Genomic DNA, 144,179 nt, shown 5'->3' on the forward strand with positions numbered 1-144,179 from the left:
CCACCGCCCTGTGACCGACCACTTCAACTTTCCCCCTCCCTCCCCCTCCCCCTCCACTAATGACATGCAAAGTCCAAATCCAAGTCACCTGACGACTGGGGGAAGTATACCTCACCTTCTGCCTTGGGACCCTCCAACCATATGGCATCAAATTCCACTTCATCAGTTTCCTTATCTCCTCTCTGCCCCCCCCACCTCATCCCAGACCCAACCGTCTGATTGGGCTTCATCCTCTTCCAGTCCATTTTCCTCCCCATCTATTGGTTACACCCTCTCCTCCAACCTCTCACTGTCACCTTTCACCTGCATTGACTTATTGCCTTCCCAGCTACCCCCACCCCATATTGATCTCAGCTCTCCCATGCCTGAAAGGCTTATGCCCGAATCGGCGACTGTCGTGCTCCTCGGAAGCTGCCTGATCTGCTGTATTTTTCCATCACCACACTTTTTGGCCCATATTTTCACAGCTGTCAAGAAACATCCCATAGACTAACCGATTGTTTTTTTTAAATCGAAAAATTATTTGACATTTTCTCATCTATGTGTGGAAGGAGATGTAATGTAAACTGATGAGGGGATAAGTCGTTTCGTGAAAGAACATGCGATATGCTGTATAACGAATTTTGTTTTTCAAATGTATCAATCATACGAATGCTTCGCACGCCCAGTACGAGCTCCACTCTGGAGGTACGCCAGTATTGAACCTGCGGCGGAGGCGGCTGCTGCTGTTTTGGGGGGTGGAGGGGGGGAACAATGAGGGGAGCATTGGTTGACTGGCGGGCAAGCGGCGCTGTTATTGGCTGCTGTGTGACCCCGCCCCCTGGCCCCGTCAGTGCAGTCACGCGCTTTCCAGGAACCCGTCAGAAAGATATCAACAAAACAAACGCGCGTCTCGCTTTGCCGTCCCATCACAACCTCCGAAGCTGATCAACCTGACAACACGCCTTTCTAGAGGTAGGTGCGGTGAAACTTTTATCGAAGGTGTTTCTTTGTTGTTGAAGTAAGTACTTGTTCTACCTTCATGGCGATCGGATTGAGAAGTCAACCGAGGGAGAGGGAGAGAGAGTAAACGAGAGAGTGATGGAGGATGAAGACGGAGGAAGCTGTTGTCTCCGTTTTGTCATCTGATTGATGTGCCGAGAGCCAATGAGACATAGCCATCGGGACGGGTGCCCCGTTAACAGATGGGGCTAAACCAATGGAAGCAGTCGGTAGGCGGAGCGGCGTCGGCTGTCAGGTTGCTGGGACCCCGCCCACGGCGGGTTTGTTTGTGTTGGTCGCCATGTTAGAAACAGGGCTCGAAAACAAAATGATGTGAAGGAGAATAGGGTTGTCACTGGAGAGCTAGAGCACCAGCCTCATTGACAACGACCCTGAGCAGAGCGTGGAGTTAGAGGCAAGGAACACTATCTTGTGGTAGTTTTCGAGGCGTCGGATGTATCAGCGAACCCGCCCACCAACCTTTTATGTAAACACATGGCAGAATTTTGTTTGTCTGCAATATGTTGTGTAAAAGGGTTAACAGTGATGAAAACCCTCAACTTCTGTAGTTTAAAAGTGTGGCTAAATAATACGGAGCCTTTACCGTGTTCGTTGTTTTGTATCATGGATAAATTTCGAATTTATATTAACACGTGGTGTATGTTTACAAGTCGATAAGGCATAAAGTGAAGGTTGCCTGGTGATTGTATGTAGTGGTGCATTTAGCAGTGACATCTGATGTTATCATTCTGTTCACCGTATTTAATATATGTGAATTGACTCTGAATGCTGCGATTAGTCTTAGTTTTTTTAAAAAAACAAAACGTTTTTCAAGGACTGCTGTATGACTAACTTGGGACCACGCCCCTTTCTCCTGATAAATACCGCGTGTTATTTACTGTCTTCTGTATTCTATAGGAATGTTGAAGGCATATTGTGTGTTGAACATTTGTTCATTTTGAACAAAATACTTAGCAGCACAAATAAAATGTTTTGAAATTAAACTGTAAAAGTGTTGTTTAAAATATTTTACTATAAGCAATAATTTGAAGAATAATTTGATCAATCTTGCTTGGAAATATTGAATTGGTAAAATCATATGTTTCATCATGCCAGATTGATGTGATAATTAGATTAGATTAGATTACTTAGTGTAGAAACAGGCCCTTCGGCCCAGCAACATGACATATACATATTTCATTGACAATACTGCTTTTCATACTTTCTGTGGACATTCTTGATACATTTCACTGTTTTATGTAGGTAACATCAGAACTTAGCCAGTACCATTTTTCACCAATATGTCAGAATATCTTTTTTTTGCAGAAAGGTTTGAAGAGTAGATCTCTGTTCACCAATGCTCCCTGGGACCTTACCATTAAGTGTATACGTCCTGCTAAGGTTTGCTTTCCCAACATGCAGCACCTCATATTTATCTAAATTAAACTCCATCTGCCACTTTTCAGCCCATTGGCCCATCCGATCAAGATCCCGTTGTAATCTGAGGTAACCTTCTTCGCTGTCCACTACACCTCCAATTTTGGTGTCATCTGCAAACTTACTAACTTATACCTCTTATGCTTGCATCCAAATCATTTATATAAATGATGAAAAATAGTGGACCGAACACCAATCCTTGTGGCACCCCACTTGTCACAGGCCTCCAATCTGAAAAACAACCCTCCACCACCATCCTCTGTCTTCTACCTTTCAGACAGTTCTGTATCCAAATGGCGAGTTCTCCCTATATTCCATGAGTTCTAATTTTGCTCACCAGTATCCTATGGGGAACCTTGTCGAATGTCTTACTGAAATCCGTGTTGATCACATCTACTGCTCTGCCCTCATTAATCAGTTTGTGAGGCATGATTTCCCACGCATAAAGCCATGTTGATTATCCCTAATCAGTCTTTGCCTTTCCAAATACATGTACATCCTGTCCTTCAGGATTCCCTTCAACAACTTGCCCACTACCAACGTCAGGTTCACTGGTCTATAGTTCCCTGACTTGTCCTTACCACCTTTCTTAAACAGTGGTACCACGTTAGCCAACCTCCAGTCTTCAGGCACCTCACCTGTGACTATCGATGATACAAATATCTCAGTAAGAGGCCCAGCAATCACTTCCCTGGCTTCCCACAGAGTTCTAGGGAACACCTGATCAGGTCCTGGGGATTTATCCACTTTTATGCGTTTCAAGACATCCAGCACTTCCTCCTCTGTAATATGGACATTTTTCAAGATGTCACCACCTATTTCCCTACATTGTATATCTTCCATGTCCTTTTCCACAGTAAATACTGAGGCAAAATACTCATTTAGTATCTGCCCCATCTCGTATGGCTCCACACGAAGGTTACCTTGTTGATCTTTGAGAGGCCCAATTCTGTACCTAGTTACCCGTTTGTCCTTCATGTATTTGTAAAAACCCTTTGGATTCTCCTTAATTCTATTTGCCAAAGCTATCTCATGTCCCCTTTTTGCCGTCCTCGCCCTCCTCATTTCCTTCTTAAGTATATTTCTAATGCCTTTAAACTCTTCTAAGGATTCATTCGATCTATCCTTGACATATGCTTCCTTTTTCTTAACCAAACCTTCAATTTCTTTAGTCATCCAGCTTTCCCTATACCTACCAGCCTTTCCTTTCACCCTGACAGGAATATACTTGCTCTGGACTCTCGTTATCTCATTTCTGAAGGCTTTCAATTTTCCAGCCATCCCTTTACCTGCGAACATCTACCCCCATTCAGCTTTTGAAAGTTCTTGCCTAATATTGTCAAAATTGGCCTTCCTCCAATTTAGATCTTGTCTATCCTTTTCCATCATTGTTTTAAAATTAATGGAATTATGGCCACTGGCCCCAAAGTGCTCTACCACTGACACCTCAATCACCCGCCCTGCCTTATTTCTCAAGAGTAGGTCAAATTTTGCTCCTCTTGTAGGTACATTGACATATTGAATCAGAAAGTTTTCTTGTGCATACTTAACAAATTCCTCTCCATCTAAACCCTTAACACTATGGCAGTCCCAATCTATGTTTTGGAAAGTTAAAATTCCCTACCGTATTATTTTTACAGGTAACTGAGATCTCCTTACAAATTTGTTTCTCAAGTTTCCTCTGACTATTAGGGGATCGATGCTACAATCCCAATAAGGTGATCATCCCTCTCTTACTTCTCAGTTCCATCCAAATAACTTCCCTGGATGTATTCCCGGGAATATCCTCCCTCAGTACAGCTTGTAATGCTATCTCTTATCAAAAATACCACTCCCCCTCCTCTCTTGCCTCCTTCTATCCTTCCTGTAGCATTTGTATCCTGAAACATTAAGCTGTCAGTCCTGTTCATTCCTGAGCCATGTTTCTGTAATTGCTATAAGATCCCAGTCCCATGTTCCTAACCATGCCCTGAATTCATCTGCCTTCCCTGTTAGGCAATATTATACTTCAATGCAGCAAGACCTCAATGTGACAAGTTTCGTTCAAGTTAATGCTTATTCTTGACAGTTTCTGTACCAAAGTATTGATAACGTATTTGTTAGAGCCAGAGAATTGAATTTGTGTGTCAAAACATTATCATTTATCAGATTGTAGCATGTTCAAAATACGTTTTCCTGACTTGTGAATGTAGAACGTAATCAACAGCATTGTTTATTTTGAAATTTTGAATTTTGCCTGATTAAATCTGTAGATCATACTTGCAAGTATGAATCTCAGTAATCTTTAGCATTCACAAAGTTCATATAGTTCCAGAAGTAATCACAATACTGCTGAAAATCCTAACTTTTCTTAACTTTCTCTTTCAAGAGCACCAATAGATAAGATTTTCTCTGCTTTAGCACATACTGGATTTTTAGCTTTTTTTAAGTCAGTGAATTTACAACATATGATAAGACATGAAGCTTTTGGAGAGTATAAAGTAATATCAAAGGTTCACGTTGATCGGTCATGGTTGTGTAACAGCGCCTATTGAACCTTTTTAAGTAGATAGGGAAGAAAATGTCATTTAATGCTTATGACTTCTAAAACGTGATGTTACCAACTGGGAGTTAAATGAAAAAAGGTGCAAGCTCATGTTTGATATTGCTGGTGCCAGTCGATGTGATGGGTTTTATTGACACTCGAGTCCAGATTTCATTCTCCCCTCCTTCCAGGATATGGGCTCATTATGGAAATAAAAGACAAAGAACTGTGGAGGCTGGAGATCTGAAACAAAAACAAAGTGCGACAGAAAGTCAGCAGATCTCGCAGCATCTGTGGAGAGACAAACAGTTCACAGTTTGCGTCCAGTAACCTTTCATCAGAACCCTCCATTTCTCCAGCAATTTGTTTAGCTTGTTACGTCTTTTAGTTCATTTACAGTAAACACATTTTAACAGAATGTGTTCTTTTAGTCCAAAGACGTGGGTAAAGATTTAAAGTGAGCATTAGATCAAGTCTGTTTGGGAGAAAAAAAAGAGGCTTACTATGTCGCACCTGCCTCTATAATGTTCATTAACAGTGTTTCTGCCATTGTCTCAGAGATTACCACTATCCCTTCATTGCATTATTTCCTGTACAATATTTTCCCCTTTACATTTTTTGTGGTAGAATAGGGATGTAGGGAAACTGCAGCTGATTGTCAGAAAAGTCCAGTTGGTTAAATTATGTCCTTCAAGGAAGGAAGTCTGCTATCCTTACCATGTAAGGCCTCCATGCATAGCAATGTGGTTGTCTCTCAACTGCCTTCTAGACATTTAGGGCAATAAGTGCTGACCAGGCCAGTGATGTCCACATTCCATGAATGAATTTTTTAAAAGTGCACTGATTGGCCTCCCTTTGCTTTCCCCCCCCCCTTATCTGTGCTATAATGTATAGTATCATAATAGTATAGTGGACAGAAAAATCTATCTTTACATTTGTGTTTGAATTTAATTTTTTTTAAATTCCTTTTTATTGTGTTGGGAAGACAAATCATTGTTTTCAGTTCCTATTCCAAATTTTGTTCCTGAGCTGCTAACTCCATAAGCCCTTCAGGAATGTGGGGAGGAGGGGAGCTGAGAGATAAATAAGAGAGGGGGGGGGGTAAAATGAATCTGGGGGCCGTGATGGTGATAGGTCAGAGCAGACAGTGGAGCAGATACGTGGGAAGGAAATTGGGTAGGTTCAAGAGGGTGATGTCAAGTTGGAGGGTTAGAGCCTGGATAAGATTGGGGGAGGGGAAATGAGGAAACTGGTGAAATCAAAATTGATGTGGTTGGATGGTCCCACAGAAGAAGGTGAGGTGTTCTTCCTCTAGGTGTTGGTAGCTTGGCTTTGGCGGTGGAGGAGGCCTTAGAGACCATTCTCTCCGTGACTCCCTCATTGGGTTCACGCCCCCCCACTACCCCACCCTCCACTACCAGCACCTTTCCTTGCCAGCAGAAGAGGTGTAAAACTTGCACCCACACCTCCCTCCCTCACCTCCACCCAAGGCCCCAAAGGATCCTTCCACGTTGGGCAGAGATTTTTCTGTATGTCCAAACACCTCATCTGCTGTGTCCATTGCTCTTGATGTGGTCTTCTCTACATTGGGGAGACAGGGCGTCAAATTTTGGAACAGTTGAGAGAACATCTCTGGGACACACGCACCCAACAACCCCACCAACCTGTGGCCGACCACTTCAACTCCCCCTCCCACTCCGCTACGGACATGCAATTCCTGGGCCGCCTCCACCACCAAATCCAAGCTACCTGATGCCTGGGGGATGAACGCCTCATCTTCCGCCTTGGGATCCTCCAGCCACACAGCATCAACATCGACTTCACCAGTTTCCTTATCTCTTCCCTCCCCACCTTATCCCAGATCCAACCCTCCAACTGGGCAGCGCCCTCTTGAACTATCCTACTGGTCTATCTTCCTTTTCTGCTCCATCCTCTGCTCTGACCTATCACCTTCCAAGCTACCTTCCCTCTTCAGCTCCACCTCCTTGCCCTCTCCCCTCCCCTCACCTTCCCAAACAGTCATGATGAAGGGCTTATGCCTAAAACATGGACTCTCCTGTTTCTCAGCTGCTGCCTGACCTGCTGTGCTTTTCCAGCACCACACTTATTGACTCTGATCTCCAGCATCTGCAGTCCTCACACTCTCCGATTCTAACACACAGCTGGCTGTCCATCCACATTTTACCTCTAGGGTTGGGCTTATTCAGAATTCCTGTGTATATATCTCAATGTATAGCAAGCACTGTTACCCCTCACCTTTGTACTCACTGACCTACATTGGCTCCTTGTCAAACAGTGCTTCAGCTTCAATATTCTCAGACTGTTTTTCAAATTGGCCTTGCCATTCCCTGTCTCTGCAAGTTCTTCCAGCACATAACCCTCCAAGACATTTTTGCTCTATTTCTGGCTTATTGTGCATTCTATAATTAGTGGAAATGTCTTCAGTTGTATGGGGGCCTCATGCTCTGGAACTCCTTGCTTACACATCTCTATCTCTTCACCTTGCCTCCTTCCTTTTAAGGTGCTTATTAAAGCCTACCTCTTTGACCAAGTTACTTTTCAACTGACCCAGTGTTTCCTTATGTGGCTTTATGTCATGCTGTGTTGTGTAAGGCTCCAGTAAAGTGCCTTTGGATATTTCATTACATTAAAAGTGCGTGATAAATATATTATTACATGCTATTGCGTTATGTACAATTTAATCGTAATGAGTCAAAATACAAAAGGAAAGTAAATGAGAGCGCAGAACTATGAAAAATGCCAAACTAAGCAACAGAATATCAAGTCAGTAGGGATCGTATATTTGTGACTACCGTGTATCTGTCGTGTTGAGGAAAAGTAATTCTGCTTTGAATTGCAACAATAGATTTTGTACAAAACAATATATAATATGTGAAGTGCTGTGTACAGTTCTGGTCACCCTAGTTAAGGAGGGGTATAAATTTCTAGGAGCAAATTCAAGGAAGGTTTCATTTTTTGATATCTTAAATAAGTGGCTTGACTTATGCAGAATGATTGGTCAGGCTAGGCTTGTATTTACTGGAGTTTAGAAGAGAAAGAGGTGATTTGTTTGAAGCATAAGAACCTGAGGGGCTTTTGTTAACAGGATTAATGTGAAAATGATGTTTCTTTTTATGAACATATCTAGAAATGGGTAGCAGTTTAAATGCAGGTGGTCGGATCTTTAAATCAGAGATAAGGCGATTTTGTTTTTTCTCTCTGAGGGCTGTGAATCTTTGGAACTCTTTCTGGAAAGAAAGAAACGTGGATAATCTTTGGTAAGCAAGGGAGTGAAAGATTATCAGGGTTCAGTGAGTGTGTGGATTTGAAGTTGCAACCACTATTATATAGTGGGGGAGGCTTGCAGGGCAAAAATTGATTTTTGTTTGTTTCTCTTCATTTGTATGTAGCTGGTTAGGATTAACATTAACATGAAGATTAGCTATAGGTTGGTAACTTGTGCTTTAAACAGTCAAATACAAAACTTTAAAATATATAATTCTTGTAACAAGCTTTGATTCAAGATTTCAATGTTTTAAGCACGCAGCACAAACTATTCTCAAATAAACTGCACCAAGAGCATGGTGGTATCAGTCAGGAATCCAGAAAATTTCACTATTTAAATGATAAGCTAATTTTAATACTGCTTCCTGAGGTTTAAGTTTTCAAACATATTTATATATACATATATCTGCTAATGACATGTTGTCTTGTCAGAAACTCAATAAAATGTTGCTGCTGCAAACTATACATTATTTGCTCAATCTATTATTAAAAATCTGTCCTTTTTCAATGTTGGAAATTCCATAGGCTTGCATTCTGAAGAACAATGGCTCAGGTTCTAAGGATCGTTTGCAGAAGAGGAGATTTGAGCATAAACATAAAAATAAAAGAAAGAATTGACATTTGCTATTCAAGATGGTTTATGCTCTACCATACCTAAATTTCTGATGTGGCATCCCATGTACTTTTTAAAAAGCCTTCAGCTTTTCTCCCTCCATAATTCAACTAATGCACTGTATTGTAAATCTAAACAGTTCTTTTTAGAGAGAGAGAATTGTACAGCACAGAAACAGGCCATTTTGACCCACTGTGTCTCGTCTGACCAACAAGCACCAAACTATACTAAGCCCATTTAAAATCTGCATTTGGTTCATTGCCTACTATGCTTTGACATTCTAAGTACTCATCCTGATGTTGCATAAATGTTGTGAGAGTACTTGCTTCCACCACGCTCTCAGGCAGCACGTTCATCAAAGAACCAGATTCTGGGTGGAAAAAGAAATCCTCAGATCTGCTCCAAACCGCTTACCTCAAATTTAGGCCTTCGACCTTAGGTTTTTTAAACTACACTGGATGCTAGAACAGAAAATTATTCTTTTGACTTTCATGTTGCTGCTCGAATCTTTTCTTATGCAAACTATCCTTGGAACCTGAACTGCTGTTCTCTACAATTGTTCAAATATTTCCCATTAATGGAGTTGTTTTTGCTCAAAGTTTAACTCACTTTCCTGCAGCATTTTAAATATGTGTTTCAATAGATTGATTTTAGATATTAAAGACAAGGGATATGGGGAAGAGTGTGAGAAAATAGTGTTGAGTAAGAGCTCATAGCAGGCAAGAAATGCTATCTCTGAAAATTAAATTAGACTTGAGAGTGCATCTACTCTAATATTACTAATTAAGAGAGCTTTTAGTTTCAGAGCACAGAGACAAGAGAAAGTTGAATAATGTGCTCCCAAAAAGAGAGTAATGAAATTCAATAGTTCTTTGGTAAAAGACTGACAAAGTGATAGAAATTAGAATTCCCAAATTATTTCAAACTGGGGGGAAAAAAATAAGTCAAATATTGCAGCACAAAAACTGAAAGTACTTAGCAGTGCAGACCACGTTGCAGAGGGAAAGCCTTAAGACATAGGAGTGGAAGTAAGGCCATTCGGCCCATCGAGTCCACTCCGCCATTCAATCATGGCTGATGCGCATTTCAGCTCCACTTACCAGCATTCTCCCTGTAGCCCTTAATTCCTCTAGACAACAAGAACCTATCAATCTCGGCCTTGAAGACATTTAGCGTCCCGGCTTCCACTGCACTCCGTGGCAATGAATTCCACAGGCCCACCACTCTCTGGCTGAAGAAATGTCTCCGCATTTCTGTTCTGAAATGACCCCCTCGAATTCTAAGGCTGTGTCCACGGGTCCTAGTCTCCTCGCCTAACAGAAACAATTTCCTAGCATCCACCTTTTCCAAGCCATGTATTATTTTGTACGTCTCTATTAGATCTCCCCTTAATCTTCTAAACTCCAACGAATACAATCCCAGTATCCTCAGCCGTTCCTCATATGCTAGACCTATCATTCCAGGGATCATCCGTGTGAATCTCCGCTGGACACGTTCCAGTGCCAGTATGTCCTTCCTGAGGTGTGGGGACCAAAACTGGACACAGTACTCCAAATGGGGCCTAACCAGAGCTTTATAAAGTCTTAGTAGTACATCTCTGCTTTTATATTCCAACCCTCTTGAGATAAGAGACAACATTGCATTCGCTTTCTTAATCACAGACTCAACCTGCATGTTTACCTTTAGAGAATCCTCGACTAGCACTCCCAGATCCCTTTGTGCTTTGGCTTTATTAATTTTCTCACCATTTAGAAAGTAGTCCATGCTTTTATTCTTTTTGCCAAAGTGCAAGACCTCGCACTTGCTCACGTTAAATTCCATCAGCCATTTCCTGGACCACTCTCCCAACCTGTCGAGATCCTTCTGTAGCCTCCCCACTTCCTCAGTACTACCTGCCTGTCCACCTAACTTCGTATCATCGGCAAACTTCGCTAGAATGCCCCTGGTTCCCTCATCCAAATCATTAATATATAATGCGAACAGCTGTGGCCCCAGCACCGAACCCTGCGGAACACCGCTCGTCACCGGCTGCCATTCTGAAAAAGAACCTTTTATCCCAACTCTCTGCCTTCTGTTAGACAGCCAATCCTCAATCCATCCCAGCAGCTCACCTCGAACACCATGGGCCCTCACCTTGCTCAGCAGCCTCCCATGTGGCACCTTATCAAAGGCCTTTTGAAAGTCTAGATAGACCACATCCACTGGGTTTCCCTGGTCTAACCTACTTGTTACCTCTTCAAAAAATTCCAACAGGTTTGTCAGGCATGACCTCCCTTTACTAAATCCATGTTGACTTGTTCTTATCAGACTCTGCTCTTCTAAGAATTTAGAAACCTCATCCTTAATGATGGATTCTAGAATTTTACCAACAACCGAGGTTAAGCTGATTGGCCTATAATTTTCCATCTTTTGCCTTGATCCTTTCTTGAACAAGGGGGTTACTACAGCCATCTTCCAATCATCCGGGACCTTTCCTGACTCCAGTGACTCTTGAAAGATCTCAACCAATGCCTCTGCTATTTCCTCAGCAACCTCTCTCAGAACTCTAGGGTGTATCCCATCGGGGCCAGGAGATTTATCAATTTTAAGACTTTTTAACTTTTCTAGCACTATCTCTTTCGTAATGGCAACCATACTCAACTCAGCCCCGTGACACCCTTTAATTTTTGGGATATTACTCATGTCTTCCACTGTGAAAACTGACGCAAAGTACTTGTTAAGTTCTCCTGCTATTTCCTTATCTCCCATCACTAGGCTCCCTGCATCAGTTTGAAGTGGCCCAGTGTCTACTTTTGCCTGTCGTTTGTTTCTTATGTACTGAAAGAAACTTTTACTATTATTTCTAATATTACTGGCTAGCCTACCTTCATATTTGATCCTCTCATTTCTTATTACACTCTTTGTTATCCTCTGTTTGCTTTTGTATCCTTCCCAATCTTCTGATTTCCCACTGTTCTTAGCCACTTTATAGGATCTCTCTTTTTCTTTAATACATTTCCTGACTTCCTTTGTCAGCTAAGGTTGTCTAATCCCACCCCGGTTAATCTTTCTTTTCTTGGGAATGAACCTCTGTACAGTGTCCTCAATTATACCTACAAACTCCTGCCATTTTTGCTCTACTGTCTTCCCGGTTAGCCTCTGCTTCCAGTCTATTTTAGTCAGTTCCTCTCTCATGCCTTCATAATTACCTTTATTCAACTGTAACACCATTACATCAGATTTTGCCTTCTCCCTTTCAAACTCCAGACTGAACTCTACCATATTATGGTCGCTACTTCCTAAGGGTTCCCTTACTTTAAGATCTTTTATAGAGTCTGGTTCATTGCAAAGCACTAGGTCCAGAATAGCCTGCTCTCTTGTGGGCTCCATGACAAGCTGTTCCAAAAAGCCATCCTGTAAGCATTCCATGAATTCCCTTTCTTTAAATCCACTAGCAACATTATTTACCCCGTCCACCTGCATATTGAAGTCTCCCATGATCAATGTAACCTTGCCTTTCTGACATGCCTTCTCTATTTCCCGGTACATGTTGCGTCCCTGGTCCTGACTACTGTTAGGAGGTCTGTACACAACTCCAATTATGTTTTTTTTGCCTTTGTGGTTCCTCAATTCCACCCACACAGACTCCACATCATCCGACGCTATGTCATTCAATACCATAAATTTAATTTTGTTCTTAACTAACAAGGCAACCCCACCCCCTCTGCCCACCTCTCTGTCTTTTCGATAAGTTGAAAAACCATGGAGGTTTAACTGCCAGTCCTGACCCCCCTGTAACCAAGTCTCTGTGATGCCTACTACATCATAATCATTCACTATTATCTGTGCCATTAGTTCATCGGCTTTGTTATGAATGCTACGAGCATTCAGGTAAAGTGCCTTAATGCTAACTTCCTTATCATTAGAGATGTTGGAAGTCATATGTCCTAAGTTATCCTTGCTTTTTTCTGCATTCTCAGTCTGCCTCAATTTTAAATCCGCCTGGAAACATGCTATCCTGCTGCTTATCTTTCCATTTACCTCCATACTCCCTGTCGCTTTCACTTTACCTTCCCCCCAACTCAGAAGTTTAAAGTCCTACTGACCACCCTATTTATCCTCTTCGCTAGAACATTGGTACCTGATCGGTTCAGGTGGAGACCGTCCCAACGGTACAGATCCCCCCTGTTCCAAAACTGATGCCAATGCCCCATGAAGTGGAATCCCTCTTTCCCACACCAATCCCTTAGCCACGTGTTTACTTGCCTAATTTTCTTGTCCCTATGCCAATTGGCACATGGCTCGGGCAGTAATCCGGAGATTATGACCCTTGAGGACCTGTGCTTCAATTTCCTGCCTAGTGCTTCGTAATGCCCAAACAGGTCCTCCACCCTAGTCTTGCCTATGTTGTTGGTACCAACGTGGACCACAACAACTGGATTCTCCCCCTCCCGCTCCAATATCCTTTCAAGCCGGTCAGAGATGTCTCGCACCCTGGCACCGGGCAGGCAACACACCATGCGAGACTCCCGATCCGGCTTGCAAAGGATACTATCTGTCCCCCTAATTATAGAATCGCCTATAACCACTACTTGTCTGTTAGCTCTCCCCTCTTGAATGGCCTTCTGCACCATGGTGCCTTGGTCAGTTGGCTCATCCTGTTCAGAGCCCTTTTCCTCATCCGAACAGGGAGCAAGAATCTCGTACCTGTTGGACAAGGTTAAGGGCTGAGGCTCCTCCACTCCTGAACTCTGGTTCCCCCTACCTGCCTCACTTACAGTCACACTCTTTTGTGCCTGATCACTAGCTGAGTGTGAATTCATTAATCTCCCAGGTGTGACTGCCTCCTGAAACAAAGCATCCAGGTACTCTCCCCCTCCCGGATATGCCGCAGTGTTTGAAGCTCAGATTCCAGATCATCAACTCTGATCCGGAGTTCTTCCAGCAACCAACACTTGCTGCAGATGTGGTCACTGCCACACTTAAGAATTGAACCAGACTTGCTCTACAACATTTCTCTCCACAGCTGCCTATATTTCCACTACATTTTGTCTTTTTCTCATATTTCCATCAACTGCAGTACTTTGATTTAAAATAATGTAGATGCTTGAAGTCTGAAATCATAACAGAAAATCAGGATACTGCCTTTTGTTATACCCCTTGTCATACAGAATCATACAAAATGTTTGACAAATAAAATGCAGTATCCATGACCTCCAGAAGAACCAATGTTTCAACAAGTAGAGTGCTTTTGGAAGCCTTCACTTTAAGCCCTTCAAGCTCACGTGTAATAGAATATATTAATGCAGAATATACTAATGGAAACCAGCTGTACTAATGAAATCAGTTAGGAAAATTAGTATTTGAAGCATTGCTAGCAATGACTAATTTTATTCCTTTTAGGCGATGTTAGGTTGGAAATTCAAGTATGTATTTTGGTTTGATTCTGCTGTTTTATGTGCCTTTAAAATATTCTTTGTTTTCAGTATGGCAATTAATTCTGGTGTATTTAAACTAGTATCTGGTCGGCTCCGAGTTCCAACCAGTTCCACTGATCAATCAATCTTTGCTTTACTCTGTCTGTTCTTTAGATGTTAGATATTTCTGTGGCAGTCTAGAATGGGAGTAACTCCCCCTCAATAGGATTGTTGATTTAAAGTTATTCCAGACTTATTTTGCTTGATACATTTAAAAGTCCCATAAGCCTGATTCTCAAGTTAAAAATCTACTTTTCTATTTATAACACTTCTCAAATTCCACATTACAACCCCATAAACAAGTCTTTATTATTATAATTTCAGCTAATGGTAATACTAGCCAAGTCAGATCCCAGAATGAAACCTGACTGGATGGATAAGTCTTATTATATTCAATTTTTTAGTCAGTCACTGAACATACTGAACATGAGGTGGACAATGTACTTTTAGCAGAGGAACATACGCTGATTACTAAAAATGAAATAGAACAATATAAATAAGACAATTTGCAAGATTCTAACTGCCAAAAGAAAATATTAACCCTTTTGCCATCAATATCACAATCAACTCAACGAAGTATCACTCCTTTTAATTCTTTAATTTATGACTCAACTAATGGCCAGCATTTCACATTTTTCTGCATATTCACCATTATAAACTTGGTTTACTAACTCCCTGAGATGCACCGATACCAGCAAATCAGTGACATTTTTCCTACTCAACTTTAAGAAAAGGTCTGCCTACTTGAACTGTTCGGTCAGAAATCTCTTTCCATCTCTAATATTAGGCCAGAGACTCGTCAAAAACTGAACTGCCGTTCTGCTGGTGTGACTCTCCTCAACTGAAATTTGATTGTGGTTCTAGCTTTCATCTCCTGTAACAGCCAGATCTGCTGAAGCTGTTTTTGTCTTCTGCTTGTCTTTAAATTTTCCAGAATATAGCCATATACACCGTAGTACAATCTAGCAATTCTATTGATACAGCAACCCGAAATTGAATTTTGGCAATCTTTTAAACAAGTCCATGATATCAATGTTCTGAAGAAGGGTCACTGGACCTGAAAGGTTAACTTTATTTTCTCATCACAGAGTTTTTCCAGCAATGTCTGTTTTTGTGTCTGAAAGTCCATGATATATTAACTTTGCCAGTGAGCTTCCATCCACCTTGCCCTCCATCATTTGCTAATCCATTTGGCTCTATCAGTGAGTCAACTCTTGTCTTTTGCTGATTGTGTGGATCTCGAGGATGATTATTCACTTATTAACATTCCCCTTGCCATTTATAAACTTAATATAGGTGAAATCATAGATAATTATGACTTTCAAAGCAACTGGGTTGAGGGGTGACAAGAACTTTTCCCTTGATGAACCTCCTGGCTGTCTACTACTACAACCCATCTGTTAAGAATGTCATGGTGTAAGTGTAGCATTTATCACATGATCACACTTTGGTCTGACTCGTTACTCACTTGTAATTTTGTCCTTCTTTCAGCATCTTGTCTTGTTCCATGCCTGTTGCCTGTTTTAAATTTGTTATTCTGCACTACCTTCCCAGATACAGTTTTTTAAAAAAATTATCACTGGGTATCTTTCTTGTAGAGGCTAACTGAGGAAAGCATTGAAGAACTTATCATGCTCTGTGATTTCTACCTCCATCTCCACTAATCTGTTAAAGCTGCAAACTATTGTGGAAGCATCCTGAAATGCAAAAAAAAAATTCTTGGGTGTTATGGTGGCTCAGTGGTTAGCACGCTTCACAATGCCAGGGACCCATTTCGATTCCAGCATTGGGTGACTGTGGAGTTTGCATGTTCTCTCTGTTTCTTTGGGGGTTTCTGCTCTGGTTTCATTCCACATTCTCAAGATATGCAGGTTAGGTTGATTGGCTATGCTAAATTGCCCCATAGTGTCCAAGGATATGTAGGCTAGATAGATTAGCTATAGTAAATGCAGGGTTATGGGGATAGGGTGGGAAGCTGAGTCTGGGTGGGAACTCATCGGAGGATCAGTGCAGACTTGAATGGCTGAATGGCCTCTTTCTGCCCCTAAGTGATTGTATGATAGTCTCAATTTCTTTCCTCTACTGTAAACTACTAGCTTAAATCTCTGCTCCTGTTTAATAAATATGAGGAGCTGAAGTTTTTGCAGCCTTTTTTTCTGTTGCTGTTATATTCTCTCTTTCTTTGTCTTCCTTTGCTGATTTCTAAAATCCTCCCAATACTCAGGTTCATTACCTTTTCTAGCATTTTTTATTAGCTCTTTATGTTTGATCTAATCTAATCCCTAATATCTTCTGTTAGCTATTGTTTAACTTTTTTTGTATGTATGGGTGGGTGTTTGTTGCTATAAACTATGTAGTAATTCTTAAAAGACTATCCATTGACAATGCACAGTCATATCCTTTTAATATATTGTCCCAATCCAACTCAACAAAATTGCCCCAATACCTTTGTAGATTTTGTTCAAATTTAACACCCTGGTTTCACATTGAACTAGCTTACTTTCATACAAAGTGTAGAGTTTATTAAATTGTGGTCACTCATCTCTAAATGTTCTCTTACAACAAGATGTTAGTCACTTGCTTGTTGCATAATACTAGATCTAAAATGGCCTGTTTAATCCTCAGTGTTTTGCTCCAAAAAATAATGCTGAACATCTTTCAGAAACATCCTCCATAGCTTTTGTGCTCATTAGATTTATCCAGTCGATATGCAGATTGATGTCACCCATAGTTACTTTATTAGGCGAAAGTGAGGATCGCAGATGCTGGAAGTTAAGAGTCGAGAGTATGGTGCTGGAAAAGCACAACAGGTCAGGCAGCATCAGAGGAGCAGGAAAATCGACATTTCAGGCAAAAGCCCTTCATCAGGAATCTGAAAAAGGGCTTTTGCCCAAAACATCGATTTTCCTGCTCCTCTGATGCTGCCTGACCTGTCGTGCTTTTCCAGCACCACACTCTCGACTCTAATCTCCAGCATCTGTGGTCCTCATTTTCACCTAGCTGATTTTAACCACACTGCGAATCCTCTTCCAAGGATGCCTACCTTGAAGCAGTTCTCCTCCTCTCTCTACAAAGATCTCAAGTGAGTCTCTCTTTTACTGCAATGCCTAGGTCATCTCTGCCCTGCAGCTCTTCAGCCATGTCCTGAAACAGACTAGCTACCATAGCCACATCTGCTTCCTCAGTGCCTGCCTACAGAGGCAACTGATCGCACATGGATTCCAGACTACATTCAGAACAACACAATTTGGATCTGAACAGGACAACCCAGTACAGACTACAAATTCAAAACCTCGAGAAATGGTTCTCCCTCCTGATCCTCCGCTCCACACTTGCAGCCATGTGCCACCATCTAATCTCTCTACAGTCAGCCCTGCCTCAGCTCAGTCGATTTCCCTGCTCCTCAGATGCTGTCTGACCTGCTGTGCTTTTCCAGCACCACTCTAATCTTGACTCTTATCTCCAGCATCTGCAGTACCCACTTCTGCCTATAAATCACTAATATTAATGTTTACTTGCCCTTGCTATTTCTTAGATTCTCCCAAACAGATTCCACACTTTATTCTGATTGGAGATTTCCCTTGTTAATGTATTGGTCTGATCCCGTATCGTTGGTGCAATGCCACCTCCTTTTCGTCTGTGTTGCTTCTTCCTAAATGCTGAATATTCCTTTTCTAGACTTAACCTCTAATTGTTCCTTTAAATAGTCTACCATTTGCGAATGCTGTATACATTCAGGTAGAGAGTGCCCTAAACTTTGTCTTTTTCACATTGCTCCACATTGAGTTGAGTTAATGCTCACCTTTGTTTTACCTGTTTTCTCATTTTGCTTGCTATTTGTCTGGTTCTGCTGCCATCTTTACTTCATTCAATTTGAGCTACCTCTAAGCTTCCATTCTCCTGGCAAGCAGGTTGTGAAACTCTGTTCAACAGCATGGACAAGACATCTCATGAGGATCTCAGTCCCAGTGCTGTTAATAGGTTCCACCTGCTTCAGAACAGGTCCCAGTGCCTCAGAAATCTAATCAGATCATAAGGAACAGAAGTAGATCATAAGGAACAGAAGTAGACCATTCGGCTTCTTCGGTAGGATTATGGCTGATCCAGTGTTCCTCACATCCACATTTCTGCCCTTTCCTTGTAACTCTTGATTCCCTGACTTATCAAGGATCTAACTTGGCCTTCACTGGGACTCTTTCCCTACAGCTCTCTGTGCAAGGACTTCCATAGACTGTAAATCCTCTGAGAGAAGAAATTCCTCCTCATCTCAATCTTAAATTGACATCCCCTTATTTTGAGATTATGCCTTCTGGTCCTAAGCTCTACCATAAGAGCAAATATCCTCTCAGCGTTTACCTTGTCAAGCCCCTTAAAGCCTATGTGTTTCTCTGAACTGCCTCCAATGAAGTAATATTGTCCCTTGAAGGGACAAAAGCTGCTCATAGTACTCCAGATTTTGTCTCACCAGCACCTTGTACTGCTGCAGTAAGACTTATACTCTACCCCTCTTGAAATAAGGGTGAGCATTCCTGATTAATCTTCCTGATTACCTATGTGCTAGCTTCATATGTTCTATGCGCAAATAATCTCAAGTCCCTTTGTGTTGCAGCTTTCTGCTGTTTTCCTCCATTTAAATAATTATTTTGCTCCCTTTTTGTCCACTTACTTCGCCTATCAATATCTCTTTGTAATCTGTTTGTCTCCCTCTCTCAATTTGCCTTTTCACTTATTATTGTCTGCAAATTTGGCTGAAGTACATTTGCTTCTGCCCTTCAAGTTATTCATATATATTATAAACCATTGAGGTCCCAGCACAACAGTATACTGCCTCCAACACCACGGGCTCTTTTATAGTCTTGCTCCTACACCATTTCTTGAGCAACATGGTTCAATTGATCAAACCAGCTATTCCAATGCTCACTAGCACACTTTCCAGTTGTAATTGCTTCAGCATTGGTTAGCATGTCTTCACTGCCTATGTCCCAAATCTAATTTCATGTATATATCACTCCACCTTTCCATTTCATTACCTCCTTTCAAACAGCTCTTCAAACCTTTATTCAATTAAGCTTTTCGCCTTCTTACCTAATATCTCCTTGTGTGGCTCAGTGTGATAGTTTTTTAAGTCATGTTGCGAGGAAATAGTGAGACATTTTGTTACTTCAAAGGCAATTTTATATATTTCTTACTTTCTAAAGTCGGCCAAGACTTGTGGGTATTTAGCAGATCACATTTTCTTATAAATTTCACCCCAATACTCCAGTATCCTCCTGACTTGCATTGGAGGCAGAGGTGGTTTGCGATGATAGGGCAGGGGTTGGTAGTGAATGCTGGCTTAGCCAGTGAAAATCATGTTTCATGAAACAATATACAACACTAAATTGGCCCCTGGGATGAAAGGGTTTGGCTTGTATTCTTCAGAGTTCCAAAAAATGAGAGTTGATCTCATCCAAACATACAAGGTCACCTGACGAAGGAGCATCGCTCCGAAAGCTAGTGTGCTTCCAATTAAACCTGTTGGACTATAACCTGGTGTTGTGTGATTTTTAATTTTGTACACCCCAGTCCAACACTGGCATCTCCAATACAAGATTGTATTGGAATGTTTCTTCTAGTCAGGGAATGTAAACCATGAGAGACTGTCACAATAAGGGGCTGATACTTTAGGATTGAGATGAAAAGTTAATTCACAGAAAGCATTGTAAGTCTTAGGGATTCTCTACGTCTACTGGTTATTGATGGTCTATTGTTAAATATATTTAAGGCTGGAACAGACAGATCAAAATCTTGGAATCGAGGGATAAGGGCAGCTGGTGGGAAAGTGAAATTGAAACCCATCAAATGGCAAATAAGGCTTATTAAGCCATATGGTCAATTACTCTTTCTAATTCTTGTGTTCAACTCTCAAAATACTTATATTCGGAAGTGACACTGCAAAGGCCATGCCTTATTTTTGCTTTGATCATGATATAACCCATGTCCACACATCTGTATCAGTTTTTAACTGCTCAAGTCGTTCAGAATCAAACATTATAGGGTGTTCATAACCCTGACAATTTACAGTTGTGTTATACATTTTTGTTACTAAGAATATTACTTTCTCTGGAAATGTTTTTCTTAGTTTCCAACCTTGACCTTTTGGTAGCTGTTGTCATCTGCTATGTTCTTCTATTTAGACATCTTCATATATAAGATTTTTGTACTAGTTCATGGAATATGGGTGGTGCTGCTGAGCCAACTTTTATTGCCCTAGTTGCCAAGAGGAGAGTGGTTAAAAGTGAGCTACATTGTGTGGGTCCAGAATCAGATCCTGGGCCGCCTCCACCACCAAATTCTAGCCTCCCGACGCCTGGAGGAAGAACACGTCATCTTCTACCTTGGGACCTTCCAACTACACGGGTTCAATGTCGATTTCACCAGTTTCCAGATCTCTCCTCCCCCCACCTTAACCCAGATCCAACCCTCCGACATGGCACCACCTATGTGAACTGTCCTCCCTGTCCTGTCCATCTTCCCACCTATCTGTTCCACTCTCCACTCCAACCTATCACCATCACCCCCCACCTCCATCTATCTATTGCAATCCCAGCTACCTTCGCCCTCCCATTTATCTCTCAACCCCCTTGCCCCCCCATTCCATCTATATTCTTGATGAGGAGCTTATGCTTAAAATGTTGACTCTCCTGCTTCTCAGATGCTGCCTGATCAGCTGTGTTTTTCCAGCATCACACTTTTTGACCATATGGGTAAGGATGTCAGATCATGGATGGCACAGTGGCACAGCAGTTAGCACTGCTGCCTTGCAGCGCCAGAGACCTGGGTTCATTTCCTGCCTCAGGCGACTGACTGTGTGGAGCTTGCACATGGGCGGCACGGTGGTACAGTGGTTAGCACTGCTGCCTCACAGAGCCAGAGACCCGGGTTCAATTCCCACCTCAGGCAACTGACTGTGTGGAGTTTGCACATTCTCCCCGTGTCTGTGTGGGTTTCCTCCGGGTGCTCCGGTTTCCTCCCACAGTCCAAAGATGTGCAGGTCAGGTGAATTGGCCATGCTATTGCCTGTAGTGTTAGGTAAGGGGTAAATGTAGGGGTATGGGAGGGTTGCGCTTCGGCAAGTCGGTGTGGACTTGTTGTTGTGGTTCTGTTCGCCGAGCTGGGAATTTGTCTTGCAAATGTTTCGTCCCCTGTCTAGGTGACATCCTCAGTGCTTGGGAGCCTCCTGTGAAGCGCTTCTGTGCTGTTTCCTCCGGCATTTATAGTGGCCTGTCTCTGCCGCTTCCGGTTGTCAGTTCGAGCTGTCCACTATAGTGGCCGGTATATTGGGTCCAGGTCAATGTGTTTGTTGATAGAGTCTGTGGATGAGTGCCATGCCTCTAGGACTTGTTGGGCTGAAGGGCCTGTTTCCACACTGTAAGTAATCTAATCTAATTCTCCCTGTGTCTGAATGGGTTTCCTCTGGGTGCTCCGGTTTCCTCCCACAGTCCAAAAATGCGCAGGTTAGATGAACTGACCATGATAAATTGCCTGTAGTGTGAGTTGAAGGGGTAAATGTAGGGGAATGGGTCTGGGTGAGTTGCGCTTCGGCGGGTCGGTGTGGACTTATTGGGCCGAAGGGCTGTTTCCACACTGTAAGTAATCTAACCTAAAGTAATCCTTTCCCTAAACATCATAACTGAATCATTTATTTTGTTTACAACAGTCAGTGGTTGTGTGCTGAATTCAAATCTAGAATACAAAATGACCCAAATGGTGTGCTCACCATTTGGGTCGTTTTGTATTCTAGATTTGAATTCACATTTCACTATCTGTCACGCATATTCTTAATACAAATATTCTTGTCCACCTTTGTGCTTCTAAGCAGTGCAGCCAGAATGGAACACCCCACAGATGAATGAATGCTGCTTATGAAAAGAAGGCTGGTTAGAGACCCCCAATGGGGCACAAGAGGCTGAATTGTGATGACAACACATCATATTGCTGTATACCAGCACGAGCTTAAGTTGTTTTGCTAACAGGCAGCTGTAATGGCAGTGGTGAAGTGGAGGGGAAGGAGCAGGAATTCAGCCACCTACAAAGAGACCAGTTGTTTCCTGATCCATTATATCCATGCTCCTACTGTGGGGGTGGGTCTGTTTAACCAGCTTAGTAATCTGGATACAGACGTGCTAGTCTCTTTCAACAAGGACACTTGAGCCAGTAATGGCAGATGATTGAGGTTGCACTGCAATTCATTGATCTGTGGAGAACGTAGCACTTGTAAATTGCAACAGCTGCAGTGGGTGCTGAGTCCTCTGTTATCAGATACTGCAAGATGTTGAATCACCTAGACTGTCAGCTGGAATTGTCCAAACTTTTAAATAGATGGGATGATTTCCGGACTGTAAATAAAGCAATGGACCAAAATACAGGTGGTCTCATGATCTTGCAAGCCACAATCTTAAGTTTTCAGGCAGGTTTTTTTATTGCATCAGGTATTTGGGTATTTAGAGCAATTGGCCACTTTCTGAAGCTTGGCCTTACGAGGCTGTCCTCCGGCATATCTACGGCAGAATAAATAATGGACTCCCCATTTCCCAGAGAAGGTGGCACTGTTATATTCCATCCATTGTGGCTGCTGCCCACAAATAATAGTACATCTCCCTGTGAGTATCCTCCTCAATTATCTATCTTACCTTATCTACTTTAAGACGCCTGTTCTTTTTCTTCCTTCTCCTCTTCCACCAAGTCTTGTAGTGCCATATGTGAGAAACTGCATTCTCTTTCCCTTAGTCCTTGAGCTACCATTGAAATTTATGTTCTGTGTTAGTCAGAAAGCATACTTAACAACTTAAATGGAAATGAGTCCATATATCATAGCAAGAAAATGCTTCTAATGCTAATAATGCTTCTAATTGATTCTTGTTCAATCTACCGTTGATTGTATTCATAGTATTGGACATATTTAAATCATTGTAATGATTGATTACCTCCAAAATTGCAAACTAAAGCACACATGCGTTATTTGCACAGGATAGTAGTACCTTTCCACAGCTCTCAAATGTTGTGATGTGCTTGGAATATCTTTTCAAAATGTGCTTCCTGTTGCATTGGCAAAATAAGAGATCTTAATGGGGGTTCTTTCTTGTCACAAGCCTTTGCTTCCTGCTATGCATAATGGAAACTGCATATAAGCACTTTGTAGAATTGTTGCACAATGTTTCCTATGAAAGTGTAGTTGTAGGCTTTACTGGTAGATGGCAGTGTGATGCTTTTTGTTAGGCAAAAGTGAAGATGCTGGAAACCAGAGCTTAGATCAGAGTGGTGCTAGAAAAGCACAGCAGGTCAGGCAGCATCGGAGGAGCAGGAAAATCGTCGTTTCGGGCAAAAGCCTATCCTGATGAAGGGATTTTGCCTGAAATGTCGATTTTCCCACTGATGCTTTTTGTTCCCATTACTGAGCATACATTAATCTCAAAATATATAAATTCTGTGGTAACTTGCAATTTGCCTGTGAGTTTTGAAACTTTATTCAAAAATAGTTTGAATATTTGTGTGCGTGGTATTTCTCCTTAGTATGTGGACTACAATAAGTATTAAAATTGTAATCATTATGCTTCATCACATTGCTCTCTGATTTGAACTTCAAATTAAAGATTTGTCCTGAATCTGTTTTTGATTTTCTCGGCTATTTATGCCTCAAATCATCCGAAACCACATTTTTCCCCATATTGCTTTTTCTTATTTTGCCTCTAGCAAAGAGGCACATGGTGGCCTTTAAATGTTACATTAACTACAATTTTCCCTTAGACCTTTCAAAAGATTCCTTCATGTACTTGGCTCAGCCATATATCTGTCTGAATACAAACATCAAAATAGGGATGAACTAAATGTTGAAGTTGCCAGTGATACCCATGCCCCATAAATAAATATTTTTAAAGAAAATCTAATCATGTCTCCCAGGATGTCCCAGATCATTTCACATTCAATTAATTAGTTTTTACTTGAAGTGCAGTGGACTTAGCTATCTGTATTTAAGAGCAGAGATATAATTTAATAGATTGCCATACTTTTTCTTTGGTAGGGTTGTTAAAGGAAGAATTTTGGTTCTGCATCCTTTGAAGAGTGCTGTATCTTTCCATCCACCAGATCCGATGGGATATCTAAGTAGTTAAAAATCCTACCTGAAAGTCTGTACCATCAACAACAGTGCATTTGATCATAACATACTGAAGTGTCTGTCTAGATTGTATTTTCAAAATATAATATGAGACTTGAACCCACAGACCTCCGACTTGGAGACACAAATATCATCAACTGAATCAATGGCAGGATTATTGTCTCTTAGTAAATGTCTGTCATTTTAGAATCAAACAATTTCATTTATTGACATTTGAGATATTTTTTAGTTTTCGGTTCAAGATAGTGCATCATATACTTTGAGGCAATCAAGCAGGCATTGTTCTTGTCCAGGATGTATGGTTAAAACCGCTTCAGAATTTGCTGTATTAGAAACTACAGTTTTTAACTTTTTCTAGCATGTATGATTCAGAGGATTGCAAGTTTTATTTGTATATTTTTTAGGTTTTTTTTCAAAAATGAATGCGAGGATGGGTTGATATGCCAGATAATTATTTTTGCACTAAATGTTTCTTTCCATGGTGCTACATTCATGGGGTGGGAACGAGTTCCTGTTGAAATGGTTGGTCGTGGCTACTACACCTTGTAGATAGGTTGTTCTACATTCACTGAGTAGTTTGATTCCTGTTCCTCAAAAAAAAAGAAACAAACTGTCTCTTTTAATAGCCAACAGAAAACCAGTTGTTCTGTGTTCAGGTACATATGATGTCTAAATCTTCACTAAATGTTACTGTTAAATATTGTTAACAGTTGGCATTCCCTTGTTCCATCATTCCTGAAAGTTTCTTTGATCCCATCTTTTCTTGAAAGTTGATCATAAGATCTGCATTAGAATTGCCCATCTATTTCTTGTACTATGATATTCTAATGTAAATAATTGTGAGAGTGTGTTTTGGAAAAGCAATTAATGTCAGGAACTGTGCCTCAAGTGATAAACTTCAAGAGGCAAGCAAATTGATGTAAATAAATGTAAGAAACTGCAGAATTAAATATTATGATTTTAAGTAATACTTAAGTATGCTGGAGTTTGTTGTAATTATGTAAATGATTTTATTTTCTGTTAGGTTTGCAAATTAGAAGGAACATCTGACCAGAGGAAAACTTCAGTGAAGTGATAGTTGAACCTCTAGTTAACATTTTTTAAATCACTTCAACCATTTAGTAAAACTGGAAACAGCTCGACCAAGACTGCAGAAAAGAAATTGCTTGAACAAGCCAGATGTGGGCTTGGCAATGCCGCAGGTAGATGTGTAAACTTTTTCCATTAAATTCCTGACTTTACAGTAATAACAGGAACACTTCAGTTTGCTTACATTCAGAATGAATTAATATTTGAGTCAAGCTATGCAATATGTTTTTAAAATTACGTTGCTCAATGTTTCCAAGAGCTAAAGTTTTAACCACTCTGATGTAGTATGAAAAGTAATGACTTTGCCCCCGCTTTAGCAAGAACACATCTATACTATTGATGTAAAGACATAATTATTCTTGGTACATTAACTGCACAGTATAAGTAAAATATATTAATTTGCAAAATAGCTTGTAATCTGCAGGATAGAACTAAAAAATAATACCATTCATAATTAATATTGCTTGCTTTATAATTGGAAATATGTCTTCATTCTTAAGGCTGTGATATGATTTTATTTGGCAAATTTTATTTTGAAATCCTATGTGTGATAGTTTTGATTGGCATTTACAGCACAGGAACATGCCATTCAGCTCAACTGATCCATGCCATTGTTTATACAACACCTGAACCACCTTCCACTCTTCTAACCTATTAAAGTATTATTCTATTCCTTTCTGTGTCAAATATTGTATGACTTTCCCTTGTTTGTGTCTGTGTTAATCAGCCCAGTTACACCTTACCGTGGTGTGTCCCACATTTATGCAGGCGTAGTAAGGAAATTTCTTCTCAATTCTTCATTTGGCTGCTTTAGTGTTTACATTTATATCTATGGCCTCTATTCTGTTCTCTTCACAAAAACAAGCTGAAATATGTTTTATATGTCCTTGTTAAACCCTTTCTTGTTGTGGCGGGTCTCATGAGATTTTATTTCTGGATTAAAAAAAAGCATGAATCTTATCAATTCATAATGAGAGCGACATTATCTTGAAAGACTCAATAAGATGTTCGACAAGTTTCCGCATGGTAGACTGGTTAATGAGGTTAGATAATTTGGAATACAGAAAGAAATAGCCATTTAGGTACAAATTGGCTTGAAGGTAGGTTACAGAGGGTGGTGGGGGAGGGTTGCTTTTCAGACTAGAGGCCTGTGACCAGCTGTAGGCTGCAAGAATCGATGATAGGTACACTGCGTTTTGTTATTTATATAAATGATTTGACTATCGAAGAAGGTTATGTCAGAGGACAATGGGACCTTGATAAGGTGGGGTAAGGAGTGGCAGATGGAGTTTAATCTAGGTAAATGTGAGGTGCTGCATTTTGGTAGGGCAAGTCAGAGCAGGAATTGTACACTTAATGGTAAGGCCCTGGGGACTGTTGCAGAGCAACGAGACCCTGGAATGCAGGTTCATAATTCCTTGAAGTTGGAGTCACAGGTAGACAGGGTAATTGTTGTGGCTCTATAAGACATTGGTTTACTGTGATCAGTTCTGGTTCCCCTCCTATAGGAAAGATGTTGTGAAATGTGAAAGGGTTCAGAAAAGATTTACAAGGATATGGCTAGGGTTGGAGGGTTTGAGCTATTGGAAAAGGCTGAACATACTGGGGCTACTTTCCCTTGTGTGTCGGAGGCTGAGGGGTAAGCTTTTATAGAAGTTTAAAAAAAATCATGAGTGGCATGGATAAGATGAATAATCAAGGTCTTTTCCTTTGGTGGGGTATCCAAAATTAGAGGGCATATGTTTAAAGCAAGATGGGAAAGATTTGAAAGTGGCCTGAGAAGCAACTTCATGAAAAAGGGTGGTGCGTGTACGGAATGAACTGCGAGAGGTGGAGGCTAGTATAATTACAACATTTAAAAGGTGACTGAGTGGATATATGAATCAAAAGGGAAAAAGGGCCAAATGATGGCAAATGGGACTAGATTAATTTAGAGTATCTGGTCAATATGGACGTGTTGGACCGAAGGATCTGTTTTCATGCTGGACATTTCTGTGACTCTAACTGACAGTCCTATTATCATTTAAGTAAATTTTGCAGCTACATCAATACTTCTGTGTCCATTTTATAACTTAGAGACAAGTATGCTCCTGTTCATGTGATCAATTCCTCTTTATCTTGTATTTTAATCCATGTGAATTTTATTCCTAATCTTCTATTAATTAAATTCCTTTTTTTCCTGTTGCCATTGTTATTTTTAATTAGTGCAGCTCCTACCTTATCTTTCTTCCCTGTTCTTTCTGATTATGTTATAACTTGATTGGCAGCCCTATTCTTTAGACATGTTCCTGTTATTTCTACAATATCTGGTCCCCCTTTGGAATATTTCTTTAAGTTCTCCATTTTATTATGAATAAACGTATTGCTGTACAAACAGCTGAATTTGAGTATGAATAGTTCCTTCTTCTTTATTTTTAACAGTCCTATTATGTTATTTTTATAAACTCTCTTCCCTGGCCATTCATCTTGCTGTCTTCTTTACCTTAGTCTGCCCTGTTATCTTATCTCCTATTTCTTTTACTTTTTAATCTTTTATCTTTTTCCTCATACCAGATTCCCGTATGGATTCTGTGGATTGACAAATATACTCATCCCAATGTACTTGATTTTCACCTGAAAAGCTTTCACTCTTGCTTAACGAAAATTGTTAAGTATTCATGGGTAAATTGAATTCTGGCAACTTCAGGGTTTGATGCACAATGTATTTTAATTTTGTTATAATTTTGTAATCTATGAAATTTAATAATTACGATTAAGATTAGAATGATACAAAATGATACTTTTAGCACGGGAGGTTATTTCAAATATAGATTGTTCTGCTATAATGCGCGTTTCGTTAATGCAAATTCGCAATAACACAATTGATGAATTGGGGACACTGTTTGTAAAGGACAAACTTTTAAAGTGTGTATTGGTTATAACATGATTTCTGCTCCATTAGTTTAAATGGTGCTGCTGGTACGCAATTTTCTTAGAACACGGGATTGCATGAGAACTTAATTACCACGTTAGAGCAGAACTGTTTCTATCAGAGTTGTCGGGGAACACGGATAAAGGATAACGCCCTGTCATAACTCAGTAAACAGTTTTATAACAATTGCAGTATAACTTCTCCAGATATTTCTCATTTGCTTACAGGAACTTTTTTTTTGATGAGTGCTCTCCTAATAACTTGTATATCCTTTTTATTTTATAGCCCAGTGTTAGCGGAATGGATCCTCCATTTGGGGATGCCTTTTGCAACCGTCCATTTCCAGACCAGGTCTTAACTAGTACCGATTTGTTGGGGAATAATTCAGACCCTGATTTCATGTATGAACTGGTAAGATTTATAGTACACAAGTAAATCAACAACTTGTTTACTCTGGATATTTCACTTACTACCGTTTTTTCTTTTTGTGGTTACTTATATCTTTATGTCCATTGTCTCCTCTTCTGTCTTAAAGAAGCTTTTTTGGGGGTTTGTTCCATATTAATTAGTTAAGTCACTTAAATCTATTTCACAGTTAACAGTTAGTCATCGAGATATACAGCTCGGAAACAGACCCTTCAGTCCAACTCATCCATGCCAACCAGCTATCCCAACCTAATCTCGTGCCACTTGCCAGCACCTGGTGCATATCCCTCCAAACCCTTCCTATTCATATACCCATTCAAATGCCTAGTAAATGTTGCAATTGTACCAGCCTCCTCCACTTCCCCTGGCAGCTCATTCCATACATGCACCACTGCATGAAAAAGTTGCCCTTTAGATCTCTTTTATATCTTCCCTTAGCTCTGGACTCGCCAATCCCAAGGAAAAGACTTTGTCTATTTATTCTACCCATGCCCTTCATGATTTTATAAATTTCTATAAGGTCATCTCTCAGCCTCCCACGCTCCAGGGGAAACAGCCCCAGCCTATTCAACCTCTCCCAATAGTTCAAATCCTCCAACCGTAGCAACATCCTTGTAAATCTTTTCTGAACTCTTTCAAGTTTCACAATATCCTTGCAGCAGGAAGGAAACCACAATTTCACGCAATACTCCCAATAGTGGCCTAACCAATGGCAATATGACCTCCCAACTCCTATGCTCATTACATTGACCAATAAAGGAAAGCATGCCAAACGCCTTCTTCACTATCCTATCTACCTGCGACTCATCTTTCAAGGAGCTATGAACCTGCACTCCAAGGTCTCTTTGTTCAGCAACACTCCCTAGGACCTTACCATTAAGTGCATAAGTCCTGCTAAGATTTGCTTTCCCAAAATGCAGCACCTTGCATTTATCTGAATTAAACTCCATCTGTCACTTCTCAGCCCATTGGCCCATCTGATCAAGATCCCATTGTAATCTGAGGTAGCCTCCTTCGCTGTCCATTACACCTCCAATTTTGGTGTCATCTGCAAACTTACTAACTGTACCTCTTATGCTCGCATCCAAATCATTTATGTAAATGACAAAAAGTAGAGGACCCAACACCGATCCTTGTGGTACTCCACTGGTCACAGGCCTCCAATCTGAAAAACAACCCTCCATCACCACCTTCTGTCTTCTACCTTTGAGCCAGTTCTGTATCCAGCTAGTTCTCCCTGTATTCCATGAGATCTAACCTTGCTAACCAATCTCCCATGGGAAACCTTGTCACACGCCTTGAAGTCCATATAGATCACATCCACTGCTCTGCCCTCATCAATCCTCTTTGTTACTTCTTCAAAGAACTCAATCAAGTTTGTGAGACATGATTTCCCACACATGGTAAGATTTATAGTACACAAGTAAATCAACGACTTGTTTACTCTGGATATCTGTAGACTATCCGTAATCAGTCCTTACCTTTCCAATTACATGTAAATCCTGTCCTTCAGTATTCCCTTCCAACAACATGTCAGACTCACCGGTTTATAATTCCCTGACTTGTCCTTACCACATTTCTTAAATTGTGGTACCACATTTGCCAACCTTCCAGCACCTCAGCTGTGACTATCGATGATACAAATATTTCAGCAATGGGCTCAGCAATCACTTCCCTATCTTCCCACAATGTTCTAGGTTACACCTGATCAGGTCCCAAAGCTATCTCATGTCCCCTTTTTGCCCTCCTGATTTACCTCTTAAGTATCCTTGAATTGCCTTTATACTCTTCTAAGGGTTCACTCGATCTATCCTGTCTATACCTGACATATGATACCTGACAGGAATATGCTTTCTTTGGACTCTCGTTACCTCAGTTCTGAAGGCTTCCCATTTTCCAGCCGTCCCTTTTACCTATGAACATCTGCCCTCAATCAGCCTTTGAAAGTTCTTGCCTAATACCATCAAAATTGGCCTTCCTCCAGTTTAGAGCTTTAAGTTTTAGATCTGGTCTATCCTTTTCCAATCACTATTTTAAAACTAATGGAATTATGGTCACTGGGAAATCTGGCCCCAAAGTGTTCCCCCACTGACACCTCAGTCACCTGCCCTGCCTTATTTCTCAAGAGTAGGTCGAGTTTTGCACCTTCTCTAGTAAATAAATCCATGTACTGAATCAGAAAATTTTCTTGTACACAGTTAACAAATTCCTCTCCATCTAAACCCTTAAGACTATGGCAGTCCCAGTCTATGCTTGGAAAGTTAAAATTCCCTACCATAACCACCTTATTATTTTTACAGGTAACTGAGATCACCTGACAAATTTGTTTCTCAATTTCCCACTGACTATTAAGGGGTATAATACAAACCCAATAAGATGATCATGCCTTTCTTATTTCACCCAAATAACTTCCATGGATGTATTTCCGGAAATATCCTCCTCCAGTATGGCTGTAATGCTTTCTCTTATCAAAACTGCCACTCCCCTCTCCTCTCTTGCCTCCCTTTCTATCCTTCCTGTAGCATTTGCATCCCAGAACACTAAGATGCCACTCCTGTCTATCCCTGAACCATGTTTCTGTAATTGCTATGATATCCCAGTACCATGTTCCTAACCATGCCCTGAGTTCATCTGCCTTCCCTGTTCGGCCCTTTGTATTGAAATAAATGCAGTTTAATTTATTTGTCCTGTCTTGTTCTCTGCTTTGTCCCTGCCTGCCCTGACTGTTTGACTCGCTTCTTTTCTCAACTGTACCAGTCTTAGATTGATCTCTTTCCTCACTATCCCCTGAGTCCCATCCCCCCACCTTAATAGTTTAAATCCTTCCGAGGAGCTCTAGTAAATCTGCCTGTCAGTATAATAGTCCCCTTCCAATTCAGATGCAATCTGTCCTCCTTGTACAGGTCACTTTTACCCGATAAGAGATTCCAATGATCTAAAAATGTGAATCCTTCTCCCATACACCAGCTTCTCAGCCACGCATTCATCTGCTCCATCCTCCTGTTCCTACCCTCACTAGCTCGTAGCACCGGGAGTAATCCAGATATTACTACCCTTGAGGACCTCCTTTTTAAATTCCTGCCTAACTTTCTAGTTTTCCTGTTGTACCCGATGTACCCCTCATTACGTTTGAGCCTGAAGCTTGGCTATTCATGCTACATTCCCCGGAGAGTGCATCAGCCCATACATTTTCCAAAGCAGCATACTTGTTTGAAATGGAGATAGCCACAGAAGACTCCTGCACTACCTGCCTACCTCTCTTATCTTTCCTGGAGTTAACCCACCTATGTGACTTTCTCTGTCGCTTTTCTCCCTTCCTATAACTGTCATCCATCACACCACCTCATTCTTGTAAATTCCTTATTGCCTCTGTCGCTCCAACTGATCAGAGTTCTTTTTTAATTGTAGACAAGGAGCGTTTTCAGGCTGTTAATCCTGAGAGAAGATCACCACGAAATCTGATTCTATCCACTTCAGCATCTGCACAATAACATTTTCTAGTAGGAGTCATTGAATTATGAATGACAGCAGGAACTTGAGTCACCCGTTAAGTGCTTCTCTCTGGTGTATGAAGAGAGAAAGTCATGACCCTTGTGGTGGTTCATCTGAAATTATCAGGCAGTTTTGACAACTGTTTAAATCTGCATTTTTTACTTTATCTGTATGCCAGGATTTATTTAGCCACTAGCAGCAACATTCTGTTTGCTCACAATCTGTATTTGTTGTGCAGAGTTAAATGTACTATAAACATCTAATTGTAGTTATATCCAAATTAAATTATAAAAAAGAAATTTTGACTTCTGGTGCCAAAAGAGAAGACTTAATTTTGAGACAAAACCTTTTTTGATTCTACCTCCAATCTAGTTAATATCTTGTTTTAATATAAATTTTTATTTCTTTCAGGACAGAGAGATGACTTATACTCACAGCTCGAGAGATGATCCTCTTACCTTGGGAGATTGTAAAGACCTTGAACTTTTAGAGCCATTAAATGAGTTACTGGATTCCGATCCTTCCTATACTTCAAACTGGGAGCAGTGGGACACGTGCTGGGAAGACTTGACAAAATACACCAAGTTAACTAGCTATGATATTTGGGGAACAAAGGAAGTGGATTTCCTTGGGCTGGATGACTTTTCCAGTCCTTATCAAAACGAAGATGTCATAAGCAGGACCCCAACTTTGGCCCAGCTAAACTGTGAAGATTCACAGCCTGTTTTGGATTCATTATATCATCCTGATCTACTCAAGAGTTTAAATCAAAATTCATTAACCTCTTCTCTGGCTGGTAAAAAACTTGCAGCAAACAGGGCAATGCCACTAGTGTCATCTGCCAGAAGTCCTTGTATAGATGCTTGCTTGCCAGAGACTACCCAAAAGTTAGCCAAGTCTGTTTCTTCTAGTGCTACTGTGGACAATGGCAACACAAATCAGCCCCTGAATACCAAAATAGGGCCTGCTCTTGTAGACAACAAAGACTTTGTTAAAAAAGCTAAAGTCTGGATCAATCCAGTACCACTTGGTAAATCAACATTGGGTGCTACCCAGGTGCACAGTGACTTACCAGATGATTCCTGTTGTAGTGATAGTGGGGCTAATATCAGGAAACTGGAGAAAAAGAATGTAGAAAGTACTTATTCCAATAAAGCACCCACTGTATTCAAAGAAGCTAATGACCCGAGTACTCGAACTGAAACTATTGAAATTTTATCACCATCTGTCCCTGATCACACCCAGAAAAAGGAAGAGCACAATTATTCTTTGTTTATTTCTGATAGTTTGAATGAGCAGTCTCCAAGTATTGAGCAGGAAGCAGAAGATGATGATGATGATGATGATGAGGACCATGATGAAGGATTTGGTAGTGAGCATGAATACAGTGATAATGAGGAAGATGATGACGACGACGATGATGATGAAGAGGAGGAGGAGGAAGACAAGGATGATGATGTCAGTGATACCTTCTCTGAACCGGGTATTTGTGCTTTATTACATTAAAACTGAAATAATGTTTAACTGTTCAATAACAAAATACTCCAGTGGGAAAGAGGCCACTTAGTTTAGTTATTCTGTGTTAGTATTTATACTTTACAACAGATTCCCCTTTGATCTTGCATCAGAATTTGTGCTTATAGAAGCATTACAGCTTTTGAGTTCAGATTGTTGCCATATTTACAGAGTTGTTTTTAAGAATTATAATTTGGTTATAACCAGAAGAGTTGTAACTTGTTATAAAACTTGTTATAATTTGCTCTCAGCATATTTTTACATAGACATAGTGTTGCTAATTTCAATATGATTTAATAACTGGGAGAATGTTATTTAAATAATTTTGTTGAAATGCAAAGAATAAAAAGAAATCTAACCATATTTAGAACAAAGAACAAAGAAAGAACAAAGAAAGAACAAAGAAAATTTACAGCCCAGGAATAGACTCTTCGACCTTCCAAGCCTGAGCTGCTCCAAAAGTACTTTCGAAACCTGTCGGTCAATTTCTTAGCATTTGTATCCCTCTGCTCCCCACCTACTCATGCATCTGTCCAGACGCCTCTTAAATGAATCTACCGTGCCTGCCTTTACCACCTCTGCTGGCAACGCGTTCCAAATGCCCACCACCCTCTGTGTGAAGTACTTGCCGCTTGTATCCCCCTTAAACTTTCCACCTCTCACCTTGAAAGCATGACCTCTCGTTGTTGAATCCTTCACCCTGGGAAAAAATTTGTCTCTATCCACCCTGTCTATACCCTTCATGATTTTGTAAACCTCAATCAGGTTCCCCCCTCAATCTCCTTTTTTCTAGTGAAAATAAACCTTATCTACTCAACCTCTCTTCATAGCTAGCACCTTCCATACCAGGCAACATTCTGGTAAACCTCTCTGCACCCTCTCCAAAGCGTCCACGTCCTTTTGGTAATGTGGCGACTAGAACTGTACATAGTATTCTAAATGCGGCCGAACCAATGTCTTGTAGAATTTTAACGTGACTTGCCAGCTCTTATATTCAGTACCCCGTCCAATGAAAGCAAGCATGCTATATGCCTTCTTGACGACTCTATCCACCTGTGCAGCAACCTTCAGGGTACAATGGACCTGCACTCCCAGATCTCTCTGCCCATCAACTTTTCCCAAGGCTCTTCCATTCATTGTATAATTCGCTCTAGAATTAGACTTGCCTAAATTATCACCTCACATTTGTCTGGATTGATAGCCATCTGCCACTTTTCTGCCCAACTCTTCAATCTATCTATATCCTCCTGTACTCTCTGACAGTCCCTTATGCTTACTGCTACTCCACCAATCTTTGTGTCATCTGCAAACTTGCTGATCATACCAACAGTGCCCTCTTCTAGATCATTTATGTATATTACAAACAACAGTGGCCCCAATACTGACCCTTGTGGAACACCACTGGTCACCTTTCTCCCTTCAACTACTACTCTCTGTCTCCTGTTGCTCAACCTGTTCTTTATCCACCTAGCTAGAACGCCCTACACACCGTGTGACTTCACTTTCTCCATTAGTCTACAATGGGGAACCTTATCAAACGCCTTACTAAAGTCCATGTATATGATATCAACTTGGTCACTTCCTCGAAGAACTCTATTAAGTTGGTAAGGCACGATCTCCCCCGCACAAAACCATGTTGCCTATCACTGATAAGCTCATTCTTTTCTAAATATAAATAGACCCTATCTCTCAGTACCTTCTCCAGCGACTTCCCCACCACCGATGTCAGGCTCACTGGTCTGTAGTTATCCGGAATATCCCTAATACCCTACTTGTACAGGGGGACAACATGAGCAACCTTCCAGTCCTCCGGCACCTCACCTGTATTTAAGGATGCCGCAAAGAAATCTGTCAGGGCCCCAGCTATTTCCTCTCTCGCCTCCCTCAGCAACCTGGGATAGATCCCATCTGGTCCTGGGGATTTGTCTACCTTAATAACCTCTAGCATACCGAACACATCTTCCTACTTATGCCAACGTGCTCCAGACTAATCAAACTTCTATCTCTAATCTCAAGATTCATAATTTTCCTCTCCTCAGTGAACACTGATGCAAAGTAATCATTCAGAATCTCACCCATTCTCTCAGGTTCGGCACACAGCCTTCCTTCGTTATCTTTTAGTCGACCAATCCTTTCTATAGTTACCTGCTTGCTGACTATATAAGAATGAAATGCTTTGGGATTTTCCTTAATTCTGCTTGCTAAAGCTATTTCATGACCCCTTTTAGCCCGCTTGATTCCTTGTTTAAGAATTGTCTTATTCTTCCGATTATTCCTCTAGGGCCCGTTCTGTTCTTAGCTGCCTAGACCTTATGTATGCTTCCCTTTTCCTCTTGGCTAGTCGTACAATTTCTACGGTCATCCACGGTTCATGAATCTTGCCTTTCCTATCCTTTGCCTTCAACGGGACATGCCTATCCTGCACTACCGTTAACCTATCTTTAAAGGCCTCCCACATCTCAAATGTGGACTTGCCTTCTAATAGCTGTGTCCAATCCACATTTCCCAACTCCTGCCTAATTTTGATATAATTGGCCTTGGCCCAGTTTAGTACTCTTCCCTTAGGACCACTCTCTTCTTTATCTACGAGTATTCTAAAACTTACAGAATTGTGGTCACTGTTTCCAAAGAAATTCCCCACCGCAACTTCTACCACTTATCCTGGCTCATTCCCCAGTACCAGGTCCAATATGGCCTCTTCTCTCGTCAGTCTATTGACATATTGCTCTAGAAAACTCTCCTGGACACTTCGTACAAATGCTACTCCATTCAGACCTCTGACGCTAAGTGTATGCCAGTCAGTGTTGGGAAAATTAAAATCTCCCATCACCACTACCCTATTGCCTCTACATCTATTCATAGTCTGTTTACCTATTTTTCTTCTACCTCACGCTCGCTATTGGGAGGTCTGTAATACAGCCCCAACAATGTAACTGCACCCTTCTTATTTCTCAGCTCCACCCATAATGCCTCACTACCCAAGACTGCCATATTGTCCTCCTTTAGCACAGCCGTGATATTGTCCCTGACCAGCAATGCAACTCAACCCTCTCTTTTACTTCCCTCCCTGTCTTGTTCATATTTTAAAGGTAACAGTATTAATAAGTAGCATATATGGTTCAGTACCCAAAATAGAAAATGTGTCACAATATGGTATTGATTGAGAGATAATGGCTCAGTTGCAATGTTTAAGGTGCTGATTTCAAAATGCAAATAAAATACCAAGTTATGTTAGCAAAGAGTACAAATAAAAGTAGTCATTTTTGTATATGATGATAGAATGATGTTGCATAGGAGGAAGCCACTTGGCCACCTTTGCTATAGGCTTGTTAATATTTTCCCTTCAAGTATGTGTTCAATTCCCTCTTTAATCTCTTTCTATCGCAGACAGTGCATTCCAAATCATAAGAACGCTGTTTTTTTAAAAAAAAATTCCTGATGTCACATTTGATTGTTTTACCAATATTATTTATTCTCTAGTAGAACCTTTTGGAAATGGTGCCTGGAAACGATGTCTCTTCTTTTATTCTGTGAAAAACTTTGAAGAGTTTTAAAACTATCACATGTCACCTTAAACATCTCTCCTGTCAGGTGAACACACCCAACCTCTTCACACCTGTCACATAGCTGAAGTTCCTTTTTCCTGATACCAACCTAGTTTCTGTGATCTCTCTAAGATCTTGGTATCCTTCCTGGAGCATGGTGTCCTGAATTGAAATCAATACTTGTATTTGTTGTAAGATGGTGGCGGAGTAAGATGTGCTAACCAGAACTAATCCAATCCGCCCATTCCTCTTCTTTTTCTTCTCTTTTTCATCCTTTTTGTGCTTTTTTCTTCTTCTCCTTCTTTCTCTTCGAGCCATGACTCCCGGCCTCCAGTGATGATTCATGGCCTGGCGCAGCGGCCTCCTGGTGTGGCAACCTCCCGACTTGGTGCAGCTGCCTCCTCCCATATGGCTCTCCTAGTGTGAAATGGTAACCTTCCAGCCTCCTGCAGCGAGTTCCCCCCATGGCATGTTGCTGGCTTGGTTTGGAGTCAGGGCCTAATGTGGACTAGAAACTAGGTGCCAGTTTGGTCTGTTGTACTGAACTTTTATTTCTGTAATGCTGGACATTTAATTTCTCTATTGTCTAGGATCTTGTAGCTAAAGAAGCTGTGCCTAGGTCCTTTTGTATCTAAGTTGGCGCTGTAATTGGAGATGTAGAAATTGTTCACTATATTCATTGAATATATGTGACAATAAAGACTATTCTAATTATAATTCTACTTCATCTATGGACTGACCAACATAAGTTTCTTACTTTTACATTCTATTCCTCTATTCATAAAGCTGAAACAATAATTAGAAATAAAAGCAGAAAATGTTGGAAATTTTTCTGTCAGGTCAAGCAGTTTTTGTGAAATAAGTAACCGTTAATGTTCCAGATCAATGACTATCCGTTAGAACTGAAAGAGAAGTTTTCAAGAAGTGGAAGGTGCAAGAATGGGAGGGACAAAAGCAGAGGGAATGATTCTTAACAGACTGAAAGATGGGCAAGATTAAATGACAGAAGAGTTGGTAGGGAAAAGCTGAAAGAAGGGATGACAGGATGGTAAATTTAGAAAAAAAACTGCAATTGTCAGGAATTTAAGTTTATCATGTGACAAAAGTAATTTGTGTTTTAGACAGAGTGTATTTATAAGAAAATGTCTTTAAGTTGCTCCTCATTTTCTATGCTGCTGCATTCAGAATATTGATAATGTTTTGTTTTTCTTCCATACAGGATTTGAAAATGACACAGTAGATGACATGAAGGATGCATTAACAGGTATCTCCAGAAAAAGGAGCAAAAGAAGATACTTCTGGGAGTACAGTGAACAGCTGATGCCACCACCCAAGCAAGATCGAATGTTGAAGCCTTCTGAATGGGATAGAGATACTTTGCCCAGTAATATGTATCAGAAAAATGGTTTACACCATGGTAAGCTGACAGAAATAAATTTTAATTTTGGTTTTGCTTTACTTCAAATTTTAAATCTAAAATGTGACCTGTATTTACTGCCAAAATACAAGTACAACCTGTTTCGTGATTTGTTAGGAACATGTTTGAATGTTGCCAGATTGCCAGAATGTTCCCTTTTTGTTGCCAGATTACACATTTTACTTTGAATTATTTACCCTTGCCCAGTAGTATATTATATTACTAGAGCAGGGAAGAAGGAGAGCAGCCATCTCTTTAACAATTGTTTTTCAACAATCTTGCAATTGTTGTATGATTTCTTTACCTCCTGTGTTATATACATTATGATCTTTTCTAGCTTAATTTCTTCCATAACTAGTACTAATATCGTCACAATGAGCAATTTTGAATTTTGTTTTCGTTAATGTGGGATCTTTAATGAATTATCTGGAAGCTACCTTAGAAAACTTCCAAAAGGTTTCCATATCTCTTTTTACTTTATGGGACTTGCTCTTTGTCTCATCATTATCACAGCCGACACCAGCACCATCAAATTCAGTACTGACTCCAATTGAAGTTTCATTGCTTTGTTGGGTTAAAGTGTTGAGTCAATAATGGCCTTTTCTGATTGAGAGCAGTGTTTAATAAATTTTGGATGTTTTCAAAGAAGTGTCCTAAAATATGATCCTTAAGATAGTACCTGGTAGCAAGATAAAAACCCCTTCCACCAATGGGGTACTGCCATTTAATGCAGTCATCTCAAGGTAGATTATTACATAGTCTGTGTCTCTCCACAATTCTAAATGAAGGTTCCTTTTCAAATGGAAATAGTTTGTGTAAAATTGTCAAAACAGAGCATGTTATAGGTTTTCAGTTGATTTGAAAAGTTGAACTGCCTCTTTTGGCATTGTTAATAGCCAGGAAAATGGGTTGTTATGTAATCCCAGTTAATGTTATTACCAGGCAGGTCAGAGATCATATTTTCATTCATTTTGATTTAATAGAGTGAACTAAAGCTGAAATGTAAACACACAATGAAGCAAATTTTGCTTTAACCATAAAAGTGACAAAAAGAAGTGAAGGTTGAAATAATTGCACATAGGCTAGTGTCCCATCACCTAGTTACCCTTTATCTATAGAAATGTGCAGCGTGGAAACGGACCCTTCAGTCCGGTTCATCCATGCTGACCGGATGTCCTGACCCAGTCTAGTCTCACCTGCCAGCGCCTGGCCCGTGTCCCTCCGAATCGTTCCTGTTCATGTACCTGTCCAGGTGCCTTTTTGATGTTGGGATTGTGCTAGCGTCCGCCACTTCCTCTGGTGGTTTACTCTACTCGTACCACCCTCTGTGTGAAAACGTTCCCCTTGGATCTCTTTTTAATATCTTGCCCCTCTCATCCTGAACCTGGGCCCTCTGGTTCTGGACTTCCCCGCCCCGAGAAAGGGACTTTGTCTGTTTATCCTATCCTTGTGATTTTGTGGACCTCTGTGGAGTCATCCCTCGGCCTCCAACGCTCCGGGGTGGGGGTAGATGCGGGGGGAGCAGACCTAGCCAATTTGGCCTCTCCCTGTGGCTCGGATCCTCCGGCCCTGGCAACATCTTTGTGGATCTTTTCTGAACCCTTTCAAGTTTTGCAGCATTTTTCCGGTGGGAGGGAGACCAGAGTTGCATGCAGTGTTCCAGTAGTAGCCTGGCCAGTGTCCTGTACAGCCGCAGCATGATCTCCCAACTCCTGACCGATGAAAGAGAGCATGCCGGGTGCCTTCTTCGCTATCTTGTTGACCTGCAACCCCACGTTCGGGGTGCTGTGGACCTGCGCTCCGGGGTTTCTTTGTTCGGCGGCACTCCCTAGGACCTTGCCATTGAGTGTATAGGTCCTGCTAGGATTTGCTTTCCCAAGGTGCAGCACCTCATACTTACGTGGGTTGGACTCAATCTGCCACTTCTCGGCTTGTTGGCCCATCTGGTCAAGGTTCCGTTGTAAGCTGAGGTAGCCTTCTTCGCTCTCCAATATTTGGTGTCATCTGCAGGCTTGCTGAGTATGCCTCATGCTCACATCCAGATCATTTGTATGGATGATGAAGAGTAGTGGACCCAGCACCTATCCTTGTGGCACTCCACTGGGAATATCCACCCTCAGTACAGCTGTAATGCTACCCCTTATCAAAACACCACTCCCCCTCCTCTCTTGCCTCTCTTTGTGTCCTTCCTGTAGCATTTGGATCCTGGAACATTAAGCTGCCAGTCCTGTCCATCCCTGAGTCACGTTTCTGTAATTGCTATGATATCTCAGTCCCATGTTCCTAACCACGCCCCGAGTTCATCTGACTTCCCTATAGGCCTCTTACATTGAAATAAATGCAGTTTAACTTTTCAGCCCTACCTTATTCTCTGCTTTGTCCCTGCCTGTCATGACTGTTTGACTCACTTATTAACTCTACCAGTCTCAGATTGATCTCTTTCCTCACTATCTCCCTGGGTCCTGCCTCCCACCTTAACAGGACCTCCTGAGCAGTTCGAGCAAATCTCCCTGCCAGTATATTAGTCCCCTTCCAATTCAGGTGCAATCCATCCTTCTTGTACAGATCACATCTACCCCAGAAGGGATGCCAATGATCCAAAAATGTGAGCCCTTCTCCCATACACCAGCTCCTCAGCCATGCATTCATCTGCTCTATCCTCCTATTTCTGCCCTCACTAACTCGTAAGCACCGGGAGTAATCGGATATTACTACTCTCGAAGACCTTTTTAAATTCCTGCCTAACTCTCTGCAATCTCCATTTAGAATCTCAATCTTTTCCCATCCTATGTCATTGATTCCATTGTGTACCTCTTGCTGGCCTGTCTCCCCATTGAGAACATTCTGCACCATATATGAGACATCCTTGATCCTGGCACCAGGGAAGTAATACACCATTTTGATTTTTCGCTGCTGGCCACAGAAAGGTCTCTCTGTACCTTGGACTCGAGAGTCCCCTCACAAATTCGAATGCTTGGAACCCAATGTACTTCTCATTACGTTAGAGCCAGTTTCAATACCACAAACTTGGCTGTTCGTGCTACGTTCCCCTGAGAATCCATTATCCCCTACATTTTTCCAAAACAGCATAACTTGTTTGAAATGGGGATAGCCACAGAAGACTCCTGCACTACCTGCCTATCTCTTATCTTTCCTGGAGTTAACCTATCTATGTGACTGTATCTGAGACCTTCTCCCCTTTCTATAACTGCCATCCATCACATCCCCCTGCTCTTGTGAACTCCTCATTGCCTCTAACTGTCTCTCTAACGGATCCATTTGATCTGATAGAATTCGCAAGCAACGGCATTTATTGCAGATATAATCCTCAGTAGCATGTAAACTCTCCCTAAATGCCCACATCCGACAAGAATAGCATATTACTCTACTAAAGACCATTTTTGCTTCTTTTCCAGAAAATAGCACTGTCTTATTCCTCTCCAAAACACTCCTTCAGGTTAAATTAATACTTATGACTCAATACTTAATACTTAAGTTTAATCAAGAGACATAGCTCAATAAAATATATAATCAAGAAAAAAACCACTCTACTCACTACTGCAGATTTACTTTAATCCCCACTTAAAACATCCACTTATCTGTTTCTGTGCTGTGACCTCTCCCAAACAGGCTCCTTCAAGATCAGATGTGATGTTCACTGTGGTTTAATTTTCCCAGACGCAGTCCGATGTCCAGTGATACATGAATTCAACAGCAAAGGCAGTAACTGCTAACCCGGTCAGTTAGCAATGTGGGTTTCTTTCTCTCTCTCTGCACTGACCTCACCATGTGGGGAAAGATATAAAAGAGACCTGAGGGGCAACATTTTCACACAGAGGGTGGTATGTATATGGAATGAGCTGCCAGAGGAAGTGGTGGAGGCTGGTATAATTGCAACATTTAAAAGGCATTTGGATGGGTATCTGAATAGGAAGGGTTTGGAGGGATATGGGCCGGGTGCTGGTAGGTGGGACTAGATTGGGTTGGGATATCTGGTCGGCATGGACAGGTTGGACCAAAGGGTCTGTTTCCCTGCTGTACATCTCTATGACTCTATATGTGTACAGTACACTGGCTGTGGCCAGTCAGCTTGGAGTCAGTCCCTGAGGTGAGGAAACTCTGAATCCCCAGTTTGTTTGTTTATTTATTCTTTTGTGGGGACCAAGAAGCAACAGTGGAGGCAGGCCCAGGGAGCAGCAGCAACAGTCCCAGGTCATGGTAGGGCCAAGGCTGCACCAGTGGAGACAAGCTGGTTCCCTGTTTATCTCTGTCAGCTAGGATTCCCTGATCGACCCAGGGTAACTATCCCTATCAAAGATCTCAAACAATAAGATCTGCCTGGTTCCAATCACTGCATGGTAAAATAGAATAAACCAATCCATTTATTATTAACCCATAAGTTAAAGATTTTAAACAGTCCCATTACTCTCAAAGTACTTTTTTTTAAATTGAAAATAAACAAAACATCCTTTTTTTTATTGGACCCAAAACAATGTGTCTACAATTCAGCAGTCCCTGTATCTAACACCTTTGATAGGTTTGAATCACTTGTGACTTCAACTTTTAGATTGGAATCGTGATAGCTTCTTCCTGGAGCTGTTATGTGTGCAGAAGTATACTCCACTTGAAGTAAACTCTTCAGGGTTTTGTCCCATTTCTGGTCTGGAACTCATGCTCTTCACTCTAAGATAACGTAGTTCATTATATATCTCTTTTCCAGAAGTACTCATCTTCATAGCCATCCTGTACCAAGGATTTCATAGGACTGCCCCATTTAAAATAAAAACTGGAATTAAAAGTCTCCCTCTCTAAGCTACAGGTGTTTCCCTTAAGCTGTTGTGGAATAGGCCAGACACCCACAAATATTTTAAGAAGGTAGCATGGACCCTAAATTTTTCTTAGTTAAAAGGCACTGATCAAACCACTCTGCTTTAAGCAGAACAATTTATTTAAACACGAATTGAAACATTAACAAAAGAAAGCGGAATTTAGAATAACAACTATTGGATAACTAACCGACCCAATACAGTAATTAATACTATTTAACAATCCAGCAACATCCCACAAACATGCCCCTTGGCAAAAAGTAAATTCAAACCCAGATTCTTACAGTCAGGGGGAGCAACATCCAAAGAGATTTCAGGAGAAGGTCAAAGGAGTTCTGTACTGAAGCTTGCAACTCTCCTGGACCCACCTCTTGTGACTCTACAGCTAAAATAAACTTGAAAAAACCAGAACTGGGACAGGTGGCCGCCCCCCTTCCGTTGTTAAGTTAGACCCTTCCTAGAATCTTCAGCACCTCTGCCTTTAAGACTTTAAAACAAGCTTTAAAACAGAAGGTTCAGAAGTCTCTTACGAGTCTTGAGGCTCTGACGTTTATGTTTGCTGCGTCACAAAATAATCTAAAATAAATAAAAATGTATTTGTGGTGTGCAGAACCCATTCATTCTGGAGGCAGGCCTTAAAAAAACTATTTTAAAAGAAATCACGGTTGGTCAGATATACTGAGAAGTTAATCATAAACTTTGTACACGAACAAAACCCACATGATACCAGCTGAAAAGCCAGAAACCCAAACCTTTAAAAAATCAACTCCCAGTATTTATATCACAATGCAAAATTATTATCTTGCTTTTATGTCTGAGCACCAAAAAGTTTAGAAATGCACAAGCAGAAAATTGAAATGGCTAAGTTAAGAAATATTGCTGAAATAGCATCGCAGTAGATGATAGAGATTTGGGCCTGCACACTTACTGTATAATAAGCAGGACTTGTAGAGCAAAGGTGGAAATATTAAAAGCTGGGTAAACACCAAAAAATGCACTCTCTGTTAAACTTATAAAGTATAATGTAAACATGAGTGAAAGCAGTATTGTTATGGTAGAAGCTGTAAGCATGCATTGTTGCTGTAGCCTTTCTACTCCAGGGGTCACAACATAAATTTCCCAGTTACTGAGATGACCAATTAAATAACTCAACTGTATCTTTTTTAAATTAAAAAATCCAAGTTTCTTAATTCAGTTATTAATTTAATTATCAAATTAAACTTACTCAATGCAGGTACAATATTGGTTAGCATTTACAGCTGTGGAAATATAAATGTGTATTTTTCTAAATAACCCCAAGAGGTATTTCCAATAACTCATGCTCTCACCTTCTACGTAAAAGATTTAAAATACTGATTTCTGTCTTTGCAGATGTTCACTGTAAAAGAAAGGTGAAACTTTCTGGCCTCTATGGTTATTATTGAAACATAAAGGCCAAGTCTTAGAATGTTCTGCTGTTTTAGCATGTGTGGTTGTTAACTGCCAGGCAAGGTTCTCTCTGAGTTTTTGCTGACACAGCATATTCAGAAAATTGAGAAGTTCCTTTAAGCAGTCTTTCAGAAGAGCTTTTCAGAACGTTTTATCATAATCTCAATAAGGTATTTCTTCAGAAATAGGGCTCCCCAGCACCCTCCACTTTCAGTCCTCTTGGTCCCCAATCAGTTCTTTTCAACCACTCACTGTTTAAATATCCCCAGCAAGAATCCAAAGTAGAATATGAATTTTTCACCAATTATGTGATTTCGGAAGCCTTGTGTTTACAGTGACTTTTCAACAACCTTTTGTTTCTGGAAAAAATGCACTCCAGATATAGAATCATACCTTACAGAAGAGACCTTTTGGCCCATTAAGTCTGCACCTATCAAAATTACTCTAAATCTACACTAGTCCCATTTCACTGCACTTGGCCCATAGCCTTAAATGTTATGACACTTCAAGCGCTTTTCCAAATACAATGTAAAAGTTGAGGTTTCCTGCCTCAAGTACTCCCAGGCAGTACATTCCAGATTCCCACCAAATTCTGGGTTTAAAACATGTTTCCTCAAATCTCTTCTAAACCTTTCATTTTAAAATTATGCGTCATAGTTATTGACTGTTCAACTAAGGGGGAATTGCTGCTTTCTATCCACCCTGTCCATACCCCTTGTAATCTTATACTCCTCAATTAGATCTCCTTTAACTTTCCTTGCTCTAAAGAAAATAATCTGAGCTTATCTTCATAGCTGAACTGCTTCACCAGGCAGCACCCTGCAGAATGTCCTATGCACCTCCTCTAGTGCAAGCACGTCCTTCCAAAAGTGCAGTGACCAGAACTGCACACAGTGCTCCAGCTGTGACCTGACAAAGTCCTGTACAGCTCCAGTATAATGTCCTGCCTCCTACTTTCTAAGCCATGATTCATAAAGGCATGTGGCCCATGTAGAAGCCTTATTTGCCCTATTATCTTGTCCTGCTGCCTTTAAGGATTTTTGAACAAGCACCCAACATCCTCTGTCCTTCTGAGCTTTTTCATACACTGCCTTTCATTATCATTGTCCTGCCTTACTTCTTCCAAAGTGCATTGTATCACACTTATCAGGGTTGTATTCCATCTGCCTGTCTATCCAATCTTCATGTTATCCACAAACTAACATATTTCTCTCCCACCACCCCAAAAACATGAACACATTTTCAATTGTATCATTTCTATATTGCACGAGTAATAAAGACCCACACTGATGACTATAGTATGCTATATGCTATTGGACGTGGTTTTCCATTCACACAAACAGCCTTCCACAACCATCCTCTGTTTCCTACCACTAATTTTAGGTCTAAGTTGTCAAATTATCCTGGATTCCATATGTTTTCATCTTCTTTATCATCCTCTCATGTGGGACCTTGTCAAAGGCTTTGCAAAAATCCATGTCAAGTACATCAACTGCACTACCCTCATCTACACACCTGGTCACCATCTCTCAAATTTCCAAATTATTATGCATGGACCTCTTTCTGACAAATCAATGCTGATAATTTCTAATCAAATGTTACCTCTTCAAGTGGAGATTAATTCTCTCCTCCAGAATTTTGTCCAATAGTTTCCCTACCACCAATTCCAGACTCACTGGTCTGCAATTCTCTGGTTTATCTGAACCACCCTTCTTGAAAAGTGGGACCATATTAGCTATCCTTCAGTCCTCTGGCACCTCAACCATGACCAGAGAGAAATTAAAAATTTGGTTGAGAACACCTGTAATTGTTCCTCCCTTGCCCCCACAGCAGCCTGCAATACTTCTCAGGATCTGAGGGTTTCTCCACATTTAAGCCCATCTAAACTTCTAATATTTCCTCACTCCATACATCAAACTGTCCAAAAACTTCTCAATCCCTTTTCGCATCCTCTTCAAAGAGAGGATCAATGTGAATTACTCACTTAACACCTTACCTCTTGCCTGACCCACATTTGCTCCCTTGGTTCCTATCTTCGGATTCTCTCTAAGCTCCCCTGAATGTTTTTGGAAGTTTACTTATTCATTCATGGGATGAGGGTGTTTTTGGCAAGGCAGCATTTATCGTCCTTTCCAATTGCCCATCAGGTAGTTAAGAGTCCACCACATATGCTCTCCCTTTACTTTCTGTACTCCACTTGGATCTCTATTGATTTGCTCCCTTTGTACCTATTAAAACCTTCTCATCCTCTTTGTCCAGTCCTGAATAGCCCTAAACATCTAATGTTCTCTGGGCTTGTTGCTCCTTTATTTCATCCAATGGGAACATGCTGGGCATATTCTCTCGCCAATTCCAATATCCCTCGCTGTTCTGTAGATCTATCTAGAAGTAACTGTGTCAGTCTGCTTTGGTCAGATCCTGCTGCCTTTTAATAAAATCTGCCTACCCAAAACCCTTTCTCCTTTTCCATAACAAACTTAAAATATTCATTGTTGTGGTTGCTATCATGTATTTTGTTGGACTGTCTACATGTTGATTATAAAAAGCTGTCCTGAATACACTTGAAGAAATCAGTCCCCTCTAAATTCTTTACACGCTGACTATACCAGTCAGTATTGGAGAAGTTGAAATCCCCTAATGAAGTTACCCGATTTTGTACTATTGCTTGCTAACTCTTTATTTGGAAGTCCATAATATGCTCTCAGCAATTGATTGCCCCCTTGCTATTCCGAAGTTCTACCCACCAAATCTCATTTGAAGATCCTTTCAGGATATCGCCCCACCTTACAGCAGTAACTGAATCCTTAGTTAATAATGTAACACTACCTTCATTTACACCTTTCCCATCCTGCCTGAAGCTCCTACGTCCCGGAATTTTGAGGTTCCAGTCTTATCTCTCCATCAAGCAAGTATCTGAGGTGGCAACAAAATCACAATTCCACGTGTCAATCTACAACCTTAGCCCCTATGTCTTATCCAAACTGAGCATTAATGTAGAGGCCATCCAGTCTCGCCTTACTTGTATGAAGCTCAACATGGTTGAATTTCCTCTGCCTTGGTTCCTTTACTGATATATGCTGTGTCCCTATTGTTCCATAATCTGTGTTTAACTTCCTCCCAACCGAAAGGGATGTTGGTCTCATTCTTGTTCAGTTACAGACTGTCTCACTTGTATAGATCCCACCTTCCCCAGAACCTGTCCCAATGATTGAGGAATGTAAAACTTTCCTTCCTGCACCCACTTTTGAGCCATGTATGTATCTTGATTATTCTCATAAATCTATACTCGTTAGCATGTGGCAGCAGGAGTAATCCAGACATCACAATCTTTGAGGCCCTGCCCTTTAGTCTACTGCTTAGCTCCCTACATGTATCTCCACGAATTTTTCAATAAGTTCATTTTTCCACAAAAATTAACAACTTAATTGCTCCAAGAAGTATTAAATGTAAATCATCTTTGCAACAGTACATAAGAAGAGCAACTTTGCTATCGTAATCTGTAAGGAGCTCGCTCTGCCACGATTTACACCATTAATACCATTGTATGCCGTTATTTTTCACAAAACCAACTGAGGTACAGAAGGGCGGGAAAAAGAGTGGATGGGCTAGCGGGCTATAGTCATAGGGGATTCAATTGTGAAAGGAGTAGATATGTGGTTCTATAGTTGAAAAAGAGACACCTGAATGGTATGTTGCCTCCCAGGTGCACAGGTCAGGGATGTCTCAGATCGGCTGCAGAACATCCTGAAGGGGGAAGGTGAACAACGAGCTGTCATGGTGCATGTAGGCACCAATGATATAGGTATAAAATGGGATGAAGTCCAACAAGCGGAATTTAGGGACCTCAAGTTAAAAAGTAGGACCTCAGAGGTAATCATCTCAGGATTGCAACCAGTTCCACATGCTAGTCAAAGTAGAAATGAAAGAATAGGTAGAATAAATGTGCGGCTTAAGAGATGTTTCAGCAGGGAGGGGTTCAGATGTTTGGGATATTCGGACCAATTCTGGGGGCGGTGAAACTATTACGAATTGGACGGTCTTCACCTGGACCAGACTAGAACCAATAACCTCGGAGGTGCTTTTGCTAATGCTGTTGGGGAGGGTTCAAACTAATGTGGCAGGGGGATGGGAACCATATGAAGAGGTTAGTGGACAGTAAGGAGGTAGTAACTAAAGCCTGTAAGGAACTAGACCATGAAGTCAGCATGACTAAAGGGGAGAGTAGGCAGGGAGCAGATGATAAACACATAGGGACAGGTGGTCTGAAGTGCATTTGTTTTAGTGCAAGTGAAGGAGGTAAGGCAAATGAACTAGGCTTGGACTAGTACTTGGGAGTATGATATTGCTATTAACTGAGACTTGGTTGACAGAAGGGTGTGACTGACAATTAAATATCCTGGGATATAGGTTTTTCAAGTAGGATAGATGGGAGGTAAAAGGGGTGGAAGATTTGCATTACTGGTCAGAGAGAATATCACAGCTATGCTGAAGGAGGGCACTATGGAGGACTTGAGCAGTGAGGCAATATGGGCAGAGCTCAGAAATAAGAAGGGTACGGTAACAATGTTGGGGCTGTACTACAAGCCTCCCAACAGCGAACATGAGATATAGGTACAAATATGTAAACAGATTATAGAAAGATGTAGGAGCAACAGGGTGGTGGTGATGATAGAAGGTTTTAATTTTCCCAACATTGACTGGGAATCACTTAGTGTTAGAGGTCTAGATGGAGCAGAATTTGTAAGGAGCATCCAGGCGGGTTTTTTAGAGCAATATGTAAATAATCCAAATTGGGAAGGGGCCATATTGAACCTGGTGTTAGGAAATGAGTCCGGCCAGGTGTTTGAAGTTTCAGTAGGGGATTACTTTGGGAATAGTGATCACAATTCTATAAGTTGTAAAATACTCATGGACAAAGACGAGAGTGGTCCTAAAGGGTACTCAATTTGGGGAAGGCCAGCTATAGCAAAATTTGGCAGGAACTGGGGAATATGGATTGGGAGTAGCTGTTTGAAAATAAATCCATATTTAATGTGTGGGAGGCTTTTAAAGAAAGGTTGATTTAGAATTCAAGAGAGACACGTCCCTGTGAAAATGAAGGATAGAAGTGGCAAGATTAGGGAACCAGTGAGATTGTGAGGCTAGCTAAGAGGAAAAAGGATGCATACATAAGGTTTAGGTGACTGAAAACAGACAGAGCTTTGGAAGGATATTGGGAAAGTAGGACCAATCTGAAGTGAATTAAGAGGGCTAAAAGGGGTCATGAAATATCTTTAACAAACAGGGTTAATGAACATCCCAAAGCCTTTTATTTGTATATACTAGAGAAAGGGATGGCCCAATCAAGGACAAAGGAGGAAAATTATGCATGAAGTCAGACAAAATGGGTGAGATTCTTAATGAATACTTTGCATCGGTATTCACTGAGGAGAGTGATATGATAGATGTTGAGATTAGGGATAGATGTTTGATTACTTGAGGTCAAGTTGGCAGAAGAAGGGAGGAAGTGTTGGGTATTCTAAAAGACATTAAGGTGGACAAGTCCCCAGGTTCAGATGGGATTTATTCCAGGTTACTGAGGGAAATGAGATGAAATAGCTGGGGGTCTTAACAGATATCTTTGCAGCATCCTTGAACACGGGTGGGGTCCCGGAGGACTGGAGAATTGCTAATGTTGTCCCCTTGTTAAAGAAAGGAGCAGGGATGATCCAGGTAATTATAGACTGATGAGCCTGGCATCAGTGGTAGGGAAGCTGCTGGAGAAGATACTCAGGGATAGGATCTATTAATATTTGGAAGAAAATGGGCTTATCAGTGATAGGCAACATGCCAACTTAATAGAATTCTTTGGGGAAGTGACAAAGTTGATTGAGGGAAGGGTTGTAGATATCATATACATGGACTTCAGTAAGGCATTTGATAAGCTTCCCCGTGGTAGGCTGATGGAGAAAGTGAAGTCACATGGGATCCAGGGTATACTAACTAGATGGATAGAGAACTGGCTGGGCAGAAGGAATCAGTAGTACTGGAAGGAGTTTCTCAAAATGGAGAACTGCGACCAGTGTTGTTCCACAGGAATCTGTACTGGGACCACTGATGTTTGTAATGTACATAAATGATCTGGAGGAAGGGAGAGGAGGTCTGATTAGCAAGTTTGCAGATGACCCTAAGATTGGTGGAGTAGCAGGTAGTGAAGGGGACTGTCGGAGAATGCAGCAGCATATAGATAGATGGGAGAGTTAGGCAGAGAAATGGCAAATGGAGTTCAATCTGGGCAAATGCAAGGTGATGCATTTTGGAAGATCCGATTCAAGAGCAAACTATACAGTAAATGGAAAAGCTTTGGGGAAAATTGATGGTTAGAGATCTCAGTGTTCAGGTCCATTGTACCCTGAAGGTGGCATCACAGGTCAATAGAGTGGTCAAGAAAGCATACGGCGTGCTTTCCTTCATCAGACGGGGTACTGAGTATAAGAGTTGGCAGGCCATGTTACATATGTATAGGAAGATTCCTGATGAAGGGCTTTTGCCCGAAACGTCAATTTTCCTGCTCTTCGGATGCTGCCTGACCTGCTGTGCTTTTCCAGCACCACTCTAATCTAAACATATGTACAGCACTTTAAGTTCAGCCACATCACAAAAGGATGTGGATGCTTTGGAGAGAGTGCAGAGGAGGTTCACCCAGGATGTTGCTTGGAATGGAGGACATCAGAGAAGTTGAGTAGATTGGGACTATTTTGATTAGAAAGACGGAGGTTGAGGAGGGACCTATTGAGTTCTACAAAATCATGAGGGGTATAGACAGGGTGGATACCAAGAAGCTTTTTCCCCAGAGTGGGGGACTCAATTACTAGGGTGTCACAAGTTCAAGGTGAGAGGGGAAAAGTTTAAGGGAGATACGTGTGGAAAGTTCTTTACATAGAGGGTGCTGGGTGTCTGGAGCGTGTTGCCAGGGGAGGCGGTAGAGGCGGGCACGATAGCATCATTTAAGATGTATCCAGACAGATGCATGAATGGGCAAGGAGCAGAGGGATATAGATCCTTAGAAAATAGGCAGCAGGTTTAAATAGAGGATCTGGATCAGTGCAGGCTTGGAGGGCTGAAGGGCCTGTTCCTGTGGTGTAATTTTCTTTGTTCTTTGAGGTAACACTGTGGGATTGTTTTAATTTGTAAAATCTATCATCAGATTTATGGGTGATTCTGGAACATACCTATACTCATATTGTTGAGAGGAGTTGCTTTTAATTCATCTTTCTTTCAGTCGTCAACATTCCTTGGACTTTCTGATTTTTAACAGTAGAGAATCTGCCTTTGCCTGAAACTATTGGAAGAGTTCCTTGAATTAGGCTTTTGCTTCAGTTGCTTTCCAAAGAACATCTGGGATAGGCGCAGCAGTAGACTAAAATACATTTTGGAATTTCAATGCTGGAACAAATAAAACCAGAAAAATCTCAAATAGCAATGCAGTGTTGAATTTTCAGATGGTAGTGACATCAATTATTTGAAGATCCTACATTTATGTAGCTTTCTCAATATAGTGAAGTAACATTTTCAAAGAGTTTAAATATATAGCTGCTATGGCAGTTTAAAGGTAAGTTTTTCTTTTTATTACGTCAACCGAAACTGCTTGTATTTGTGCAGTGCCTTTAATGAAACAAAATGCTCTAAGATACTTTGAAGGAAGAATTATCCCACAAACTTTGACACTGAACTGCATACAGATACATGCAAGTATACAATCAAAAGCTTGTTGAAAGAACATAGGAAATAGGGGTCGGAATGGGCCATTCAGTTACATCATGGCATCATGACTGTTCTTCCACCTTAATGCCGTTTTTCTGCAATATCCCTTGATATTTTTAATACCTAGAAATGCAACAGTTAGCATCCTGAATATATTCAATGACTGAGCCTTCAGAGTCCTCTGGGATAGAGAATTACAAAGATTCAGAAAGGTTGAGTGAACCGAATCTTCTTCTTCTTGGTCCTAGATGTCACACGCATTATTCTGACTCCAGAACCCACGAAGTCTCATAGTTTCAGGTTAGCCATGGACAAAGAAACCTGCTGTTAGTTACTACATACTGTCCTCTTTCCACTGATGAATCGTTACTTCTCCATTTTGAACAGCATTTGGAGGAAGCACCTAGTGTGGCAAGGATTAAAATGTAGTCTGGGTGGGGGATTTCAATGTCCACCACCAAGAGTGGCTTGGCAACAGCACTACTGATCAGCTGGAGTCCTAAACGACACAGCTGCTAGACTGGATCTGCAGCAGGTGGCAAGGAAACAATAATAAGGAAAAATGTACTTGACCTCATCCTCTCCAATCTGTTGACTGTGCTAAATGGGACAGACTTTGAACAAATCCACCAACTTAAGACTCATGAGGCGCTATGGGCCATCAACAGCAGCAGAATTGTAATCCACAATCTGCAACCTCATGGCCTGTCATGTCTCACACTCAACCATTTACCAATTAGCCAGGGATCAGCCCTGGTTCATTGGAAGTGCAGAAGGCATGTCACAAGCAGCATCTAGCATACATTAAAATGAGATTCAACCTGGTGAATCTATCAAACAGAACTACTTGCATGCCAGACGTTATTAGCAGCCAATGATAGGCAGAGCTGAGCAATCCCACAACGAATGGATCAGGTCCAATCAGGAATGCTAGTGGATAACTAAACAATTCACTGGAAGAGAAGGCTCCACAAATATCCCAGTCCTCAGTGATGAAAGAGCCCAATACAACAATGCAAAAGATAAGGCTGAAGCATTTTCCTTATTCTTCAGCCAGAAGCGCTGAGTAGATGATCCATCTCAGCCTTCTTCGGTCATCCCCAACAGATACCCAGTCTTCGGTCAATTCGATTCACTCCATGTGATATCTTTAAACAGTTTAAAGCGCTGGATACTGCCAAGGCCGTACCCCCTGACAATAGAATTGAAGACTTGCACTCAGAATTTGTCGCTTCCCTAACCAAGCTCTTAGAGTGCAGTTACAACACTTAAAAATCACACAACACTAGGTTATAGTCCGACAAGTTCATTTGGAAGCACTAGCTTTCAGAGCGCTGCTCCTTCATCAGGTGGTTGTGGAGGATAAGATCGTAAGACGCGGAATTTATAGCAAAAGTTTGCAATGTAATGTAACTGAAATGATATATTGAAATTATATATTACGACACTGGCATCTATCCGATAATGTGAAAATTTGGCCAGGTATGAACTTTAAATAAGAAACAGGGCAAATCCAACCTAGCCAGTTACCACCCTGTCAACTGTTGATCATCACTAAAGTGATGGAAGGTGTCATCATAAGTGCTATCAAACAGCACTTACTCAGTAACTGAGTTTGGGTTCCATTAGGGCCATGCAACTCTTGATCTTGTTACAGCCTTGGACAAAAGCACTGAAGTCCAGAGGTGAAGTGAGTGTGACAGCTGCTGACATCAAGGCTGAAATTGACCGATTGCTGCATCAAGGAGCCTTAGCAAACTGGAATCGGTGGATATCAGGGAGACGCTCTCTGCTGTTTGGAGTCATACCTGGCACAAAGGAGGATGGTGTCGTTTTGGAGGTCAGTCATCTCTGCTCCAGAACATCTGTGCAGGAGTTCCTTAGGATAGTGTCTTAGGTTCTTCATCAGTGACCTTCCCTTCATCATCAGGTCAGAAGTGAGGATGTTCGCTGATTGTGCAGTGTTCAGCACCATTAGCAACTTCTCAGATACTGAAGTGATCCATGTTCAAAACATCAGGATCCAGACAATTTCAAGGCTTGGATTGACAATTGGCAAGGAACATTTGTGCCATAATGCTAGGTGTCACCATCACTGATAAGAAACAATCTAAATACTGTTCCTTGGCATTCAATGGTGCTACAATTACTGAACCCCACACCCCATCATGAACATCCTTGGGGTTACTATTTATCAAAAACTCAACCGTACCCGCCACATAAACACAGTATTTACAAAAACAGGTCAGAGGCTAGTAATATTGTGTGGTGAGCAACTCATCTCCTGCCTCATCTCTAAGACACAAGTCAAGAATGTGATGAAATATTACCCACTTGCCTGAATGGGTGCAGCTCCAACAACACTCAAGAAGCTTCACACCATTCAGGTCGAAAGAAGCCAACTTGATTGGCACCACATCCACAAACATCCATTCCCTCCACCACTGAATCTGCTACACTCAGTAGCAGCAGTATGTACTATCTATACAATGCACTGCAGAACTTCACCAAAGATCCTTCGACAGCACCATCCAAACCTGTAACCAACTCCACTTACAAGGACAAGGGTGGCCGATACATGAGTATGCCATGATCTGCAAATCCCCTTCCATACCTCTCAGCATCCTGATTTAGAAATATATTACTGTTGCTTGGTCAAAATTGTGGAATTCCCTCCTGAACAGCATTGTGGGTCAACCCCAGCTTGTGTATGCAGTAGTTCAGGAAGGCAGCTTGTCACCTTCTCAAGGGCAACTAGGGATGGGCAACAAATGCTGGCCAGTCAGCGATGCCCACATCCCATGAATGAATTAAAAAAGAATCGAAATTTCTCAACCTCTCCTACCCTTTCTGCATCTATCCTTCCTATTGAGTCCCAGGAGAATTTTGTATCTTTCAATGAGAATATTAACCCTATCTCCTAAATTTCTCCTTTAGTGGACAACCCCACCACATCAAGAATTCGTAGTCCAAACCTTTGCATTCCTCCTTTGCAAGCATATATTTTAAAGAAGTAGAATTTAAGGAATGCCTTAAAAGAAAGGAAATGGAGATTTTTGGGAAGGGATTCTGGAGTCTCAGGCTTTGACAGCTGAAGGTACATGTTGATTGTGGAGTGATTATCGAAATATAACTGGAAGAGTACAGATGTGAGAGATGAAAGAGATCATCTACAGCAAGCACAAGACCATGGAGGAATTTGAAAATGAGAATTTCAGAATCACGGCTTGGGAGCCAGTAGGTTGATGACGTTGTTGATACAGGGACAGGAGAGTCTTGGGTGACCTCATGTTTGCAAAAGGTATGAAATAGACCATGTAGGAGTGTGAATACATACTCAAATCTTGAGGTCATCCAGAAACAATTGTAAATTTCAGCAGTAAATGAGCTAAGGCAGAGGTGGAATAAGGTGTTTCAGATGAAAATAACTCATCATAGTGATCGTATGCATATGGGGTCAAAGGTAGTGGTGAAGTATATGTGGATGTCGCCAACATGTGGAGAATCCTGACATTTTTTGAATGTTATCATTGAGGAGCAGTATGCAGATAAGCATTAGGAAGGGGTCAAGGATTATGTTCTTGATAGATGCTCGAGGTAACTGTGAGGGAAGGGGTAATGAAGACATTGCAGGTGATTCTTTGCTTAAGATTGGATGTATAAGGATACTGCTAGGCAAGTGCAACCCTACTGAAATGGGTGATGGGATTGCTTCCAGATCTATTTTCCCGCTGTCAGCCATGAACATTGATATATGCATCTCTTGGATTTGAGGGATAGGAGATCAGGGCCAAATGAGAGAGTGTTGATTTTGTGGGTACAAAGGTGGAGGAGAGTATTATAATTGAACAAACTGACATTTACAGAATGTTGTATTAAATGGAGAGCCAAGACAAACCAGTTCAGATTTTGAAAATGCAGTTAGGAGAGAGTATTACCAAGGTGGGCAAGGAAGAATGTATAGTTGTGTTGAAAAGGGGGATATAGGTAGAGCGTGATGCAGGAAATGATCAGGGATAGTCTAAATCTGTAATTGATATGTGAGGCAACTTGTGATGGCAGTGTTAAGAGGGTTACCATGAATATGATTAGGGGAGATATGGGGAAGATTAAAGGAGGAGTAGATGTCAATGAACTCTGAATGTTGAGTTGGAGGCTAAACTTCAAGGAAGAGTGTTCAGATAGTAGAGTTGATGAGGAAAGTAGTAAAGCTCTCTGTGTGAAAATTGCTCTGGTACCTGTGTGGGCCATAGTGAATAGGCATTTTAAAGAAATACAAGAGGAGTGGGTACTGTGAAGAGCTTGTGGAAGAAGTTGCCAGAAGAATAGGAAGGCAGATTGCAAGGTGAGATTTAATGAGAGCCACACTACACCTCAGTAACTTCAATGGTTTAAAACTGTCCTAGGCAAAAGTTGCTTGTTGGGACTTTATTCTTGATCATCAAACTGTGCTGTTTTAATGGCCCTGAAGATCTTTGTTTATTATGCAAGGCTTAAGTTTACCGTATTTTTGCCCCGTTGATTAAAGAACATAAAAGTTTGTTAGAAAAATATTCAATTTAGTTTGCCCTCTACTGTCCTGGGGGTGCAGTCAATCTATTATTAATTCACAATAGACTCCACAACGAAGAACACAATTCCAGTGGTGAAGGGCTTTGTGACCCCTATGTCCAAGTCACCTGTTCCTCCCTTCGTCACGTTGTTAGAATTGACTCTGTTGTGGGATATATTAAGTGTTTCAGTTTAATGTACTTTTAGTTTCATTACGGATTAGAGGTTAACTATCTCGGTGTGTGTTCATAGCATTGCTTGAACGTTTGGCCCAGTGGAGAGGCTTTTGGAAGGAAGGAAGTCCTGAGGTTGCTATGGAAAAAAATTGAGAGTGGGTGGAGGTATGTTCAAAACAGAACCTGATGGGTCTTGGTTTTAAGTGCATAAGTAAGTGAAAGGAAAGCTGACCTGGACACTGCAGGCATCCACTCTGCTATGTGTAACCAAATAATTCAGTTGTGTATATTTAGTGAGAAAGTGAATTCTTGAAAATTGGATAGCGTTAGATAGTTCTATAATGAGAGACGCCCATATGTAGAATAGACGACAAAGGAGTGTCTACGTACATCTGGTGTGTTATGGCATATGACTGTGAACAATGAGGAAGTTGTTTCGGAATGGATACGCCGTAGACTTGAATTGTGACTTGTCCTAGAAGTATATTCACTCTTTGGAAAGTATATTTAAAATTCTAGTGGTATGAAAGTCACAGATTTAATGTTAGCTTAAGTTTCAAGATTGAAGCTTATTTTGTCTTTAATCATTATCAGATTTGTTCTCAGTGTACTTGTACTTGTAAAGATTTTTTTTGGTGTTAACCTCTCAGATTTTTTTACCCTTAGTTCTCCATATATTATAATTTGTAAATGGTCATAGTCTATGAAGCAGATCCTAATAAATATCTGGCTTAACCAGTACTCTCAAAACTGGGTTTGTAACAGTGTCATGATTCCAGTTGCTCATATGCAGTATCATAAAATGTGATTTAGTTTCCTAGAACTAATAAATCTAGATAAACTAATGGTATGCATTCTTGTCAATATAGGGAAATATTTAGTGAAGAAATCTCGCAGAACAGATGTAGAAGATTTAACTCCAAATCCAAGAAAATTACTTCAGATTGGGAATGAACTTAGAAAACTAAACAAGGTGATTAGTGATCTAACGCCTGTAAGTGAACTGCCATTAACTGCCAGACCAAGATCGAGAAAAGAGAAGAACAAACTTGCATCCAGGTAATGCGAAGAATTTTAAACAGCAGTGTGTCAGTCCTGTTTAATTGGAATCATTTTAAAATACTTATTACCAGAAATATATTTTAGTTTTGAAAAAATGGATCTGTCCACTCAACCCCCTGAAATATTAAATTGTATCTATCCTATTCCATATCTACCCATAACCACGTTTTGTACAAAAAGGTGAAATGCTGTGATTTGAACAAAGCACACCATTTTTTCATTCTACCCATATGCTATATATACCCATCTTTCTCTATCTGAAAGTTGGATGTTTGATCAAAAGATTTATTTTGGACATTTGTAATAAAACGATTTCTAAATAATTGAAAGATGAAATTCATTTTTTTTGTATTGACTCCATTGACTACTCCACATACGTTACACATAGGTGGCCTATCCAACTGGGAAAATAAGAGGGACATTTGTCCCTTTAGATTTTAATATAATCGAGTGATACTTACAAAATACAAGGGCACCTCCAGGCATCCATCTTCAGTTATTTTCCTCTCACCATTGACACCTGTTGCATTATGTTTGTTGCATCGCATAAGGAGTTTTCTCAATCAACAGTTGTTTTTATTGCCCTGATAGCCCACATTTCTTTCCTTTGAAAGAAAATTCAGTAAAATCTTGCTGAGTTTAAAATTCCACCTCAGTTAATGGAAGCATCACCATCGGCAAGCAATATATATGTGGCATCCAGTGCTGTCTTGATGACACAATATATGAACTCTTGTGTTTCTGTAGTAGGGTAAACCAAAGAGTTTACAGCGTCATCATTCATCTAAAATACAGACCAGTATCAAAGAAGTTATATCATTCAGATTAACTGCATCAGAGTACTCCTCAATCAACAGATTTTCTCATTTGACATATCTGTCTCATTTTCTTCTGAAGATAAAAGCGAAACTAGACCTTCATTTCAGACCTGCAAGTTTCTGTGAAGAATGTGTTCCTGAGTCATTTACTAGCTTTTTCTATAACTGCTCAAATGACGTTTCCTCAGTGACAATTTCAGACCTGGATTATAGGTTCACAAATGTATTGATATGTGATACTTGTTCTGGCCCTGAGGTTCATGTGATCACCGAAGAAAGCCTGTACAGTTTCCAAGCAATGAAGGAAACGTGTGTACTTCACATGCTGACAACACAGGGTTGCCTTTAAACAGTTTCATCTGATACTATTCCACATCATTGCAGAAGACTGGATATAGGACATGTTATTTTTCACTATTTAATTTGGAATTTGATTACCTATGTTGGTCTATTCCAATGCTGAAGAAGTTGTTTTCTTCTGATGCATGCTTTCAGGAATGTTCATAGGCATTCCAAATTTGACACTGTTAAACAATTAAAATCTTATGGAAATAGAAAGGGGAAATTCATAGCAGGTAAGTTATCAATGCCAGTCTGTGGCTTTAGGTCCAGTGGGAAATCTGTACAAACACTTGAGCAACAAAGACTGATTTGAAGGCTTCTGTTTTCAGTGACTTCACTCAGGCATCTATAATCTTCACAAGAAGATTGAGTTCGCAAACCCTTTCATTGCTTCTCTCCTCCAGTGATGTCAGGGTCTTGGTTGTGTTGTCACATCTCCTGACTTGATCTGATTTAGTCTGAAGCAAGCTCACTAGTACGTTTCTGGAAAACCATAAGGTGCATTGTGCCATTTTAAAGAGCAATAATTTTACATTGGACACCAAAGTAGAAAAGATGTGTTGCAACTTGAGGTCTCAACAATTGAAAAAATGCATTTATGTCCAAAGTCAAATCTGTACAGACAGTTGAGTGACAGAAATGTATTTCTTTATTTCTCCTACTTTTCACAAGGGCAGAGGTATTTGAACCAATGTATGATATCTTCAGCCAAAAAAGGTTCCTTTTTTAGAAACAAAAATTGAGATAGTCATTACACTTGTCATCATTCAAAAAGCATGCTAACGTGCAACCATGCAACATGGTAATTATATTCTTTCACAGAGCATCTTCATGGATTGCTATCAAACTCTAAATTATATTCTTCCACAGGGCATCATTTTGGATTGCTACAGACACAACTATTACTTAAACTGCTGGTGATTAATATTTAAAAAGATTCAAGATAATCTACACATTTAGCCTTTGCAAGAGGCTATTCAGTGTTCATTCAAGAAGCATCCGGAATTAAACTGAGACATTCTGACAGACGATGAAGACATTTGCTACTTTGGGATTCCCCTCTTTATAGTAGCTCAACGTTGTTTTTCTTTAGCCCAGATAGAAGAATTGCAATCATTGTCCTTTTGCTTTTCCTTGATTCATAAAACAATGCCAATAGTGTTATGCTGTGTTCAGCATTTCTAGCAGTCTGGGTTTGTCTTCTACTTGGAACTTCATCTTCTGGCACCATACCAAAACTTTTTATAGAAAGGCAAAATTACCTGAAACTTATTCCTATTCAGTTGACTATTTGTGGATAATCTGATGTCTTTGGGATTAGACCCCATCTATCCACTGTGTAGATTGTTATGTCTTCCTATGATCTTACTGAAGCAGTCCAAGTGGAGATAAAAAGAGGAAAAATGGTTTTGCTGAACATGTGAAATAATAGAAATGATTTTGAAGTGGTGAGGCAGCATCTTTTCAGTCCCATGATCTTCTCTCAAAGCATAGGCTAAGCTTCATTTTTGATACTGCATATGGATGTTCATCAAGAGACAATATGGGTTAATGTGATCATAGGCTACGTGCCATACAGTCATTTCACTTCATAATGCACGTAGCTAGGTCTACCTTGATACTTCTTAAAGGAAAACAACCAATACCTTACTTTGTACACAAGATTGAAATTACGAACAATCAACCTACTTGTTAGAGTTGCATGCCATTAAATGCAATGATGGTGAATATGCTGTTATTACATGATACAGCATATGCAGCTGAACTCAAGCTTGGAATTTTAGTAGTTCAGATCAGTTTACTGTTAAATTCTGGTTTGTTCCTTTAGACTGCCCTACAGGTGACATCAGACTTGGTCAAGAAAGCTTTCAAGTTTATTTCTTTACTGCACCATCTCATCAACGTCTCCTCATCCACCTGCATTTTCCCATTGCCCTCCCCCAAAGTGCTGATGAAGGCCATAAGAATGCTGCTGTAGCTTTTTGACATTTCAGAGCCATCTTTGGCTCACCAGTTTATCTTTCAAATACTTGCATTTCAAGACCTAAGCTGTGACAACCATCGTGTAAATGCAGTTTAGCTTTTCTTTGTCAATGATAAATGAACTAAAACTTATTTTCGACGGCTCTTCTTTCAAGAAACTTAAATTGCCAGTGACAGAATCGTGCTGTAACATCTTTCAACTTTTGGCATTTTACAATCTGTTTAGGCTATTAACTATTTACCTCTGATCTTTAGATTTGGTCCTTTCTAGTGATAGCCTAAATGTTTGTTTCGCCCTGGAATTGCTACATAAAGGATTTCAGCACAACTTCACGGATGTCTAAGCTATCTCTACCTGTCATTCCCCAGTGGAAGGAAACTCTTTGGAAAGCTATTCCTTGAATTTTCTCCCCACATTAAGACCCCAATTAAATGCTTAATCAAAGCATGGGATCTTTGTGCTGTATAACCTGATGCAACCTCACAGCTACACCCCAGCCCCTTTTAAGCCTATGGCTACTGTAGATTTAAAGCTGCTGTCAAAAGGACTTTGTTCCTAACTCTGTTCTCTGCCAGGAGTGTTGGTGAACTTCACGCAGTAGTAGCGGAGGCACAGCCCTGTAATTTTTTTTTTATTTTTTTTTCCCCCCAGTTGAATAGGCTACCTACCCTTGGGATGTGGAGTGTACCTTTTCAGAAAATGATGACTACATTATCTAAAGGTGAGTAGTGATCTTTATTCCAAGGAGATTAAGTTTTGTTGATAAAGTATTTTTGTTTTATATTGTATGTTTGCATGCTTTACCTGACTTTCAGTGATAAAACTTCTGCTTATTAACATGTTAATAGCTAACCATTTTGTTGGGTTGACCAACCTGTTGGGAGTCGATTTTGCTGAGACAAATGAAATGAGATAAAAGTTCATACAACATTGCAAAATTGTAGCTGTTTTCAATTAGACACATGTTTGTTTTCAGTCAGTATTTGATCTTGTAGTGCATTATGTGTGAAGTAGGCATTTAAAACTTTTCAAACTTTCTCAATTTTTTTCTGAAGACATCAGTCCTCTTCAGTGGATATTTTCTGTATGAATCTAGACAGAGAGCTTTGACTTGTTATTTAGAAAATGAGAGAAGAAATACAGCATTTCAACTGTCACTGATTCTGTTCACATTATTAAGTGCAAGCATTTTAAAGACAGATTACTGCTTAGGAAAGAATAAGGTGAACCAAGGTGATTTCCCTCACCCTATTAGAAAACATTGAAAATGTTAGACCTGCACTGTTTTGGCAGTTTGCTTGTCTTCTGGACATCTCAAAGTACTTTCAAGAAGTACTTTTTTGAAAAGCAGTTGCTATTGTAGTTTAGGAAGCACAGTAATTGCTTTATGTTCAGTAAACCCTTTCAAACAATGATATGATAATGAAAAGATCATGTTTCTTTGTATTGTTAGTTGAGAAATAGATATTGTCCAAAACAGCAAGAACGAATTTCCTCCTGTTCAGAATTGTGCGGTGGGTTTTTTAATATATTCACCCAACCACGTAGATGGGGCCTTAGTTTATTGTCTCATCCAAAAGATGGCACTTCCAACAGTATAAGGCCCCTATAGTATTGCATTGAGTATCAACCTTGATTTTTATGATCAGGTCCTATGACAGGGCTTGAATCTGGGAACATGAGACTTAGAGGTGAGTTTGCTACTAAACTGAACCACAGATGACAATTGAAGGCAATTGTAAGGAAAATGAGAATGATTTGTTAGTTAGTTAACTAGCCTGCTAGTTAGCCCCTCGAACCTATCCCATTATCCCGCGAAAATATGGTTGAATTACATCCTCACTTTTCCAACCGCCTTTACTCCATAACCCTTAATATCCTTGACTAGGAAGAATCTAATGGTTTAAGATTTAAATTCATGTCCACAGCTATTAATGTCTGCTTTTAGTGGGTATTAACTCCACACTTCTGTTGCTGTTCATATTAAATGTTTCTTCTCTCCTGACTTTTAAAGTTATGTCTTGACCTGGACACTCCTGTGAATGGGAACGTTTTCTCCATCAACAAATTATTGCTTTTATAAACAAAATTCAATCAAAACAAATCAAATCCTCCGTCAATTTCCTATTTTCCAGGGATTTCAAATTAGTTAATTAAGCATTCCACATAATCTGTTCTTAGATGTGTTGTAACATTCTACTGTTTTTGCACTTCGTTTGACCCAAGGTCAATATATAATTTTTAAGGTGCTGTTCATCGACCTGTTCAGTGTTTTACCATTAGTTGTGTGCATTTATAACACAACTTTGCCCCTTCCATATTTGAGCCCTCTAGTTATAAAGGCTAATCTGCCATTAATTTTATTGATTATTTTTAAAGTTTGACTGCTATGATATATAAGATAAGAAATGGGCAAAGTAAAAGGGTTAGGATTAGACCATGCAACCCCTTGAACCTGCTTTGCTGTTCAAAGGATATTGGCTGATCTTTACCTTGATTTCAGTTTTCTTTCTGATTCTCATAGTCCCTGATTTTCTTGTAAAAATCTTCAAATCTCAGCCTTGCATACATTAATGATGAGCTTTCAAGTCTGGGTCGAGAATTCTAAAAATGACAGTCCTTTGAAAGATCTTCTTGTCTTTGACCTGAATGGTCAATGCCTCAATTTTGAGACTAAGCCAGGTAGTTCAGGATCACTTCCAGCTGTGAAAAACATGTCATGTCCTCTCAAAATCATAGGCTTCAATGTGAGCGTCTCCCATTCTTCTAAACTCAGGAAAGCATTGAATTAGACTGGTTGGTTGTACCTCATTGACAACCTTCTCATGCTAGGAATTATCTTGGTGAATGCTTCTTGCACCAGGAGGCAAAAATATTCTTTAGGACATAACTCAATTGTGCCCTACTGCAAAGTATGATCTTACCAATGTTTGATACAATTTGGCTGGATTTCTTTAATCTTGTACTTCTGTTCTCTTGCAATAATGACCAATACACAATTTACCTTCCTGATTTTTGCTTTATCTGCATGCTCACCTTGTGTTTTGTGCATGAGGATTCATAATCATCTGAAAAGCATTTACTTGCCATTTAAAAATAGGTTTTTTTCTATCCTTCCTAACAGCATGAATAATTTCAACATTTCCTCACACTGTACTCAGTCTGCTACCTTTTTTGTCCATTCATTCTTTTGATATCTCCTTGATGACTTATGTAATGAGTTTGTAGCTTAATATGTGAGCCTGCTTTTTATTGTCAGGCCCTGCATTGAAGTCATTAATATTTAAAAGTGCTGAGTCCCAACACTGGTCATATAACAACCCACTCGTTACATAGCTTGACAACCTGAAAATGATACCTTCATTCTGATTCTGTCTTGACCACCACCTTTCTCTTTGCTGATAGATGACATCAATGCCATGACCCTTATTTTTCACAAAAGCTTTGGTGCTTTTATAAAATATCTTCAAAATCTAAATGTACTGCATCCACTGAATCCCCTTTATCTATCCTGCAAATTACATAATCTATACTCTTAATATTGCTGTCAAATATAACTCCAGGCCAGTTACTTTAGTTAGTAATGTTTTCTTTCTCCCTTTCTTTTCCATAGAGGTATTGTTTTTGCCTTTTTCCAAACTAGTAAGAGCATTCCACAATGTAAAGAAATTTTGTAAAATCTCGCTCAAAATCCATGTTTGGTCCTAACTGTATTATTAGCCTCTTTATCTAGTATTATCCATAACATCTTCAATTGGCTAGGAATTAATATTCTTTCGAGGAGTTTCTATTTCTTAACCAAATGTATATTTAAGAATTATGAAATATTTATTCAAATGATAATCATTGTTTTTTCTGCTATCATGTATTTTAAGTCATTTTTACAATCTACCTTAATTAACTTGCCTCTCATACCAATTGGAATTGATTTTAAGTTGAAGACTTTAGTTTTGAACTTAAGCACTTCACCTTTGAATTCATACATGTAATCATTCTTCCCTAGGTGATTCCTTACTGTGTGACTATTTATTAATCCCATCTCTGAGGTAGCCTGTCGCAGGTTGTTTCTTTGACACGTTATTAGAAGAAACTATTTGGATGGATTCTGTGAACTTGACCTTAAAAACTACTTTTGCTAATTTGATTTATCCAGAGTATAGGAGGATAAAAGTTAATATATTAGTGGTGTTACACGCTTCCCATTTCTTGATAAATACACTTTTACTTTATCTACTGTTACAGGGCCTACAAGCTATGCCATCATTATTTTCTGCTCTATGTTGTCCCAACTCCTTTCTCAGTGACGTCATTATATCATCCTTTATCATCACTGATGCCTCTTCCCTCTTCCACTTTGTCTCTCTTTTAGATATGTCAAGTACTGTGGGATATTTGATTCCTAAATATGGTTATCATGCAGCCACATTTCAGCATGGGCTAGTAGATTAAACCCATTTATCTATAACTGTGTCACTAATTTGTCTGCCTTATTGAGAATGCTTTGTGCAATGAGCTAATACAGCATTGATTTCAATTTTTTATAGTTTTCTGTGACTTAATCACACTAACTGCTACTATGAATCACTTTGTTCCTGCGTGTCACACTCTGCTTTCCTCTATTCAAACTGCTGTACCATTCTATATACGATGTTTTAGTGATCTGTGTCCAAACCTCATAAATCATTTTGGAGGTTCACTGTTCCTAACCTTTGACGATTTAACAACTACTTGAATCTGTCCATTTTTGGTCCAAAATTGATAACTGCAGAATTGGCCTGCATGGATATCAGCCGAACTTAGATTTCCTGACTCATTTAGTCTGTGATGTTACACTTTGTAATTTCACAATTCAGTCAATGCTATTTATAATGCCACCAATCTTGGTGTCACCAGGAAAGTTGGATAAATGGCTTTTCATTGCATGATCTAAGTTATTGACAAATATAGAAAACAGTTGAAGACAATGGAGATGCCACGGTCAGGTCCTTCCACTTAAACTTTATGCCCGTTATCTCTATTTTCTGTTACTGTAACCTAACCAAGTGAATAATTTGTGATAATATGTGTGTTTAAATTTTATCTTAAGTCTGTCATGTGAAACTTCATCACCTGCCTTCTGGAAGTCCATGAGACCTCTATCTTTAGACATTATTGTGCCTTCTGCTTCAGTTGCTGATCAAAAAAATAAATTGATTGGATTCATTGAAAATGAACTACCTACAACAAATCTGTGTTTGAGTTCTGTCTTTGATTAGCAGGCTAGACGTGAAAGAGGAATACTCGGTGACATTTGAAAGGCTCAAAATGGAAATCTCATCTTTTTTTCCGGTAGTGATATAATTTGACTTGACTTTTTAAGTTCACAGATAACAAAGTTAAGTTATATTAAGATTAATTTGAGAATATCTCCTCATTGTATATTTTTATTTGCAGGGCTTGTCGCTTAAAGAAAAAGGCTCAGTACGAGGCTAATAAAGTAAAGCTATGGGGTCTGAATACTGAATATGGTAAGATAATTGTTTTATGCAATGAAAACAGAATAAGTGTTGTAAATATGTAATAGATTAAGCAGTATCTGCAGAGAGAGAAAAACTGAAATGATGTTTTAGGCCTATGGCACTTCATCAGAGTTGTGACATATAGACGTGTATGTTTTTAAGTCAGGAAAGTAGAAGTGGTATTGTTTTGATGTTGGAAGGGATAAGGAAAGGAAAAAAATGAAAACATTAGTCCATAACAGACAAAGATCACCAACGTGAAATGTTAACTCTTTGCCTGTCTGCAGATGCTGCCTGACCTGCTAAGCAATAGCACCAATTTCTATTTTCATTCAGGATTTCTGGTATTTACGTGACTTTGCTTTTGCATTTACAGTTACATAAATGAACCACAATTCTTCACTTCAATAGGCTGTACTGTTCTTTTATAAAATAATATGCATGATGAAACTGATTTGTTTGACTGAATAATTCCTTTAATCGTTAACCTTCCTTAAGTTGGTACTGTTTAAAGTTGCAATTACTGTTTGTAGCTATTAATTATATTGCTTATTATTTTTAATTTGTCCTAAACTGGCATTATAACCACTGAGACCACTTTTGAAGTAGGTAGATACAAACAAGGAACAGGCCATTCAGTCCCTTAAGCTTGTTGCACCACTTAATCAAATCAAATCCACTTTCATACCTGCCCCAATAACTTTTTATCCCATGACTGCCAGAAAAATATTCACCTTTGCCTTAAATATTCAGAGTCTGCTTCTGCTTTACGTTCAGGGAGTGTGTTCCAAAGACACTCAACTTAGAAAAATGTTACTTCGTCTCTGTTTAAATGGGGAACATTTTATTTTAATAACTTATTGTTATTTGGATCATTTGGAAAGTGGTGGCAGAATAAGTCCTAGACAGCTTGGATTCACTAAAGGGAAGTCATGCTTGACAAATCTGGAATTGTTTGAGGATGTGACCAGTAGGGTGGACAAGGTGTCGTGTATCTGGACTTTCAAAATGCTTTTGACAAGCTTTCACACACTAGATTAGTAAGGAAAATTAAAGCTCGTGGTGTTGAATGTAATGTGTTGACATGGATAGAACTGTATGGCACACAGGATGCAGAAAGTTTGAAAAAATTGATCCTTTTCAGAGAGGCAGGCAGTGACCAGTGGAATGCTGCAGGTTCAGTGCTGGGATCCCAGCTGTTCACAATGTACATTGTCGATTTGGACGGAGGAATTGAATTTCATATCTCCAAATTTGAAGATGACTCTAAGCTGGGTGGCAGTGTGTGCTGTGAGGAGGTTGCTAAGAGGCTGCCAGCTGACTTGGACACACTAGCTGTGTGGGCAAATACTTGGCAAATGTAATATAATGTGGATAAATGTGAGGTTATCCACTTCATTCGCAAAAACTGGAAGACCAGGTTTTTATCTCTATGGTAGCAATTTAGGAAAAGGTGAGGTGCCACGAGACCTGGGTGTCATGGTGGAGCAGTCACTGAAGATTGGCATTCAATTGCAGCCGATGTGAGGAAAGCTAATGACATCCTGGCTTTCATAATTGGAAGATTTGAGTATCAGAGCATTGATGACTAGCTACAGTTATACAGGGTCTTGGTGAGGCCACACCTTGGGTATTGTGTGCATTTTTGGTCTCCTAGTCTGAGCAAGGACATTCTTGCTATTGAGGAAGTCCAGTGAAGGTTCACCAGACTGATTCCCAGGATGGCAAGACTGATATGAGGAAAGGCTGGATCAACTGGGCTTCTACTCACTGGAATTTAGAAGAATGAGGGAGGAATCACCTAGAAACATATCCTGATGGGACTGGACAGGATAGATGCAGGAAGAATGTTCCTGATGTTGGGAAAGTCCAGAGCCAGGGATCACAGTCTAAGAATAAAAGGTAAGCCATTCAGGACTGAGATGAGAAAGAATTTCTTCACCTAAGAGTTACGAACCTGTGGAATTCTGTCCCACAGGAAGCTTTTGGGGACAGTTCATTAGAGTGAGCTAGATATGGTCCTTGCAGCTAAAGAGGTCAAGGGCTATGGAGAGAAACCAGAATGGCCCAACAAGTTCACACTGACTGTTCGAAGAGTAACCCACCCAGACTCATTCCTCTACCCTATTACTCTACATTTACTCCTAACTAATGCACTAAGCTACACATTTCTGAACATGATGGGCAGTTTAGCACATCCAATTCACCTAACCTGCACGTTTTCTGGTTTATGGGAGGAAACTGGACACCTGGAGGAAACCCACGCAATCACAGGGAGAATGTGCAAACTCCACACAGACAGTCGCCCGAGGCTGGAATTGAACTGGGTCCCTGGTGTTGTGAAGCAGCAATGCTAACCACTGAGCCACTGTGCTGCCCACTGAGACTTTGAGTTATAGGGAGAGGGTGAATAGGTTGGGGCTATTTTCCCTGGAACATTGGAGTTTGAGGGGTGACCTTAGAGGTTTACAAAATCATGAGGGGCATGGATAGGATGAATAGCCAAGGTGTTTTTCCTTGCATGGGAGAGTCCAAAACTAGAGAACAGGTTCAAGTTATGAGGGGAAAGATTTAAAAAGTAATGTGTATGGAGCAGGGTACCAGAAGAATGGTGGAGGCTGGTTTAATTACAACATTTAAAAGGCAATTGGATGGGTATATGAATAGGAAGGATTTAGAGGGATATGAGCTAAGTGATGGCAAATGGGAATAGGTCAGATTGGGATGTCTAGTCGGTACAGATAAATTAGACTGTTTCTATTCTGTATGACTCTATGACTGAGTATCATGTGCAGTTCTGGTCCCCTTGTCTAAGCAAGGATATATAGTCGCAATAGGGGGAATGGAGCAGCGATTCACCAGGCTCTCTCCTGGATTGGTGGGTCTCTTCTATGAAAAGAGATAAAGGATACTGAAGCATCATTCTTGTGAGTTTAGAAGAATGAGAGATGACCTCGAAATGCTTGCAAAATTTATAAAGATATGTACAAAGTGGTACAAAAAAGATATTTACCCTGAAAACTGGGAGCTGGAACAAGGGGACATAATTTCAGAATAAAGACTATCAAAATGGAACTGGGATGAGGAAGAACCTCTTTACTCACACAATGATGAATCTTTGGAATACTCTACCCTGTGGAAGCTCACTGATTACGTTCAAGAAAGGGAATGGTGAGTTTCTAGGCATCAAGCAATATGGCGATAATATGGGATAATATATGTTGAACTAGATAATGAGCCATGACTAGATGGTGGAACAGTTTCAAGTTACTAAATGGCCTATTCCTGCTCTGTAGTTTCTTACAGTGAACCAGGTCATTGAGGGTTCAGCAGTAAGACAGCAATAACATTTCCAGATCAGAGTTGCATTAAGATGCAATGTACCAAATCAATTGTCCATTGATAGAGCAGCTAACAATTTCTGCTCCTTTAGAGATCTAAAAAGTTGGCAGTTTTGTGGATTTTGGGGTTGTTAGAACATAGAACATAGAACAATACAGCACAGAACAGGCCCTTCGGCCCACGATGTTGTGCCGAACTTCTAACCTAGATTAAGCACCCATCCATGTACCGATCCAAATGCCGCTTAAAGGTCGCCAATGATTCTGACTCTACCACTCCCACGGGCAGCGCATTCCATGCCCCCACCACTCTCTGGGTAAAGAACCCACCCCTGACATCTCCCCTGTACCTTCCACCCTTCACCTTAAATTTATGTCCCCTTGTAACACTGTGTTGTACCCGGGGAAAAAGTTTCTGACTGTCTACTCTATCTATTCCTCTGATCATCTTATAAACCTCTATCAAGTCACCCCTCATCCTTCGCCGTTCCAACGAGAAAAGGCCGAGAACTCTCAACCTATCCTCGTACGACCTACTCTCCATTCCAGGCAACATCCTGGTAAATCTTCTCTGCACCCTCTCCAAAGCTTCCACATCTTTCCTAAAGTGAGGCGACCAGAACTGCACACAGTACTCCAACTGTGGCCTAACCAAAGTCCTGTACAGCTGCAACATCACTTCACGACTCTTGAATTCAATCCCTCTGCTAATGAACGATAATACTCCATAGGCCTTCTCACAAACTCTATCCACCTGAGTGGCAACCTTCAAAGATCTATGTACATAGACCCCAAGATCCCTCTGTTCCTCCACCTGACTAAGAACCCTACCATTAACCCTGTATTCCGCATTCTTATTTGTTCTTCCAAAATGGACAACCTCACACTTGGCAGGGTTGAACTCCATCTGCCACTCCTCAGCCCAGCTCTGCATCATATCTAAGTCCCTCTGCAGCCGACAACAGCCCTCCTCACTGTCCACAACTCCACCTATCTTCGTATCATCTGCAAATTTACTGACCCACCCTTCGACTCCCTCTTCCAAGTCATTAATAAAAATTACAAACAGCAGAGGACCCAGAACTGATCCCTGCGGAACTCCACTTGTAACTGGGCTCCAGGCTGAATATTTACCATCTACCACCACTCTCTGCCTTCGACCGGTTAGCCAGTTTTCTATCCAATTGGCCAAATTTCCCTCTATCCCATGCCTCCTGACTTTCCGCATAAGCCTACCATGGGGAACCTTATCAAATGCTTTACTAAAATCCATGTACACTACATCCACTGCTCTACCCTCATCCACATGCTTGGTCACCTCCACGAAGAATTCAATAAGACTTGTAAGGCAAGACCTACCCTTCACAAATCCGTGCTGGCTGTCCCTAATCAAGCAGTGTCTTTCCAGATACTCGTAAATCCTATCCCTCAGTACCCTTTCCATTACTTTGCCTACCACAGAAGTAAGACTATCTGGCCTGTAATTCCCGGGGTTATCCCTATTCCCTTTTTTGAACAGGGGCACAACATTTGCTACTCTCCAGTCCCCTGGTACCACCCCCGTTGCCAGTGAAGACGAGAAGATCATTGCCAACGGTACTGCAATTTCCTCTCTTGCTTCCCACATAATCCTAGGATATATCCCGTCAGGCCCAGGGGACTTGTCTATCCTCAAGTTGTTCAAAATGTCCAACACATCTTCCTTCCTAACAGGTATCTCTTCTAGCTTATCAGTCCGTTTCACACTCTCCTCTTCAACAATACGGTCCCTCTCGTTCGTAAATACTGAAGAGAAGTACTTGTTCAAGACCTCTCCTATCTCTTCCGACTCAATACACAGTCTCCCACTACTGTCCTTGATCGGACCTACCCTCATTCTTGTCATTCTCAGGTTTCTCACATATGCATAGAATGCCTTGGGGTTATCCTTGATCCTATCCGCCAAGGATTTTTCATGCCCTCTCTTAGCTCTCCTAATCCCTTTCTTCAGGTCCCTTCTGGCTATCCTGTATTCCTCCCCTGCTCTGTCTGAACCCTGTTTCCTCAACCTTATGTAAGCCTCCTTCTTCCTCTTTACTAGACATTCAACCTCCCTCGTCAACCAAGGCTCCCTCACACGACCATTTCTTTCCTGCCTGATCGGTACATACATATCAAGGACACGTCGTATCTGCTCCTTGAAAAAGTTCCACATTTCCACCACATCCTTCCCTGACAGCCTATGCTCCCAACGTATGCTCCTCAAATCCTGTCTTACAGCATCGTAATTTCCCTTCCCCCAATTGTAAAATCTTCCTTGTTGTGCGCACCTATCTCTCTCCATAACTAAGGTGAAAGTCACAGAGTTGTGGTCACCATCACCAAAATGTTCACCCACTAACAAGCCCACCACTTGTCCCGGTTCATTACCGAGTACCAAATCCAATATGGCCTCCCCTCTGGTTGGACACTCTACATACTGCGTTAGAAAAGCTTCCTGGACACACTGCACAAACACCGCCCCATCCAATCTACTTGATCTAAAGAGCTTCCAATCAATATTTGGGAAGTTGAAGTCGCCCATGACTACGACCCTGTGGCTTCTGCACTTTTCCAAAATCTGTTTCCCAATCTGTTTCTCCACATCTCTGCTGCTATTGGGGGGCCTATAATAAACACCCAACAAGGTGACTGCACCTTTCCTATTTCTGACTTCAGCCCATACTACCTCCAGAGGCAGATCCCCCTCAAACTTCCTTTCTGCAGCCGTAATACCATTTCTAATTAGCAATGCCACCCCCACCCCCCCTCCTTTTTTACCACCCTCCCTAATCTTACTGAAACATCTGTAACCAGGAACCTCCAACAGCCATTCCTGTCCCTCATCTATCCATGTTTCCGTGATGGCCACAACATCGTAGTCCGAGGTACCGATCCACGCCTTAAGTTCACCCACCTTATTTCTGATACTCCTTGCGTTGAAGTATACGCACTTGAGCCCATCTCTGTGTCCGCAAGTAGTCCCTGTCAGTGCTACCTTCTCCACAGCCTCCCTACAGTCTTGTTCTTTGTCATGTGAGTAATTGATCTGTATGGAGGCATTTGATGGAAGAAATTATTACATTCATTTCCTTCAGATTTTACCCTCTGCTCAAACTCTTTAAAAAAAATGATTAATGACTGACGTTTTGTGTATCCATCAATAATTATGCAGAATATAGACCAGTTCCACTTCAAAATGGATGAATAGGCCTCTGGAGAGAAAAGGCTAATAAAGAAAGCTACTGTAACATGCAGAGAATGCCTAATTTGGAATCAATTTTAAATTTTGTTGAACTAATTGGTAGACTTTTATCTTAGCGTACTTTATTTTAACAACCTCTGCTCTCCCAAAGCAGACATTTCAAAGTATGTATGTTTTCAGAAACAGCTACACCTTTAACCAAATCTCTCTCTAATATATCTTATGAAATCAAATGTTAAAATAGGTATTCCAGCTATCTATAAAATGATCATGTTTTATTCTGACTGTTCCAGAAGATCCATGGATGTGATTGTATCCATTCTTCTGCAGACCAGGATTCAGTGCAAGTTGAATATAATAATTCCCTTTGCAACTCCCATTATAACTCTTTCCAACCCCTACCCACTTAAACAGCCCCCCCATACCTCTATACTAATCTGCAAATGCTAAGTTAAAACATTTGTTGTTGAATAGAAAGTTTTGATTGCTTGCCCTTACAGTGGCTTCAGTGACAGCTCTCCATAAATATCTGTTCTAAAGTGTCTCCTTGAAAAGCAATAAGTTGTTTAAAATTTGGTTAACCTTCACTGTATCTATAGCATTGTTTCAGCTATAACCAATTGCTAATTGAAGAGTTAACTGAATGAAAAAATTCAAACAAGATTTAATGCATTTTTCACTTCTTGTCATTGAAATCAGTGACAAGATTTTTGTCAACATTTTCAACGTACTGGAAGTAGTGCACAGCATGGAGCAAACATTGCTAAAGTTTGTCAATGTACAAAAATATTTTGTTTGCATTTCTGCATTCCTCATGTTTGTTTGTTTACCTGGTATAATATAATTTAGTATTTCTCTTGTACCCTAAGATCTATTTTTCCAAATATTTTATTACAAGATTACCCAGAGCTGCAGATTTTTGTGTCATGCTGACATTTGCTTTTATCTACATTGGAATTTTCTAATTTTCATAACATGTTGTTCTTTGCAGATCATCTGCTTTATGTGATTAACTCAATAAAACAAGAAATAGTAAATAGAGTACAGAGGCAGGGGGAGAAAGGAAGTGGCAGCATCCTAGAAAAACTTGAAAATCTCTTAAATGAAACACTCGGTAAGAAATTATTTTCTTTTTACTTCCTACTGTTTGCTTGCCCATCCCCACGTTTCTCTCAGTAATTTACTTCAAGACTATATATTAATCTTGGTAAGTTATTTCAACTAAAAGAATTCACCAGATTTGTTTTTAATGTCCTATGTGTTTCTTAGATATTAACCTTAATGGAATCAACAGCAAATTATTCCCAACAGTGTGGAAACAGGCCATTACGCCCAACGTGTTCACACTAACCCTCCGAAGAGTAAGCCACCCAGACCCATTCCCTACTCTAGACTTCCCCCTGACTAATGCACCTAACACAGTGAGCAATTTAGCATGGCCAGTTCACCTGACCTGCACATCTTTAAACTGTGGGAGGAAACCGGAGCACCCAGTTTCCATTCTGTCGCCCGAGGCAGGAATCGAACCCTTGTACTCTTTAGAATTTACAAGAATGAGAGGAGTCCTTTTGAAACATATAAAATTCTTAGGGGGTATGACAGGGTAGATGTGGAGAGCTTGTTTCCTTTGTGGAAGAGTCTAGGACCAGTGGACAAAATCTCAGAGTAAACAGTTACCCATTTAAAACAGAGATGAGGAATTTCTTTTTTAAGAGTAGTGAATTTATGGTCGTTTTACCATCAAGAGTTGTTGATTCTAGTTATTAAGTGTATTCAAGGCTGAGATAGAATTTTTAATTATAATGGTTTTCATCCAAGTTAGTGGTTGTGCGTAAAGTTTAGTTCAGGATTATCAAATTAGCCATGATTCATTGAATGGCAGAGCAGTTTTGATGGGTCGACTGGCCTACTTCTGCTCTCTATGTCTTAAACGCACTAACAAATTTTAGTATTGTTCTGAGTTTTAAACTATGTAATCATTGGAGTCATAGAGATGTACAGCATGAAAACAGACCCTTCAGTCCAATTCATCACGTCACTTGGAAAGAGGAAATCAAAACTAATCTTTTGAATGCCACTTATTATTTTTTTTATTTTTATACACTCTTCTTCGTTCTTGTGATATACTACATGATTTTTAGTTTCTGCTATACTTTTCACAGGAATGTTGCAAACGTTGACATACGAGGAGTAATCCCAGTATATTTTATTTTGTTATTCTTGTATTATTAGGCAATGGAGGACTGAGTTATTCATTATTTTGTGTAAAATATATTTAAGATTCTTAAACCAGTAGATTTCTGAGTGAACTTTTGTCCCTACAGCTAACAATAATAGATTTCTCAGACCATAGCTCTCCTAATTTTGGTACATTGAGACAAAATAAACTTTTCTGGGTCACCTATTAGGAAAAGAAAGTTCGATAGATTACAGCGATTCAGCAAGAAAGTGGCTGCTTTTTGTTTTTACATTTTCGTTTCTCATCTTTTGCCTCACCTTACTGGCTGCAAGGTTTTAATCACCGGATACCAAGCCACTGATCTCATGGGTCAGCTGGCAGAAAGTATTGAGAATAGCTGCATGTGTCAATATTTTTCTTGCAACATCTCATTGTCAATTAACTGATTTAATCAGAGTTAGGTTTAACTGGAATTTCTCATTCCTTATTGAAGGATATGAAATTATTAACGGATCAGATTGTTTTGGTAACATAAGCAGAGAATAAAATGTGGACTTCAGGTGCTGACGCTCAGAATTGAAGAATGTGGTGCTGGAAAAGTACTGCCGGTCAAGCAGTATCCGAGGAGCAGCAGAGTTGACATTTCAGGCATAAGCCATTCATCAGGATTCCTGATGAAGGCCTTATGCCTGAAACGTCACCTCTCCTGCTCCTCAGATGCTATGTAAAGAGAGGGTAGTCTATGGGCCAAGTGGTAAGAGTGCATGGGGAGCAGTTGTTGATGCAAGGAGTTCTGCATCTGTCTTCCCACCCACCAACATTTGTAATGGCCACTGAGCTGCAGTCACTGGCCATCATGCGAGGAGTTGCATCTGTGGTCATTTGAAAACTTAGAAAACATAATTGACATTCTGTCTCGCTCTCTATCAGATTGCCCAACGCTCTCTGATGGTCATTAGATTGGTGACTTGCACCTTAACTGGTAGGGCTGCCTTTCCAGTAGCATTGGAGAGCATCCCATTGGGTGCCTCCCTGCCATCCTTGGCTTGGATAGTCTGCCTGCACCATGACCTTTTGAATTGTATCTCCATTTTAAAATAGTGGTTGGCATGTCTTTAACCAACCATATGGGGTCAGCACATGGAACTGGTTCACAAGTCAGTTTGGAACTCTGAAATGAGAATTTCAGAGAATGTTGATGAGAAGTCAACACAGCCTGCCTCATTGAAATGTAAATGTAATAGAGGTAATAGTTAAGATTATAAAATATCTAATTTTTGTTTTAAAAGTGATTACCAGTCTTATGTTTTTATTCCTTTCCTGATAGGGACAACAGTAGCTGGACAAACATCTGACTTTGTCAATCAAGTGTTAGAAAAAACAGGAGAAGGAGACCCAACAGGTGGTCTTGAAGGTCTTCGCGTACCCACATCAAAAGTGTAACACGATATCTTCTGTCAGAAACAACTTCAACCTATAGTTACATGTTTGCCATTTTTGTGATAAATGTTTGATTCATTATAGCAAGTGACATTTTGTTAGTTGTGTTAAACCTGCTTGAAAAGGAGAAGGAAAACTCATGTTAGAGTTCTAGAAAAGAAATGCACAATGAAATAAGTATGGTTATGTGTGCTCAGGTACTATGAGGTAAATTTCACTTACCTATAAAATGAGTAGGGATTGATGTGTTCTAAAATGTTGGTAGGAACTTATGTTAAGTTTCCATAGAAATGTGGATGTAGTAGTTGAATCAAGAAATCAAGAAAATTAGTTTGTAATTATTTTTAAAGTTAACCGCTGTTGCTGATTTTTTTTTCCATTAGTAACATTATATATTTCTTTTGTATATACTATATATTCTTGTATTATTAAGTATGAGTTAAATAGTTCATATAGTAAATTACATGGCCTTTTCCAGACATTGTGTGAGTATTTAAGTTTGAGAAAGGAGTAATATTCTCTGTGCCTTGTATTTAAATGAAAGTAAAGATGTAAGGTGAAATGGATGTACAGTGGGTAAATTTTATGGATTTAAAAAAGTATTTGTTTATTTTCACTCTTTGGCTGTTTAAACCATTTTGAATGTAAATAGGAATATTTCAGCAATGTAGATATATGCCACAGAGTCTGTATTGTATAAAGATGGTTATTGAAACATGAGTTTCGGTACTTTTCAGAAATATTTGCACACTATTTTGTACCAAAGACAAATGCAACTATATGGCATAATGCCAGTGAAGTAAGGTTTTGCACAGCTAACACTGATACAGAATTGAATGTAATCAGGGTTGGGGTTAGGGTTTTACTAGAACTGTGAAATAGGTTGTGTGGGTCCAAATAGCCACAGAAAGAGGATGCAAATACACTTTATCTGATTTTTATCCCTATAAGCTATTGTTAAGCTTCTAGGAAATCAGATAGTAAGAGTTTATGGACTCTTGTCTTCTGCAGATTAGATGCATAGCAAAAGAATGTAATTTATTTGTAGTTCTGTGTTAACATTTCAGTGTAATATAGTGGCTTGTAATTGTTACATTAAAAAAGATAAATGCATGTATGTGGTAGACTCTTGAAGGCAAATAACTAAAATTTGATTTTAACAATTTGTACAATTGTATAAATGTATATTGCCTCCCAATTCTGAAATTCCTAAGTTGCCACTTTTTCCATTTAATGCAGTAATGTGCATGTCAAATTTCTAAATGTTTCTCGATAGGATGTAAAAAGTACTTCTAAAGCTATATATTTTTGTATTCTCAATTAAGTAACCAAAATAGTTATTGTAAAAGCTAAATATCTGAATTCTGTTGATCCTATTTGTTCAATTGGTGTAGCTTTTCAATTAGGACAGTATAAATAGACCAACATGAGTTTTTAGCTTTTATTTTCATATTCATTAGTAGTAACTGGATTGAAAGGTTGTATCACTTTGGTTAGGTTATGGATCTAAAAGTTACTTCACATATTAATGAGTTCAGTCATTGTGAAGTGCTGATATCTGAGTGGTATTGTTGGACGTCAGAGCTTAATGTTAACATCCATCCTACTGGCAGCTGTAGAAGTGCAGTTAATCTTATTTTTGTGTTTCTTTGTAAATAAAAAAAGCTTGTTAATTGATAACACTTTATTTTATGAATATTAGAATTGCACTTTGTCACCATTGCATTTGTACTCCTGCCATTTGCTGCTACTCCTGACCTGTAAGAATGCTACAGTGATACTTGATTTATACCTGCTAGTAAAATGTATAGTTACTCTTGGGTAACAAAATGAAAGCAAGCTGTGCAGCTTTACATTTTACCAGGGGACTCTGTGGCATTAAATAGTCTAGAGATGGTCGTAATTTGATGCCAGTAATATCTTGCTTCCTTTTTCATAAATATTTTAATCTATGCTAATATATAAAATAACCTTTAAAAAGAGAGATGTATAATGTTCTGTTTGGAATTTTGACAGACTGAGCATGTTAAGTATTCTTGGAATGATTGATTTATTCTTGTCATACATTCTGAAACAACAGATCTGTAAAACTCTCCAGTTAGAAATATAGCACTGAAAAGCTATATTTATAAATTTGAATATGTCCAGTTCTATTTTCAGATTCATAATGTTTTTTTTTCTGGCATAATTGCAATAATTTTTACAATGCAGGTCTCACGTGGATCCTGCCATTTTTCCCACCACCAGTTTGGATATTCAAAAGGATGACTTTTTAAAATCAAGATTTAGTTTTGGATACTGAAAGAAATATAGCTCACAAAATCAGATTTTAAAATGTATGATAAAATGCTGTGTATTCTGAGTAAAACTGATCCATTCAGAAAGTACAAACCCAGCAACAAAATGCATGCAAGTTCAAGAAGTGGCGCAATGTTTATGCCTTAATAAGATGGATTTTCAAATATAAACTGATGCCATATACCATTTTAGACAAACCTGTTGAAAATTCAATATTGTTGGGAACTACTGATGGATAGGTGAGGTGCTACAGCAGATTAAAACAGGACAAGTTAAAACTTTACAATAATTATCAGTATCACTCTGCTTTATGACTGGTGCATTTTTTGTTAGATGCAGATAATCCAAATTATCAGTACTCTGGAGGTATATTCTACATATAATATTTATTGTGACTACAACCAAGATGATTTGTGTGTGATGCTTTCCAGTATTTCATAATTGAATGATAGATTTTGTTGTGAAGAATAACATTCCAGTTATTAACCAACTTACTCAGATTTTAGCACCTTTCCTGTGTAATGTAAATTTAACAAGCCTATAAACATCCATAGGAAATGGCAAATACTTAGTATGAGTGCCTGATTTATATGAAAATAAAAGTGTAATAAATGGCAAATGTTTCATTTTCACAAGTGTCTGAGTAATTAATTGTACCACTTTGCACTAGCTCAGTTCAAATTCTAGTTTTAATTCTGAAAGAATCTTTGTTAACAGATCTCTCAGAAAAATGTATTGCTGTCCTTATTGTCCACAAATCACCTTTTTTGACATTTTAGGGAAATCTGACTTAAATTCTCATTGCATTTTTGCCAGTTATGTACATATGTTAATTTTTATGAATACACATTGTGCTATTAAAAGGTTAAACATTGTTTTCCACGTAGTTGTAAATTAAAATTTTACCATGAACTCAACACTTAAGCTTACATTTAAAGTTGACAGGTCTGTTGTTTCCAATATAAATCTACTTGTACTCTTTTTATAAAATTGTGTTTGAGACACAATATGTATTTAATGGTGGCACTAGCAGTGGTATTGCTATTCATTTGAAATCCTGACCATCTATGCAGTTGTCTTCCTTCATGTAATTATGTGAAATAAGTCTTCACTTTACAAGAAATTTTGAACTTCTGTCTGCTTTTTTTAATTTGTACTGCAATCAATCCTGACTTTAGATTAAATCTTATGAACTGTTGGCTATTTCACTAGAGCAATGTCATTTAATTTCATTCCTACTTTTAGTCATTCCATCTCTACACCACAACTATCTGATACCTTTCCAAGAGATTGGATAAAGGTGGTTGTAGATAATATAGTTGTTAATACCCAGAGAATCATTTCATGAAAGTTTATCAAATGTATAATTTCTTTTACGTGTATTGAATGATCCTGGATCTTTATTCATTTTGTGCAATCATTTATGGGACCCAATTAGCTTAAAAATGTATCTATTAGGTAAATCTTCATCACTTCTTTTTGTGTAATGAAGAAAGCAAGACTTAGTGAAAAATTATTTGTAAAGTGGTTATTACCTTTGAAAGAAAGTAATTTTAATTGGATATTTGGACATGTTTGGCTGTTTACTCCAGTTGTATCCCCTAGTAATACTCTTTTGTGTGTCTGTATTGGTATTTAGAATTTGCATCAACTTCAATAATGTCGTATACTATAAAATGTAGACAAGTATTTTTCCATTTTGGAGATCATTTCCTACTTGTGCTTTAAGTCTGTTTGGCACCAACAGTATGCTCAAGGAAGTTATGAAGGTAGTCATCTCACCCAGCAACTTTACATCAAGTTGAAATACAAAGCATATTTATCTTATTCCTGATTTGGAGATGCCAGTGTTGGATTGGGGTGTACAAAGTTAAAAAGCACACAACACCAGGTTATAGTCCAACAGGTTTAATTGGAAGCACTAGTTTTTGGAGCGCTGCTCCTTCATCAGGTCTTCCAATTAAACCTGTTGGACTATAACCTGGTGCTTCCAGTTAAACCTGTTGGACTATAACCTGGTGCTTCCAGTTAAACCTGTTGGACTATAACCTGGTGTTGTGTGATTTTTATCTTATTCCTGATACTTTAGAAGGGAGTACATTTTATCTGGACTGATTTGAATTGTTGCTGTGAATACTATACATTACTAAAACTAATACAAAATATTTTAATTAAAGGTGCATGTTATGTGCTTTAATGGAGTACCAATGTCATTCTCCTACCAAAAATACATTAGTCATAGATATGATGTTACTTTTAGCTAATCTCCCAATTAATATGTGTGCCTGTTAATCATTTTTTGATAAATGTAGCATTGGTAAGTGTTTTAGATTTCCTCATTCTTAAAGGGAAACAGTCATTCTAAACAACATATTTTTCATTCAGCATTAACTAGTATCTATTTAGACTGTCAACAGTAGCACAAAATATTTTCTAGCACATGAACGTCAACTCTTACAGTGTATATGCTAGTTTTTGCTGAGCTATTAAGAGTTCACTGTTTATTGTTTGAATATTAATAAAATATCATGGTAAATGTAGATAATTTGTGCTTATCATTGAACCATCACTCCAAATCATCAGTAACTATTGTGAATCATTTTGGTTACTGCTGGTGATTATCACTTTCAAATGATTATTCATGGCTGTAGTTAAACGTCACATGGAAGCATGGGTGTATCCAAGGAAAATTCTCTAAAAAATGTATTCTGTTGTTTTACAGCTTGCATTGTGTGAATGGGATTGATGCATATACATGGCAGAGCCTTGTATTACAATTGATTTTGTATTCATTAAAAAACGTTATTAGCAACAGTATGTTTATACAAATGTGCTGTGCCATTAAGTAGTGGAACATGGATTTAAATCAGTCACATTTGGACTTGTCAACAAGAAATGGGAAATTGGAAAACAAATCATCCTGAGTTTTGAATACTTAGCTCAAGGGTGACATAAACGGACTCCTAAAAATGGGCTTCCTGCTCATATTTTTGATTAGGACATGGGAAGCTTAGTTTTTTTTAATGTTAGCAACTAGTTACCAATGATGCTATATGTTTGCCAGTGACAACCTGGAGACATTTTATTTAACCTCTATGTAGGTTTACACTAATGAAAAGGTTTTAATTCATATGCATTTGCTGACTGTACAGAATACGATGGAACAGAGTTGAATGAACAAGGTTGTGTTTGTGATTGTGCCCCTTAACAGTTTTCCTATTGCGTTGTATCAGCCAGGTGTTGGTACTGCAGCTTCTTGTAATCGCAGTCTGAATTTCATATTGTTTTGCAGAGATTATAATAAAGCAACTAAACCCCAGAATGGGTGTCCTGAACTTAATTCTATTTGATTATGTTGAACTAGTGTTGCAAGATGCATCTTGAAGAAGGATTTGTTCTATCATGTTTCTTTTGAAAGCAAGTGTTGTAAACTTGGAGATGAGCTATCTGCTCTCAGCCCAAGTAACTTTAGTTTTTTTTAAGTTGGAACACTAGAAGCAGCATGATGCAGTGGGGTCAAGCTCTCACAGAGCCAGAATTTTAATTTTAGCTTTAAGAAGTTGTTGGGATCTTAAAGCTGGATGTGGAAGCTGTTATTCCTCTCTCTCTTACAGCTAAAAGATTTGAGTTCTAATCCTGCTGCTACAATTGCATGTGAGACAATCTATTTTACTAAATTTGCCTTTGTCAGTGTTGTCTTTGTGGAATGTTACTATTTTGGAACAGTTGCTATTTAGAAGGTAAATAATGTATTATTTTAAGTTTCTCAATAGAGTTATTTTCATTTTTTTGTTTGCTTTATAACTATAGTGTATAAGTGTGTTTAGTTTCAAGCCTGGAAATTTGACCAATTGAAGAACATCTGGAATACAATTCTTTACACTTGCCTTTAAAAATATGAAAACATTGAGGTCTGAGCTATCTTCATATATTTTGAGGCAGTTTGACCTAATAAAAAAATTGGGGGCTTTTGTCAGGATCCAAATCTCTAATTCCAGTTTGGATTTAGTTTTATTGAACTCAAAGACTGAGAGTGATGAGTGTTTTTTTTTGTTAATATTCACTTAGTTTAAATAGGGTGTGCTCTGTGTAGTAATGGGTCTTCCAGTTACTCAGAATTTCCTGGGGGTGGAAAAGTCACTTCAGAAGTTCTGCAGAAAGCAAGAAAGGCAATGCTTTTGGAATTGGCAGGCAAGATGGAGTTGGGGTTGTCTGTGTGAAAAAGAAATTAATTGCAGGAGAAGATCAACATTTACAATTGTCAGCAATGCCATCAGAATCTTTGGAAATGGCTAAATCTCAATTGCAAATGGAGAGGTCTGAATCAGAGGGGAATTTTTTTTTTAAAAAGCCATGGCAGAACAAAAAAAAGGAAATGAAACAGTTTGAATTTCTATTAAAACAGACAGAAAAAGAGATTTTGAAGTCCAGAGTTAGAACTGAAAGCTCAAATCCTAATAAAAAATGCACAGGCAGAGGAAAAAGGTAGGAGTAGTGATGAATATATGATGTCAAGCAGTCTCATTGTAGCCTGATGGGGATCTGTTTAAATATGTCTGTTGACAAGAAGGTTTGACAAGAAGGATATAGAAACTTTTTACATTGCATTTCAGAAGGTGGCTATATGAAATGGCCAGTGACCATGTGAGTATTATAAAGTTGAATTATACAGCACGCAAACAGCTATTTTTGGTTCAGCTCATCCATGTGAACCAGATTCCTAAACAGCTCTAGTCCAACTGCCAACATTTGGCCCATATCCCTCTAAAACTTTCCTATTTGTGTACCCATTTGAGATGCCTTTTAAATGCTGCAACCACCTCCATCATTTCTTCTGGCAGCTGGTCCCATACACTCACCACCCTCAGCATTTTAAAAAATTGTCTCAGAAGCATTTTTTTAAATCTTCCCCCCTCCCGCCTCCTCCTCACCTTAACCTGAACCCCTTTAGTTTAGGACTCACCTACCCTTGGAAAAAGATCTTGGCTATTCACACCACTAACTCTCTGCCTATAGCAGATACCTTAAGATGCTGGAGCAGTACCACCAATGCTGTCTGCATAAGATCTTGTGAATCTGCTGGGAAGAAAGGCATACCAGCATCTTCTACCAGGCCAACATTGGCAGCATTTGAAGTACTGACCACCTTTGACCGACTGCAATAGGCTAGGCATGTAGTCCACACGTTAAACAAATAATTCCCTAAACAGGTGCTCTACCCCCAGCTCTGAAATGACAGGCCAGCTGCAGGTGGACAGAAGAAATATTTGCCCTTATGATTTTACAAATCTCCATAAGGCCAACTCAAGTGAATTTAAACTGAATAACTAAAACTACCTGTGAGTTACCAAAAAAGTTAAATTTGTTTATATTGAGAAAATGTGAATAATAAATTCCAATGGAGGGAATTCCTTTAGATCACATTACAGATTTCACCATCTTAACAACACATAACCTTGTGCCATAATCTAATTTACAGAGAGCAGGATTTACTTCCAGCCTCATTTATAATTCTATTGCAAATATATGTTCTTATGAGATTACAGCTGTTTTGTAGTTAATGTGTGTATACATAGTCATTTTACTGAACTCCATTGGATACCAAATCTGCAGAGGGCTTTGAATCCTAAATTTGATGATTTCCATTTGTGAAACCATGTCAGCCAGATTCCGGAGAAGCAGGGAAAACATATCCACCAGAAGAATATTGTCATGTACTGATATGAACCAGACCAGACCACCTCAAAATATTTAAAGAAGATAGCCCAGACCCTTTTTCTTGTTTTAAAAGTAGATATGAAGTGGGTGTTCCAAATGTGATGTGACTGATCAAACTACTCAAAGTTAAGCAAAACAATTCATTTAAATACTGTAGTTAAAATACAAACAAAAGGAAGAGGAATTTAAAATAACAGCTATTGAAAAACGTAATAATAGATACCATGCATATTACTAATTAACTATTCCAACATAGTAACATCCCGTAAACACACTCCTTAGCAAAAAGGCAAATTCAGACACAGATTCTTACATGCAGTTCTCTAATTCAGGAGGAGGAAAAAACATTGAGAAACTCCAGAGCAAGTAGGAGCTAGGAATTATTCACTGAATTTTCCAAATCTTCTGAGTTCCCAAACAGTTTCTGCTGCTAAAGCTAATAAATATTAGAAAGCCAAGTCTGAGAGAGCTGGCCAACCCCATTCAGGTTGTTTTTAAAAAAGCCCAAGGCCTCCTAAGCTGTTTACCTAAGCCATCTTCAGTAGCCAGTTTGGTACTTCTGCCTTTTCTAATCTCTCTTCAAAAAGGACAAAATAACTTATAGTACCTTGACAATGCTGTCACTTCAAAAAGTTGATTAAACTACATTATACGTTCTATAATAATAAAAATAAGTTTACTTACATATTTTGTTTTTTTTATCACCTGAAAGGCATATTTGTTCAAGATCTCTGTGCTTCTCTAATTCTGCCAATTTGTTCATTCTGAATTATAATTCCTCCACCAGTGGTGGCCATGCCTTTATTACCTAGACTGCAAACTGTAGGATATACTTTCCCTTGAGGTCTCAGCTTTTCTACCTCACTTTCATCCTTAAGTGACTTGTTAAAAGCTGTCTCTTTGATCAAGCTTTTGGTCATCTAATCCAATACTTTAATGTAGTTAGGTGTTTGTTTTAGATGTTCCCTGTGAATTTAATTTCAGGCACCTCATTGCCTGCCTTCCTTAACAATATAGGAAATTGTCCAAGTTGGATCTGTGTACCAAAAAACAGGACAAAACATTCTAGTGAGCATTCTAGTCTCTGTCTCGAGCAAAGTGATTCAAGATATCATCAATAAAAGGCACTTGCAAAAGAATAACCTGTTCACCATTGATTAGTTTGGATTCTGCCATGTCACTTGGCTCCTGATTTCATAACAGCCTTGGTTAAAACATGATTTAGAGAAACGGAGCTGTCTAACCCTACTCTCTATTGCCTATCTGTCAACTAGAAAGCCTAAATAAACCACATCCGTTAGCTCCCCTTGATGTTAAGTGCAGTCACTTTCAACTCGCTTTTGAGGTTCAGCTCTTCTGTCTATATTTTAACCAAGGCTATAATGAAATCTAGACTTTCAGAAGCCTTTTGACAAAGCCCCAGAAAAGGGATTGGAGTTTATAATAGAAGTACATGGGATTTTGGGTAGTATATTGAAGTGGATAGATGACTGAAGTAGTGAGGACTGATGTGGAAGAGCAGAGAATTATGACTAAGATTAGCAGCAGAGATGACAGCAGAATATTGAGTTGGTTCATAAGTCAATTTCAATCTATGAGGGATAGAATTGGGGAAAAGAGAAATCCTCAGGTAGTAGAGGAAAAGAAAATCTCATTGAAGATAGTAAAGAGAATTTACCATAAGGTAAAAAGGAAACCCGTGACGTGAAAGAGAAATAAAAAAGCTCATTTCTTTTCACTGTAATAAAGTAGGCCACATGAAGTCAGTGTTGATGTTTAGAAAAAGCACTGGGAAGACTGATGTGGGAAAACAGGATAAGCCAGTGAGTTTTGTTGAAGTGGTAAAGGAGTTGATTGATTTATTGTTAAATATATTTTGTTAGCTGAAAATGTGTTGCTGGAAAAGCACAGGAAGTCAGGCAGCATCCAAGGAACAGGAGAATCGACGTTTCGGGCATCAGCCCTTCTTCAGGAATGAGGAAAGGGTGTCCAGCAGGCTAAGATAAAAGGTAGGGAGGAGGGACTTGGGGGAGGGGTGTTGGGAATGCGATTGGTGGAGGGAGGGAGGTCAAGGTGAGGGTGATAGGCCGGAGTGGGGTCGGGGCGGAGAGGTCAGGAAGAAGATTGCAGGTTAGGAAGGCGGTGCTGAGTTCGAGGGATTTGACTGAGACAAGGTGGGGGAGGGGAAATGAGGAAACTGGAGAAATCGGAGTTCATCCCTTGTGGTTGGAGGGTTCCCAGGTGGAAGATGAGGCACTCTTCCTCCAACCGTCGTGTTGCCATGGTCTGGCGATGGAGGAGTCCAAGGACCTGCATGTCCTTGGTGGAGTGGGAGGGGGAGTTGAAGTGTTGGGCTACAGTGTGGTTGGGTTGGTTGGTCCGGGTGTTCTCTGAAACGTTCCGCAAGTAGGTGACCTGTCTCCCCAATATAGAGGAGGCCACAGCGGATGCAATAGATGATGTGTGTGGAGGCGCAGGTGAATTTGTGGCGGATATGAAAGTGTCCCTTGGGGCCTTGGGGGGAGGTGTGGGGCGCAGGTTTTGCATTTCTTGCGGTGCCTTGGAGGGAGGTACCTCCAACCTCTTCCTGACCTCTCCACCCCCACCTCACTCTGGCCTATCACCCTCACCTTCCACCTATCGCATTCCCAACGCCCCTCCCCCAAGTCCCTCCTCCCTACCTTTTATCTTCGCCTGCTTTACACACTTTCCTCATTCCTGAAGAAGGGCTGATGCTCGAAACGTCGATTCTCCTGTTCCTTGGATGCTGCCTGACCTGCTGCGCTTTTCCAGGAACACATTTTCAGCTCTGATCTCCAGCATCTGGAGTCCTCACTTTCTCCTCAAATATATTTTGTTACCCTGGCACCATCTTAAAACAGACAAGTAAACCAAAACATAGAATATAAGGGGAGAAAATGAAGAAATAAAGACAAAGTGTTCAACTTTACTGTCCACTTTACTAAACACTTACAAGTGTTCAACTTGTTAACTGCAGTGGCAACTAAAAAGTTGCAAAAGAATGTATAACCCGATCAAGGGTTGTTTAATAAGAAAGAACAGATCTATTTGAAGAATTTACCTGTGTGGCTAAGGTTTATACATATATCAGGAGGACTAGGTAAAGAAATTAAAAATTTAAGATATATGAGAATAAGTCAATCTTTGATGCTGAGAGAGGAAGAAATATATATAATTTGGAAGGAGTATTGCCAGAGAATGTGGTAATATGTGGAATTCATGATGAGAAGAGCAGTGTTCCATTATATAATGTGAGTTTGGAGAGTCTAGTGAAAAGTGTTAAAGTGGCGGTAGGAGCAATACAGAAATTCTCAGTTCTGGAAATACACTTTGACCTTGATAATGATATAGCTGGATCAGGTGGGAGTGATGTCTACTGTGATTGAAAAGCCAGTAGAAAGTCAGAGAAACTGAGGTGTTACAGGAAGTAAATCCTGACATTTTGCCTGACTGTGTAGTGACAGGTTCACAAAGCCACAAGGAGAATTTAAACAATAAAGAAAGGGAAGTTAAAGTTCAATGATCAAAAACAACATTTGACCAAATGGTGGGAGAAAAGTAAGAACAGGTGAAGGACAAAGTGGATAAATTTAGTTTGGAGAAGATAGCTGAATTACAGCGGAGAGATGAAAAACTAAAGCAATTGTATCAACAACATACACAGAAGCAGAATCTGAGTGTATCCCAGAAGGTTGCTATCTGAGAAATGAAGACTTGATGAGGAAATAGAGACCATCGTACATTTAATTGGATGAAAAATGGGAGAAGTTCATTAAGTTGTGTAATGGATGAGTTATAGAAAGGAGTTGTTGCAGGTAGGAGGTCATTTAGGAGTAAGGAAAATCAAGCCAAAATATAAAAACAGTTTTATTGGCCTGGACTGTATACTCACTCACTGATGTGGGTGAGTTTTGCTGGATAAGTCATGTGTGTCAGGTAATAGGAAAACCTCAGTTAGTGATAAAACCAGCATCCTTGATACCCATTCCTGCATTTGAAGAAATATTTACAAGAGTCTTAATTGATTTGAGTAGGACCCCGACCAAAAACAAAACATGGGAATCATATTTGTTGATCACAATGGATGTGTCTACTAGATTTCCACAGGCCATTCCATTATGATATAATGGCACACTGACCTGCAGTCAAGGCATTGAGTATAGAAGTTGGGAAGCTATGTTGCAGTTACGCAGGACATTGGTGAGGCCGCACTTGGAATATTGTGTTCCGTTTTGGTCACTTTGTTATAGGAAGGATGTTATTAAACTGGGAAGAATGCAGAAGAAATTTACAAGGATGTTGCCTGGACTCATTGGCCTGAGTTGGAGGGAGAGGTTGGATGAGCTAGGACCTTTTTCTTTAGCATGTGGGAGACTGAGGGCAAACCTTTATAGTGGTGTATGAGATCATGAGAGGCATGGTTAGGGTGAATTCACTCAGTCTTTTTCCCAGGTTTAGGAAATCACGGATTAGAGGGCATCAGTTTAAGGTTAGAGGGGAAAAAATGAAAGGAAACCTGAGGGGCAACATTTTTACACAGAGGGTGGTATGGAATAATCTGCCAATGGAAGTGATTGATCAATTAAGACTCTTGTAAATATTTCTTCAAATGCAGGAATGGGTATCAAGGGTGCTGGTTTTATCACTAACTGAGGTTTTTCTATTACCTGATACACATGACATATCCAGCAAAACTCACCCACATTAACAATATTTAAAAGGCATTTGGATAAATACATGGATAGGAAAGGATAAGAAGGAAACGGGCCAAGTGCAGAGAAATGGGGTTAGCTTGTAGAGACATTTTGGTTGACATGTACCATTTTCGGCCAGAGGGCCCGTCTCTGTTGTACCTGCCACACAGTGTATTTAAATTCTTATATTCAGCAAAAAAACTGTGAATTGACTCTTATAAACAATAATATTCATTTATTGAACACAATTAATATTAGAACACTTACGTATACTGTAAACTAATGATAAACACTACAAACTATCTTATGCTTTAACTTTACTTGGTATATGATTATACAAAAAAATTTGAAACAAATTTTAGCTGTGTCATTACTCTACCGACTGACTTGAAGAAGTCCAGAAAATTTCATCGGATGGAAGAATGCCAGAAGGCACTTGACAACCTAGAAACTATGTTAACCACCACCCTGGTTTTAACCACACCTAACTACACAAAGCTGTTCAAGGTTGCCATCAATGCGAGTGGTGTGGGTGTGGTTCTGTGCTCTTCAACATGATGATAAGAAGAAAGAAAGACCTATTGGGTATTTTCCAAAAAGCTGAATATTCAACAAAAGAAATACTCCACAATTGAGAAGAAAACCTTGAGTCTATGGAACATAGAACAGTACAGGCCCACCAGCCCACAGTGCTGGGCCGAGCATTTATCTTAATCGAAGATCAACCTAACCTACACACCCAGGTGAAAGTGAGGACTGCAGATGCTGGAGATTAGAGTCAAGGGTGTGGTGCTGGAAAAGCATAGCAGGTCAGGAAGCATCCGAGGAGCAAGAGAATTGATGTTTCAGGCAAAAACCCTTACCTACACACCCCTCAATTTACTACCGTCCATGTGCTTGTCCGGCAGTCACTTAAATGTCCCTAATGTCTCTAACTCTACTACTAACGCTGGTGTTACCTTTCATGCACTCGCCACTCTCTGTATAAAGAACATACCTCTGACATCTCCCCTATACCTTCCTCCAATCATCTTAAAATTATGACCCCTCTTGACAGCCATTTCTGCCCTGGGAATAGGTCTCTGGCTATCTATCTATGCCTCTCATTACCTCGTAGAACTCTATCAAGTCACCTGTCTCCCTCCTTCTCTCCAGTGTGAAAATCCCTAGCTCACTCAACCTTTCTTCATAAGACAAGCCCACCAATCCAAGCAGCATCCTGGTAAATCTCCCCTGCACCCTCTCTAAAGCATTTACATCCTTCCTATAATGAGGCAACCAGAACTGGACACAATATTCTAAGTGTGGTCTAACCAGGATTTTATACAGCTGCAGCAAAACCTTGCAGCTCTTAAACTCAATTCCCTGTTATTGAAAGTGAAAACATCATTTGCCTTCTTAACAACCCTATCAACTTTGAGGGATCTATCTATGTGGACCCCAAGATCCCACTGTTCCACTACACTGCCAAGAATCCTGTCTTTTACCCTGTATTCAACATTCAAATATGACTTCCCAAAATGAATTATTTTGCATTTATCCAGGTTGAACTCCATCTGCCAATTCTCAGCCCAGCTCTGCATCCTGTCAATGTCTTGCTGTAGCTTGCAACAGCCCTCGACACTTTCTACAACACCATCGACCTTTGTGTCATTAGCAAACCCACCCTTCCACTTCTTCATCCAAGTCATTTATAAGAACTACAAAGAGTAGAGGCCCAAGAACAGATCCCTGCGGGACGCCACTGGTCACCAACCTCCAGACAGAATATTTTCCATCCACTACCACTCACTGTCTTCTTTCGGCCAGCCAATTCTGTATCCAGACAGCCAAATTTCCCTATATCCCATACCTCCTAACTTTCTGAATGACCGTATTGTGGAGAACCTTATCAAATGCTTTACTGAAATCCAGATACACCACATCCACTGCTCGACCTTCGTCAACTTGTCTCATCGCATCCTCAAAGAACTCAATAAGGCTTGTGAGACATGACCTGTCCCTCACAAAGGCAGGCTGACTACCTTTAATCAAACTATGTTTTTCCAAATAATCATAAATCCTATCTCTCAGAATCCTTTCCAGTATGTTGCATTCCACAGATGTAAGACTGACTGGTCTGTAATTCCCAGGGATTTCCCTATTTATTTTCTTGAACAGAGAAACAACATTCACCTCCGACAAATCAGCCAATACTACTCCTGTGGATAGTGAGGATACAAAGATCATTGCCAGAGACACAGAAACCTCATTCCTTGCTTCCGATAATAACCTTGGATATATCTGGTCCGGCCCTGGGGACTTATCTATCTTGATGCTTTCCAGAATTTCCAGCTCATCCACTTTCTTAATATCAATCTGTTCAAGCCAATTAACCTGGTCCATAATGTTCTCACTATCAACAAAGTCCCTTTATTGAGTCAATACTGAAGCCAAAAATTCATTTAGTGCCTCCCCTACCTCTTCAGACTCCAGGCACAAGTTCGCTCCGCTATCCCGGACCTACCCTCTCTGATCATTCTCTTATTCCTCACATAAATGTAGAACTCCTTTGGGTTTTCCATAATCCTTCCAGCCAAGTCTTTTTCGTGTCTCCCCAGCTGTCCTCAGTCCATTTTTGAGTTCTTTCCTAACTACCCTGTAAACCTCTAAAGCGGTGTCAGATCCTTGTTTCCTCAACCTTAATTAAGTTTCTTTTTTCCTCTTGATGAGAAGCTCCTCTTGTCATCCAATGCTCCTTCACCTTATCATTCCTTGCACTTCTCAGTGGGACAAAGTTATCCGACACTCGCAACAAGTGCTCCTTAAACAGGTTCCATATTTCTGTTGTCCATTTCCCTTAGAACAAGTTTTCCCAATTTATGCTCCACAGCTCCTGTCTAATAGCAGTATAATTTCCCCAACCCCAATTAAATACCTTCCCACACAATCTGTTCCTATCCATCTCTATGACTATGGTAGAGGTGAGGCAGTTGTGGTCAATGTCACCGAAATGCTCTCCCACCAAGAGATCTGACATCTGATCTGGCTCATTGCCTTGCACCAAATCCAATATGGCCTCCCCCCTAGTCGGCCTATTGACATATTGAGTCAGGAATCTTTCCTGGACACACCTGACAAAATCAGCTCCATCCAGACCATCTGCACTAAGGAGGTTCCAATCAGTATTGGGGAAGTTGAAGTCACCTATAACAACAACTCTGTTACATCTGTACCTTTCCAAAATCTACTGTTCGATCTGTTCTTCCATCTTCCTGCTGCTATAGATGGTCTATAGAAAACACTCAACAAAGTGACTGCTCCTTTCCTGTTACTGACTTCCATCCATTCTTCCTCAGTAGACAAATGCTCCTTAACAACATCCTTTTCTGCAGCTGTGATGCAGTTTTTAATTAACAATGCTACTCCCCTTCCTCTTTTACACCCCCCCCCCACCAACCTTTCTTTTTTAAAAGAACTGAATCCTGGAACCATTCCTTCCCCTGTGAAATCTATGTCTCTGTTATAGCCACAACATAATAGTTCTAAGTACTGATCCATGCTCTAAGTTCATAATTCTTATTCCCGACACTCCTTGCATTGATAGAGACACACTTTAACCCATCCCTTTGCCCTTTCAGTTGTGTATCCTTCCTGACAGACCCTTTGCATTCGATTTCTGCCCTTTCAACAACTGTCCTCTCCTCTGAACTGTAGCTCTGGTTCCCATCCCCGTACCAAACTAGTTTAAACCCTCCCAAAGTGCTCTGGCAAGTCTCCCATCCAGGATATTGGTGCCCCTCCACTTTAAGTGCCACCCGTCCTTCATGTACAGGTCCCACCTTCCCCAGAAGGTACCCCAATGAAGCCCACCCTGCTACACCAGCCCACTAACCACGTGTTTAGCTGCACTCGCTCCCTGTTCCTCACCTCATGTGGCACTGGTAGTAATCCCGAGATTACTACTCTGCTTGTCCTGCTTTTTAGCTTCCAACCTAACTCCCTGAAATCACTTTTTAGATCCTCATCTCTTTTCCTTGCTTTGTCATTGGTGCTGATGTGTACCATGACTTCTGGCTGCTCAACCTCCCACTTCAGAATCTTGTAGACTCAGAGACATCCCAGACCCTGGCACCTGGGAAGCAACATACCTTCCGGGAGTCCTGTTTGTCACCCAAAACGTTGACTTCTCCACTTCCTGATGCTGCCAGGCTTGCTGTGGTCTTCCAGCCTCCTGCTTGGATACTTGGATTCCAGCATCTGCAGGTTTTTTTTCTCTAACCATGTTTTTTTTAAAACAAGTGTTGTAAACTTAGAGCTGACTGTCTGCTCTGAGCGCAGCTTGTTTTGACTTCATTTGAATAAAACCACCATGACGCGGTGGGGTCAAGCTCCCATAGAACCAGGATTTTAATTCCAGTTTTCAGTAGTTGCTGGATTGTTGAAACTGGATGTGGAAGCTGTTAGCCCTCTCTCTATTACAGCTGAAAGCTTGGGTTCTCTTCCTGCTGCTAGAATTGCAAGTGAGATGATTTATTTTACTGAAGGTACCCAATGATTATGTGTGGACTATTGCAAAGTTAATTTAATTACAAAATCTGACTCATATCCTATTCCAGTTTTGAAAGACTGTATTGAGAAAGCCGGAGAAGCAACTGCTATTTCTAGGTTGGACTTACTCAGATGATACTGGCAGTACTTTTGTCTGAAAGATAAACGGGAATTTCAGCTTTTGTGACACTGAATGGATTGTGTTTAAATTCATGTCATTTGGTAATTTGGTATTTTACTAAATTTGCCTTTGCCGAGGGTGTGTTTAAGGGATTTTACCATATTGGAACAATTGTTGTTATTTAGTAGTTAAATACTATAGTGTACAAAAAAAAGTGTGTTTTGCTTCAAGCCTGGTAGTTTCACCAATCGAATTGCATCCGGAACACACTCTTACACTTGCATTTAAAAATAAGAAAACTTTGAGGTCTAGGCAATCTTCTTAATATATTTTAATGGGGTTTGGGCTAGCTATTTGGATACAGGACTGGCTCGAATGTAGAAGGCAGAGGAAAGTTGCCTTTCAGACTGGAGACCTGTGACCAGCAATGTGCCACAAGGATCGGTGCTGGGTCCACTACTTTTTGTCATTTATATAAATTATTTTGATGTGAGCATGGGAGGTATAGTTAGTTTAGTTTAGATAAATGTGAGTTGCTGCATTTTGGAAAGACAAATCATGGCAGGACTTATGCACTTAATGGTAAGGTCCTGAGGAGTGTTGCTAAGCAAAGAGACCTTGGAATGTAGGTTCATAGCTCCTTGAAAGTAGAGTCACAGGTGGATAGGATAGTGAAGAAGGCGTTTAGTATGCATTCCTTTATTGGTCAGAGCATTGTGACGATGCTGCTCCTTTAACAAGGTTATGTTGCCCTTGGTTTTTTTCAAAATGGGTTGTAAACAGCAGAGGTTCTGATAAGTCTGGAAATATCTACTTGAAAAGGCTCTAAGGTTTTATTAAAAATACTTGTACAGTGAAAGGGGAGTGGCCAGTTTTCCAAGTTCAGGGTTTGGTTTGGTTTTGTTTTCAGCTGACAACCAAGACAAGGTGCTGGACTCAAAGAGACATACTGATCCTATCTCTCTGCAATCTCTCTCCTGTAAGAACTTGTGGTTGAATTTACCTTTTGACAAGGGGGTGTTTATGGGGAATGTTGCAAGTATTTGGAACAGCATCATTAAGTTGTGTTTTTGTGTCTGTTGGGTTTTCAAATAGTTATGTTATTCTAAATTCAGTTTTCTTTTCTTTACATGTAAATAATTTCTGTTTTGTTTAAAATGGAATGGTTGGGCCAGCTGCATCACTTCTGGAATATCCACTGTACACCAGCTTAAAACAACTAGAAAAGTTAGGGTCTGGGCTATCTTCTTGGAATGTTTGAGGAGGTCTGGCCAGGTCCATAACACCATCAAGTATAGGAGTTACAGGACATTAGTTAGGCCTTGTGTACAGTTCTGGTCTCCATCCTATTGGAAGGATGTTGTGAAACGTGAAAGGGTTCAGAAAACATTTACAAGGATATTACCATGGTTGGAGTGTTTCAGCTATAGGGAGAAGCTGAATAGGCTGGGGCTGTTTTCCCTAGAGTGTCAGAGGCTGAGGGGTGTCCTTACAGAGGTTTGTGAAATCATGAGGGTCATGGATAGGTTAAATAGACAAGGTCTTTCCCTGGATTGGGGGAGTCCAGAACTAGAGGGCATAGGTTTAGGGTGAGAAGGGAAAAATTTAAAAGGGACCTAAAGGGCAACTTTTTCATGCAGAGGGTGGCGTGTGTATAGAATGAGCTGCCAGAGGAAGTGGTAGATGCTGGTAAAATTACAACATTTAAACAACATCTTGATGGGTCCATGAATAGGAATTAGAGGGATATGGGCCAAGTGAGGGAAATGGGACGAGGTTAGTTTTGGATATCTGATTGCTATGGACGATTTGGACCAGAGGGTCTGTTACCATGCTGTACAGCTCTATGACTCTTTGACTCTAATTCTTACTGAGTCTTGAAAGATCTACAACCGTGGAGTGGGAGAATAGTGAATTCAATGTCAAATCAGATTAAAATGGAAAAATAGGAGAATAAGCATTGGATGAAGAGATGTTAAAAAGAGTGTGAACAAATATTGATTTTTAAATCTCTAACAGTTGAAATCTGAAGGAATGAGACTTAATGCTTGTAGAATATAATTTTCACACCAGTTTAGTTGCTGGGAGTTAAGGTCACGGCATTAAAAGGTACTTAGTCTGTAATGGACAAAGCCTATTTGTTTCCACCCCTAACAATGATTATAATCCATGAAATTACTGCATTCCACTATTGGTGAAAACAGATGGTTAGATGTATTTTTGTACAATTTACAGAGGAGCAGCACCGTTAGACAGCAATTGACCATATAGGATGGATTTGAGAACTTGGTCAATTTTGACTAGACTAGTTATTAAAGTGTTATTATTCTAGCTTGGTAGATGTTTTTAAATGCATTTTGTCCAAGTGGACTTGCTTGACATTCTGTACAAGAGATTCATTGCAAAAATGAGAGTGAATAGTAATGGTAATGGTAATAGTATATGTTCTGTGATAGCACTATAATTGGCTGGGAGTTTAGAAGTAAGGTTAAATTGTTCATTTTTGTTTTGGCAAGATGTGACACAGTTTTACTGTGATCATATTGTTTCATTGGATAATTTAGGAATTTTTTAGGAATCTGAAAGATGAAATGTGATGTATATCAAAGTTGTGTGCGTAGAAGCAGAATTTTATAAAACTACCTGGAAAGATTGGGCAAAACTGGAAAATGGAGATCAGAGGAAGGTACATCCAATTTTGTTTTAATGACAAGAGATTACAAACTGTGGGGAAGCAAACGGATTTGGCTATTAATGTCTGTCAGTCCTCTGTCCTCACTCATTTAGGCTATGGTGATGGTCAAAGTAGTGCAAAGGTTTGCTATAACCTTGTACAGAGATAGTGAGAACTGCAGACGCTGGAGATCAGAGTGGATAAAGAGTGGAGCTGGAAAAAGCTTGGTTGGTCAAACAGCATCAGAGGAGGAGGGGAGTTGACATTTCGGGTCAGAACCTTTCATCAGGACTAGGGGAGGAAAAGGGGCTGCAAAATAAATAGAGAGAGAAGGGAAGGGCTGGGGGAAGGTGGGTGGGATGGCAATAGGTGGATGCAGTAGGAGGTGGCTGTGTTTGGTCACTGGGCAGGATGGAACAGATGGGAGGGAAGGAAGATGGACAGGTGGGGTCAGGTAAGGAGGTGGATTGGAGACAGAGGGCTGGATTTGGAAGCTGGTGAATTCCATGTTAAGGTCCACATAAGCTCCCGAGGCAGAAGGTGAGGTACTCCTCACATTTGCATGTGACCTTGTGTTGACGGTGAAGGAGGACCAGGATGGACATGTTGTCAGGGAGTTGAAATGGATAGTGACCGGAAGGTGGCATTGATTGGAGCGTACGGACCATAAGCGATCCTTGAACTGCTCTGCAAGTTTGCGCTCAGTCTCTGATGTAAATGAGATTAGAATCCCTACAGTATGAAAACAGGCCCTTCCGCCCAACAAGTCCACACCAACCCTCCGAAGAGTAACCCACCCAGACCCATTCCCCTACCCAATACTTACCCCTGATTAATACATCTGACACTATGCGCAATTTAGCATGGCCAACTCAACTGACCTGCACATCTTTGGACTGTGGGAGGAAACCTTAGCACCCAGAAGAAACCCATGCAGACACAGGGAGAACATGCAAACTCCACACAGACAGTCGCCTGAGGCAGGAATTGAACCCAGATCCCAGGTGCTGTGAGGCAGCAGTACTAATCACTAAGCCACAATGTTGCCCCACCAGGAGACCACATCAGGAGCAACAGATGCAATAAATCAGGTTAGAAGAAATGCACATGATCTTGTGCTGGACTTGGAATGATTCTTTGGGGCCTTGGATGGAGGTGAAGGGGCAGATGTGGGCGCAGTTTTTGGACCTCCTGTGGCTGCAGGAGAGCATTCTGGGTTCGGAGGAGGAGTTGGTGGGAAGTGTGGACCTAATGAGGGAGTTGCGATGAAAACAGTCCCTGCAAAAAGCAGATGGGGTGGGGCAGAAAGTATCATTTTGGTGTTGGGGTCAGACTGCAGGTGGCAGAAGTGGTGCAGAATGATAGGTATGGCTTACAACCATACAGCATTAAAATAAAATTCACCAGCTTCCAAATCTCCCCATCCCCCACCTCATCTCAGACTCAGCCTTCCCACTCCACCCTGACCCTTTAACCTGACCTTACCTGTCCATCTTTATTACCTTCTACGGGACAGCTGAACATAAAACTCTCCCACTTGTACTGCAGTCATCAAACATATTGGAGGGATTTACCAACTAATTATTTATCCATCTCCCCAGTGCATCATCTATGGTCAACAATAAAACAGATCTTGGTTTGGGACTCTAACCTGGACCTTCTGGTCCTGAGGTAAGCACTTTACCAATGTGTCACAAGAACAGCTACTGTCCAAGTGCATATCTTTAGAAGTTGGCATTTGGTTACAAAAGGTAAGTTAGCAAGCCCTTATTGCCCATATCCTGAAGAATCGGAAATTCAAGACTAAACAAATGATAACCCTGTTTTGAAACTTTGGTTTGAATTCACCTGATGTTTGGGTACCATCCTTCAGTAAAAATACATAGGCCTTGAAGTGGATGCAGCATAGATTAACCAGTGTGATCCAGGGATTAAAGAGTTAAATCACAAAGAGAAATTAGCAATGCATTCACTTGAGCTGGAATGATAGAGAGGTAAGTTCATTTCTGGTTAGAATGACCAAGGATTTTAGTAGAGTAGGTACAGAGCAACTATTTCTTTTCTATTATTCCACACATGAGTTTGGTTGATGGACCAACATTCATTGCCCATTCCCAACTGTCTTTGAGACTATGTAGACTATGTGATGTAGGTATACTGACACTACTATTAAGTAGGGAATTCCAGTTTTTGACTCAGCAGCAGTGAAGGAACCCTGATTATAATTCAAAGTCATGATGGTATGTGTCCAGGAGGCATTCTTGAAGACAATAATTCCCATACATCTGCAGCACTTGTCCTTTGAGGTGATAGTGATCATACTTCTGGAGTGTTATGTCAGAGGAGGCATAATGAATTGCTGCAGTGCATCTTCTTAGAACACACTGTAAATACTGTATTGGTCATGGAAGGTGTGTATATTGAAGATGGTGAATGGGGTGACAATCGAAGTCTACTTTGCCATGGATGGCATTGAGGTTATTGTTTTGTTGGAGCTACACTTATTCAGACAATTGTCTGGATAACTCTTCTGATTTGTACCTTGTTGAAGACAATTTTATGCTATTTTGTGAAATCTGGACTGGGCCTTGCAGTCCTAAATAAAATATTTTTGATTATTAAACTCCTCAAATAATTTCTTGGTGAGTATCTCTCAACTACACGGACTTTTGACAAGTTATTTCGTGAAAGGAAGTTTTGAGCTGATCAACGATAACTAATTGAGTGGGCTTTTCTTTTATGAATTTCTCTTGATTCAGAAAGTTGAAGAGAATCCAAAAGATGTGTGATATTTTAACCCCTGGATGCCTCTGCTATTTGTTTAAAGTGATGGATCTCGTAAAAAAAAATTAAGCGTTTGCACCAAATGCAGATATTTCAGAAATAGGAATAGTGACTTAATATCAGGCAAAAATTAACTACACTCACAATCTGGATAATTAACACCTAAGTAAGTTAGCTCGCTGAGCTGGAAGGTTTGTTTTCAGACATTTTGTCACCATGACTAGGTAACCTCAGTGAGCTAACTTACATACATATTATCAACCTGAGCTACAGATCTTCTCAAAAATCGCTAGGGATAATTAACATTAAGCTGTCCTATCACTTGTTATTTTTTCTGTATTAATCCTTTCATTTGACAATGGTCTCAGCTGATATTATTACTGGACAAGTCAAATTCAAGACTGAAATCTGGCTTAATACATCATATTGTTAAAAATATTAATGAGGTTTCACTGAAATCACAATGCTGTAGGTTTGGTTTGATCAATAAAAGCAGTTTATAATTGAAAAGAAATGAAGCTATTTGCATATAAAACAATTTTAAAGATTTCAAAGCACAAATAAAAACAATCCCATTTATCCTAACAGCACCCCTTTACAGTATTAAACACCAGAGAAAATCCTTCTCTACCATATCCAGTTTTAACTTGACTGTTCCTTTTGATTTCTGGTTTTGAGAGCTTGGTAACCTCTTCCTTGGATATTCACTCAACTGGTTTTAAATTTTCTCAGCTTCAAATAACCCATTTGGGGCGCTAACTGAACATTTCTGGTCTGGAACTTTCAAGTTAAACTTATACCAAAGTAACTTATTTCTTAATAGTGTTATGCTCATTCATGATCCAAATTCTACAATAAGATATATATAAAATAATCTTAGAGATGATTTTAATCTACATATAGATTGGATGAATCAGATTAACGAAAGTAGCCTAGATGATGAGCTCATAGGTTTTCAGGACAGTTGCTTAGAACTTAGAGAATTCTGTTCTAGATCTAATAATATGTAATGAGACAGGATTAATGATCTCATAGGGAAGGGAGCCCCCAGGTCACAGGGACCATGATTGAATTTTGCAGTTTGAGGGAGAGAAAGGTTGATTAAATGCTAGTGTTAAATAAGGTTAATTATGAGGGCATGAAGACAGAGTTAGCTAGAGTGAACTGGGAAACTAGGTTAAGGGACAGATTGATGTGAATAGAATGGCAAATATTAAACAAAATATTTCAGAAAATAGACATTATAGTGAGAAAGACACAACAAGGGGGAAACAATAATCTTAGCAGCTAACTAAGGAAGTTAAAGATAGATTAAACAGAAAGAAAAAACATACAGTTCTAGAGTGATGATTGGCAGATCAAAAGGTTGTACTAAATATAAAGATCAGCAAAGAATGACTAAACAATTAATAAGGAGGGAGTAATTAGAATGAGAGCAAACTAGCTAGAAATATAAAGAAAACAGATTTTAAGAGTTTCAAAAAGTATTTAGAAAAAGAGTAAGTGAGTGTTGGTCCTCTAGAGAGAGACAGCCTGAGAAACTAACAATAGAAAGTAAAGAAATAGCAGATGACTTGGACATTTTGTGTCTATCTTCACTGTCGAGGATATAAATAAAATCCCAGAAAGAATTCAGGATCAGGATGTGAAAGGCACAAGTAATTTGAAACATCCTCAGAGAAAAAAATACTAAGAAAACTATTAAAAATAAAATCTGGTGGGCATCACCCTAGGATCTTAAAAGAAGTGGCTGTTGAGTAGATGCACTGGTTTTAGTTTTCCATAATTCCCTATTCAAGACTCTGGAAAGATCCCATCAAATTGAAAAATAATGTGACTCCTTTATTCAAGAAGGGAGAGAGATCAGTTAGTCTAACATCTGTCAGAGGGAAAATGCTGAAAGTTATTATTCAGGAGGGTATTATCAGGAGGTTATAGCAGGGCAATTAGAAATAAATCAGACAGAGTCACTATAACTTTGTGAAAGGGAAATTGTGTTTGTGTAATTTATTGAAGGTCTTTGAAGAAGTAACTTGCAACATATAATAAATTAGTGGATATACTGTATTTGGCGTGTACTGTATTTGGGTACAGTCCTTTCTCATCCACCAGCAGCTTTAAGGATAGCTTTAAAGAATCTCAAGGAGCTCTGGCAGAAATAGCTCAACCTTCAGGAAGGAGTGCTGCAACTCCATGTAAATGATCTTTCAGCAAAATCAAAGTTCAGTTCTGCACCATAAACAAACTCAAAGTTGGAACAAATAACTCGAACCTTGTTTTCAGCTCTGCATTGCGTATTTGACTGTAAGTTTTGAAGATTTTTTGTAAATAACTGTAAAATCATAGAATCTCTACAGTGTGGAAATAGGCCATTTGGTCCATCAAGTCCACACCATTCCTCTGAAGAATATCCCACCCATCCCTGACCCTATTCCTGTCACCCTACATTTCCCAAGGCTAATCCACCAAGCCTGTACCTCCCTGGACACAATGTGCAATTTAGCATGGCAAATCCACCTAACCTGCACATCTGTGGACTGTGGGAGGATACCAGAGCACCTGGAGGAAACCCACAGAGACATGGGAAGAATGTGCAAACTCCACACAGATGGTCACCCAAGGGTGGAATTGAACTTGGGTCCCTGGCGCCATGAGTCAACAGTGCTAGCCACTGTTCTACTCCTTGAACACTTGAATAACGTATGAAAGAAACCTGAGCATTTCATAATAACCAGTATTTAAGCATTTTTGTGTACATTTGCAATACCTTAATTTATTTGCAAATGAGTAACATTTGGACAAAAAAAAGTCCCTTTGTCTCAGTTGGTATTATAAAAATGAAACAATGAAGAACAATCTATGGCTGTCAAGGTCAAACAGACATAGTTCATTTGTTCTTTGCTTTATTATTATACTAATAAAGGTTCACTTCAGAACACAGTGCAAGGACACTGTTAAAAAGAGAGTACAGTGTTTAATTGCAACTCAGTATTTGACAGTATTAAATGTTGAGTTCTATATTGGACATTATAAAATGTAGTTTTTTTTAATGTGAAAGTTAACAAATAATGGCATCATTTTTTTTTCAAGTGTTTTCCATACCAAACTTGTTTGCAAGGATTATAGTTAAGACATATCAAGTTTTTTTTTCAAAAGCTTTACAATTCATTCCCTTATTTGTGGACAATTAAATAATCAGGCAAAATTGAGAGTTCTGGTGTAGTGGTTCCATATAGTCTCTTTGGTAAAATAATCCATTTTCAAATGAATTATTAATTACAAACCCCAACCCCATCTAACTGATAATACTAAATAAACACTGTTTGCAAACAGTATTTTAATAATGCTTTTTAAAAAACATTGACTTGACTTGCAGATATTTTTGGGACAGGTATTTCTCAGAATGTTTATCTTTAGTGTAACATTTGACAATACCATCAATAGTTTATAATACTTCACAGGAGCACCATTATTTTTATTTTCGTAGGGGAAAGTGGGTGGAAAATGGAATGTGGTCCCATTCAAACACAGTAAAAATCCCATGTAACTTTTGTATAAATTAATGATGCTGAAGAGATTAATGTTCATATAACTGTAATGGGGCCTCCATTAGCATGTAGCAATGGTGTGGAAGGAGTTTCAGTGATCAATTGCATCCTTCCTGAAGGATGGAGCATCTTTGTCAGAAAAGAGATTACATGCAGACAAGGAGAGACAGGCAAAGGATTATTTCCATACAAATACCTTGTTTTCCTAGTTTAACTCTAAAATCCCCTTATGTTTGTAAAGACCTGATGCCTGTGGAATAAAGAGTCCATGCTTCATCCACGTGCTTAAATCTTACATTATATTTCGAGCATTGTCAGCAGGATTCCACAGAACAAGAATCAGGCTGATGAGGTTGAAAGGTTGGAGAGGTTGGAGGTTGGAGATGATGGCAGAGGATTTGAAAATGGCAATGTTTATGAGGGAAGTCAAAGCTGTTCTGGTATCTGAAATCCAGGCACAGGCTCCTCCTGCTCAAATATTCTACTTGACAATGAATAGGAAAATTGACAGATTTGGAGGAAGACTAGAAACATCTGATAATTCATTGAATGAAGACTGGACTGAGAGAGCACAGCTAATTATGGCAATGCAGGGGCCTCAATAAGAACAAGCAGGTGGTGTTCATGATCAAACATATGGAAAGCCTATTGGGAAATATTAGGAATATGACCAGGTATTTAAATAAGTCCACAGCAGACCTTTGAGGTACTGAGAATGGTTTTTGGGATAGCACGAGACTGACATAGCTACAGCCACGGTTTTATGAGTGCAAGCAAGCTAAATCAGAAGACCCTGTTTCCATATCCCTGGAGCTGAAAATGTTTTTCAGTCACGTCATCCTCCTGAATCTCTTATTCAAATCAATCAGGGACAGGCAGCTATAGGACTGCCTAGGGGTTGTAGCCAGATTGATATTCCGGTGGAAGTAGAGACATTAAGAACACTTATGGTTTTAGGTTGAATGTTTTCAAAGATATTTGGGTGACCTTGGAAAGATGCTATAAACAGTAAATTAAGTATGGCAGATGTAGCTCAGCAGTCTTTAAGCATGCTCCATGCACTCAAGGTGTATCAGGCTTTAATAAATCTTAGCAGCAGGGAATCGTTCTTTTACCCATCTGTGCAGTGACTGCTTTTGAACTTTCATGCCAGTGTCTCCAACTTGTCAACATGGGGCCTTGCTAGAGCATGATGTGTCACATGGAGAACTCTCACTTGCTATAACATTGGGAGCTTTACTGTGGGAGAAAAGGGTAGTCTACCGATTCCCCTTGCCAACTTCAGTGACTAGGGACACAAACATGCAACTGTCAAGGACAATGGACTGATGGAGGAGATATTTCTCAACTCATTTCAAAGATGGACATTGGTGAGTTGGAGGACACCCAGAGAAGGCAGTGTATGGGACAACTTTCAATAAAGGTGATGATGACATAGAGTATTGTAACTAAAGATGATGGTCCAGTGAAGATTCCTTCCCACTGGAACCCATTTCATCATCTGAGACTTCCCGCAGAAGCCTTTGGAGAAAGATCTCATCCAAGAGTTATCAACACTGTTGGCCATAGGCCCATAAACCACGTGAGGAAGAAAACTGGAAAACTTCCAGAGCTAAATTGTGGATCCCCTTACCTGACTCACCCAGTCACACTCTCCTTCCCTGACTATGGATCAAATTAGATGTAATTAAGCTAAGGGATGTGACTGCCTCTTGAATAGATATGTCCAAGACAAAAAAAACAAATGAGGGTTAGTCAAACCACCACCGCAAGGAATCTTCACCCAGTACCACACATTGGTAGAGGTAGCAAATGCAATTAGGTACCAGGACTGGTCATACATCCAAATCTCACAGTAACAATAGCCCAAATTTGATTCACTTATTGTGATAGAGCAACAACACTAGAATGCTGTCCAAAGGACATTTCGATGCTAGTTTGACAGTTTTGTGGGTTTCTTTGATTGACAGTGCACCATTCTAAGACACAATAGTTTTTTTTAACATTTGCAAATTAATTCACCACATAGATAGGTTTTGAACAGTGGGAGGCAATCTTGGGTGTCTGTTGGGTGGTATAAAATCAGATTTATTAAGGCCTATTTGTTCTGGTCTGTCCCTCATTACCCACACACAATCCGACCAGGTCTTATTCTTCAAACACTTCCATGAAATCTCACTAAAATATTTTGACTGGACCTCCAAAAGTTCTATGGGCCTTTGTCTGGGAGAAGAGATGCTAATCAGTCAATCTTCACTCATAAGTACGAGGATGGGTACGACCCGTTTTATATTTAACAATAAATAATAAAAGCGCTACAAGCATTGCTATCAAGCTGCAGAAACAGAGATTGGAAGTGTAACATTTTTAGTCTTTACAGCAGCAGCAGGGTGATGTTGCCTTTTGGGCTGCTGGTGTGTTTTGGGAGAAATGCGTTTCGCTCAGGCGGCTCTGGGCCTCCGTAGCCGCTGGGGAAAGATGGCGGTGGTTCCGGATGTTCACGTCAGAATCTGCGCGCAAGAAATCATCAAATATGATCTGGAAATAAAGGCGTTGGTCCAGGTAAAGCGGTCAGTGCTTCACTCGTTGTGCCAATACCGAAATATAGCAGTTAATGATCAGGACAGAAGTGTGCGCGTGTTCCGGCAGATTGTGCTCGGACATTGGAACCGGAGTGTGGCTTCAAACTGTAAACTATTGTAGATCTGTGGTTTGTTTTACAGCAGCTTCCCCATTAAAGGTCCGGTGATTGTGAACAATAAGTATGTGCTTCTGGTTTATTTTTTTTCATGGGATGTCGGCGACGTGGTCAAAACCAGCATTTGTTGCCCCCCCCGCCCCCCATTGCTTTTGAAATGGGTGGCTGACAGGGTCGTTTCAGGGGGCATTTAAGAGGCATTCGTATTGCCGTGAGTCCGGAGTCACATATAGACCAGGCCAGGTAAAGGGCTTCACCACAGAGCACACCAGATGGCCCCCTTCTTTCAAGACCATAAATTTTCCTCCCACATGGTTGAAGATGCCCTCCAGCATCTCATCCATGTCACGCACCCCTGCCCCTCAAACCCTACCCCTACAACAAGGACAGAACCCCCCCTCCCCCCCCCCCCCCATTCCACCCCACCAACCTCCACATAAACTGCATCATTCCCCCAACATTTCCACCACCAGGGTTATATTTCCCTCCCCACCCCTATCCACTTTCCACAAAGACCGTTCCCTCTGTGACTACCTGGTCAGGACCATGCCCCCCCCCCCCCCCCCCCAACAACCAACCCTCCCCTCCCCTCCTGGCACCTTCCCCTACCACTGCAGGGATTGCAAACCCTGCGCCCAAATCTTCCCCCCCCTCACCTCCATCCAAGACCCCAAAAGTGCCTTCCACATCAATCAGAGTTTCACCTGCACTTCCACAAATGTCATTTATTGCATCCGTTGCTCCTGATGCTGTCTCCTTTACATTGGGGAGACTGGACACCTTCTCGCAGAGCACACCCGCACCAATCAACCCCACCGCCCTGTGGCCCAACATTTCAACTCCCCCTCCCACTCTGCCGTGGACATGCAGGTCCTGGGCGTCCTCCCTTGCCACTCCCTCACCACCCAACGGCTGGAGGAAGAAAGCCTCACCTTCAGCCTCGGAACACTTCAACCCCAGGTCATCATTGTGGACTTCACCAGTTTCCTCATTTCCCTTCCCCCAACCTTACTCCAGTTCCAACCTTCCAGCTCAGCACCATCCTCATGACCTGTCCTACCTGCCAATCTTAATTCCTACCAATCCACTCCATCCTCGTCTCCAACCTATCACCTTTATCCCCACCTCCCTCCACCTATTGTACTCTTAGCTACCTTCTCCCCAGCCCCACTCCGCTCCCATTTATCTCTCCACCCCAGAGGCTCCCAGCCTCATTCCGGATCGAAACGTTGATTTTCCTGCTCCTCAGATGCTGCCTGACCTCTTATGCTTTTCCAGCACCACTCTAATCTGGACTCTGATCTCCAGCATCTGCAGTCCTCACTTTCGCCTGCTGGATTAGTGAACCAGAATACCTTTTACAATAATTGATAACTTTACTGCAACACTATGAGGTCAACTTTCAATTTTATCAATTGTATTAAATTTCACCAGATGACCACTGCACCACACTCTCTTGATTGCATAAACGTATGCACTTTTCATCCACATACATCAAGGGGATTTTTTTAATGCCAGCCTGTGAATCACTCTGGGCAGAATGAATGAATTTTGGTGATGATAACAAAATAACGTAAATCATGTCAGAGTAACATTTACATTTTCATGGCACCTTTTCATCCTGCATTTTTGTGCAGATGATGTTTTTAAACCATGGTTTGTTTCCAGAACTTCCATGGTGTCTTGCTTTTATCGGCTCATGTCAACGTTGTTTAAACATGGAATAAATTTTGGTTTAAATCAAATATTGAATGTGATCACTTATTTGGTCCTTCAGCAGACTTTTGGAAGTGAAAATCCTGCAGTCATTGAAAAAAAATTGGATGTTACCATTAGTGTGGAGTTTCAGGCTGTTCTAGATGACGAAATAATAAAGAATAACCTGCTCCATCGAGGAGTAACAGAAATGGCTCTTAAGTTATATTTAAAATTTGCTAGTGATTTGCTGTGTGTGTAAGTTCATGCAACAGATGACGTTCAGAAGTGATGATTCTATATTTTAAGGTGTTCACTTTTTAGATTTGTTAGGAAGTTTATCTTTAAACAGATGAGTAGGAATTTCTGAATGTGATGTGCATTTTCTCAGTTTCCTCACAAATTTTCATTTTACCAGTGAAATGGAGGAGCTCACTCTTCAGTTTTGGATAGAAGTAGGTTATCTGAACCGCAATTTCTTGAGAAACAGAAATTGTAAATGCAGATAGAAATACAGATCTGTGTCTATCAACCCTCTGACTGACTTGAGGACTTTCTTGCTGCTGATGGAAATCAGCATTTGGAAGTGCTCGGTGTATGTACAGAACACACAAAGGACTTATAACTCGAAAAGGTTACCCTTGTCTGTCTTTGGCTATTATGAGAGCTTCTGCCATTTTCTGGTCTGTGTGGATAAAACAGTGGCTCCTAAAGCTCCCTTTCATTCAGCTGCCTTGTAAATAAAACCTTTGGAAAACAAAACAGAATTCCATGACTGCTTCTTTCCTCTCTCTCACGTGCATGCCTGTGATTCCCACTGCAGCAATTCATCTGGAGGATGTTCTCCAAATCATTTAAGGCAGTTAACATTCAGGAATATGTTCTTAATGGCAGTAGACTACAATCTGTGGAGAAACAAAAGCAGTTTGGTGTCAATGTACACATTATCAATTATTGGAATGTTCACCTCCATCTCAAGGGGGACTGGAATACAAAAGTGAAGAAGAGATATTTCATTGTAACTCAGGTTCTGCTGTCAGTGGGTTCTGCTATTTTACCTCAGTAAAGCTATATTTACCAAAGATTGTGATACATTGCAAATTCACTGAAATTATAGCAGAGCTTAAGGGGTTAAGTTACAAAGATGGATTTCATAAACAAGACGTGATCCAGTGAGGTTTGAAGACTGGTGGGTTGAGATCTGTAAAACACTAAAATAAATTGATAGATTAGAAGCTGTTTACTGTGGTGGGGAATTATAAAAGAATGAAGTTAGGAATCATTTTTCATAAAGAATGTGGTGTAAATCTAGTTCTTTGACTGCAGCTGCTTTGTAAATTGAAAATCTCAAGATTTGGGTGTACTTTTTTTTATCTTAGATAAACATTATGAATCAGCGGTAGGTGAGGAGTTGAAGTTGAGATTAATCATAATCTAGCACATTTTCTTATGCTTGTGTCCTAAAGGATAAAAGCAATGGTGAAAAATGATAATACATTGCAAGTGAAACTGCCAGTGGTATTCTCATGACAACATGCAATCTCAGTTACCTCCTGCCCACTTGCATTACATAAGTTATTGTGCCACACTTAAATGGAAGTCAAAACAGTTTTTTTAAAAAAAAGTAGTGTAACTTTTCATTTTTGAGTTGGCTTTAAACCAACTAATATTTCTCAGCATTCAGATTATCCGTCCAAATTAATTTTCAATTTTACCAATCAAAGCATATTTCAAGTTTTAATGCTAAGTTGACTACAGACAGTTGAAAATTCTTCATTCTCTTGTTAAATTGTAACTTGACTCTAAAACCTTTATTGTAATATTGAATGATAAAGCAGATTAGTAATATATTGCATGTGTTAAATTAGAGGTTTCTGTTATCATATCTGAATAGTTAAACATCCTTATGTAACAAATGTTGATCAAACTGCTTTGAATTTACAGTATTTTATTCGTTTTGATTTTATTTTCCTTATGCTTTCAATTACTTCTCAATAGACTGTAAAACAATTATGACTTGATTTTGATCCATCAGTGGTAAAGAATCCCTCCTATATCTGTGCAATGTTAAACCAGTAAAACAGAAGATTTGAATAGTGAATACCTGTTGGATTTCCCTTCAGGATATCAGAGACAGTCCTGGACCCTTGAGCTTACTCACAGAATTAAATGCTAAAGTGAAAGTCATGTTTCAGCAACTCCGACTTCGAATACAGGTGAGTGAAGATTTGAATGGCTTTCTAGTAGATATTTTTGCTTAAACGTTCAATGAGAAATGTTAATAATGTAAAGCAAAGAACTGTAGATGCTGGAAATGTGAAACAAAAAAAACAGAAATTGCTGGCAAAACTCAACAGGTCAGGCAGCATCTTTGGGAAGAAAGCAGAGTTACCATTGAGTCAAGTGACTCTTCATCACATTCTGCCAAAAACTCACCAGATTCGAAATGATAACTCTGATTTCTTCCCACAGGTATAGCCAGACCTGCTGAGTTTTACCAGCAATTCCTGCATTCATTGAAGAAATGTGAATATATCACCATTTGAAACAAGCACATAATTAAACTGAGGAATTGTGCTCAATACCTTTGCTCAACAATCATTGACCACTTTTAGTTCGAAGCATATATTGATTTTTTTTTGGTAAGATCCTGTACCTGTGCCATTTTGGAATCTTTTTAGCTCTCTGTAAGTGACAATTAGCCTTTCTGATATATATCATTAATTGTCTATTCCTATATCGGTTCTAACAGCTAAAAATGAAAACTACAAAATTCTTGGCTTGTTTCCTCGGATTCTATCCATTAATGTCTTTCAGTCTCTTTTGAAAGTATTGTCTGCAACTTCCTAGGATCTCATCCATGTGGCCATTCCTGAGTAAGTTTCTGCAGGAAGTATTGGCTGACAGTTCAACTCTCAGGAATGTTTAACTGAAACCCAATTCTATTCTTGATGTCTGTAACAACAGCAGCAATTTGAGTTTGGAAAATACCTTTAATTACCTCGGATACATAACCAAAGTACATAATAAGCAGGAGCATGAATAGTTGAATTTGAGGGGCAGAATTGAAGGCAGAGACATTGATGAGGTTTTCAAAATTAGAAAGAGGTAATGTTTGCATTGAGTATAAATACCTCTTTGGGTTCAGTGGTGTCATTTGCTTTCTTCAATGACCTGTGTGCCTACCTTTAATGGAAATTGGCACCCACTCTTCTGTATGTATTTGTGCAGTAAGAGGACCCAGGAGTGTGACAGTGACATTGCCTGTTGAAATGGATTGAAAATTCATGCTCCATACATGAGTGCACCTTCAATCTCTCTGAGGATGAACAAAGTTAGCACTAGGTAAGGCATCATTTGGTTTGAAGCACATTGGGCCTCCCCATTTAGTGTCTGTAAAGTGGATACTAGAGGAAAGAGTTATAGAGGAAATTATTGCACTCTATTAATGTAGAGTTGGATATTCTGGCTTCTGCTGAGTCATTGTTGGGCTTTAAGTGGGTTCATTCGTGTATGAATGCTAACATAATTTCCTGATATTTTTGAAGGACCTAGAACAGATGGCAAAGGAACAAGATAGAGAATCTGATAAACAAGCTCTACTGGCTGAAGTAGAGAATCATCGCAAGCAAATGTTAAGGTAAATGATCTTTTTTGGTAAGTCTGAAACTCTTGGGATAATTATAGTTTCAAACTTTACAAAATCCTTTACAATCCAATGACAATCTATTATAAGCAAAGTAGGAAGCTAAAATTATTTGAAACTATATTGAAACTAAAAAGGAAACAAGTCCAAAAGGATTTATTATTTGGTTTAATTGATCCCTGAAAAGTTCATGCACATACGTTTAAACGCGAATCAAAAAAAAATCTATCATAGAGTCTTGAGATGTACATCATGGAAGCAGACCCTTCAGCCCAACCCGTCCATGCTGACCAGATATCCCAACGCAATCTAGTCCCACCTACCAGCACCCGGCCCATATCCCTCCAAACCCTACCTATTCATATACGCATCCAACTGCCTTTTAAATGTCGCAATTGTACCAGCCTCCACCACTTCCTCTGGCAGCTCATTCCATCCACATACCAGCCTCTGTGTGAAAATGTTGCCCCTGAGGTCTCTTTTATATCTTGCCCCTCTCACCCTAAACCTAGGCCCTCCAGTTCTGGACTCCCGATCCCAGGGAAAAGACTTTGCCTATTTATCCTATCAATGCCCCTCATAATTTTGTAAACCTCTATAAGGTCACCCCTCAGCCTCCAACGCTTCAGGGAAAACAGCCCCAGCCTTTTCAGCCTCTCGCTATAGCTCAAATCCTCCAACCCTGGCAACATCCTTGTAAATCTTTTCTGAACCGTTTCAAGTTTCACAACATCTTTCCGATAGGAAGGAGACCAGAATTGCACGCAATTCGAACAGAGACCTAACCAATATCCTGTACACTGCAACATGACCTCCCAACTCCTGTACTCAATACTTTGACCAATAAAGGAAAGCATACCAAACGTCTTCTTCACTATCCTATCTACCTGCAACTCCACTTTCAAGGAGCTATGAACCTGCATTCCAAAGTCTCTTTGATCAGCAACACTCCCTCAGACCTTACCATTAAGTGTATAAGTCCTGCTAAGATTTGCTTTCCCAAAATGCAGCACCTCGCATTTATCTGAATTAAGCTTCATCTGCCACTTCTTAGCCCATTGGCCCATCTAGTCAAGATCCTGTTGTAATCGGAGGTAACCTTCTTCGCTGTCTACTACACCTCCCAATTCTGGTGTCATCTGCAAACTTACTAACTGTACCTCTTATGCTTGTATCCTAATCATTTATGTAAATGATAAAAAGTAGAGGACCCAGTACCGATCCTTGTGGGACTCCACTAGTCACAGGCCTCCAATCTGAAAAACAACCCTCCACCACCATTCTCTGTCTTCTACCTTTGAGCCTGTTCTGTATCCAAATGGCTAGTTCTCCCTGTATTTCATGAGATCTAACCTTGCTAATCAGTCTCCCATGGGGAACCTTGTGGTACGCCTTATTGAAGTCCATATAGATCACATCTACTGCTCTGCCCTCATCAATCCTCTTCCTCAAAAAGCTCAGTCAAGTTTGTGAGACAATTATTGTGCAATTCACAAAATGTTCAATATTAAATAACTTTTTTACAAAGTAATATTCCCTTTATAATGATGAAAGAATACTGGATTGGATCCAAAATGAATTGTAGTTTGACACGAAATTACCTAGATTCTGACATGAATTACTTCTAAAGATCAGCAAATAAAGGTGGGCATTTTGACAAGCCTGAAACAGATGTGAAGCATAAAGCTAGATGTGCGTTCCTGAATTCTTATTGTTCTGCCTCCTGTAATGTAGTTCTTTCGTATGATGTATTGCATTGTGTTGGCTTACTTTTTTTTTAAAAACAAGTACACCCAAGTTATCGTTAGAGTATTTTTTTAAGCAAGTGAGTAGCACAGAGAAAGGACAAACCAGAGATAGGTGTTAGGAGAAGTCTTAAATAGCCAACACCTCTCTTCATTCAGTACTCCCCCAATCTCACCACACTGTGTGAGGCATTCCATGATAGACCACGATTTATGATCATAGTTAATATAAAGCATTACCTTTTGGATTTTTATTTGTTACTGCACTTCTAAGAAAGGAATTTTTCTTTTATTACCAATATCTGCCATTCCCAGATTTTAGAAACTCCCTCAAAATTCCTTTTGAAACTGTATCTTTTTGGGAGAATCATTGTTACAAGATTTGAGCTTTATAAAATTATGATGTTTTGGAATTATATATTTTAAATTGAGTAAATGATTGGGCTCATGTGACCTGTTTTAAAGTCTGACAAATGGTTAGTCTGGCTGGTTTGATTGTTAGAAATCAATGGAAAGCTCAGATTATTTTGGTTGGAAAAAATGCACGGTATTGAATGCAATAGGAGCTGCCTCTGTGTTAAAATGAGTAAGGTTTGAGTCTCCCAAAGTCTCAGAAAAATGTTGATGCACTTGGTTGTAAATCGTTGTACCATAAACTGACCATTTAGATTAGATTAGATTAGATTACTTACAGTGTGGAAACAGGCCCTTCGGCCCAACAAGTCCACACCACCCCGCCGAAGCGTAACCCACCCATACCCCTACATCTACATTTAACTAATTAGGATTTATACCTGGATACAGAATTAACATGTTTCACATTACAATAGGGAAATGGGGCAACAGAAGCCATCTCTGAGATCAAGTTACAAGCTTCCTTACAGATAAATGAATTGCGAACAGCAGTTTTTCCTGTGGTCAGAGAAGTGAAAAGCTGCCTGGCTTTGCAAACTACAGCAGGAGGGAAATGGTTTTCTTTCAAATACATTCACCCTGCAACTTTTTAAACAGTCTGAAAGATTCTGGCATAACTAGGGAAAAGAATAATCAGAATAGGCTTTATTGCTGGAAGTGGAGGTAAGATCATCTATGAAAGCTGAGGAAAGTGCCTGGAGATAATCGCGGGAACTGATTTAAAGCTGGGAGCAACTGTGGGATGTTGTGATAGAAATAAGTTGCCTATAAAAATATTATTTAATTAAAAATGTTTTTGAATCATTTGTTGAAGTAAAAATGTTAAAACTTGAAATTTTGTAATGTCATTCAGCTGGAAACTAGAAGCTTGATCCTCTTTTGAAAGGCAACAATCTTGATGGAGATTGTGACAAAGTTTAGGTTCCAAATTGCTTTAGGTGTGTCTGTTTTTTTTTGTGCAAAATAGTTTAAAAAATATGTTCTTGCTTGCACCAAGCAAAACCTGACTTTAAAGAAAATAATCTTACATTCCAAAGAATTGAATTAATCTGATTAAAACACAGATAACTGACAGTTCTAATTCGTGGCTGTTGTATAATGTTAATCTTAGTGATGCTTGGTGGCTCCAATTATGAGCACTTTTTATGCAAGGCTGTCCAATTGACATGATCACAATCAGATTATTTCTGTTATTTAAATAATCAAATACATCTTCTTCAAGATATGTGTTGCAAAATCTTAATAAACTATTAAAATATTTTATATAACCATAAGGATTTGAGACAAAGCAAAATAAAATTATTCTGTTCATTAGCATCAGTTACAAATCCACAGAAACAATATATATACCAAGAAAGGGGATGAAATCTAGTATATTCTGGAACATAAAGTTAGTCAATCATTATTAACCAATATGTAAATAATGCACTGAGTTTTAAAAGTCTTCATCAAGGATGTCCAAATTATGGCTTGAGGTTTAGATCTAGATCATGAGCTTTGACACCCAGTCCAAATACATACAGCACTACTGCTTTACACTCCTTTCTCTTGTCGTCAGTGCCTGATTCCAGTTTTCTAGACACCAGACCACACTCCTTACCTGTCTGTGCTCTGCTAGTTTGTACCCCAAATGCTTCTCAGTGTGACTGAACGATAGTAAACTGTGTGCAGGAATTCCTTCCTGTTGTGAGTTATTTGGAGTAGTAATAGAAAATAGAACATTATAGTGCAATATAGGCCCTTTGGCCCTCTATGTTGTGCCAACCCGTGAAACCAGTCTGAAGCCATTTAATCTACACTATTGCATTTTCATCCATACATCTATCCAATGACCATTTAAATGCCTTTAAAGTTGGCAGGTCTCCTACTATTACAAGCAGGCTGTTCCGCGCCCCTACAACTCTGAGTAAGGAAACTACCTCTGACATCTGTCCTATACCTATCACCCCTCAATTTAAAGCTATGTCCCCTCGTGCTAGCCATCACCATTCAAGGAAAAAGGCTCCCACTGTCCACCCTATCTAACCCTTTGATTATCTTATATGTCTCAATTAAGTCACCTCTCAACCTTCTTCTCTGTAACAAAAACAGCCTCAACTCGCTCAGCCTTTCCTCATAAGACCTTCCCTCTATACTAGGCAACATCCGAGTAAATCTCTTCATGAACCCTTTCCAAAGCTTCCACATCCTTTCTATAAGGACCAGAACTGTACAAAATACTCTAAGTGTGACCGCACCAGACTTTTGTACAGCTGCAGCATGACCTCATGGATCTGAAACTTAATCCCACTACTAATAAAAACTAATACACCGTATGCCTTCTTAACAACCCTATCAACCTGGGTGGCAATTTTCAGGGATCTATGTACCAATATCTTGCTGTTCATCTACACTACCAAGAATCTTACCATTAGCCCAGTATTCTTTATTCCTGTTGCTCCTTCCAAAATGAATCATTTCACACTTTTCCACATTAAACTCCATTTGCCACCTCTCAGCCAGCTCTGCAGCTTATCTATGATGAACATTACCCATCAACCTCCACCCTCTGTCTTCTTTCACCTAGCCAATTTCTGATCCAAGCTGCTAAATCACCTTCAATCCCATGCCTCTGTATTTTGTGCAATAGCCTACATGGGGAACCTTATCGAACACCTTACTGAAATCCACTATGCCACATGAACCACTTTACCCTCATCTACCTGTTTGGTCCCCTTCTCAAAGTATTCTAAGGTTTGTGAGGCACGACCTACCTTTCACAAAACCGTGTTGACTATTCTTAATCAACTTATTTCTCTCTTGATGATTATAAGTCTATCTCTTGTAACCTTTTCCAACATTTTACCCACAACCGAAATAAGGTTCACTGTCTATAATTACCAGGATTGTCTCTACTCCCCTTCTTGAACAAGGGGACAACATTTGCTATCCTGCAGTCTTCTGGCATTGTTCCTATAGGCAATGACAACATAGAGATCAAAGCCAAAGGCTTTGCCGTCTCCTCCCTGCCTTCCCAGAGATTCCTAGGATAAATCCCAACTGGCCCTGGGGACTTATCCAATTTCACACTTTCCAGAATTGCTAACACCTTCTCCTTGTGCACCTCAATCCCTTCTAGTCTCGTAGCCTATATCTCACTATTCTCCTCAACAACATTGTCTTTTTTCAGTGTGAATTCTAATGAAAAATATTCATTTAGCGCTTCCCCTGTCTCCTCTGACTCCACGCACAACTTCCCACTACTGTCCTTGATTGGCCCTAATCTTACTCTAGTCATTCTTTTATTCCTGATATACCTATAGAAAGCCTCAGAGTTTTCCTTGAACATATCTGCCAATGACTTCTCATGTCCCCTTCTGGCTCTTCTTAGCTCACTCTTTAGGTCTTTCCTGGCTAACTTGTAAATTTCAAGCGCCCGAATTGAGCATTTACATCTCATCCTAACATAAGCTTTCTTTTTCCTCTTGACAAGAGCTTCAACTTCTTTAGTAAACCACGGCTCCCTCACTCAACAATGTTCTTCTTCCTTACATATACTTAATTGGCAAGGACACGCAGTAGCTGTTCCTTCAATAAGCTCCACATTTAAATTGTGCCATCCCCTGCAGTTTCCTTCCCCATCCTATGCATCCAAAATCATGCCTAATCTCATCCTAATTGCCTTTCCCCTAGCTATAACTCTTGCACTGCGGTATATACCTATCCCTTTCCATCAATAAAGTAAACATAATCGAATTGTGGTCACTGTCACCAAAGTGCTCACCTACCTCCAAGTCTAACACTTGGCCGAGTTCATTACTCAGTACCAAATCCACTGTGGCCTCGCCCCTTGTTGGCTTGTCTATGTACTGTGTCAGGAAACCCTCTTGCTCACATAGGACAAAAACAGGCCCATCTAAAGTACTCGAACTATAGTGTTCCCAGTCAATATATGGAAAGTTAAAGGCCCCCCGGAACAACTACTTTGTCACTCTCGCTTCTATCGAGAGTTATCTTTGCTATGCTTACCTCTATATCTCTGGAACTATTCGGAAACCTATAGAAAACTCCCAACAGGGTGACCTCTCCTTTCCTGTTTCTAACCTCACTAGATGAGTCCTCAAACATCCTTTCTGCCACCGTAATACCATAATGGTTGATTATGCCAAGAAGAGGAACTCTCAAACGTTGCTTTGGGTACATTTATCGGAATGAAATTGGAGTAAGTATTAATGTAAAACTGCAAACAAGGCAGAAGAAAATTCAAGCATGAAGTTGAGAGAGAGAGAGAGAGAGAGAGATAGAAAGAGAACTGCAGTTTGAAGTGACCAGAAGAAGAATAGAATCCTGAATGAAAAGGAAGAGGCAAAAAAAATCACCTTTACCTAAGATGAATAAGAAAGAGAGTAGCTACCTGAACTGGAGCAGAGGAAAACAGTGCCGATGCATAAAAGGTTATGAAGAAGGTAACCCCAAATAGGTTACCAGTTGTGATAGGAGCATTAATACATAGCAATTAATGGGCAATGAGTGCTATACTACCCAGTGATGGCAACATTCTAAAAACAACTCAAAGAGAAAAAGTTCATCAGGTATCAACAGCTTTGATTATTTGTTAATAGAAAATGTGCAGGTTAGGTGAACTGGCCATGCTACATTGCCCGTAGTGTAAATGTAGGGTAATAGGTTTGGGTGGGTTGCACTTCGGCAGGTCGGTGTGGACTTGTTGGGCCGAAGGGCCTGTTTCCAGACTGTAAATAATCTAATCTAATCTAAACACATTTTCATGTAATCATGTGTTTGGAAAAGCAGACTTTGACATTTAGGAAAAAGTTGTAGACCATTTAGACTTTTGATCCTGACTTGCCATTCAGTGAGATCGTAGCTGATCTGTAACCTAACTTCTTTGCCTGTACATTCCTTAATACCATTCGTTAACAAAAAAAAGTCTCAAATTTAAAAGCTATTGTCATGGTCCTATGGATAAATGCCACAAATCCCTTTTTTTGTATCTCCATTTAACCCTTATAATGTTCACTGTCTGCTAAGGCAGTTCTCTCACTCTACAATTTTTCCAATCTTTATTGTAGATTATTCGCAGCATGCATATTTTGCCCAAAGGCAGATCTTTGGTTCATAAAAGTAGAATCTCTACAGTGTGGAAACGGGTATTCAGCCAACTGAGTCCACGTCGATCCTCCAAAGCACATCCCACCCTGCCCTACCCCTGTAACACTGCATTTTCCGTGGCTAATCCACCTGGACATTATGGGCAATTTAACTTGGCCAATTCACCTAAACTGTGGAAGGAAACCGGAGCACCCAGAGGAAGCCCACACAGACATAGGGAGAATGTACAAACTCCACACAGTCACCTGAGGGTGGAATTGAACCCGGTCCCTGGTGCTATGAGGCAGCAGTGCTAACCACTGAGTCACCATGCCACCCCATGTTCCATGTTCTCTGTCATTTGCCATCTTTTAATTTACCAATAGCTTTCCTTAATTTTGAAGGCATTGAACATTGTTATTTTCTTCAATCCTGCTTCTCTCTTTCCTTAAAATATACCATTCATTACATCTTTTATTAATATTTCCTTCTAAAATGTGCCCTAACAGTTTCTCTGCCTTTTCAAAATTATGTTCAGCAATTTCCTTTGTTCATTCTTTCGCCTCAACAGTTCAACAGATCTTTTGCATCCTCTTCCAAATCTGTATTTCAAAGCTACCTTTGCATAATTGTTGTTATAATTCTCTCCTAACTCCCCTCATCTTAACACCAGATTGTGTCTTCAGAGCACTCTTTGATCATGGCTTCTGCATAGAGAACTGATGATGAACATTTTGTCAGACACCTCTTCAAATTTCACATAGTTTTGACTCTATATTAGCTGATATCACTTTTCCTGTTTGTCCTATATACACATTCCTTATGAGTGGTCTATGTTTGCAGTCTACTGCTCTATCCTTCAGCATCTTAATCCAGTCAATCTGATGAAATGCCTTTTCAAACGCTACCATATAAATAAATCTTGTCAAACTCTAAACTGTGTTCACCAATTAATCTTATGCCACTTGCTTCTCTTCATCATCCTCCCGAGAAAACCTTAATAGACTTTACAACCTGTTACATTTAGTTATCACTCCCATCCATCTGAGCCAGACCTCAGTAATGACTAATGACTTGCAATCCAAGTTGAATTTGAAATTTGTAAGATCTGTTCCTTCTACTTCATCCTAGTCTATCCTTTCGCTCCAGTGTTGCACTTAGACATTTCCTACTTCTTGCCTGCTGTAATTAGTTTACACTGCTTAAATTTTTACTGTAAAGTCTGTTTCATTTGTAGAGTTCCTTTCTGTCCCAGTGTTATTGCCAGTGTTTAATGAAATGAAACTCGTCATCCCACACCTCTTTCAGCCTTGTGTTTGCCTCCCTAATTATTACCAAAGTACTAATTTGCACATGGAGAAAGTGAGGACTGCCAATCAGAGTCAAGAGTATGGTGCTGGAAAAGCACAGCAGGTTGGCAGCATTCGAGGAGCAAGAGAATTGAAGTTACGGGTATAAGCCCTTCGTCAGGAATGAGGTTTGTGGGTCGGGCTGAGAGATAAATGGGAGGGGGCTTGGGTTGGGGGAGGTAGCTGGGAAAATGATAGGTGTGTGAAGGTGAGGGAGAAGGCGATATGTCAGAGGGGGGAGTGATGGATGAGTCAGGAGGGCGATACGGAGTTGGATGCTTGGGACTGGGATAATGTGGGAGGAGGGGAAATGACGAAACTGTTGAAATCCACATTTATTCAGTGTGGTTGCAGGGTCCCAGGGTCGAATAGAAGGCATTCCTTCTCCAGGCATCGGGTGCTAACGGTTTGGCGGTGGAGGAGGCCCAGGACCTTCATGTCCTTTCCAGATGGGAGGGGGAATTGAATTGTTCAACCACGGGGCGGTGGGGTTGGTGGGTGCGTGAGTCCCAGAGATATTCTCTGAAATGATCCGCAAGAAGGCGTCCTGTCTGCCCGATGTAGAGGAGAGACTGATGCAGTAGATGACATTGGTAGAGGTACATGTGAATTTCTGATGGATGTGGAAGGATCCCTTGGGGCCTTGGATGGAGGTGAGGGGATGGGTGCAGGTTTTTGCACATGATTCAGAATTATCCAGAATTTAGTCCCTTCCTCTGATTTCTCTTCACAGATGCTTCTAGAGTTGCTGAGCTTTACCAACAATTTTGTTTAGGATGTCTTGTTTACTCTTTCCTATTTTGTTTATCCCAACAAGGATCCTAACACTGGATCTCTGCCCCTGAGCCACAGTCTGCAAAACTCCATATACTGCAGTTTAACTCCATATACTGCCAGTTCCTATGCCTGTACCTACACTTTTGCTTGCAAGAGATATTTCCCCCCCTACACATCAACTTGCACCCATTACGCTGGACAAAAAACATTAAAACACTTACTGTCTCAAATGTTTTTGAATTATGGGCATTGAAGTAAAAAGCTAAATGTTCTTTCCTTTCTGCATTTAATTCTCACTCTTATCAAATTCCCAATATTTATACCTTGTATATAATGCATTCTGCTTACAACGTGTGACCATTTTGCACGACATGCCTAACATCAGCTGGAGATATTACTTTGAGAAGAAGGTGCATTATCTCACAACGTACTTAAGTTTTGTGTTTCTTTAAAGCAACCAAACAGCTTGGCGAAAAGCAAACCTAGCCTGTAAGCTTGCTATAGACAATCATGAAAAAGATGAATTGCTGCACAGTGGTGATTCTTCAATTCGGCACCGGTAAGTTGTGAGTTTTTTTTGGTCCATGTTATTATTTTGTCTTACAATAGTCTGCATATTCATGCTCAGAATTCCTTGCATTTGTTTGTGAAAGGAATTATCTTGATCTGGCACAGTGATAGCTAAAGGAAATTATTGGTATCTTTTGAACAAAATCAATTTAAAATTGCCAGTGATTTTTATTTTTGTATGGATTTTTGATACATTTGTATCTTTTGGATGTTCTCTGAAAGAAGCAGAGACATCTTGTGAGTGTTGCTTTCTGTTCTTTGACAGTTTATATAGTCCATGAGAAAGTGTAACCAAGCTATTTTTGTTGAGGATACTTTTGCATTTTCATTGAAATGAAACCAAATAACAAAGTACGACAACAGAAAAAATACTACTGCTGAAATGGACTAAGTTATTTTGGTTTTAGAAAGATGACGAAGGAAGGCTTGGTGCAGACTGCAAGCAGCATTACAGAGAGTTTGATGAGTATCAGTAGGATGATGTCACAACAAGTGCAACAGAGTGAAGAATCAGTGCAGACACTAGGTAAGGTTGAAATATTGTGTGGATATCCGATATTCTCCATGTTAACTTATTATAAGGCACAAATGAGGAGTACTTCCGATAGATTATATAAGGTTCTTGCTAGTTCCATTATGTGCAGATATAAAATTAAACTCTTTCTTCAGGATGCATAGAATTTGCATGACTGTCTACTATATTAAAGAGATCACCATATATATGTGTATACACTTTGTTCATTTGAGACAAGATAATTAAATATGTTTATCATTTGAAATTCTTAGACCTATTTTGTCCAAAGTGACATCTCTCTTATGGTGAAGTTACATTGAATTTGTTTCTTTAAAGCCTTCATTATTTTTAAACTTACGTTCTGTGTTAAAGGAAAAAAAAAATCAATCATGTAGATGTTGAAGGAATGCACAAACAGCAAACCAAAGTTTCAACCTGTGTCTCACTGCAATTCTTTCCAGAGACTCAAGTTCGGAGAAATTATACACTTACTTCAAATCTTAAATTTCTATTCAATTGATGTCTTCCAATTTCTTTTCTGTGGACTGCAGAAGCTATTTTATGATTAATTTCTGAGGCAGTAACTTTTCACAATTCTCATTTCCTAAATTGTCTCAGTTCTAATAATAAAGTGACTTCTCTACAAGCTCTCCTGGCTTGGAAACTGCACAGATGATGAAATACTTGCTGTGGTGACTGAACACCTGAATTGACCAACACTCTTATTTTTTTCTGAGCTGAACTGAAGAAGTTATTCTTCTGTTCTGAAGTAAAAACAAAACTAATGACTTTGTTCTGTTTAATTTGTTTGATATAAACTCATTAGTATAAATATCTTACCCATTAATATTGCAAGAGTTCTCTCAAACACTTAATTGTCATCATGTGTTTTTTTTTAACAACAATGTATTTAGGTCACTAAATACATTATCCTTGACCTTTTTAATAAAAAAATCTTCATAGAATTAACCAAAATCCCTTTGGCTGTATTTTAAAATCCAGCTTCTGAATATGATTCTATATAACAAGGCTTTCATCACTCTCACTGTGTTCACTTAGACAGTTTTGTAGATGATGCAAAATTCACTTACAAAAATGCTCTGTGTTGATGCATGAGAAACATTGAAAATAAAATCTTGGTTTTACATCGCATCTTTCACATTCAATGGATGTCCTACTTTTCTTTACAGCCAATTAGTCATAGGCTCATAGAGATGTACAGCACTGAAACAGACCCTTCTGTCCAACTGGTCCTGCCAACCGGATATCCGAACCTAATCTAGTCTCATTTGCCAGCACTTAGCCCATATTCCTCTCAACCCTTCCTATTCATATATCCATTCAGATGCCTTTTAAATGCTATAATTGTACCAGCCTCCACCACTTCCTCTGGCAGCTCATTCCATATACTCACCACCCTCTTTGTGAAAAAGTTGCCCCTTAGGTTCCTTTTATATCTTTCCCCCTCACGCTAAACCTCTGCCCTCTAATTCTGGACTCCCATCCCAGGGAAAATATTTTGTCTATTTTACCTATCCATGACCCTCATGATTTTATAAACCTATTTAAAAGTCTGTAAAATCTATTTTGTAAACCTCTATAAAGTCCTCCCTCTGTCTCTGGTGCTCCAGGGAAAACAGCCCCAGCCTATCCAGCCTATCCCCATAGCTCAACCCTGGCAACATCCTTGTAAATCTTTTCTGAACCCTTTCACGTTTCACAACATCCTTCCAATAGGAAGGAAACCAGAATTGCACACATTATTCCAAAAGTGGCCGAACCAATGTCCTGAACAGCTGCAACATGACCTTCCAACTCCTATACTCCACATTCTGACCAATAAAGGCAAGCAGATCGGCCACCTTCTTCACTATCCTATCTCCCGAAGACTCCTTTCAAGGAACTAACTGCACGCAAGTTCTCTTTGTTCAGCAATTCTCCCTAGGACCTGACCATTATTAAATCATTTTGAAGTGGAGTGTTATAACAAAGACAAAATGTGACAGTCAGTTTGCACACAAAATCCCACAAATAGAAGTCACATGGATGGCGATGGCTTGATGGTACTACTGAGTGTAAAGATCTGAAATGTAACATTTGATTATTGACATAATTTAATTTACTTTTTCCTGAACAATAAATAGTATTTTCGTGAACAAATTAGTTGCAGCAATAGAACTAGTGATTCTGTAGCTAATGACAATTTTGCATTGAAATCTATTAGTTTACTATTTCATGCTGTAGCAGTCAAGTGAAGCTTTATTATAGTTGGGACTAAACAATTCCAAATATTGGATTATCAATATAAATAATCGGTATGGAATGTTTTATTAAAATTCATTCATTTAAAAGATTACCGTTTGCAATATTGCTAATATAACTAACATTTTGAAGAGTTTAATGTTGTAAATAGCAAATTTCATACCAGCAATAAACAATGCAAAACATGCAAAATAAGAATGCAAGTGCTATTAGTGCCTCCATCAGTTTTAGAATATTGACCAATATTCTACTACTTCATAGGTTTCTTGAGAAATGTTCATGGAACAACCATAATGGAAAATATGATAAGGACTAAAGGAAACTGTCAAATTTTGAATTACATCAATAAAAATTTAAATTATAGCATCCTGCACCCAATTTGGTTTGGGCATTTGACTATACTTCAAGAGTAATTTATGGAATATTGCAGAACTTTGGATGTCCTGAGGATGTAATGACACAATATACCTCTTTTTAGTCACTGTTTTTGGGGTTATTCTCCATTCTTAAAAGATAAGTGAATGTGCCTCAAGTTAATTCTTAAAAATATAGTATGAAATATAATCAAGTTACAATCACTTTATTGGTCACAATATGCGGTTTGATTGACTTGCTTTGATCTGTACTTGCTTCAGGTTTTCATACCATTATTTTTTTAAAAAGTTTTAATACTAGATGCAGCTCTTTGGCTTACATTGTGTTTAATGTAAATCTTTAATAATTTTTCTTTTACTTAAGCAACATCATCAAGGACTGTTCAGGAGACAAATGAAGAATTTAAAAATATGACTGGCACTATTCAGCTGGGACGCAAGTTGATTACAAAGTATAATCGTCGAGAGTTGACTGACAAGCTGCTTATTTTCCTTGCTTTGGCTCTGTTTTTGGCAACTGTCGTATATATTTTAAAGAAACGTCTATTTCCTTTCCTATAGAGCTGGAATAAGAAGGAATTGAAATTAGGAACACTTCTAAATGATCCAGGGCACAACAAAAGCAATTGTATTATATTTATTTATGAATTAAAATGCAAACACATTAAGACAACCATATAAGTAATTTCTTATTTTATGTTCATTAATTAGAGCTTAATTGGGATAATAATTGATACTAGGAAGCAAAGCATAAGTATTTGCAACTTAGATATTTTGTGTTTTTCCCTTTAGCTGTATGCTATTACTAAATTGGCAGGAATATTCGTCTAAGAATTCATATCTGTGACAACCTTAAAGAAGCTAAAATTTGAAAGATGCAGCATTTTTGTTAATAATATGTACCACATCATGCATTATTGAGCCAACTAAAGTTGCTTGGATTCTGAGGAAATCTGCTTAACATTTAAGTATTGAAAAGGACGACTATACCCTGTAGTTGTTTCATGTCTTTAATATTATGGATGTAGTCAAAATAGTTTACAGGATTTTGTTATCTGTAAACAAATCATCTTATTTGACTGAACAGGACCAATTGTTTATGTTGTTGCACAACTCCCTATACTAAGGCGATATAAATTTATTTTGTAACCTGTGTTCATATTTAATGTAAGGAATTTTGGCCTTTTATTAAAATTGTGGGAATATTTGCACGTTTAAAAATATTAAACAGATCCATTAGAAAATATTTAAATACTAATATGTGCGCAACATAATTAATCTTATTTAACTTGTATGTAAGAGGATTTTGAATTATGACTGCAAATGATGACTAAAACATTTGCATTTCCACTTGTCAAAATAAAGCTTCAGAAAAAGTCTTTTCTACTGTCTGATTTGTTTTGTTAAAGCTCTGTTTTTAAATGTAGCTAATTCAAGGTTTGACTGTCTGCATTTATTATGCAAATAATAGTTTCTATTAATTTTATACCATATTTATACTTTATTTGAAATCTTGTTCTTTAATTAAACTTGTGTTTTTGAAAGGATCAACAAAGTAGCAAGAAGGTGAAAGACCAGGGGAGGTAACCATGAGTGTGGAGTAATTAGTCCAGCCAAGATCTTATTGAATGGCGGAGCATCCATGAGGCAAATCAGTCTATTCCTGTTCCTAAATTGTGTGACAGAATGTAACAACATTCACTCTTAAGATCAATCAAACATAAACATGAGCACAGACTCAAGAAGAGGTAGAGGCCAGTTCTGTTCGGTAATTTTTTCAGAATTATGCATTCTAAATGTCGAGTTATTGAGCAGTGATTTAAGTGGTTTGGTGGTTTGCAATGGTTTGGTTTAAGATTCAGTTTTATTTTAAATTCCTCTTAAATTTCTGTTAGTATTAAAAATTATCGCCTTACTAAGCAGGAAATAAATTGTTGCAGAGGATAAAACCAAACTGATGGAGGCCATTTAGCCAATCATGAGTATACCAACTCCTTGGAGAAAGCTATCCACTTGGTTGAAGTTTCCTGCTCTTTGCCCTAGACATGGGTAATTTTCTCCTCGATTTATCCATTCTCCTTTTAAAAATAGTTATTGATTTTGAATTCACTTCTGTATCAAGTAATGCATTCCAGGTCATTGTGATTCTCTGTTTTTTTAAAAGGAGGAGGAACTGGGTAGAATTGACTGGGAGAGGAGTCTAGCAGGAAAGACTCCCTGCAGGAACAGCAATGGCAGGAGTTTCTGAAAGTAATTCAGGAGACACAGCAGAGATTCATCCCGAGAGAAAAAAAGCATGGTCCAGGGAGGCTGAGGCAACCATGGCAGACTAGGTAAGTCAGGAATAGCATAAAAGCAAAATAGCATGTAATGTGATGAAGGGCAGTAAAACCAGAGGATTGGGAAGCTTACAAAGACTAACAGAGGGCAACAAAAAAAAAAAGAAATAAGGAGGGAGAAGATTAAATATGAATGTAAGCTAGCCAGTAACATAAGGGAAGACTCTTCAGAGTTTCTTTATATATCTAAAGGGCAAAAGTGAACATTGGGCCCCTGGAAAATGATGCTGGAGAGATGGTAATGGGGGAACAAGGAAATGGCTGTGAACACTTCACGGTGGAAGACTGAGTAATAGCCCAAACATTCAAGAAAGTGAGGGGGTAGAGCTGAGTATGGTGACCATCACCAAGGAGAAGGTGCTAGAAAAACTGAATGGCCTCAAGGTGAACAAATCACCAGGACCAGATCGACTACACCTCAAAGTTCTAAGAGACAAAGCTGAAAAGATAGTGGTGGTCTTTCAGGAATTGCTAGAATCAGGGTGGGTTCCAGAGGACTGAAAAATCACCAATGTTTAAAAAAGGACTAAGGCAAAAGATGGAAAATTGCAGACTGATTAGCCTAACCTCAGTTGTAGTTAAGATCTTGGAATCTATTGTAAACAGTGAGATTTCTGAATAGTTGTAAGGTAAAATAGGGCAGCATCAGCATGATTTTATCAAGGAGAGGTCATGCCTGACAAGTCTACTAGAATTCTTTGAGGAAGTAATGAGCAGGTTAGACCAAAGAGAGCCAATGGATCTTATCTACCTGGGCTTCAAGAAGGCCTTTGACAAGGTTCAGCACAGGAGGCTACTGAGTAAGATAAGGGCTCATGGGTTTAGAGGAAAAATGGCACTCTCTGGCAGAAAGCAGAGAGTGGGGATAAAAGGGTCCTTCTCAAGATGGCAGCCAGTGAAAATGGATGTTCCATAAGGCTGAGTGTTGGGACTACAACCTCTCACTTTATGCACCTTAAAACATCACACTGAGAAAATAAATTAATGATCTAGATGAAGGAACTGAGGACATTCTGGCTAAGTTTGCAGACAATACAAGGTTGGTCGAGGGACAGATAGCATTAAGGAGGCAGGGAGGCTGCGAAAGGATTTGAACAGATTAAAAGAGTGGGCAAAGAAGTGGCAGATGGGAATACAACGTGGGCAAGTGTGAGGTCATGCACTTCGGTAGGAAGAATAGAAGCATGGACTATTTTCTAAATGGGGAGAAAATTCAAATGTCTAAAGTGCAAAGAGACTTGGGAGTTCTACTCTCTGATTCTCTCAATGTAAACTTGCAAGTTGAGTCAGTAGTTAGGAAGGCAAATGTAATGATGGCATTTATTTTGGGAGGACTTGAATATAAAAGCAGGGATGTACTTCTGAGGCTGTATAAAGTCTGGCCAGACCACATTGGAGTATTATGCGCAGTTTTGGACCCTATATCTCAGGAAGGATGTACTGGCCGTAGACTGTGATCAGAGGAGGTTCACAAGAATGGTCCCAGGAGTGAAAAGCTTAACATATGAGGACTCTGGATCTATGCTCAACAGAGTTTAGAAGGATGAGGGAGGGGATCTAATTGAATCATACAGAATACTGAATAGCCTATACAGAGTAGATATAGGGAAGGTGTTTCCTTTGGTAGGAGAGACTAGAATCTGAGGCACAGACTTAAAATAAAGGAAAGACTCTAGAATGGAGATAAGGTGAAACTTGTTTAGCCAGAGAGTGGTGAATCTATGGAATTCATTGCCACAGAAGGCTGTAGTGGTCAGATCGTTGAATATAATTAAGACGGAGGTAGCTTCTTGAGTATCAAGGGGGTCAAGGGTGACAGGGAGAAAGCGGGAGATCAGGGTTGAGAAACATATCAGCCATCATTGAATGGCAGATCAGACTTAACAGGCTGAATGGCCTAATTTCTGCTCCTCTGTCTTTTGGTCTTATGGTGTAATAGCTAATCTTTTCTCCAGTTCTTCTGACAATTTCTTGAAGTCTATCCACTGGTTATCTGAAACAAACTCAGAGATTGCAGGAGGAACTCAGCAGTTCCTCTGAGTATTTTAGGGTTAATTAGCCACCCAACAACATTTTAAAATGCAGAGCTTTAATTTTCCTCTTCTATTACTTAAGTCTACATCTTTAAAATAATTCACAGTTAAATGATGCATGATTATTCTTGAAACTATGAAGAACAATATCATTCCAAATTCCATCAAATTATTTTAAAACCAAATCCATTCTGCCCTAAAATGTGGGAATTGTTCTATAAAAAGGGGTAGCTAACAACTACCTCTGAAACTTGCTGACTTTAATTTTATAATCTTTTAAAGACTTTTGTGTTTGAGAAGATTGATCCAAGACAGAGTTTTAATTTAATAAGTCTTTTTCAGTACAATTGCCAACTTTGTATTCATCGGTGAGAATTTCTTTAAGTGTGTTACGGACAAAAAAACTGCAGATGCTGGAATCCAAGGTAGACAAGCGGGAGGCTGGAAGAACACAGCAAGCCAGGCAGCAATCAGGAGGTGGAGAAGCCAATGCTTCATGTGTAACCCTTCTTCAGGACTGGGAAGGGTGTAAGGGGATTTGCCCCTGGGTGGCAGGGGCAGGGTGGTGAAGTGAAGATAGGTGAAGACAGGTAGAGGGTATGACCTGGTTGGTCAGTGGGAGGAATGAATTCTGTAGGTGGCTGTGAAGGAGTGGAAGGGATGGATAGAGGCTGGGAAGGAAGTCAGGGGAAGGGAAAGGAGGTTATTTGAATTTGGAGAACTCAATATTGACTCCCTTGGGCTCTAGGCTGCCCGGGTGGCAGATGAGGTGTTGTTCCTCCAATTTGCGGTTTGGTTCGTTGTGGCAACGGAGGAGGCCAAGGCCAGTCATATTGGAAAGGGCGTGGGAAGGGGAATTAAAATGGGTGGTGACTGTGAGATCCTGGGTTACCCATCCTCGCTCACTTTATCTCCAACTGCTGCTGTGACATTGACCACCTCAACCTGTCCATCCCCTCACCCAGTCCAACCTCACCCTTACAAAGCACAGCCCTCTATTCCCGCTGCTCCATCCCCAATCTCACTGTCAAACCAGCAAACAAGGGGAGTGCAGTAGTACAATGGCGCACCGACCTCTACACTACTGAGGCCAGGCGCCAACATACAGACACCTCCTCCTACCGTCCCTTCAACCACAACCTCACCTCCCATCACCAAACCATCTTTCCCAGACCATCCACAATCTCATCACCTCACGGGATCTCCCATCAACAGTCTCAAACTTTACAGTCCCAGAACCCTACTTCACCCGGTTCTACCTCTTACCCAAAATTCACAAACCTGACTGCCCCTGGTTGACCCATCATCTCCGCCTGCTCCTGCCCCTCCGAACTTATCTCCTCATATAGATTCATAGAGTCAGAGAGATGTACAGCAAGGAAACAGACCCTTCGGTCCAACTCATCCATGCCGACCAGATACCTAAACATAATCTAGTCCCATTTACCAGCATTTGGCCCGTATCCCTCTAAACCATTCCTATTCATATACCCATCCAGATGCCTTTTAAATGTTGCAATTGTACCAGCCTCCACCAATTCCTCTGGCAGCTCATTCCATACACGCACCACTGCATGGAAAAAGTTGCCCCTTAGGTCCCTTTTATATCATTCCCCTCTCACCCTAAACCTATGCTGTTTAGTTCTGGACTCCCCCTCCCCAGGGAAAAGACTTTGTCTATTTATCTTATCCATGCCCCTCATGATTTTATAAACCTCTAAGAGGTCACCCCTCAGGCCATCCTGTCTCCCTTGGTCCAGGGCACCATCCACATCCTCCACCTCCTCCATGACTTTCCTTACCCCGGTCCCCAATACCTCATCTTCACCATAGACATCCAGTCCTGTATATGTCCATCCACCATGGCCAAGGTCTCCAAGCACTCTGTTTCCTATTCTCCTGTCAACCCAACCAGTACCCTTCCACCGACACACTCATTCGATTGGCTGAACTGGTTCTCACCTTCAACAATTTCTCCTTCAAATCCTCCCACTTTCTTCAGACTGAAGGGGTAGCCATGGGCACCCGCATGAACCCCCAGCTATGCCTGCCTCTTCGTCAGGTAAGTGGAACAGTCCATCTTCCACAGTTACACTGGCACCATCCCCCAACTTTTCCTCTGCAAAAATGATGACTGTATCAGTGCCACTGCATGCTCCCATGAGAAGGTTGAACAGTTCATCAACTTCATGAACAGCTTCCACCCGGACCTCAAGTTCACCTGAACCATCTTGGACACCTCCCTTCCCTTCCTGGACCTTTCCATCTCCATCTCTGGCAACTGACTCAACGTGGACTTCAATTTCAAATCCACTGACTCCCACAGCTACCTGGACTATGCCTCCTCCCATCATCCTCCTGTAAAAACGCTATCCCTTACTCAATTCCTCCACCTCTGCCGTATCTGCACCTAGATAGCCTCCTATTTCAAGGACCACAATTTCCCCTCCCACGTGATCAATAATGCCTTCCAGTGCATTTTCTCCACTTCCCACACCACTGCCCTTGAACCCCATTCCTCCAACTCCAACAAGGATCGAACACCCCTGGTCGTCATCTTCCACCCCACTAATCTCCAGATACAGCGCATTATCTACAACCATGTCCACCATCCACAGTCAGACCCTACAACCAGAGATAGATTTCCCTCCGCACCCCTTTCAGCATTCTGCATGGACCATTCCCTCCGTGACTCTCTCATTAGGTACATGCCGCCTCACACCTTCCTTTGTTGCCACAAGAGGTGTAAATTCTGCACCCACTCCTTCCCCCTCACCTCCATCCAAGGCCCCAAAGGATCCTTCCGCATCCAGCAGTAATTTTCCTGCACATCCACACACCTAATCTACTGTGTCTGTTGCTCTCAATGTGGTCGCCTCTACATTGGGTAGACAGGATGCCAATTCATGGAATGTTTCAGGGAACATCTCTGGGATGCATGCACCAAACAATCCCACCACCCGGTGGCTGACCACTTCGACTCCCCTTCCCACTCCACCAAATACATGCATGTCCTGGGCCTCCTCCACCGCCAAATCCTAGCCACCCAACATCTGGAGGAAGAATGCCTCATCTTCTACCTTGAGACCCTCCAACCACATGGCATCAACATTGTCTTCACCAGTTTCTTGATCTCCCCTTCCCCCACCTTTATCCCAAATCCAACCGTCCAACTTGACATGGCCCATCTTCCTTCCCACTTATCCGCTCCACCCTCCCCTCTGACCTATCACTATCATCCCCCAGCCACATCTACCTATTGCTTTCCCAGCTACCTTCCCTACAATGCCCTTCTATTTATCTCTCAGCCCCCTTCCCTCGCCCCACATTTGAGATGAAGGGCTTATGCCAGAAACTTTGACTGTCTTGCTCCTTGGATGCTGCCTGACCTGCTGTGCTTTTCCAGGACCACACTTTTTAACTCTGATCTCCAGTACCTGTACTCCTCACTTTCTCTCGAAAGGAAACAAATCCAAGCCTATCCAGTCTCTCCTTATAGCTCAATTCTCAATTCCCGGCAACATTCCGGTGAATCTCCTTTGACCCTTCTGGTGCTATCTCATTCTTCCTTTAGTGAGGCGAACAGAATTGTACTCAATACTCCAGTTGCTGCCTAACCAATGCTCCAACAACTCCTCCTTGCTCTTGTATGCTATGCCGGAATTGATGAAAGCAAGTGTCCCGTGTGCTTTCTTAACTATCCTATTCACTTGCCCTGCCGATTCCAAGGCCCTTCTGTTCCTGTAAGCTACCACTATCCTGCCATTCATTAAATACCCCCTCATCTGATTTCTTCTTCCAAAGTGCATCACCTCGCAATTATTGGGGTTAAATACCATCTGCCACTGGTCTGCCAATCTGACAAACCCATTGATATCTTCTTGTAACCAACAATAATCTTCTTCACTATTAACCACTCTATCACTCTGGGAGTCGTCTGCAAATTTGCTTAACATTCCACTGACATTTTCATCTATGCTATTTATGTATATAACAATGTCAAAGGGTCCCAGTACTAATCCTTGTGGTACATTGTTTGAGTGACTGAAGGCCAGTATCAAGCAGTCTTCTGCCTTTGTTTCCTATTACTAAGCCAGTTTCTGATCCATCTTGCCAAGTTTCCCTCAATTCCATGTGCTTCAACCTTCTCAATCAGTCTCCCATGTAGGACCTTGTCAAAGGCTTTGCTCAAACCCATATAAACTATATCAAATGAACTTTCCTCATCCACACACAATCACATTTTCAAAAAATTCTAACAAATTTGTTATGCATGACCTCCCTTTGACAAAGCCACGCGGATTTTCTCTAATTAACCCATGCCTTTCCAAGTGAGTGTTAATTCGCTCCTGCAGAATTTTCTCCAATAGTTTCCCTACCACTGACATGAGACTCACTTTAATTCCTGGTTTATCTCTACCACCCTTCTTGAAAAGTGGAACCACATTAGCCATCCTCTAGTCCTCTGGACTATCCCCCATATCCAGAAAGGAATTAAACATTTGTGCCAAAGTCCCTGCAACTTCCTGGCTTGCCTCTCACAGCAACCTGGGATGCAATTCATCCAGAATGGGGGATTTTTCCATTTTTAAAGCCCAACAGAGCTTCCAATATCTCCCCATTTCCAATGTCAAACTGTGCAAATTCCTCACAGTCCCCTTTCCTGAATTCCTTTTCCAGAGTGAAGACAGAAGAGAAGTAGTCATTAATCATGGGAAGGAATGTCCTTTGGAGGATTGTGCATCTGTGGAATTCTTTACTAGAGTGGACTGTTAAGGGTTTTAAGCTTAGTCAAGGGTCAGTTATAGGCAGAACAAGAAAGTGACGTTCAGGATTATGAGGTCAGGCATGATTGCAGTAATGGCATTCTTCTGCTTCTACATCTTTTGGTCCTATGGACTAGTTATTTTGGTGTACAATGATCGTTAACATAAAATTATTTACAATTAGAGTTCATCTGCCAAAACAACTTTAGTAGCCTCTTTGAAGGACCACTATTGACCACAATTAGAGGAAATTCAGAATGGCGATTATCCACTGTAGGATTCTGGTCAGTTTTTTTGGGCAGGGTCAGCTTCTAGCAAGTTTAAACTTGTGCAAATATTTACAGAGACTTGATTTTGCTGAGCTTATTTGAGCTTGAAATTCATTGATGTGCTCGTTAATTAATTAAAAGTGAATTGCAAAGAAAAACGCACAGCCATGTGGAATTCCTGCCTGTTAACTCTCTTTTGAATTATGAGCTGCCAGAGGAAGTGGTGGAGGCTGGTACAATTGCCGCATTTAAGAGGTATTTGGATGGGTATATGAATAGGAAGGGTTTGAAGGGATATGGGCCGGGTGCTGGCAGGTGGGACTAGATTGGGTTGGGATATCTGGTCGGCATGGACGGGTTGGACCGAAGGGTCTGTTTCCATGCTGTACATCTCTATGACTCTATGATTGTATTTTATGTGATTCAGTTCATTTGTTGCGCAAATATTGTCAGAATGAAACTTGTGTACAAGATTTTTCTAAACTTCCTCTGTACATATTATTAGGTCTGAATATTATACCAAGAACCCCTAATCTTAACAACCGGTTATATCCAGGATAGAAATATGTGTTTTAATTGAAAATTATTCCATTGATAAATTTCTGTTTCTATCCACAGAAGCCCGACAGTGTGGAAACATGCCAACAAGTGGCCCAACAAGTTCACACCAACTCTCTGAGCAGCATTCCACCCAGACCGCCCCTACAACCCTGCATTTCCCATGGCTAATCCACTTAATTTACACATCACTGAATACTATAGGCAACTTAGCATGGCTAACCTGCATATCTTTGGACTAAGAAATCGGAGCACCCAGAGAAAACCCATGCAGACACAGGAGAATAAGCGAACTTCACACAGACAGGTTGCCCAAGGCTGGAATTGAATCCGAATCCCTGGCGCTGTGCCAACCACTGAGCCACTGTGCCACCCCATACGTAAAGAATAAATATTTTCAGGAAATGTAAATTCTGAAATTAGGTTGATTTAAAATATTTCAGTTTAATAGTCACAGCAACAACTTAAAATTTCAATATTTCAGATGAACTATTTCTAAAAACTAATTGGCTTTCTAGCAGTGGCCTTTTGATATGACTAAATCGAAGGATACTGTAGCAAAAGGGAATATTTTTGAACTTTTAAATAAAACTGTTGAGTGTCTTGGCAGATTTGAGCATAATAATAAATTCAGTTGCTGAAAAGCTAAGGGAAATATTTTGGTGCAAGGTTTGGTTTCCACTAAACTGAGATATACCTGATGAAAGTGACATCATTGGTGATAAGGTGGCATGTGCCCCTGTGTTTCTTTGATGATAGCCAGCATTAGTCTTATCAGAAATCCTTTTTTGAGCCTCAACAATCACAGAAGAAGGCAAATATATAACATTATCTACTGTAGTTTTCAACAGCTTTGCATAGTTAAGATTAATGAAGTGCTCCCAAAGTAAGGTCATATTTTAAATATAACACTTTGAGATATATAACTTTTCTTACTACTTTCCTGTTGCTCATCTGCAATAAAGCTGTTGTATTTCTTCTAAGCTCTATTAAGCTTAAGTGTCCATATGAAATTTATGTTATTTATGTAACTTTAAATGTCCCCAGATGTGCAAAACTGTTGTTATTAAAACTGAGATTAAAGCTTTATAGAAATATTCTTAATGAAAATATTCTTTTGAGTATATGTGCTCACTAAGATGTAGCCTAACAATGCCTGCACTCCCAAAACTGACGTTGATCTCTTCCAGAGCAGTAAGTTCTGTTTTGATGTGCTGTACTCATTGGCATCATTCCAACCTCAAGAGCTCCCTCTACTGTGCAGATGAAAATCTCAATTTTCATAGCGCTCATCCTTAGACTGAGATATGATACAAGGTAAAAACAATGACTGCAGATGCTGGAAACCAGATTCTGGATTAGTGGTGCTGGAAGAGCACAGCAGTTCAGGCAGCATCCAAGGAGCAGCAAAATCGATGTTTCGGGCAAAAGCCCTTCCTCAGGAATAAAGGCAGAGAGCCTGAAGCGTGGAGAGATAAGCTAGAGGAGGGTGGGGGTGGGGAGAAAGTAGCATAGAGTACAATGGGTGAGTGGGGGAGGGGATGAAGGTGATAGGTCAAGTAGGAGAGGGTGGAGTGGATAGGTGGAAAAGGAGATAGGCAGGTAGGACAAGTCCGGACAAGTCATGGGGACAGTGCTGAGCTGGAAGTTTGGAACTAGGGTGAGGTGGGGGAAAGGGAAATGAGGAAACTGTTGAAGTCCACATTGATGCCCTGGGATTGAAGTGTCCCGAGGCGGAAGATGAGGCGTTCTTCCTCCAGGCGTCTGGTGGTGAGGGAGTGGCAGTGAAGGAGGCCCAGGACCTCCATGTCCTTAGCAGAGTGGGAGGGGGATTTGAAATGTTGGGCCAAGGGGCGGTGTGGTTGATTGGTGCGGGTATCCCAGAGATGTTCCCTAAAGCAAATAGCGAAATCCCTGGCAATTACAGACCAGTAAGTCTCATGTCTGTCGTCTGCAAGGTATTAGAAAGGATTCTGAGGGATAGGATTTATGACCATCTGGAAGAGCATGGATTGATTAAATGCAGTCAACACGGCTTTGTGAGGGGCAGGTCATGTCTCACAAACCTTATCGAGTTCTTTGAGGATGTGACTAGAAAAGTTGATGAGGGTCGAACTGTGGATGTGGTGTACATGGACTTCAGCAAGGCATTTGATAAGGTTCCCCATGGTAGGCTCATTCAGAAGGTTGGGAGGAATGGGATACAGGGGAACTTAGCTGTCTGGATACAGAATTGGCTGGCCAACAGAAGACAGTGAGTGGTAGTAGAAGGAAAATATTCTGCCTGGAAGTCTGTGGTGAGTGGTGTTCCACAGGGCTCTGTCTTTGGGCCTCTACTGTTTGTAATTTTTATTAATGACTTGGATGAGAGGATTGAAGGATGGGTCAGCAAGTTTGCAGACGACACAAAGGTTGGAGGTGTTGTAGACAGTATAGAGGGCTGTTGTAGGCTGCAGCGGGACATTGACAGGATGCAGAGATGGGCTGAGAGGTGGCAAATGGAGTTCAACCTGGATAAATGCGAGTGATGCATTTTGGAAGGTCGAATTTGAAAGCTGAGTACAGGATTAAGTATAGGATTCTTGGTAGTGTGGAGGAACAGAGGGATCTTGGTGTGCAGATACATAGATCCCTTAAAATGGCCACCCAAGTGTACAGAGTTGTTAAGAAAGCATATGGTGTTTTGGCTTTCATTAACAGGGGGATTGAGTTTAAGAGTCATGAGATCTTGTTGCAGTTCTATAAAACTTTGGTTAGACTGCACTTGGAATACTGCGTCCAGTTCTGGTTGCCCTATTATAGGAAAGATGTGGATGCTTTGGAGAGGATTCAGAGGAGGTTTACCAGGATGCTGGCTGGACTGGAGGGCTTATGAAGAGAGGTTGACCGAGCTCGTATTTTTTTCATTGGACAAGAGGAGGAGGAGAGGGGACCTAATTGAGGTGTACAAGATAATGAGAGGCATAGATAGAGTCGATAGCCAGAGACTATTTCCCAGGACAGAAATGACTAACACGAGGAGTCATAGTTTTAAGATGGTTGGAGGAAAGTATAGAGGGGATGTCAGAGGCGGGTTCTTTACACAGAGTTGTGAGAGCATGGAATGCGTTGCCAGCAGCAGTTGTGGAAGCAAGGTCATTGGGGACATTTAAGAAACGATTGGACATGCATATGGTCACAGAAATTTGAGGGTACATACATGAGGATCAGTGGTCGGCAGAACATCGTGGGCTGAAGGGCCTTTTCTATGTTCTATGTTCCATGTTCTAATGGACGAAGCAAAGTGAAATGTTGAATGCAAACCCTGCAGCCTTAGTTAATTTCACCCTTCCTTCCCCACTACCACGAAAACCTTCATTTTTTGGCAGCTATTAATTGATTTCTAGTTACAACTATTTTGCATCACACACTGAAATCAGGCAGCCAGCTCTGCATAGCACAACACTTTGCTATTGTTTGGATCATTTTCATGTTGACAAAATGTAACTAACTGGGTGTCAGAGGGATCAGTGCTGGGGCCTCAACTATACAATCTATACTCATGCCTTGAATGAAAACACTGAGTATATTATAACTAGGTTTGCTGAGAATACAAAGATGTACCCAAGTACAGTGAAAAGGTTTATTTTGTGTATAGACAAACAGATCATATACAAAGATGATAGGGTGATTGAACAGAGTAAGGAATATGAAGTCATGGTTACATAGATCTTGCTTTTTATGCACCTTCTAATTAGATTTGAAATTTGAGAGGTCCATTCAGAAGTCTAATAACATGAACCTCTTGCAAAGCTTTCTAAATAAAGTATCTGAGCAAAAAATTGACAGATGGAGTAGAATGTGGGAAAATGTGAGTTTGTCAAATTTGTTGGAAAGAAAAGGAGAGCAGAAATAATTTAAATATAGATTACAGAATGCTGTAGTACAAAGGAATCTGAATGCCCTCCTACTTAAATCACCAAGTAATTAAGAAGACAAATGGAATGTTGATCTTTATTGCAGAAGGTATGAAATTCCGTAGCCAGGAAATCCAGAACACAGATATATTCACAGGATAAGGCATTGATCTTCGAGGACTGGCATGAGATAACTCTTCATTTAATCACCCCAGAGCACTGTGGATGCTCATTGAGTATATTCAGGTAGGATTAATAAAATTTTGTTTTTTAAGAAAACCAAGGGCAATGGAGATAGGGCAGGATTGTGAAGTTGAGGTTGAATGCCTTATTGAATGGTTGGCTAAGTTCAAAGGATCTATTTCTTATGTTCTTATGCCCCAGGAGGGCATAGACATTTTCAGATAATAATGTAGTTCATAACCTAACGAGGCTGCAATGACATTTGATTTGACAGGATTTTAGATTTGATAAACAACCAAATAATTCATGTCCTTTTTCTTTTGTCTAACTTCATGCAACTCTTATTTAATCCTCTAGCACTATGAAGCTCAAGAAATCTGTAAACACCAGAGGAACTCTCTTCAAGTTAATTACTGTAAACTTAACAAGCAATTAATTGCTTTCCTCTGCCATATATTATCCTTTGGTGTAAGTTTTACAAGCCAACTGCCCAGAACAGAGCTTAATACAATGAGGAATATACAGTAAAGGGAATTTGAATATGTGAAACAGAGAGTTGCATGCTTATGTATCCCTTACTCTAAGTTCATTGCAGGGCTTGAACCAATAATTGAGACTAACATTTTATACAATACTAACGGAAAACTGTATTGCAGGATGTGTTGTTTTCTAGGTATGACCCTTAACAGGGTTCTTGTCTAATGACTGTATTTTGGTATATTACTTTTCCCAACCTCTTGGCCGACATTCATTTCTCAACCTGTTATATCAAAAGCAGATTAACCAGATATTTGTCTATTTCTGTTGTAAGACCTTACAGTGTACAAATTAACTTCTGTGTTTACCTAAATGAAAGTAGTCAGTACAATGCAAAAGCAATTTTGAAGTGTATGTGGGGACATCCTGAGTACATGACAGATGCCATATAAATAAAATTCTTTCTTTTGATACAAGGAGTTGGACTGGTACGGTGTAGGGCGGTGTAAGGAGTAGGGCCGCACGGTGGCACATTGGCTAGCACTGCTGCCTCACAGCGCCAGAGACCTGGGTTCAATTCCTGCCTCAGGCGACTGACTGTGTGGAGTTTGCACATTCTCCCCGTGTCTGCGTGGGTTTCCTCCGGGTGCTCCGGTTTCCTCCCACAGTCCAAAGATGTGCAGGTCAGGTGAATTGGCCATGCTAAATTGCCTGTAGTGTTAGGTGAAGGGGTAAATGTAGGGGTATGGGTGGGTTGTGCTTTGGTGGGTTGGTGTGGACTTGTTGGGCCGAAGGGCCTGTTTCCACACTGTAAGTAATCTAAAAAAAAAGGTATATAGCTACAAAATGTTATGTTCCTATGACCATGTTTTTCATTGTTTAACAAATTTCTTTTACAACTGAAAACAATATTTAGGGTTAATAATAGTAGGCTAAATACATCTTTCAGTTTAGTTGATTTTAAGACCTCTCTCTTCACTTGGTCATTATAGACTGGAGCCATCTTGTTTACTGATATTGGACATGACAATTTCCAACATAAAAGATTCATATGAATATAATTATATGACAATTCCACTCAAGCACCTCTCTATTTGGTGTCCATTTTTCCAGAGGTTTGTTTTTATTTAGGTAGTCTTGTAATCATTAATATCATTATCACTATTTATCATGTTATCCACATCTCATTTCCAACCTCAAAGTCTAAAACTTTCATGTTGAGACAATCTGAAGTTCTGGCTGGATGCCCTGAATTGGTTCAATGGAATTCAAAACTCGAGTTATGGTATTGTGCAGAGTATGTAATAGCTTTATCACTCTGAACACCTTCTGGTGTGACTCCCATCTCTTGTGATAATCATATTTGGTCTCATTTCTTGGCTCTGATAAGATCCATACCCATGTCCCTTTGCACATTCTGACTATACAAGATCTTGGTCAGTGTTTTTTAAAAAGAATCCTTGGAATCTGACTTCTTGTCCCTTATCCAAACTTTCTGCTTTATAACATAGAACATAGAACAATACAGCACAGTGCAGGCCCTTTGGCCCTCGATGTTGCGCCGATCCAAGCCCACCTAACCTACACTAGCCCACTATCCTCCATATGCCTATCCAATGCCCGCTTAAATGCCCATAAAGAGGGAGAGTCCACCACTGCTATTGGCAGGGCATTCCATGAACTCACGACTTGCTGAGTAAAGAATCTACCCCTAACATCTGTCCTATACCTATCACCCCTTAATTTAAAGCTATGCCCCATCGTAATAGCTGACTCCATACGTGGAAAAAAGTTTTCACTGTCAACCCTATCTAAACCCCTAATCATCTTGTACACCTCTATCAAGTCACCCCTAAACCTTCTTTTCTCCAATGAAAACAACCCCAAGTGCCTCAGCCTTTCCTCATACGATCTTCCTACCATACCAGGCAACATCCTGATAAACTTCCTCTGCACCCGTTCCAGTGCCTCCACATCCTTCCTATAGTATGGCGACCAAAACTGCACACAATACTCCAGATGTGGCCGCACCAGAGTCTTATACAACTGCAACATGACCTCAGGACTCTGGAACTCAATTCCTCTACCAATAAAAGCCAGTACGCCATATGCCTTCTTCACCGCACTATTTACCTGGGTGGCAACTTTCAAAGATCCGTGTACATGGACACCAAGATCCCTCTGCTCATCCACACTACCAAGTATCCGACCATTAGCCCAGTACCCCATCTTTTTGTTACTCTAGCTTTAAAGGCCAACAGGTATTTCACATTGTACTAATACTGGTTTTTGCCATTGGTTTTCTCTATTTGTTTTAGCTTCTTGTGATCTTGAGAGGTTATGTTTAGCTTGAGGTTGTGCTCTAAGGCTGGTCCTTCTATTTGTAATTTCTAGCCTATGAATAATACCGAAGGTGAGTACCCATTATCCTATGACTTTTCACTGGGAGTGAGTACAGCTAATTCTCAGTCTTGACTGCTCTTTGTGGCTCAACATTTGATTGAGGATAGAATAGACAACTTGTAATCTGGCCTTCAAAGGGAACTTGCTGAACTTGTTTAGATGTGAATTAAGGTGAATTCATATATTTCTTCCAGAAGCTAAATTCATGAATTCCTTTTCACTTCTATGACCACTGAAGTCTTGGAACTTCAATTCATCTGGAATAGTAATTGAATGGGACTAACTACATTTTCCCTTTGAAGGTGAATAAAACCATTGCTCGGAGAAAATGAGGACTGTAGTTGCTGGAGATCAGAGTCGAGTGTGCGGTGCTGGAAAAGCACAGCAGGTCAGGCAGTATCAGAGGAGCGGGAGGATCGACGTTTTGATCATCGGCCCTTCATCATTCCTGATGAAGAGCTTATGTCCGAAACATCGATTCTCCTGCTCCTCGGATACTGCCTGACTGGCTGTGCTTTTCCAGAACTACACTCTTGACTAAAACCATTGCTAGTCTTTTCCATGGCCTTTTCAGAAATCTCCATCAAAGATTTCAATGTAAAGCAGACTGTGTTTTTGTTTCCCATCAGTCTGTCCATAATTAAAGACTCCTCTTAGTCCTGTAAACAATGTATCCATTGCTACTGTTGTGAATAATTCCAGATTGTAATATGCTAAACCATTGATAGAGAGTAACTTATTTTTAAATCTTTTCAAAAGCTGCAGTCTGTTCCTGACTCCAACACCAGTGCAGGCTTTTTCTTCACTCTGACAGTTGAGTGAGACAAGTGAACTTGAGAATAAACTTTCCCATTTAAAGTACCACACCTAAGAAGCATTGTGTATTATTTACACATTTGGGTGCCAGAAAATCACTGATGGCTGTTATGTTCCTGTTTTTTCTGGAAATTGTGACCAAGGAATATTAATGCCATTCTGGAGAATTGGCATTTCTCAATTAATGTGAGATCAATGTTTTGTGATGCCTTTAATATGTCACTGACTCTCTGGTTCTACTTCTTTATTCTACCATGCTCAAGGTATCATCTATATGGCAAACGATTCCCAGTTTTCCTTCTAGGAGTCTAGACATTGTCATTTGGAAACAAAAATGCTAACGCAAATTGCAGACAGTTGAAGCAATATTATCTGAATAATTTAATAAATGTTGCCAGCAATTTTGACCCTTGGTCTAATTTACTAAAATTCACTTTTAGCTTTCAGTTTTCTTGAAACTTGCTTGTTGTCAATTTTGGCAAACTACCATAGACAAAAGAAATAAGAAAGATTTCTCTTCTAACTCCTTTGTTTAACCGATGCATTCACACAAACACAATCTTAGTTTTCCATTTGTCCTGGGAACATTTACTAGCCATGAGCTTCATTGTGTCAGTTCCCTAACTGGTGTCATGACACTACTTTCAATTATGATGTCTAGCAGACTTTTTACTTTTCCCATAAAATGAGGAGGAATTTTCTTTGGAGTATGCAAACAGATGGGTTTTCAATTTCTTTAAACCTTTCAGTAGCTTTTGAAATTTTTGCTGAAATTCTCTGTTCATTCTGAAGTACTGAATCCATTCTGTCCAGGATACCCTGATGAATATGTGCATTTCTGCTCAATATTGAGACATTCCGATTCCTTAGTACGTATAATGTTTCATTGATATCTCATCCACTGTGACCAAGCTTCATGATTACTTGCCTGTGCACCTGAACATTTGTCTCTCCTGGAGCTTGGAGTTTTCTTATTGCTGTGCCTAATGCGGACAGATTTTAACACGACAGGCTGCCTGCCAGATTTGCAACAATTACCCGTGTGTTAAGTTTAATTTCAGTTTCAAAGCCTTGAACCTTCAAGGTGATGGTTCAGAATCTGTTCTGACTCTTTTTGATTTGACCTTGAAATGTTGTCTTCACGTTTGTTCTTTGGCTTTAATGTTTTGTCTTCGAACATAGAACTTTGAATGTTACAGTGGAGTACAGGCCCATCGGCCCTCGATGTTGTGCCAACCTGTGAAATTAATCTGATACTCATCTAACGTACAACATTCCATTATTATCTATGTGTATGTCCAATGCCCATTTAAATGCACTTAACGTCGATGAGTCTACTACTGTTGCAGACAGGCCATTCCACACCTCTACTACTCGGAGTATAGAAACTACCTCTAATATCTGTCCTAAATCTATCACCTCTTAAATCAAAGCTATGTCCCCACGTGTTAGCCTTCACAA

The 144,179-nt window shown here is 40.0% G+C and overlaps 2 protein-coding genes across 3 annotated transcripts; both read left to right on the forward strand.

Annotated features, from left to right (window-relative positions):
- The first annotated feature begins 822 nt into the window (after window positions 1-822).
- On the forward strand, window positions 823-82,301 carry crebrf (creb3 regulatory factor). 2 transcript variants are annotated; one of them, XR_011963507.1, is made up of 9 exons: window positions 823-954; window positions 25,477-25,654; window positions 28,738-28,863; window positions 32,782-33,853; window positions 38,650-38,847; window positions 58,441-58,630; window positions 62,429-62,498; window positions 67,211-67,284; window positions 74,831-74,910. XR_011963507.1 is itself a non-coding variant. In XM_072591010.1 (9 exons), exons 2-9 carry the CDS (start codon window positions 25,646-25,648, stop codon window positions 77,459-77,461), a joined length of 1,908 nt encoding a protein of 635 aa, XP_072447111.1. In that variant the 5' UTR covers window positions 823-954; window positions 25,477-25,645; the 3' UTR covers window positions 77,462-82,301. The 2 variants fall into 2 exon arrangements, 1 of the variants encoding a protein (XP_072447111.1); XM_072591010.1 differs by lacking the exon at window positions 62,429-62,498 and adding an exon at window positions 77,346-82,301 and having other exon boundaries at window positions 74,831-74,953.
- Window positions 82,302-106,255: 23,954 nt separating this feature from the next.
- On the forward strand, window positions 106,256-126,357 carry bnip1b (BCL2 interacting protein 1b). Its single transcript, XM_072591011.1, has 6 exons — window positions 106,256-106,408; window positions 110,363-110,455; window positions 111,788-111,879; window positions 121,713-121,817; window positions 122,236-122,354; window positions 125,343-126,357. The coding sequence occupies exons 1-6, from the start codon at window positions 106,277-106,279 to the stop codon at window positions 125,537-125,539; spliced, it is 738 nt and encodes a 245-aa protein (XP_072447112.1). The 5' UTR covers window positions 106,256-106,276; the 3' UTR covers window positions 125,540-126,357.
- Window positions 126,358-144,179: the final 17,822 nt, after the last annotated feature.

The sequence above is a fragment of the Chiloscyllium punctatum genome, chromosome 20 (assembly GCF_047496795.1).
Source record: "Chiloscyllium punctatum isolate Juve2018m chromosome 20, sChiPun1.3, whole genome shotgun sequence".
Classification (NCBI taxonomy): Eukaryota; Metazoa; Chordata; class Chondrichthyes; order Orectolobiformes; family Hemiscylliidae; genus Chiloscyllium; species Chiloscyllium punctatum.

Bases quoted from the DNA above. Each gene is read 5' to 3' on its own strand.
- crebrf (XM_072591010.1), top strand. The intron at 67,285-74,830 runs GTAAGATAATTG...TGTTCTTTGCAG, and splicing joins GGGTCTGAATACTGAATATG to ATCATCTGCTTTATGTGATT. The intron at 74,954-77,345 runs GTAAGAAATTAT...CTTTCCTGATAG, and splicing joins TCTCTTAAATGAAACACTCG to GGACAACAGTAGCTGGACAA.
- bnip1b (XM_072591011.1), top strand. From the start codon at position 106,277: ATGCGTTTCGCTCAGGCGGCTCTGGGCCTCCGTAGCCGCTGGGGAAAG. The intron at 110,456-111,787 runs GTGAGTGAAGAT...ATATTTTTGAAG, and splicing joins AACTCCGACTTCGAATACAG to GACCTAGAACAGATGGCAAA. The intron at 122,355-125,342 runs GTAAGGTTGAAA...CTTTTACTTAAG, and splicing joins AGAATCAGTGCAGACACTAG to CAACATCATCAAGGACTGTT.